At 42.7% G+C, this 144,179-nt stretch overlaps 1 protein-coding gene across 1 annotated transcript; it reads left to right on the plus strand.

Moving 5' to 3' along the window:
• The first annotated feature begins 5,278 nt into the window (after nt 1-5,278).
• LOC120947013 (solute carrier family 2, facilitated glucose transporter member 9-like) lies at nt 5,279-93,446 on the plus strand. The gene is made up of 12 exons (XM_040361924.1): nt 5,279-5,873; nt 16,151-16,249; nt 24,516-24,676; nt 34,583-34,707; nt 40,916-41,061; nt 43,222-43,354; nt 52,946-53,133; nt 54,808-54,918; nt 72,337-72,438; nt 73,644-73,719; nt 89,496-89,623; nt 92,999-93,446. Exons 1-12 carry the CDS (start codon nt 5,826-5,828, stop codon nt 93,233-93,235), a joined length of 1,554 nt encoding a protein of 517 aa, XP_040217858.1. The 5' UTR covers nt 5,279-5,825; the 3' UTR covers nt 93,236-93,446.
• The last annotated feature ends 50,733 nt before the right edge of the window (nt 93,447-144,179 follow it).

Genomic DNA, 144,179 nt, shown 5'->3' on the forward strand with positions numbered 1-144,179 from the left:
TAGAGTCCCTCCTTACATCAGCTGTCCCCAGTAGAGTCCCTCCTTACATCAGGTGCCCCCAATAACGTCCCTCCTTACATCAGGTGTCCCCAGTAGAGTCCCTCCTTACATCAGGCATTCCCAGAAGCGTCCCTCCTTACATCAGGCATTTCCAACAGAGTCCCTCCTTACATCAGAAGCCCCCAGCAGAGTCCCTCCTTACATCAGGTGCCCCCAGTAGAGTCCCTCCTTACATCAGGCATTCTTAGCAGAGTCCCTCCTTACATCAGCTGTCCCCAGTAGAGTCCCTCCTTACATCAGGTGTCCCCAGTAGAGTCCCTCCTTACATCAGGTGACCCCAGTAGAGTCCCACCTTACATCAGCTGTCCCCAGTAGAGTCCCTCCTTACATCAGCCGTCCCCAGTAGAGTCCCTCCTTACATCAGCTGTCCCCAGTAGAGTCCCTCCTTACATCAGCTGTCCCCAGTAGAGTCCCTCCTTACATCAGGTGTCCCCATTAGAGTCCCTCCTTACATCAGGTTCCCCCAGTAGAGTCCCTCCTTACATCAGGTGCCCCCAGTAGAGTCCCTCCTTACATCAGGTGTCCTCAGTAGAGTACCTCCTTACATCAAATGTTCCCAGTAGAGTCCCTCCTTACATCAGGTGCCCATTAGTAGAGTCCCTCCTTACATCAGGTGCCCCCAGTCGAGTCCCTCCTTACATCAGGTGTCCCCAGTAGAGTCCCTCCTTATATCAGGTGCCCCAAGTCGAGTCCCTCCTTACATCAGGTGCCCCCAGTCGAGTCCCTCCTTACATCAGGTGCCCATTAGTAGAGTCCCTCCTTACATCAGGTGCCCCCAGTCGAGTCCCTCCTTACATCAGGTGTCCCCAGTAGAGTCCCTCCTTACATCAGGTGTCCCCAGTAGAGTCCCTCCTTATATCAGGTGCCCCCAGTAGAGTCCCTCCTTACATCAGGTGCCCCCAGTAGAGTCCCTCATTACATCAGCTGTCCCCAGTTGAGTCCCCCCTTACATCAGGTGTCCCCAGTAGAGTCCCTCCTTACATCAGGTGCCCCCAGTAGACTCCCTCCTTACATCAGGTTCCCCCAGTAGAGTCCCTCCTTACACCAGGTGCCCCCAGTAGAGTCCCTCTTTACATCAGGTGTCCCCAGTAGAGCCCCTCCTTACATCAGGTGCCCCCAGTCGAGTCCCTCCTTACATCAGGTGCTCCCAGTCGAGTCCCTCCTTACATCAGCTGTCCCCAGTAGACTCCCTCCTTACATCAGGTTCCCCCAGTAGAATCCCTCCTTACATCAGGTGCCCCCAGTAGAGTCCCTCTTTACATCAGGTGTCCCCAGTAGAGCCCCTCCTTACATCAGGTGTCCCCAGTAGAGTACCTCCTTACATCAGATGTTCCCAGTAGATTCCCTCCTTACATCAGGTGTCCCCAGTAGAGTCCCTCCTTACATCAGATGTTTCCAGTAGAGTCCCTCCTTACATCAGGTGCCCCAAGTAGAGTCCCTCATTACATAAGGTGCCCCCAGTAGAGTCCCTCCTTACATCAGGTGCACCCAGTAGAGTCCCTCCTTACATCAGGTGACCCCAGTAGAGTCCCACCTTACATCAGCTGTCCCCAGTAGAGTCCCTCCTTACATCAGCTCTCCCCAGTAGAGTCCCTCTTTACATCAGGTGTCCCCAGTAGAGCCCCTCCTTACATCAGGTGTCCCCAGTAGATTCCCTCCTTACATCAGGTGTCCCCAGTAGAGTCCCTCCTTACATCAGATGTTTCCAGTAGAGTCCCTCCTTACATCAGGTGCCCCAAGTAGAGTCCCTCATTACATAAGGTGCCCCCAGTAGAGTCCCTCCTTACATCAGGTGCACCCAGTAGAATCCCTCCTTACATCAGGTGACCCCAGTAGAGTCCCACCTTACATCAGCTGTCCCCAGTAGAGTCCCTCCTTACATCAGCTCTCCCCAGTAGAGTCCCTCTTTACATCAGGTGTCCCCAGTAGAGCCCCTCCTTACATCAGGTGTCCCCAGTAGATTCCCTCCTTACATCAGGTGTCCCCAGTAGAGTCCCTCCTTACATCAGATGTTTCCAGTAGAGTCCCTCCTTACATCAGGTGCCCCAAGTAGAGTCCCTCATTACATAAGGTGCCCCCAGTAGAGTCCCTCCTTACATCAGGTGCACCCAGTAGAGTCCCTCCTTACATCAGGTGTCCCCAGTAGAGTTCCTCTTTACATCAGGTGTCACCAGTAGAGTTCCTCCTTACATCTTCTGTCCCCAGTAGAGTCCCTCCTTACACCAGGTGTCCCCAGTTACCAAGGGCATCACTAGGGTTGGTGTCACCTGGTGTGGAAAAACATGGCGTTACCCCCTCCCCCATAGTCCTCCCTCAGTACAGACCCCCGTCCCACAGTATGAACCCCTCTCACTAAGTACAAACCCCCATCGCTCAGTACAGACCCCCTCCATCAGTATAGACCCAACTCATGATAAACCACCCCCCTCCTTCATCAGTACAGACCCCCCTGGACAAACCCCCCCATCAGTACAGACCCCCCTTCATCTGTACAGACCCCCCCAGTAGTACAGACTCCATCCCAGGACAATTCACTCTACTCCATCTGTACAGACCCCCCAGAACTACAGACCTCCCTTTTAATGCACCTGAGTTGCTTTCTCAGTCAGAATGTCACTGACTCTCCGGGTGGCGCAATGTGATAGGAGGCAGCCAGTGAGTGTGAGACAGCAAAGTCTCACTGAGACAGGTATAGCGCGGCGCTGGGACCCAGGACTCTCAATCGGGCCTTGGCGCCACTCAGGATGGTCACTGTGCTTGTCTCCGCACCATTTACAGAACCAAGAGGCGGAGCCTGGGTGGCAAGAAAGTGGTCAATAGAAATGGAGCTCCATTTCTATTGGCACCCGAGCTCCGCCTCTTGTTTCTTCCTTACGAGCTGGTGTTCTGTAAAATGGCGATGGAGACAGAATTGACCAGTGTCGTGGACCTATAGCGCAGGCAGGGGAAATAAATAAATAAAAGAAAATCGGGGAATAAACAATTTCCTGGGACATTCCACGGGAATCGGCAAGTTTGGGACAAAGGTCTAAACTTGGCCTAAACTGTGGAAAAAAATAGTTTTTTTTATATATTTTTGGGGGAAAAGTAAAAAATATTGCATTTTTTTCCCCCAAAAATGTTGTTTATAAAATAAAAACCGCAGAGGTGATCAAATACCACCAAAAGAAAACTCTATTTGTGTGAAAAAAAGGACATCAATTTTGTTTGGGTACCACATTGCAATTGTCAGTTAAAGCGTCGCAGCGCCGAATTGCAAAAAATGGCTTGGTCATTCAGCAGCCAATTCTTCCGGGGCTGAAGTGGTTAAAGGGGTTGTAAAGGTTTGTTTTTTTATTTTCTAAATAGGTTCCTTTAAGCTAGTGCATTGTTAGTTCACTTACCTTTTCCTTCGATTTCCCTTTCGATTTTTTTTTTCTTTGTCTGAATTTCTCACTTCCTGTTTCTCCTCAGTAAGCTGTTCTGGCTGACTTACCCCCAGGGGTAGATGGGGGCAAGCTTACAGGAAGTGAAAATTCAAACAAAGAAAAAAAACATTTAGAAGGGAAATGGAAGGAAAAGGTAAGTGAACCAACAATGCTTAAAGTGGTTGTAAACCCACTATTTGGACTTTTACCTACAGGTAAGCCTACAACAAGGCTTACCTGTAGGTAAGGAGAATATCTCCTAAACCTGCACGGTTTAGGAGATATTACCCCCGCAATGCGGGCGGCGCATGCGCAGGGGGGACTCCACGGCTGAAGGACCGGCATCGCCGGACCCTGCCGATTTTAAATCTCCCGCGCGGGAGTGACGTCATCGCCGCTCCAGCCAATCACAGCGCTGGAGCGGCGATACCCGGAAGACACGCCGGAGCAAGATGACATCCTGCTCGGCGTGGACCAGGTAAGTGGTACACACCTCGTTCCGAGGTAAGTATTTCATAATAGGCTAGTATGCGATGCATACTAGCCTATTATGCCTTTTGCATTGCAGGTTTGGGGGAAAAAAAAAAAAGTTTATGCGGTTTACAACCGCTTTAAAGGAACCTATTTAGACAATAAAAAACAAACCTTTACAACCCCTTTAATGTAGACCATTCATTTTGTGTGAGATAGCTGCCTGCACACCTCAGCACATAAAAGAAAATGTACCTGCGCCATTTTTGGCTACAGTGCAGGTGTGTTGGGGTTCCAATCTAAGCGCAGTAAAATGTATTACTGCAAAACATATTGTAGGTGTGAAGCCAGGCTACAGGAACAAAGTGTTTCTCCATGATTGGCTATAACAGTGTTTCTCAAGTCCAGTCCTCAAGGCGCCCCAACAGTTCATGTTTTCAAGATTTCCCTCAGATGAAACAGCTGTGGTGAAACATCACCTGTGCTAAATAATCGCAAGCCTGAAAACATGACCTGTTAGGGCGCCTTGAGAACTGGAGTTGAGAAACACCGGGCTATAAGGCTGGGTTCACACTACTACACTACTTTCATCCTACTTTGCTCTGCTACATTGGTCCTACATTTATCCTACATTGGTCCTACATCCATCCTACTTTCATGAACAGGATACTACTTTGGTCCGACTTCAATGATATTCAATGGGCCTGAAGTAGGATCAATGTAGGACCAAAAGTAGTACAGGGAGCATTTTCAAAGTCGGACCGACTTGTGTAGGACGCTACAAGACGCTCTCATAGGGAAACATTGAACACAGAGCAAAGTAGGATGAAAGTAGTGTAGTAGTGTGAACCCAGCCTAAGGCTGGGTTCACACTACGATTTTCCCGTCCGTCAGCCGCATACGATTTATATGAAAAACCGTATGCGGCTGAAACAGACGGGAACGTATGGAACCGCACATATGTGCGTTTTCTATTGACGTTAATGTTAAAGAAAAACGTATGCGTTTGCCATACTGTTTTAAAAACGGCCGCAAAACCGTGGTTGAACACGGTTTTGCGTACGTTTAAAAAACGTTTTGCCAGCAAATCGTACGCACCCGGATGCATCTGAGTGCATACGATTTGCAATGCATTGTCTATCTATACGTTTTCCCGTCCGGGCCCGTACGTTTTCAATACTGAAATCGTATGCGGCTGACGGACGGGAAAATCGTAGTGTGAACCCAGCCTTACACAGGTTTACTTCAAATCAGTCAATGAGCAATTCACAGCTGTTCTATATATCCTCAAACACAATATAGGTGGACATGCTCATGTTCTTACCCATAAACCATTGTTTCCCAGAATCCTTTGTGCTGCCCTCACACAGTTATGTGAAAAGGAGCTCACCTAAAACACTCAGCATAATGGAAGCCTTATAATCACAAACCTGACCTGTAGGCCTAGGTGCCCGATAAACATTTAGATTTGGCTGCAGATGCTCCTGGAAACATTTATTTTTTAACTTACGCAAACAAGTATATAACTTAAAAAGAAAATGGTGTGCTGTGACATCGTATCAGAACATCTTCAGCCAAACATGTGATTCCCCCACCCCCGTTACACACCGCTGGTACATTTTTTTTGGCAATCCCAGTTTGACAAATTGATTACAATTTCCTTCTTAAAAAGCCAGATCATGTGAGACTGTCCTTTTCTCTGCAGCTCTCCCACCAGATAAGACTGCTTACTAAACTGGACTTATTTCTCAATGGACACAGACCTCATGTAGCCTGCACTCAGAGGAACCCATTTCCATTTTACTTGTTTCTTTTTTCTGTTTTGGAACTGTTCATTTTTGTTTCTTTATAAATCTACAAATAATCCTCACAAGGTCTGCATTATAGATGGATAATAATAAGAAGACAGCCTTCCCGGCAAAGCATATAACTGGGGTAAGTCTCTGTAATGCTGGGGAACAGTAAAGGGATTGTTCCCATAATTTATGAATAACTGAATTAATGTAAAGATTTCTCTGTTTCGTGTCACAAACTTGTCAGCGATTTATTCAAAGTTTTATCAAAGTTGTTGTAGCTACTGCAGACATGTGCAACCTACATTAAGTTAGTTTTTTTTTATACAATGTCAAGCCATCTAAAAGCAGAAATGTGTTCTTTACTAAGACCAAGCTCATTATTCACTGTTGGTCTGCCATTGATAACCTGAGATTTCCAAACACATGTTATGATTTCATATGGTGTAATTCACACTGTGCATTTGCACACGTTTAGATGCGGTTGGTTTAGCTGCGTTTAGAGAAATTAGAATTCCATGCATCCAGGGGCAGATTAGATACAGTGAATGCACATGAATTGATGTAAACGCAGGTAAAGGCAAGCACATCTAAATGGAGCAAAAGGTGTTCTGGGATGCATAAAAGTTGTCTACTTTTCTGAGATCATTTCTCTTGCATTTTAAGGGTACATTCACACCTGTGCTTCTTGCCAACGGTAAGCAGATGTGAGAAAATCAGCAGGTGGTGGTCCTGGCGATTAGCTGCGGGAGGCAGCTCCATTGAAAGCAATGGGAGGCTGCTGGTTCCAGCAGCTAATAGCAGCATGTAATCACTATGCATTAATTACCTGTGAGTTATCTGCCCTAGATGCAAACTGATCACTTGCCACATAGTGATTACTAGGGATGGGCTCAGGCGCGTTTGGATTCTAGTCCGAACCCACCTAAGCAATCACGCCAGGAAGCTGTTACTGCACACTGCCAATCATAGGCAGCCTAGTTAGTGCGAGCGTTTTATGTGCAGATGCGGGCCTCACTGCCTATGAGTGGCGTTGTGCAGTCACTGCTTCCTGGCGGGATCGCTCAGCTGTGTTGGGACTAGGATCCGAGAAAACGCCTGACCCCCATCCCTAGTGATTATATGCCAGCGGCTGCAATTGTCTGCAGGAGCCAGCAGCCTCCTATTGCTTTCTATGGGACTGCCTCCTGCAGCTAATCACTGGGAACCCCACTCCCACTGATTTTCTCATCTGCTTGCTGTTGGCCAGAAACGCAGGTGTGAATGTGGCCTAAATAAGTTAAACGCAGGAGTGCTAGGGTCAATGGTAACCTAAGGCCTCCTTCACACTGGCCCTACTGTATTTATGGTATTTAAATGCAGGAGAAATAATCTGGGGGAAAACCGACAACTTTTATACCTCCCAGATAACTTTGGATGGTCCTACTTGGAGCACAAATTTACATGCAATGCTATTGAACACATTTTTAGGTCTCGTGAACACTGGGCTTAAAAAAATTCCACTTTTATAGGCTTTTTTTAATTTATTTTTTACTGTAAAATCACCTCTATATTGGCCTGTATGTCCATGTACACATAGACGTATTCAAACAGGACAATTTACAAGCTGACAGAAAATCATCAAAAGGAGCTTCAGAAGAGTGGCTGAATAGCAGAAAAAACACTGAATGCTACATGCGTTTAGGTGCGTTTAAACAATAATGCATTCCAATGGTCAGAATAAATTGAATATTCTGGCCAACTGAATCTATTAGACCTCTTTCACATTGAGGCGTGGAGCCGCAGAGATGGTATAGCCACGCTATTTGTAGCGCCGCTATACCGTCGTATTTACCGCGATATTCAGGCGCTAGCGGTGAGGTTTTAACCCCTGCTAGTGGCCGAAAAAGGGTTAATACCGCGGTTTCCCATTGATTTCAATGGGTAGGCGCGGTATAGGATCGGTAAACACACCGCTCCAAAGATGCGGCTAGCAGGACTTTTGGAGCGTTCCTGCTACCGCACCGCTTCAGTGTGAAAGCCTTCGGGCATGATTTTTCATGCGGTATAGCAGCGCTATTTTTAGCGCTGTACCGCATGAAAAACGCCTCAATGTGATAGGGGCCTTAATGCGCAAACCCTTGACGAGCCTTAACGCATGTGCAATTCACACATTAGACATTTACGTATTAGTATTACGTATTAGTCTGTTTTTTATGTATTTTAAATACGTTGTTTATGCATGTTATTTTTAAGCAGCTTATCTGTTCCCAGGAGTTCTGGCATTCAGTGGAAAAAAGCAAATGTCTTGTGTGCATAAGGCCATAAAGGCAGCATTAAAGCATTTCTACGAGTCTAGTTTACACTATTGCAGCGCTTTTGTGCGCATTAAAAAATAAAAATAAAGTGCAGCACGGTGCATATTTTCCATGTAAATGTACCAGAACGCAAACGCACTGCAAAAACGCATGTAGATGCAACTCATAACGCAAAAAAGTTTATAATCATGGGGTATGTGACCTTGCCCCCATTTGACTCCAGGCAGGCACATGTTCTCTTATCTGGGAACATTTAATAAGGAACAGCTGCACAGTTGCCCACAAGATGAGAACCAATCAGCAACTGTATTTTCTCTAAATTGATGACAAAATAGTTTCTATGTGTTGTTGACTTTTTACATCTTTATCCACTATGCCTTACTAAATAAACAAGAGGTGTTACAATAATCTTTATGGGCTTCATACTGAAGTGGCAGTAAAAAGAAGTTACATTGTTTTCTAACAACCAGATCCAAACCTGCTGTGGAAGTTGGTAGTTGAATATCACAGGTGCAGCCAATTTTAAGGCTTGACATCTTTTTTTATCTATTTCTGCGATGCAACACCATCTTTTATTTTACCAAAAATTGGGTATGGGATTGTTTGTGTTTGCACTAAAATTAATTTTATTTTTTTTCTGAAAATATGCATTTGATAAACCGTTGCACGTGCACTATGCAACATAAATTGCAACTACTATCTTTTTACTGTACAATGACCTCTGCTTTCAGAAAATACATAATGTTTTAGGTCATTTTATGGCCAAACATGCAGATTTGTACATGCATTCAATAAAATGAGAATTTTGATCCAGAGCAGAAGTGGTTAATCAAAGTGGAGAGGCAGTATAGTGGCATCACAACCTAACCTCCACCAATATGTAGTGGTTGCTAACATAGTTTTCCCTAATAGGGCGATGGTTCAAACTAATAGTAGAATTATTGCTTTCCTATCACTTCAAATAGTTTGGGCCAAGCTGCGAAGGGATGTGGCTGCTCTGTGTGCCATAATATACTGTGGTAGCATTGACTACACAAAGTGGTGCTGTGCTCTGGAAGCAGTATGGGTGACTTCCTGTCTGCTGCCGAAACAGCAATTGTATCCCAGGAATGGTTATCAGAAGGGGGTGCTGTGGTGCACTTAGAGCTAGTTTACACTTCAAAACATGGCTTCGGATACGCTAAAGCTCTCTGAACGCCAGTCAAAGCACCTGTCACTAAATAAATTGGTTAGCTTACAGTCCTGTTTACACCTGAGTGCGTCGGTGAGGCTTCAAGCAAGCTTAGCCGTAGACTTCTATGGAGGCTTTGAAGCACCACTGAAGTTACATGGGGTATAATTTTTGAAGCAAAAGCGGGTGTAAACAGGACTGTAGGCTAACCATTTTATTTAGTGACAGGAGCTTTGACTGGCATTCAGAGAGATTTAACAAAGCCTGCCCGAAGCCTTGTTGAGGCCGAGGCAAGTGTAAATGAGTGCTTGGTCATACAACACCACTATTGCTGCTGTGCTTTAATGGCCTGTCACGTATGTTCCTCCAGGGAGGTGCACTCAAGGTCACTCAACATCTAGCTTGTTCTCGTGCCCATGGTGGACTTAAGCCAAACTTCTCCATCAACACATGTATGTTAGGGGACGATCCAGGGCCGTCTTTAATATGGATTGGACCCTGGGCAAACATTTTTCTTGGGGGGGGGGGGACATTTTCTTGGGGGAAATGGAAGTTGACAGGCTGCAGAGACAAAACTGCGACCCCTGAATATTGCGCCCGGGGAAGCAGTACCAGCTGCCCCCCCCCCCACGCTATGCCACTGCATGTAGCATTTTAAAATTTCAGTGGCCTTGAAATCCACCCTGCTTTTGCACCATGCGACTTACCTGCAGTTCCTGCACTGGCAAAGCTTGCTGTGTTTTTAGGTATGTGGGTCATTCATTTAAAAACACAGTGCGTTTGCATGACACAGTTAACGCAAATGCACTGTTTTTAAATGCATGGCCCACATACCTAAAAATGCAGCAAGCTTGCCAGTGAAGGAACTGCAGGTAAGTCGCAGGGTGCATTTCAAGGCCACTGAAATTTTAAAATTCTGCATGCACCTTTTTTTCTGTGGGAAACGCAGGCATAGCAGCCCATTCAAATGAATAGGATGCTGTGCCTTTGAAAATGTGGCCCCCAACCTGCATACATGTGAATCGGGCCTAAAAAAGGCCCATCAAGCAGTGTCTGGTCTGGTGGTGGCCCAGGCCATGCAAATCCTTCTGGACACAGCCTGGACTGGTCAGGATTTACTAACTAACTAACTGTCTGGATTAACTACTTATATGGAGAGCAGGAGCCTAGGGAGGAGTAAGACCTACCTTGTCCGGTCCTGGCCAGCTCAGCTCGCTCTGATCAGTGGCTGCCTGAGCTGCCTCCCTCACAGGAGCACTCTGCTTCAGCTCCACTGCGCAGTCCGACTCCTACCTCCCTGAGGCCTCCCGCCATGTAGCGCACACACACCATTCACGGCAAGGGGCGGGGTCAGAGTGTCAGTGGAGCTCAAGACCCTGCCCACTCCTCGCTCCTTGCTAAAGAAAATATTCAGCAGCAGAGACTGCACAGTGCGCCGATGCCAGGCTCGGCCGGCTTCTGTGCGCAGAAAGTGCAGTCAGGCGACAGGGCGGACCGCGGCTTAAGGGGCAGCTCTACTTAAATTGGGCCCCTAAAGATTAACAGGGCCCTGGGCAGCTGTCCCTTTTTGCCCTGCGGTAAAGACGGCTATGGGACGATCTTGCCCACCAAGTTGGTCACATAACCTAAGGACGACAATAACTCCCTCTTACAGTGTGACAATGTTTTGTGCTTATCTTTCAGTTGTGCTCATGGCTTCTCATAAAGGTTGCAAGTGGCCATTTCAACACACATTACACTGGCATAGATCAGTTATGGTTGGTTTCCTGAAGGTGAGAACAGTGACTGCAAACCTATGTCAGGAAATCAGCTGTTAAGGATAGGAAAAAAGTGAACAGTAAAATGGCAACAGTGCTTTAGCAAAATACACACGAGTGGTGGATCGTAATGCAGGGGCGCTACCCCCCCCCCCCCAATTAATGTTTCTGGCCCCCTAATCTCCATGCGGGGCGCCGGACGCATGGATTTCAATGTTGTGTGTGTGTTTTTATTTATTTATTTATTTATTTTTTTGGGGGGGAGCACATGATTAGAGGTTTTCTGCTCTAATTGGCTTAAACGTGTGGGCACTGTGCCCTCAGCCCACCCAGTTGTGTGACAATAGCAAATTAATCTCTATTTTCTTCCTGATTCTCCTCCCGGTCAATCAGGAAACCTGGTCCTGAGACCTGATTGGCCAGGGAGTCTGAAGACTCCAAGCCAATTGGGTCTCAGGATCCACTTCCTGTTTAGCCGGGAGGCGAAGCTCTGGCTCTTGGCTGGAACGAGGAGCTGCAGCAGCCCTACCCCTCGTCATATCCTAAGGTGCGAGTAGGGGGGGTTTGTTTGCCGCCCCCTCTACAAAAATATTGAGCACCAGCTGCCACTGATGCACATCATTCTGATGGACTTTACTTATACTTTACAGTTCTGTTGAGGTGTTTGCGACTAGATCTGCTGCTGTGCATTTTTTAGGGCTCAGCAAGAATTGACCCATCATGCCCTAAATGCAGATAAGTTCAGGCTACATGATGCTATTTCTGCTTTAAACAAACCTTTATTGGAAAAAAATTTGAACAGCTGGTGGATTTAGAACTATAAAAATGTACTTCCTTATAAAATGCATGTGATGAGCGGAGTGGCGTATAATGAAATTACTGTATCCAGAATAGAAAACGTGCTGTCACTGATGAGAACCAAGCTGGTATTTGCTCCCATTTATTGTACTACTTCCTGTCGAACTCCCACCAGGGCCCTTTCACATACACTATATTGTCAAAAGTATGGGAAAGCCTGCCTTCACACACATGAACTTTAATAGCATCTCTGTCTTAGTCGATAGGGTTCATTATTGAGTTGGTCGACCCTTTGCAGCTATCGCTGCTTCAACTCTTCTCTGAAGGCTGTCCACAAGGTTTAGGAGTGTCTACAATGAGGGGAAAGTATTTGATTCTCTGCTGATTTTGTACATTTGCCCTCTGACAAATGATTAGTCCATAATTATAATGGTAGGCTTTTATTTTAACAGTGAGACAGAATAACAAGAAAATTATCCAGAAATACGCATTTCAAAAAAGTTATAAATTGATTCACATTTTAATGAGTGAAATAAGTATTTGACTCTTTCTCAAAACATGACTTGGTACTTGGTGGCAAAACCCTTGTTAGCAATCCCAGAGGTCAGACTTTTCTTGTAGTTGGCCACAAGCATTGCACACATCTCGGGAGGGATTTTGTCCCACTCCTCTTTGCAGATCCTCTCCAAGTCATTAAGGTTTCGAGGCTTACGTTTGGCAACTCGTACCTTCAGCTCCCTCCACATATTTTCTATGGGATTAAGGTCTGGAGACTGGCTTGAGCCACTCATTTGTTGCCTTGGCCGTGTGTTGAGTCATTGTCATGCTGGAATACCCTACGACCCATTTTCAATGCCCTGGCTGAGGGAAGGAGGTTCTTACCCAAAATTTGATGTTGCATGGCCCCGTCCATTGTCCCTTTTGATGCATTGAAATTGTCCTCTCCCCTTAGCAGAAAAACATCCCCAAAAAATAATGTTTCCATCTTCAATTTTTAATGCGGGGATGGTGTTCTTGGGGTCATAGGCAACATTCCCCCTCCTCCAAACACGGTGAGTTGATGCTATCAAGCTTGATTTTAGGTCTGACCACAACTCATTTTCACCCAGTTCTCCTCTGAAACATTCAGATGTTCATTAGCAAATTTCTGACTGGCCTGTACATGTGCTTTCTTCTGCATGGGGGGGGGGACTTGCGGGTGCTACAGGATTTCCGTCCTTTAAGGGGTAGTGTGCTACAAAATGTTTTCTTGTCCCAGCTGTTTGAGATCATTGACAAGAATCTTCTATGTAGTTCTGGGCTGATTCCTCACCATTCTCATGATCATTAAAACTCCAGGAGGTGAGATCTTGCATGGAGCCTCAGAACAAAGGAGATTAACAGTTGTTTTGTGTTTCCTCCATTTGCAAATAACTGTTGTCACCCCGTCAAACCTAGCTGCTTGGCAATTGGTCTTGTAGCCCATTCCAGCCCTGTGTAGGTCTACAATCGTGTCCCTAACATCCTTGGACAGCTCTTTGGTCTTGATCATGGTGGAGAGGTTGGAATCTGATTGATTGCTTTTGTGGACAGGTGTCTTTTATACAGGTAACAAGCTGAGATAAGGAGCACTACCTTATATGGCCCATACACACGCTCCGAATATCGGACGAAAACGATTGTCCGACGAAGAATCGTACGATTTTCGGATCGTGTGTACACTACTTTCGAGAGCCGATCACGACAGTTCATCCGATATTATTCGATCGGACATGCACGAAAATTTTCCTCCTATGATGTCAGATCGTACGATTTTTGTTTAGTCAGTACAGTTGTGTCTGGAAATACAATACAAATACATTACAACACATGACATCACTTCCGATTATTTTTTTTCGGTCGTACGAGAATTTTCGTGACTTTAATAACCTATTTCATTTTACTTGCGACTATTAAGCGAAAAAAGTCGTACGATCCTTCGTACGATATTCGTGTGTACGGGCCATAAGAAAGTATTACTAATCTCAGCTCATTACCTGTATAGAAGACACCTGGAAGACAGAATTCTTTCTGATTTGATAGGGGATCAAATACTTTTTTCACTCATTTAAAATGAAAATGAATTTATAACTTTTTTTAAATGTGTTTTCTGGATATTTTTGTTATTCTCACTGTTAAAATAAACCTACCATTAAAATGTATAGACTGATCATTTCTTTGTCAGTGGGCAAATATTCAAAATCAGCAGGGGATCAAATACTTTTTTTTCCCTCACTGTAATGTATACTGTCCTATTCTACAAATGTCCATGACCACCTGGGCAGCTTTTGTAGAATAGGACCTTCACATTCCTGTCCTTCATTATTTACTACAGCCATACCTTGCGCACTCTCTTGTCCTGCACATACTGGTCATTGCAATATCCTCCGCAATCCTTGCTTGCACATACTGAACTGTACTTTGTCACCCTCTAAATTTAACCACAAACTGGTTGCTGTTGTACCCTCCACACTACTCTCCTCCTCTCTTGCACATAGTGCCAACAAATATATATTCATATTGTGCATTTCTCTCCTGGCCCATACATACATAGCTACACGCATCTTCTGCACATACTGCCACCAATAAATCCTCCTCACAACTATCTTGTACATACTGCCTACCAATATATATTCTCCAAACTATCCTGCGCATACTGCCCACTGCCACGTTACTTTCTTGCATATAACGGCTGCTGTCATATACTCTGACCTCTCATTCTCATACTGTCGGCCATTATATCCTCAACTATCCTGTTGTGCACATACAGGGGCGGACTGACCATTGAGGCACTCGGGCACTGCCCGAGGGCCCCATGCCACTAGGGGGCCCCATCAGGGTTGCCAGGCTCAGTAAAACCAGGGACAGTATGTAAAAATCTTTTTTTTTTTTTTTTTACATCTGTCCCTGATATGTCCGAAACTGACATGCTTTTGAAGTGAAAATCCTGAGATTTTAGCTGCCCCCGCCTCTGTACTGCCTCCTGGCATGGTGGCCATCTGTAAGCCCGGGGGTCCCATGAGTTGTCAGTCCGCCCCTGTACATACTAGACAGTCATACCTCTTGCTTGCACATCAGCTGCTTAATCCTCCACACTGTTGTCCTGCACATACTGATCACCGCCATAACCTCTGCATTCTTTACATATACTTCTGACCATGGTCATATCCTTTACATTTCTCTCCTGCACATTACTACCTGCTGATGTACTGTATATTCTAGACTCCTCTTTCACATACTACCCTTTGATAAACACTATATTCAGGGGTCAAGTCCTGGGGGAAAAAGTGTGGGTACTCCCACCCAAGATCCAATCCCCCCACCAAAAAAAAAATGATACGCTCATATGCATAATTACTAAAACGCAAGTTCTTTCTAAATCCCGCCATAACGCGCGGCAGACCACCGCAATGTCTCCTGGGAACAATGACAAAAGCTCCCAGGAGACATTGCGGCATCGAGGAAGTGACGGAATACCCGCACACTACCCGATGAATCCATATACAGGAAGCGGCCAGTAACTTAAAGGATTACTAAGGTTCGCCTGCCCCTGACAGTGACTCGAGCTGGACATTCCCGCTTAGTGAAGGATTGGCTCTGCTGCTCTCGGCTGCTCTAGTCCTGCAAAGGGAACTGCGTTCCTGCTGTGAAAAAAGTGCAGGAACTCCGTTCCCGCAGGACTTGAGCCCTGACTATATTACAAAAAGTATTGTGACGCCTGCCTTTACACAAACTTTATTGGTATCCCAGTCTTAGTCCGTAGGGTTTAATATTGAGTTGGCCAACCCTTTGCAGCTATAACAGCTTCAACTCTTCTGGGAAGGCTGTCCACAAGGTTTAGGAGTGTGCTATGGGAATGTTTGATCATTATTCCAGGAGCGCATTTGTAAGGTCTGGCACTTATGTGGAGTCCTGGCTCGCAGTCTCCACTCTATCGGGTTGAGGTCTGGACTCTGTACAGGCCAGTCAGGTTGCTCCACCCCAAACTCGCTCATCCTTGTCTTTATGGCCCTTGCTTTGTGCACTAGTCCAAATAATTTGGTGTGTGTGTGTGGGTATGGTGGGGGGGGGGGGGTGTATGGTGTGGGGTTGTTGGTTGGGCTTGACCCCTTAGTTCCAGTGAAAGGAACTCTTAAGGTGTCAGTATACCAAGACATTTTGGACAATTTCATGCTCCCAACTTTGTGGAAACAGTTTGGGCATAAACCCTTCCTGTTTTCAGTGCACAAAGCAAGGTCTGTCCCATGCAGATAATCTTGGAAAACTCAATGTTTTTTCCTAAATGTTTTTCCTCAATGTTTTTTCATGCTGGATACTTACATAAATGCATACATAGCTAAAACAAAAACTAACACATTTTTTTTTTCCATTCCTATAGAACTTAACATTTCCTTTGTTGGCCGTGTCCCTGCTCTCCTCTTTTGGGTCTTCTATGTTGTATGGCTACAACCTAGCGGTGGTAAATTCTCCCTCTGAGGTAAGTACAGTATAATGGTTAATGGCAGTTAATTAATGTTGATGCCTTAAATGCCAGTTTAGCAGGCTGCCCCTTTAAATACATATTAACAAAAACTGCAGTGCAAGAAATACAAACCTCAGTAAACTATATAGGTGAAACAAGGTGCTCAAACCACATTATAAATGGACTTGATTCAGTCACAAACAATCTGATTGTAATGTTTAGTGGCAGGTGTTTCCCGCCTTCACCATATCAAAACGCAAAGCTGCTTACCAGAAGTCAAGACCCCACAGGCTGAAAGGTCTATGACACAGGCAGCAGTAATATGGCATTTCTTTTTATATGCAATCCAATTGGATCAGGCCAGGCAAAAAGGGAAATTGTCATAGTATAGTAAAATATTTACTTGCTTATTAAAAAGCAGAAATACTCAAAGTACGGTATGTGTTTCTTCACAACCAACGTCCCCAAGAAACACAAGCAGTAAATGGCTTGTGCCATACTTTTTGAGTGTTTCTCTTTTTGCTTTTTAATAAACCATCATTTTACTACACTACGGAGTTCTCCATTATTTTCTCTCTGGTGCATTATTTCCTGGCCTGATTTGATTGGAGTTCGTATAAAAGAAATGCTACATTCTTGCTGTCTGTGCTATGTTATTGTAATTAAGCGCATTAGACCTCTTGTCCTGTGGGGTCTTGGCTTCTGGTAAGCGACTTCGTGTTTTGATGTGGCGAAGGTTGAAGAACGTGCCACTAAGGATTACCATCACATTGGCTATAAATAGACTTGATCTAGTCACAATGTGTCTGAGCACCTTGTTTTCACCTATATACAATTTTTCTGATGGGTTTTTCTTTCACTGCATTCGTTTTGTGAAAATGTATTTAAAGCAGGTTCACACTGTTGTGAATTGGATGCGGTTTTTCCTGCATTCAATGTGCATGTCAGGAGATTGTGACCGTCTCTGTGGAGCCAGTTCACACATCTCCAGAGCGGCTCCGGTGTGAATTGCACAGGAGCCCTGTGCGTCTTCTGGTTTGTTTCAGGTCCGATTTCAGCCCAAACTTTAGCTGAACAGGGATGCACCAAATCCCTGCTGTGAGCCGCTCTGTACTGCGGTGTGAAGCCAGCCTAAAGGGACAGTGCAACACTATTCTCTATGTATATAATAAATGTATCCTTTCATCAGTAAGTGCTTATGTTCTTATTTATACACAGATGTGTTGCATTAAAAAAAAATTATTGCAGATTAAAAAAATTTTTTTTTTTGATAAACACCGATTTCACTGTTGTGGACACGAAGTGAAAATTTTTAACTTAATTTTGATCAAGTACATACGTTTTTGCGATTTTAAAAATGAATATTTTCTAAACCGAAAATTAGTTTGTACAGATAATTTAGTGAGGGTTTGTCCCCTCCAGCATCAACCTACATTTATGGGCAACTGAAGCTACAGGTTTTAATTTTACTTGGATAACCCTGTATTGGTTAAATTGGGTATTGTTCTGACACCGATAATGGTAAATTCTTTGAACGCTTTTTTTTTTTTTTTTTTTTTTTTTTTTTTTTACAAAAGGGCTTATTTAGAAGACATCAAAATACAAATAACAGATGTATATATCAGAATCAATACATAAACAGGTTTCGAAAATTAACAGGAAGACAGTGTGTACCATGATCCATGTGCAAGTCATAGTACCAGTCCCACCCAACCCCCATACTGGTCAAGAAGAATGAATAGCAAGAAAGCAACCCATATCCAGTAACAACATACATTTTTAAAACTGTTGTGTCCAAGGGAGACAGACTCGGTCAAATGTCTGGGGGCAACCCCTATTAATATAAGTCAGATTATATATTGGTAGCATTGCATTCAGAGGACTCCCATGCTTCAACCGTGGGGGGAGAGGGAGAGGACCACTTCTTAAGGATTTCTTTCTTGGCATAAAAGAGCAGCATAGAAACAAGCAGCTTTGTGTACCGAGGACTCTGGTCATCTTCATGAATCCCAAGCAGGGCCAACTCGGGCAGTACCGGGATAGATAGTGTAAGATGCATATTGATGCAATCAAATACCTCCCCCCAATATGCCACCATTAACGGGCAGGTCCAGAACATATGAAGAAATGTGCCATCAGGGAAATGACACCTAGGGCAGCCAGGTGACCTATCAGAGTATATCTGATGCAGTCTCTGAGGTGTGTAGTAGACACAGGGCATGACTTTAGTATGTATCGGTTTATCCCTAGACGAAATCATGAACTTTGCCCCATCCTCAAAACACTCCCCCCATGCTTGCCTATCAAGGCTGGGGATATCAGACTGCCATTTTTCTCAGAGAGCGTTCATCTTGGGAGAGTCAACCTCCAGAAGGGCCAGATACAGTGTAGAGAGGGTTTTTTTTTTTTTTAAGGGTTTTCTAGGCTAGAATCTCCTCAATGGGGTCAACAGTTAGGTTGATAGTCTGCATAAATTGTGCCCTAGCTTCATGCCTCAGCTGATAATACCTAAACAGCATTTGCCCCGGAAGTCCATGCTTGACAGCCAAGTCTTGGAAGGGCAACAGTGTCCAGAGCGAACAACATTCTGGAGAATCTTGATCCCATACCTTGCCTACAATTGTGGGTCAGTTATTGTTCTAAAGGGAGGGACTACCCCCAAAGCGGACAAAAGGAGGAGTAATGATGAGGGCGAAGCAGCCGCTTACGGGCTACGGTCCACACCTTAAGGGTCATCTTGGTAGGTCCTGGGAGTGAGGGGTATGCAGTGGCTCCTCTATAAACCAAATTTCCCAGTTCCCTAAGTGAGCCCAGTATGGCAGCTTCCAAACAGGTTGCTGTGTTCAACCTGGATTGTTCGAACCACCATCTCACAGAGACCAAAACCGCCGCCTGGTAGTACACCAGGAAGTTAGGAAGTTGAAGACCCCCACAACGGACCAGCAACTGTAAGGAGGACCCCCTCCACAGAAAGGAGCCTATACAGACATTCAGTTCTCTGAAGAAGGAAAGGGGGAGCCAAACTGGACAATTTCTGAACACCTAATTGAATTTGGGTAGAAATTGCATTTTCAGTACATTTATGCGTCCCAGTAGGTTAAGGGGCAGTTCCCTCCATCTGGAGCAATGTTCCTTAAGCTTTCTGACAATAGGTAGCAGGTTGAGGCAATGAAAGTCCCGAAGTTCCTGCGACACCACAATACCAAGATACTTAAACTCCTCAACCCAGAGCAACGGGGACGAAGTCCCCCCACCCCGGGCACCAGAGTCCAACGGAAACAGGATAGATTTGGACCAATTGATCCTTACCCCAGAGAAGCACCCAAATTGCTCAAAAATCTGCAATGCCGCTTGCAGCGAGATGTCCGCATCATGCAGATAGAGCAGAGCATAGTCTGCATAGGGAAATCTTCCCCTCCAGGGGGCAACTCTGAGCCCCTGAACTCCGCCCGACTAGGTAATCAGGATCGCCAGCGTTTTCATGGCCAGAGCAAACAGGCTGGGCAACAAGGGGCAGCCCTGTCTGGTGCCCCTCTTGAGGGGAAAGAACCCTGACAAGGTGTCGTTAGTACGGATTCAACGCTGTCTTTAAAAACTATTATCCATCTATGGACCTCTCTCACTCTTTAAAATAATTAGAAAAATAAAGGGTCGATCCACTCATTGCCAAACTAGGTGTATATATAACAGCCCTGGAATATAGAATAACAGACCATATTTTCACGTTTAACCAAACTCTGCTAAACTTGGTGATGCTCTAAAGTTTATGAATGACAGTCACCTTTGACTTCAGGAAATGCATAGCTCAAGTGGGGGATTTTGTTTGCTTCTCAATAACCACTACAGCTAATTCTTTAGTCTTAAAGGTAACCTGTCATGAGCAAAATACCAAAGGTGTTGCATGGCGGTTTTGTTGATCCTCTAGCTACAGTACTTTTGGGACACTGACTAAAAAGAAATTTTAGCAAAAACTAAAAATCTTTTAACAGTGGTATACTTGGCATATTTACCACTCGGGGCAGGTTATATTTTAGCATGGTTCCTCTATATAGTAAAACTATTTTTAGAATTCATACATTTAAAAATAAAATACTATTACTGAGCAGATGACAAAACCTGAGTCGGTAAAGATTTTCTTGTGGGCGAAAAAAAATAAAAAATAAAAAATCATGTCATTAAAAACGAATTCAAGAATGTAATGGTGGCACAGGTAGAATTCTGTGACAATACATGGTGACAGTAACAGCCTGCTAAATAAAATACAATTCAAGGTTTTAAGTGCATGCAGTACGCTGTGATGAAACATGGGGATGATAGCATGATTTCATAGTGCGAAGCCTACAGGGGAATACATTATAGTAATATGGGTATCGACACAATAGTGACCTTGTGATATGTAGGCACAAAATAGAAACCCTAACAATATCTGCACTACAAATATCAAAATGTATACAACACAAAGAAAAATGCCTTTAGTTCTACTTTAGCAGAAACTTTTGAAGACCTTTTTAGTGGCATTTGGAAGGGTTAGAATTGTTTGGGGGATTTTTCTTGTTGTCTACATCATCACTAGGGAGACATCTCTCTACAGACACTAACCACCTCACAATGATTCTAAACCTTTCCCACTGTTAACTATTTGTGTTACCAGGAGAGGTAACCTGTTGAGCCCTACCCAAGTTCAAATCAATGTATTGCAAGTTGTAGGTAGTATTTACTTGCAAGTAAATCCTGAAGTGTATGTATGTATGTATGTATGTGTGTATTCTGTTTTTAGATCAACATTTAAAAAAAACAAAATGTCAATGATGAGTTAAAGTTTAGAAAAAAGAAACGTTGCGCTATTAAAATAAATTAAACTAAACAGTCAGTTGATGATGGAAAAAATATGATGAAATTAAAATTAAAAAAGACCCCAAAATTAAAAGGAAATAGAACACATGATTGAAAATATAGTCTCTGTGTCAATGAAGATGGTTAAAAATAAGTTCATCAATATTGAATAAAAGTTCATAAGTTGAAATCATGAGTGGTGGCCGACACCACAAAATAAAAAAGAAAAGGATGGAGGCTTACCGGATGGCAAGCAATAAGAGACTTGCGGCTGCAAACCCCAGCCAGGGCCTTTTGATGATCCTCGCAGAGGGATGAGGAGGGATGGATGCTGAGACTTCCCAAACGCGGATCCACAAGAAAAACTTAATAGTGAAGTACAACAGGACCAGCACATATAGGATATTTGTGACTCAAGGGACCACCACCACCAAAACACCCTATGGATGGGAGGCTTACCAGAGCATAAAGCAATACAAGCATGCGGCTAAACCCCTAGCCAGGGCCTTTGAGATCCTGAGCGGTGGTGATATATCCTGGAGTCCTCCGGTGTAATGTGGTCAGTAGATACATAGAAAGAATGATATTGCCCACATGGTGAAGTATGTTGACTATGTTGTTTTAATAAAAAAAGTTTAACACTTACAGGACGAAGATAAAAACAGAAATAGATAGAAGCCGGCCGGCTCAATCGAACGGCCGTCCACACGGAACGAAGAAACGTCTTGCGTCAGCACGCTACCTTCCCGACACACGTTTCGTCAAAAGTTGACGTCATCTGGGGCGGACGGCCGTTCGATTGAGCCGGCCGGCTTCTATCTATTTCTGTTTTTATCTTCGTCCTGTAAGTGTTAAACTTTTTTTATTAAAACAACATAGTCAACATACTTCACCATGTGGGCAATATCATTCTTTCTATGTATCTACTGACCACATTACACCGGAGGACTCCAGGATATATCACCACCGCTCAGGATCTCAAAGGCCCTGGCTAGGGGTTTAGCCGCATGCTTGTATTGCTTTATGCTCTGGTAAGCCTCCCATCCATAGGGTGTTTTGGTGGTGGTGGTCCCTTGAGTCACAAATATCCTATATGTGCTGGTCCTGTTGTACTTCACTATTACGTTTTTCTTGTGGATCCGCGTTTGGGAAGTCTCAGCATCCATCCCTCCTCATCCCTCTGCGAGGATCATCAAAAGGCCCTGGCTGGGGTTTGCAGCCGCAAGTCTCTTATTGCTTGCCATCCGGTAAGCCTCCATCCTTTTCTTTTTTTATTTTGTGGTGTCGGCCACCACTCATGATTTCAACTTATGAACTTTTATTCAATATTGATGAACTTATTTTTAACCATCTTCATTGACACAGAGACTATATTTTCAATCATGTGTTCTATTTCCTTTTAATTTTGGGGTCTTTTTTAATTTTAATTTCATCATATTTTTTCCATCATCAACTGACTGTTTAGTTTAATTTATTTTAATAGCGCAACGTTTCTTTTTTCTTTACTTATATTGTGTTTGTATGACACTGTTGTGTTGCAGCTTAGTTAGGAATTTTTTTAGTGCCTTAGCGCGGTATTTCTTCTCTATGAGTTAAAGTTTAATTGAAGCCAAAACTCGTTATTTTAGTTTTTAATAAATCGGGGATTGGACCCCTGTAAATCCTTTCTTCTTTTTTTTTTTTTTTTTTTTTTTTTTCCGCACTTTCAAGCCTGGTGACAATGGCCATCAAAAATTAACTACTGTACCTGTTGTTGTTGTTGTTGTTGTTGTTATAGTCGGGTCTGGAAACCTGCATGTTTTTTTATTCAGAACATTGGTTTAAAGATAGAAATTGACTTCAGAATGCCTTAAAAAAATTAATAATAAATCATTGTTCTGAATAAAAATATTGTTGTCCCAGATATGGCTGTAACGGATTGTTTTTCTAATCTCTGCTGATGTGCGTTTCACGTGTAGCACCAGCCTTTAATCTACTCTTCTCAAGCTTGAGGCTAACTGTGACCTTTGGAACACCGAGTCATATGTGTGGTCATGCACACTAGAAAAGTCAGGTGATGACCGTGCTTGTTGAAGGACCTCTAAACTTCGTACATGCTGGTGTAACAGGAGTGACTTTAGGGGCACAGGGTGAATGAGAACCCCACTATGGTCTGTGCTAGTCACATTTAATGCGGTCAGATATTGTATATATTGTATATATATTGTGTGTTGGCTGATGTATACTAGTAAGCTTGCTGTGATGAAAGGGGTGAGGTGTGATTGCATTCCATTGTCTATTGTGGTAATTAAGTCTGCTATGTGGATTGGAGCTTGGTAGGCAGTCTGCATACCTATTATGGGATGTTAAAGTGTCTTGCTGTGAGGAAAGGGGGGGAATCACTCCAGCAACCCCCCCCTGCTAAGACTGTTTACTGAAGGAGAAGTTTGAACACACCTGACCTGTATCACCATTGTCATTGGACAATTTAACCCACCCTGTTTCCCAAGGGTGGGAGGGATGTATTTTGAAGAAGAATGTGTTACCATGTGCAAATAATAAAGATTCATTCCCTGTTTTGAACCTCAAACAAGAGCTGTGTGTCTCGTTTCTGGGGGGGATTATCATCGGTCGTGTTCGTTTGCCTGATTGTGGAGTGTCGATAAGCTGTCTTGGGTGGAATGGAATATCATGAACGGATTTAACCCCTGTCCCATTTGGGGTTCCGTTACAGCTGGCTTTTCCAAACAAAAGTTTTGCAGGACCTAAGAAAATTCATTATAATTACAATCAATTCGATTTTCCAGTACACAGTTAATGTCTCATGTAATCCGATTCCTAACTACTGTATATATTTTGTTTAGCTTATAACGGTAAAAGCACAGAACAAATAGCTACACAAACTATATAACATCAGCATTTTTTGTTTAAGGGTGCAAATTTTTACGTATACTTACAAATGCTATTTTGTGTGTCTTTTTCTTATTTAATGTCTATTTTGTTTCAGTTTAGTAAACCTTTTAGGTTTTTGGATTTTTTTCTTTTTGATTACATTTTTTTTTAAAAGCGGTTTTTCCCTTGTAATGATGTATATGATATACTTTATTTGTGTTTTAAAAACTATGGAATATTAGAAGTGTGTCCTACAGCAACCAATTGGATATTACCTGTCATTTTTAACTAATACAATTTTTTGTTTTTACACCTTTTCCTTAGGTTTATTATCTGGAGTATTCTTAAAAAAATACCATTTTGCATTGTGTAGAATTTGAACATTGATTGTCTAATAGAACTTTATATATATACTGCATTTGTTCTCAGTAACTTAATGTGGACTGTTTTTATAAATTAATATTTTACTTTGTTTTAAGAGCAGCCATATAATAAAAAGTGGTTCTACATCTAAGTAATTTGCATTCCAATGACATTATCTTAAAACCTTGATAATTTAGAGTTTCCTATTTTGCAGCATATTAAAGCATTTTACAACAGTACCTGGAACCAGCGATATGGAGAGTTTCTCGAGCCAAGTTCATTAACCATTTTCTATTCCTTGACGGTGTCGGTGTTTGCGATTGGTGGAATGTTGGGCTCTCTGTTTGTTGGAATTCTGGTATCCAGATTTGGAAGGTATGTACATAACAAGATGTTTGTCTGTTTTTAGTATGTGTTATTTCCTGGGAACAATAACTTATGTAAATTTTGCAGCTCGTATTTTTGGTGGTTTTATTTAAAAAAATGTAAAGGATCTATCCTGCAAAACTTTATTATTTTTTTTGGATAGTCGGGAAGGACTACAGGCCCTTCCAGCTTTTTACTGCTATTTATGACTCCATTAGAAAGACAAACCCTCACTCCTGATCCTGCTGACACCCTTTTAGCAGAAAAGATGCAAGGGAAATTCTGCAACAAAAATATAAACATTTCTAATTGAGCCCCAAATAGTGGTAAACAAAAATTGAAATTCTATCCCTTCCCCATTCTATGCAAAACTATAAAAAAAAAAGATTGGCATGATATACACTTTAAGTTACAGTGCAATCAACCACCGTAATTTTTAACCTGTGAAAAGAGGAGAATAGCATGTTTTTTCATACCTACGTAATAGTCTGAATTGAACAATAGTTCTATTATAGTCTTTCTTTTTAATTTTGTTCTTAAAGCCCTTGGCAGCTGTTTATAACTCAATGATTCCAGCAAAAAGATCCTTCTATTACATTTAAACCTAAACTCTTAAAATGTATTCTGCTTTTATTTTGCCTTCCTTCTTTCCCGCCTCAACATGCTTAGGACATTCCTAAAACATTTTTTTTTCTGTTTTCATTATATATCCTATTTTACACACTGTGACATCACTGGGTCTCTTTGCTTCTGCAGAGTTGTACATAATCTGAAATAACCACAGAACCCCACCTTGCCCCAATACTCAGTGCAAGAGTCCTAAGCCCTGATGCAAGCAGTAAGCTAATTTTAAGCTAAAGAAGTAATATAAAAATGCCCTGAAGGGTGGATGTCATTCTGAAAGGGAGAGCATCCCTTGGCAATGCCCACATGTTATGCTGAGCATTCATGATTGATAGAACTGAAATTCAATGAATGGAAAGGGGCAGTAGGTCTGGGAAGGAATGGGCAAGATTATCTATCTGACTTGCTTCAGCTTCTATTGCACACTCTGGGATCCTACATGCTGGAATTCAGCTTTATCTACTTTCTACCAACTCCAACACACCTCCAGCTACTATAGCAGCCTGCAGTGTGTTTGTGTTATGCCGTCAAAGGGCTTGATTTGGGTGGCTGTAAAATTTAATCCATCACTTCTACGGCCCACCAGACTTTCTAGGCTCCACTGTCCCACTTGTGGACCTGCGACAAGCATGATGGGTGGAACGGACAGAGATCAATACCCATTCATTGATTCCCCCCTCCAGTGAATGAACATGGAAATTGCATGTTCTGCATAACTTCCAGGTTCAGCTGTCCCTTTTTCTAGCTGCTGAGGCCAAGGATGAAGCAAATGGGAGCACAATCTGTGCTCCCATTAGCTTTTAGAGCCATCCATCATGGTAAATTGATAACCTGTAAAGGATTTTAAAGCAACGCCTATGGACAATTTTGGTTACCAAAGTTTGCCACTGTTTCCTGGGTGACTTGACTTGTTGTGTATCTATTTACTCATCAAAACCTCATCTTTTATATTTTGACAAATTAGTTAACCCATTGTGTTGTGTGCAAAAAAACACAACTTTACTGCATTTTTTTCTGACCATTTGCATTTGATAAACGTGTGCTATTATTGTGTGGCATAAAGTGCAATTGCCAGAATTTTATTCTCCTAAGTCTTTTTCCTTAAAAAAAAAAAAAAAAATGATAATTGAGAAATGGGTTAACTAACGCTATAGGCCTAAAATGTGCATTTTAACATGTGTGCAAACACTGGTTCTGGTACTAAAGTGGTTAAAGCCTTTGCATAGGGGCAGTGAATGTATTGTATAACTACAGCAAATGATCAGACGGTGTCAAACACTGCATTTGAATACATACCGTATTCTCCTTTGGGACAAAGGCAGTTTCATACCTGTGTTTTGGTGCAGTGTTAAGAATTTAGTTTGCCACTCCTGTTACCAGTAAAACCACCCCCCCCCTTTCCCGAGAAAAAAAATGCATGTGCAATGTGTTGAAAATACACGGAGACTGCAGTTGGGTGCAACTGGGAATAACTGTCCTGCATTACACACAGGTAGGTAAATAAATGGGGTTCCCGGGTCACCAGACTACTGACAAAAAGGTAGTAAGGTAGACTTGTAGGTACATTTCTGACAAAGTAGAATCTGTTACTTGAACGCATTTCAAGATTTAAAATGGGGGGGGGAGCCTAACTATATCTATTTTTAAACATAATCTATCCTTCCTGTATTTTAATCTGCTCTGGTCCAGTCAGGTGATCCCGCAGCTCCTCCAGCTACCTTGTGTCTGTGAGTGGCGGAGAGGAGGGAGCGCTGACAATGGGTGGGCTATGGGTGGATTCAAGGTTCCTAGAATTTTTAGAACATTGAGTGCTCCCATACATACTGAAGAATCATGTGACCAGACTGAAGTGGATTAAAAATTGGCTAAGTACACAAATCTTCTTCTTCTTTTTTTTTTTTTTTTTTTTATACCGGTTAGGTAGGAGAGAACACGTTTAAGAATATTAGTTATACTATTATACAGTTATATAAAACTTATGCACACAAGGAGCTTTGGGAAAAGGTAGTTTAACTGTATAAAACAGGAAAGGGATATAAAAAGATATCCAAGGAATTGAGAATGCCAATCAGCAGTGTTCAAACTCTAATCAAGAAGTGGAAAATGAGGGGTTCTGTTGAAACAAAATCACAATCGGATAAACCAACTAAGGTTTCAGCCACAACTGCCAGGGAAATTGTTCGGGATGCAAAGAAAAGCCTACAAATAGCTTCAGGTGAAATACAGGACTCTCTGAAAACATGTGGTGTGGCTGTTTCAAGATGCACAATAAGAAGGCATGGTCCAGTTGCCAGAAGAAAGCCATTACTACACAAATGCCACAAAGTATCCCGCTTGCAATATGCCAAACGGCACAGAGACCAGCCTCAAACCTTCTGGCGCAAATTCATTTAGAGTGATAAGACCAACATTTACATTTTTGGCCACAACCATAAACACTACATTTGGAAAGAAGTCAACAAGTCCTATGATGAAAGGTACACCATTCCTACTGTGCAACACGGATGTGAATCGCTGATTTTTTTGGGGGATGTTTGAGCTACTAAGGCACAGGAAATTTGGTCAATATTGGTGGCAAGATGAATGCAGTGCGTTATCAAAAAATACTGGAAAAACATTTGCATTAATCGGCCGAGAAGCTGTGCATGGGACGTACTTGGTCATTCCAACATGACAATGATCCAAAACACAAGGCCAAGTCGACCTGTCATGGGCTACAGCAGAATAAAATGAAGGTTCTGAAGTCGCCATCTGTCTTCTAACCTCAATATTATTGAGTTACTCTGGTGAGTGGTGAGCTCTCAAACGTGCAGTTCATGCAAGACAGCCCAAGAATTTGCAGGAACTGGAGGCTTTTTGCCAAGGGGAATGGGCAGCTTTACCATCTGAGAAGATAGTCTCATCCACAAATACCACAAGACTTCAAGCTGTCATTGATGTTAAATGGGGCAATACTATTTTTTTTTATGGTTGAACTAGATGGACTTGTGTCTTTTTTTTCAACCTGACTAACTATGTAATACATGGTATTAAGAACTGTGGTATGTAAACTTTTGATCAGGGTCATTTGGGTAGTTTCTGTTTCCATTATGATTTAAAAACGGTAAACCACAGTTGATTGCTAATAAATGGCTTCAGCCAAACACTAACCATGAGTGAAAATGTTTGTGTTCTCATTCATATTCTCTGAAAAATGGCCAAGAAACTATAAATTCTGCCCGGGTATGTAAACTTATGAGCACAACTGTAGTTAGGTTTTTCTTTCAATTTGTTTTTCAGTTCTGACTGCAGTGTTCCTTGAAATCACTTTGTTTTTCTGGGAAATGTGGAACTCTGGTTTTAAACTGAAACCTTAATCTTCGCTAAAAGCTAGAAGTCTTTTTTTTCTTGTGTATGTGTGTGTGTTTTTTTTATTTTTTTTATTCCAAACATGAGATGGAAGATAGAAAGATGCAAAACCAGCCTTACTGCCCTCCAACATCTGACTTGCGTAAAGTTGAGTATTTGAGTAAATCTAGTAATTTATGATAATGCTCCTCAAATGTTGATAATTCAAGGGTTAATTGAAGGGTAAGACCTCATTGGATGCCACTTAAAAGTTAAAGTCCTTCATCTCTGTAGGATTTATTAGTTCTGTGCCATTCTCATTCACACTAATGATCACACACAGACAATTAATATCCATGGGATAGCCAAGTTGCTCACATCAATAGCATGGCTGTGTATATGATGAGAACATATTGTGACTAGCCGAGCAGAATATAGTTTACTTCAAACCTCATCCAAGGCTGCCTGCTATCTTCCATTCCAGATTAACCACTTTCTCACACTATTAACCCAGGCCTTTTCATTTACATAATGGTTTTCTCTTAATGGCAGGAGCTTGCACTTCTACATAATAACACTTTATACTGCTTTATCAGATCAGGCCTTATGTTTGTCTAACACACATACATTCTAATTGTAGTGCTACCCCCATAGGAGCTGCTGGTAAATGATGGGTTTTCCTACTGTTTACAGTGATGACCCACCCTGAAACTGGACCCAACAACAGACCAATACATCAATGGGCTTTAATAAAAACAGAAAAGAGTTGGTTAACAGGCTTGACAATAGTAAATGTAGTGATTTAATGACAGTAGCAGAATTCAATATTACAAAGTATTCATGTTCGTCTTCTTTATAACCACTGAAAGACCTTGCCCAAAATGCTATGGGCAAGTGGAGAACAATGCTATAATTACCATGCAACAAATATCCCCAATAAAGAGCAAGGAGAATGCAGCCAACTACTAAGAGCCTACCCGCAAATTACTGGACCCTCACCCTCTGGCCAGTAGGTAAATCTGTCCTAAAATCTGTAACTGTCTGTGCTATCATCTGGGCAACTTTGTAAACAAAAAAAGCCACCTCCATCCTTTCATTTACCTCCCCAGTGTCCCAAAATATTGAGATATATTTAATGCATTTTCTACAATATTTTGCAACAAAATAGAAGAACATTTACCCCCTACTTCCTTTAATACCCTAGCGATACTACTGTCACAAATGCCCAACTGCCAATGGAGCCCCTTTTAACATTAACAATGGAGTGCTTAACCTTCAAGAGAAGGTACTGTATTTGTAATCCATAGATTTAAGGGGGGTATCTTTGAAAATTGTTTCAGAGGGGAACAGAGAATAGATTGGTGGGTTCTCCATTAATTAAAACTCTTTCAGCAGCAGTAGTGTCCCAGCAAGTGTAGGCAAAATTAAACACATACAAGGATGGCCAAAAGCAGCTCTCACATTCAACATCTGCCAAATACTCTCCTTGGATGTAGTCTGTTCTCTGATGGCTGCTTCTTAAAGCTGGTTGGAGGCAGATTAGCATTAGGCCCCATTGGCCACCAATGGGCACAATCATTTTTTGATCTTTCAACTTGGATACAATCAACCTGCCCATACATGGTTCCAATTTTGCCCATTCCCTGCTGAATTGGTTGAGATTCGAACCGACTATGGCTGGCTTTAGTGTTTTCCACTGTAGAACTATGCTAATCTCCTTTTTTTAAACTATTCCAATATATAGGGTTATGACTAGACATCTCCCCCATCCCACATGAGTGCACATTGTTCCTGAGGTACCAATTGCCATGTAAGGATGTAAACTGGTGCGTCCAATAGCTTTACTGCATCGTGTGTGTGTGTGTGTGTGTGTGTGTGTGTGTGTGTGTGTTTTCTTTGTGTGTTTTTTTTCCTACTATTGTGGTTTTGATTACTTTGTTTGCATTCCACTGTAAATCCGAATGTGAGTTTAACTGCAATGTTTAGTTGTGCTTGCCCTGTTGGAGTGGTACTCCCTGGGAGGAAAGGTTTAACACTGCTGGCCATGTTTTCCTGGGCTTTTTCGGAAGTTCTGCCCTCTGTTGGCTCTATTAAACTAGGGGAGGAACCACCCCTCGGACGCTGTAGTAAGACTAGCGGATGTACAGTTTTAGCCCTTACCACTTAAGGAACAGAATGCTACTAAATATGTGAACTACTCCTTGAAATTAACCACCCCCATGTGGGAACCCAGCTGGGTTTTCTGGGGATATGAATTTATGCCGCTGCTAAATGAACTTTGGGACTTGGGCGCTTTGTCACCTTTATAAAGAGTGACTACCTCATGGGCATTCAGGGGCACCAGACGAACAGCACTTGGCAGATGTCGTTGAAGATTTTGTGTGAATTGTTTTTTGTTTTTTACTTCTTGAACGGCTTCAGTAAAGAGCATTTATTGTTCAACTTGGCCTGGTCTGAAGTTACGTAACCACTTAAGAACTGAGCCTCTTTTTGACACTTGTTTACACGTTTAAAATCAATTTTTTAGTTTTTACTGGAAAATTAGTTCGAACCCCCAATTATCTCATTTTAGACACCCTAGAGCAGGGGTAGGCAACCTTGGCCCTCCAGCTGTTTTGAAACTACAAGTCCCATGAGACATTGCAAGACTCTGACAATCACAGGAATGACTCCAAGCGGCAGAGACATGATGGGATTTGTAGTTTCACCACAGCTGGAGGGCCGAGGTTGCCTAACCCTGCCCTAGAGAATAAAATTGCGGTAGTTGAAATACTTTGTCACAACGTATTTGCGCAGCTGTCTTGCAGGCACAATTTTTTTATTTATTTTTTTTATGTTAAAAAAAAATACACTTTTTTTTTTTTTTTTACTTAAAAACTTAGACAACAGTAAAGTTGGCAGAATTGTTTTTAATATTGTGAAAGATAATGCTACACCGAGTAAATTGATGCCCAACATGTCATGCTTCAAAATTGTGCCTGCTCATTGAATGGCAACAAACTTTGACCCTTAAACTTCCATAGGTGATGTTTTAAAAATTTCTACAAATTGCATGTTTTGAGTTAGAGGAGGTCTAGTGCTAGAATTACTGCTCTCATTCATATGCAGGTGCGACTGACGTATGTCTTCGCTTCTGCGCGCAAGCTCGGTGGGACGGGGTGCTTTAAATTTTAGTGGTTTATTTGTTTTGTTTTTACACTGTACTGTCTTTTTTATTTTTTTTATTTGGGTCACTTTTATTCCTATTAAAAGGAATGTAAACCCCTCTTGTAATATATGAAAAAAAGCATGACAGGACCTCCTTTAAATGTGAGATCTGGTTTCAAAAAGGCCTCAAATCTAACATTTACACCAAGATAAAATAAAAATGTCCCCTTTTTTTTTTTTTTTTAAGATCAATGGGCAGAAGGTACGTTTGGCTCCATGTCTCAGAGGCAAAAGGACGCCATTGTCTCTGCCGCTACCAAATTCCCCCCCCTCTGGTCTCCCACTAGCACCGCTGGCTCCCCCCCCCACACCAAGTGCCCCCCAGGAAGCCGCTTGCTATAGGGGCACGTGTGTGTGTGTGTGTGCACACTCGCTTTCGAGCCCTGTTCTGTGTGTCCATGAGACGCACAGAATTGGGCTCAGCCCCACCCATCGGTCCCTCTTCACTGGTTGTGATTGACCAATGGCTCCCACTTCTGTGTCTCGGCAAATGAGGAGACAGAGAACTGTGACAGCAGCAGCTCTTGTGCACATTGCTGGATCAAGGTCAGGTATGTATTTAGGGGGGCTACGGGGAATGCTGCATGCTGAAGCTTTTTTACCTTCATGCATAGAATGCATGAAGGTAAAAAAACTTCAGCCTTTACAACCACTTTAAGGACACCCTTAAAGGGGTGCAATGCATGTATGGAATATTCCAAAAAACAGGACTTAAAAAATGGATAAGAGGAGATAGAGACAATACAGTTTCAATATCTATATGGAGGAGGCTTTATTGGCATTGCTAAAGACTACCGTACTAGTGTCATGTACATGCAGCCAGCCGGGAAGCCGTGACTTGACAAAGGTGACGGAGGCCCTGGTAGTGAAGGAGCTTTTATGCTTGGGTTCCTTCTCTAGCAATCGGAATACTGGGTCTGACCTCATAGCACAGGGCATCCTAGGAACCCATCCTGGGAATCATAGAAACTGGTGTGAGGCCTCAGGAGAAGAACAAGCACAAGTGATGTATGTTTCACTTGAATACTAGTAAGATGTACATTTTAATGTCACTGGGAGTGAGGGGATGGGTTACTGAGCTGGTGGAGTTCTGGTACAAGCTCGGCAGTACTAGCTCAGAAATGCTGCACAATACAGAGAGAAGAGTTACGAAGTGTATTGAAGAACGGTTATCCATAGTGAGTAATGAAGAACTAATATTTAGAGTGAACACTGTAAATGGTACAGAAGCTGGGTCAAGGATTATAAGGAGTGAGTTTGTGGAGAAGATCTGCTTTGGGGGCACTAGTGAGCACTTTCTCTGGGTCCCTGCATAGGTACCGGAAGCTTGGCCCAAAAGGGGGCTTGTGATTTGTCAGGGGTTGCTGCCAAACTGTAATGTCACCACCCTGCTGCTTCTTGAATAAGGATGAGCTCAGGCGTGTTCGCAACCCGAGCATTTACCCAATCCGCGGCTGCAGAGATCGACAAATGTCTCACTGCATGTGATTAGCGCTGTGCAGTGCCAACTTCCTGGCGGGCTCTACATGTGCGGGTTGCGAACATGCCTGAGCTCATCCTTATTCTTGAATAAGCTAGCTACCCACCTGCTGTAGATGGAACCCTCCAACATTGTGTCACACTCCTGGTCATAGGGCTGCTCACGACCTTCTTGGCCTTATTAGTTGAGAATAAAGGGATGACCACACACAATGCATTTTCTACACTTTACTGTAACTTTCTAAGTTTTCTATGACCTCTAACATCACATTGACACAGTAGCAGAAATCTTCAGTATGGGGCACCATACACAGGAGAGTAGACATTCTATAGTTTGTCATTTAAACACAGAACACCAGCGCAAACTTTTTGTAAGTCATCTTTCCTTGTATCCACCTCTCCTTGGTAGCCCCACAGAGTTGGGAGTACTTCCCCCATGTATACGAAGTCCACAGCATTCAACTTCCATTACCGAGTTTAATCAAGGTGCTCTCGTTAATCTACCAGTCTCTTCCAATGTCCCTGTCATAGCTTTTGCCCAGCCAGGCAAGTTCCCAGATGGCACAATCATTCAAGATAGATACTAGTACTCGCATCAGAGGCTCTGGCCTGGCCTAAAAGGCTCTATTCACCCCATTTACGAATCGCAGAAGATCGTAAAAAGAGTCAGGATGACTATAGCTGTTCTTACTGCATTCTAAACAACTTTGCCTGGGCTTTCAGCCTTCTAGAGTGCCCTTTAGGTCAGAAGCCAATTACATCCTAGTAGCGCTGGGATGTTTGGCTCTTATGCCCAATCTCACATGACCCCTCCCATCCTGGCATTCATATAATACATAAGTACTAACGCCACTCGTTGCATCACTAGAGGGAGGTTTTCCTAGAAAAGGGCCCTAACACCCAATTGCCACTTTCTTTTTACTATGCTATATTGGGAACTGAGCCACCTAGTAGCAAGCTAGCTGTAACTGCCTACATCTATATCTGAACATTTGGGGTGTGGTGGAGGCATCTAAGCTTGTATAAATGCAGATTTGTATAGGAATTGTACATGGAATCTAGCAGTGACTTGCAGAGATGAGCACTAATGTTATGTGGTTCCTAATATCCGGGAGAGGGGGTACGTTTTTAGCAAGTTTAGGCAGAGGAAAAGTTTTTAGAATTATTTTGACTTCACAGTTGTTCTATACTCTCATACAAAACTTCAATTGTTTCTGAAGCTCCTGGTATAAGTCCATTCACTGGCTAATGGTCAGTACTGTTAATTATGTCCTGCAGGAAAGGAACAGTGATAAAGAGCTCCCCATTGGTCTTCATAGCCGGTGCTTTGATGGGTTTTAGCCGGATTTTAGGGTCCCCAGAGATGGTGATCATTGGACGGTTTATCACCGGCATTCACTCAGGTAAGGCTTCCTAATTGCTTGTAGCACATACTCATAAAGCAAAAAACATAACCATTTATTGTGTCCCTTCGCTGCAGTGATACTGAAACGCCGATTCTGAATGTCTAATAAAATTGCTTTTCAGTCCAGATACTGTAATCAAGTGTTATAACTCAAACTTGCCTGCTTCTTGGACTTGTCCAACTTATTATTTAAGAAGGCAAAGAGCAAATGTGTAAGATGCAGCGGCCTGTAGCCAATGAAAATTATTTTTCCATCAGTACTAAAATTTTAATTGGTTAGTGTGGGTTACTCCATTTGACATGTATTGCTCTGTGTGGCCACTTTTTTTTCATAACGGATACATTTTAAAAGTAACTTCTCTGTTTTCATTGATTATCTTTAAAAAAAAAAAAAAAAAAAGCCTAAGGCAATGCAAACATTTATGGATTTTATTTATAGTAAAAAACATGCCTGAAAGGGAATATCCTGTTATAGTTCATTCCAAATGCAATCTATTTTTATTTCACGTAAATTTTATGCAGGGACCTAGTGTGAAAACCTGTACTTTAAATTGCATAATATGCAGGGCTGGAAATATATCTTTGACAATGGCACTCTTTTGTTGGAACTCTCAGCCCTGCTCCATACTCTGTTTTGGCATGAAGTTTAAACGTTTTTGTTGAGTTCCCGACCCCCAAAAAAAATTGTTAGGTCTTGAATGTGTTTTTTGTGTAGGCTTTAAAGTATAAGCCAATATGTTAATATTTTGACTCTATTAAACTGGGGAAATAAATAATATTTTTGGTGTTCTTGCCTTTTTAATGTCCACCAAAGCAGGAGGAGAAATGCAGCCCTGCATCCAGTGAGAATTTTTTTTTTTTAATTATTATTATTGTTGCCTTTTTTATTTAGAGCAAAATGGCGTTGTAAATGAATTTCCTCTTATTTTAGGGGTTGGTGTATGTGTAGCTCATAGGTTGCAAACAGGTGTTCACTTTCATGGACGAGCATATTTTTATTTGTTTATTCAATATTCCTGTTTCTCATTTTCCTCACCTAGGCTTTCTCTTCTTGGCTTCTCTACCCTGCATTTGTTTACACATGCCTCTCCATTCCTTCAATTTGTTTACACATGCCTACCCCCTCCCTTCTCTTTCGTTTACCCATGCCTCCCCTTTCCTTCTCTTTTGTTTACACATACCTCCCCCCCTTCCTTTTTACTTTTATTTACAAGTGCCTCCCCATTCTTCACCTTGTTCGCACGCACAGCTCCCCCTTCTATCTCTGTGTGCTTCTCTTCCTTCCCCTTGTTTGTATATTAAGCCTAGAGTGATGGCATTAAAGAACAAATTCTTGTGAATAGGCAAAAACCATTCACTCTTACGCCGGCCATACACATACAGTGATGCAGGAATCGACGGCCATTATCTTCTCCTGGGGGGGTGGGGGAGAAGCAGTGATTATTGCTAGTGGCTGTATCAGCTGCTAACATTAATCGCAAGAGAATCCGGCAGGCTGGTTGTAGCCAAGTTGATCAATCAAGCAATTTGGTACAATCAGCCTGGCCATTAACGGTTTGAAGACATGTATGGCTGGCCTAAGTTCACTTTGTTTAATTACTTTTAAAGAGAAAACAAAAATCGCATACAGCTAGTGCATTTACCCAAAATTGGTGCTTATATTGGACTCCCATAGGCCACCTAAGGTTAAATTTAGACTTCCATTAGCAGTTCCTGAATTGTGTTTACCTATAGATGGGATGAGGTTTTTAGCAGAGGAGAGGAAACCATCATTTTCATAATACTTACTAGTAGTTCGAAGAGCAGGACAGTGGCGGCAGAAGTTTCAGTAAAAGTGAGCTTTTCACAAAAATGTTATCTAGTTTGCAAATCTTGGATAGGTGAGAGTGTAAGATATATATATATATATATATATATATATATATATATATATATATATATATATATATATATAATAATTGTAGCGCTACCCCCGAAGGAGCCGTTGGTTAATTTGGGATCTACTCTCCTTCCGTTTAGTTAACCCCTATTTAATTGGCTTGAACCCCTTCCTTGACACATCAGAAGTCTGGAGAATGAGATATTGTGACCCCTGGTAGGCTGAGGTCACAATAACAAACATGCAGTATACAGTGGCAATATAGAAATGAAATTACCTGTGGTTATAGACGGTTTCTCCAGACTAAGGAAAGAAAGTATACTCCACACAGTGAATATGTTTGGATGTGAAATCGAAGATAGATTTCCTGCATGAAACTTAAAAGGGTAAACATACATTTAGACATAAACACAACTAGCCAGTAAGAGCTTGCTATGATCCGCAAGGGCCCTTGCAAAGATCTGCAATTTATATAAGCAAGGGGGAACTAACCTATGAATGGTACCATTCATCTAATCTAATGGCAGGCAGTCTATGCTCGTGAGCGCCCTCTAACGGGCAGTCCTATAGAACAGTCGATATCCCCGTTGCGACCGGTCAGTGTACATTAACAATTGTAATCCACAGGTGGCAATCGGGGAAAGGGCATAAGCAACAAAAATGTCTAGGGTAGTAGAAAGTTGGTGGATTGACCGCTCGTCAGTGTCAACCACTTCTATGTAGCACTGGAATAGTTTAATGGATCTCTTAGTTCCGGCCTGGGGCCGAACAAGTGTCTGTGGCCTGTGAAATGGCACTAGGTGTCGGTGTTAAACCCAGAGTCTGAAACTGAGCAAGTGCTCTCACCCAACAGGCCGATCCGCCTGAGTTCTCCTCCAGAAAAGGGCACATGGACGAGCACCGCTCCACGGCACACAGGATCCCGGACGGAGGTACTCCACTCTTTTTCAGTGTCAGCTGGGCAGTCTCCTCAATCCTCAGGAACACGGGCCGAATGCTGGAGTCTTGCTTCCGTATGGATGGCTGGTCTCTCAGTGGATGGACCCAGGCTTTTGGCCTAGCAGCACGACTGTGCTCTGTTTGCAGCTCCGCAGAGGAAAAAAGTGCAGGTCCCGAGAGAGCGAAAAACGGCCCCCACCATTTCTCAAGTAACCTCCCCCATAAGTCTGTGCGGAGGTGTCGCATGTTCCAATAGTACAGAGCATTGTGGAAAGTGTAGTCTGTTTCTCTACGAGTCAATGGAGTCCATATCTCCTGGTACTTGCATTCCCACAATGCATAACTTTCTTAAAGGTATCCTAATTATTTACAAAAAATGGATAAAGTTCCAGCAGGTAGATGACCTGTCATAAGACCTTGACAGGATGACCCCGCTACATAATTTTATGAAAAAAGTTAAGGGTTTTGGTTAATTTAACCCTTTAAGAGCAACATCAGGTTTGTGCCTCTGTCAGGTGTTTATTGCTCATGTGTTAGTTTTGGGGAGATTTCCTTTATTTATGATTGGGAAGTAAAGGGAAATCTATCCATCAGGGACACAGACAAAAAACATTTTTAAGGCCCATACACACGATCTGACTTTTTGACAGCAAATATTGGACAATCCGACCGTGTGTACTTTTCATCGGACAACTTTTTCATCGGACAAATGTTTGCTGTGAGAACAGACAAACTTTCTGGCAACAAATGTTCTACGTCGGCTAATCCGATCGTGTGTACACAAGTCCATCGGACTAAAGTCCAAAGTACAAACACGCATGTCCAGAAACAATGCTAAAGATCAGACAACAATAGCAGAAGTTGCCCAAAGGGTGGTGGTAAAGAGTGATTTGGTGAAAGTCGGCTGAAAAGTCCTGCCATGTGTAAGCATACCAAGTTCACGGCCAACACCCTTCGGACAAAAATCTACGAAAAGTCAGATTGGAAGTCTGATCGTGTGTTTGAGGCTTTAGAGTGAGAAAGCATTAGAAATTCTGACAAGCATTTACTTGTTTCCCATGTCCCAGTGGCAGCTATCTCCCTTATTTGTATGGGTGTCACAGGAACAGGAAGTGAGGTAAAAAGACCCAACAGGGTCACAAATGGGAAACCTGAATATTTTAAATTATTCCCCTTTTATCCATTCCCAAACTAAAAATCTTTAGATGGAACTCGGATTAATGCTCATCTTCTGACGATCTAATGTTATGACAACATAACCTCTTCTGCATTAAAAACGATGTGTAGCAACTCATTTAGGTTTGCCTGACCATTTAGAGACATGATTTTGGTTAGCCAGGACAACCGACATTGGATCAATTGTTTGACCTATTTTTGAAAGTCTATCTAAATCCAAGAACAAACATTTAAAATATTTTGGCTTACCAGGCTGTAGATGCTTCACTCATCTTTATTTTTCAGCCTCAGTACTGTCTTTGCAGAAAAATACCCGCTTATCTGCTGGAAATGCAGTGCTTTGTCACTTACTGTGAGCTGAACTCCAATAAGATCTGCCTTCCCTCATATATTCTATGAACTGCTGACCTCACTCCCACAATTTTGAAATGTAGGGGTGTTTGGAGTCCAAATCAGCAGAGCAGCCTAGGATGACAACTTTGTTCCTCCTTTAAATACAGTACAGTAAGTGAATGTTGTCACCCTATGACAGGGAATATGAAACTGATAGGATCTACAGATGAAGAAAAATTAAGGCAGCAACCATCTAAGGCTGGCCATACATTATACACTTTTCTTATTCAATTTCTTTTTGATTTACCTTCAACTATGTAGTGCAAGGGTCTGCCTGATTGCATACAAATTGAAAGTGTTTAGATTCGGCTCTTGTATTATATGGTGTAACAGAATGACCTGTGACACCCATAGACCTTTGAAAGATGAGGGGTACTCCTGTGCCAGCGTCACCAATAACTCTTGGGTCTAAGGTCACCCTGTGTCTTTTTTTGGGCATAGAGTGACTGAGAAATATTAGAAATTACATGAGATGGGACATTACTGTTCATGTATTGAGCCAGGAAATAAGGGACACATGTTGGATTGTTTTAGCATGGAGCGTAATCCACAATACATTCCTCTGTATAGCACAGGCTGTTGAGATGGTAATTGAGTCTGTACTGGGGTGAGGTGGATTTGAGCTTGGTAGACAGCCTGGCTCCTGAAAGACCTTTCATTAAGTATGCTAATACTGTTTAAGGCTGGGTTCACACTACTACACTACTTTCATCCTACTTTGCACTGCTACATTGGTCCTACATTTATCCTACATTGGTCCTACATCCATCCTACTTTCATGAACAGGATACTACTTTGGTCCGACTTCAATGATATTCAATGGGCCTGAAGTAGGATCAATGTAGGACCAAAAGTAGTACAGGGAGCATTTTCAAAGTCGGACTGACTTGTGTAGGACACTACAAGACGCTCTCATAGGGAAACATTGAACACAGAGCAAAGTAGGATGAAAGTAGTGTAGTAGTGTGAACCCAGCCTTATGTGTGGAATGTGACTTCTCAGCTGTAGTAATTAGGTCATGTTAAATTGGTGCCTACGTCTGACATAGAAATGTGTATTCTGCAGGTGAATCACTTGTCGGAGACGGAATGTCTGGGGAATAATTAGCTCAATGGGATGTCATTATCTAAGAGAGTGTGTATTGAAGTGATGTGTGGGTGGAGAGTTCTTTGTTCCTTTGATTACTGTAACATGTTGTACTGTATATAAGACTGAGAGTTGCCATTAAAAGTGTGCATTCATTTTGAGACCAGAGCTTGTGTTGTCTTGGTTATTCTGGGAAATGGGATGGATGGTTGGAGTGTCAGATAAGCTGTCGTGACTGATGGAAGGGAAATCGTAAACGGTGGTTACCGTTGCATATGGTTTTGGTGAATCTAAAAGAAAGTTGTACAATAAAATTGTATAATGTATGGCCAGCTTTAGGACTAGTAAGTATCACACCACATCAGTACCACATTTTTATTCTTGGATTTTAATATGCATACAATCTCCACTAAAATTGTATTCTTTAAACTCTTCACAAATGTACAAACAAGATCACAAGATGGAGGACTTTCTTGCGGGCTCCGTCTGCACAACAGTAAAGTAATACATCTTACAAGTTGTATGACTTACTGCTGTCTAGACTCTGTATAGTAAGTGCTAATGTGTTTCTTAATACTTTAATCAGAAAAGTATGCATGGAATGCTACAAAAACCTGCTAAATGCAAACATTCAAATGACTGGACATTGCCGATTCTACCAAACTTGTATCTTTGTGTGTAAATGTCAGATTTGCTTTTGTATTAACCCCTCAATGCATTATTTTGTTTACAGGCATTTCTCTCAGTGTGGTTCCTATGTACTTGGGAGAAATTGCCCCAAAGAATCTTCGTGGATTTCTGGGTCTGATGCCAAGTATTTTTATCTGTTTGGGAGTGTTTTCTGCGCAGGTTCTTGGCCTACCAGAGCTACTGGGTCAGGTTTGTTGGTCATGTGTACTGTAATTTTAAAGAATTTTTTAAATTTTTCCTGCAAAAAAAAATGAATTTTATATTTCATAATGGACATTTTAAAAATAGGTTGTTTTAAGTTGGTTTAATACGTTCAAATTATTACTCCAGGAATGAACTTTTCTTCAAGCTTGCAGATGTAAATATTCATATCTGATATCTGGAGGACCATCTGGGGCTTCTGAAAATCGGTGCAGTAGTCCTTGCTATGTACAGTGAAAGCCATGACCTTTTGGGTGCTGCTCCAGGTGCTATCTCTGCACACTGAACCCAAACAATTGATCGTTTGTCACTCCTGCCATTAGGAGAATGTCTTGTATTTTTTTTTTCCAGTGAATACAATGCATTCTCTGGAAGAAGTAGAGAGTCGATGATGATGATGATCTAATCAGAGACTGACTTCTATCTATTAAAACACCTAGGAGAAATTTTCGAGATCTGGTGGTGGTTTGTGTGCAGAGGGGAAGCCGCTAGAGCAGTACCTAGAAGATTGTGACTATCACTGTATGTAGCTCAGGCTAATACAGTATTTTTTAGCACACCCAGCAGCCCATCAGATATGGATGCTTACATTGAGCCAAGCTGGGCCCTATAAGTTTGCAAAAAAATAAATGACTGGAGTTCTGCTTTAGGCTACACTGCTTTTTTAAATGTCATAAAGCTGTAAAGAAGATAATACCTACTGAATACCTTTTTCATTTTTGCTAAAGCACTCTCTCAAAGCACTGCCGCGTTTTTATTTTATTTGAAAAAAAAAGTCATCCTTTGCAGTGCTGACCTCCTGCACTCTCTCTGGGGCCACTTCCTGTCTACATGCACTCCGTTACAGTGGTAGCTAAGAGATGCTGTTAGAGAGTCTAGAACAACATACTCAGAGAGGCACTGGGAACTTTTATGCTTGCATGTGTAGTCAGATGAAGAATAACTTCAAACAAGCTCAATAACATAAGCTCCTAGAGGGCAGGGACTGACATGAATGTATAATATATATGTAAAATGCTGCATAAATTGACAGTGTTATATAAGTACCTGTAATAAATAATAGAGCTAGCAAGGCAGCTCCCACACAGCAAAGCTTCCCCCTATGGGCACCCAAAAGTAGCTCAAGCCAAAGAAATACAGAAAGGAGCACCAGACCAAAATGAAAGAGTTCAAGATAATATTTGGTATTAAATAATATAAATACAGCCAATGGTTTTTGAGGGTCCAACACAGAATAATACTTGGATGTACTCGAGACAATCGTGACTTCACAGATCGAGATTGGAACCAGTATTGAACTGGAATAACAACTTGACAGCAGTTGCTAAGCAGCAACATTCATCTGGTTTTGGTGTGGTGCTAGTTTCTGTATTTATATGCTGATAGATCGGAGATATCGAGGTCCAAAGGTTCTCAAAAGGGAATCCTTAAGCCAAAATGAGGATTAATAAAGCTGAACATGAGAGAATGTGTCCTCATTCAGTGAAACAGAACTGTCAAAAGAGCTGCTACTTGGGGTTAAAGTAGTGTGTATTTAAATATAGCAAGATTATTACTAATTTTATTAAAAATAACTACTTTGAGTCTCTTAATCTGAAAGGGAAAAATGAATGTAATTGTCCAGAAATATGGACATTTCCATTGCCTATTTGTTTTAAAAAGGGTGCATGCTCTGGGGTCATCCGTACCCTTACATCAGATGTGTCTTGGACACAGTGCAAGTCATTGTGTTTATCAGGCATTCCATTGGTGCCTCAGACAGCCTGTGTTGTCCTATAGCAACCAATTCTGTTCTTCCTTTGCTGAAAAATGAAAAAGTTAATCTGATTGCTGTAGTGTAGGGTTTAACGAAAAACATTGTTCTGATGAAAGTGGGCCTGTGAGAAAAAAAGTTCAAGGTTTCTTGTGGAATTTGGTACTTGGCCTGCATCCAGGTGTTGCAGTCTCAAATATTAGTGGAAGATAAATACAGGCAACAAAGTATTGCTTCGGAACCCTCTTATGATGCAATGAGTGCCTATGGTTGAACAGCTTATAGGGAGTTAATTTGCCATTGCTGGCAATACTGCTCTACTTCAGGTATTTTTGCTATCATGTAAAATACTCTGTGCAGGCCTTTTCTATTCTTATAAAATGTTGTCTCAACAGGATGCCAGCTGGCCCTTGTTCCTTTCCTTGGTGGTGATACCCACTTTCGTGCAGATTTTGATGTTGCCTTTTTTCCCAGAAAGTCCTCGCTACCTTCTCATCGACAAGGGCAATGTGCACGCTACAATAGATGGTGAGAAGCAAACCTTGTTACACTCTCTGAAGACTGTGGGGGTGTTCATTTGTTGAAGGATGTAACTTATAAAAAATTTGGCATCTCTATGTAATCTTTAATATGTACAGTTCATAGATTAAAAAACAGAGAACAATTGCTGAAATTAGGAGATCTAGAATTAACTTTATGTCCATGTCATCTTTCTAAAATGTACGTTTTTGTACACTGGTTGGCTAAAAAAAGGACAAGACCATTTTCTTAGGTCTCTAATCAGATGTGCCACTATTGATTTGTGTAGCGCTGGTCTCCCAACGAGTCGGGCACTATTGTAAATTTAGGGGTGTCTGAGCCAATAGTTGGGCTCAGACTCTGTTAATTCTATTTAAATTAGCCTCTGTTCTGGCTATGGTCATGCTCGGCAGAAGTTTTCCCTTGTTTCCTGTAGGTAGCGTTACCACTTCAGGCCCATGTTGGAACTCGGGCAAACCATAGTGGGTTAGGTGACCCCTCTTGGCAGCAGCCCAGTGGGAGTGGTGCCCTGCTGTGCATGCTGGGAGGGGGTACTTAAGGGGCAGACGCCGTTTTTCAGGGTCCTTCGCCTCGTGGCCCTCCTGGCGCGAGGTGAGTGTGTGTGATTCCAGTCTCGGGACCAAGTTGGTCTGAGGCTGTGTTCCTGTCAAGTGGGCCCAGCTATGGGCCTATGGTTCTACAGGGCATCCCAAGCTGTCCGTCCAAGTGGAGGAAGCTGCTTAGCAAAGGAAACCATTGGAGGACCTGCCCTGGAGGAGACAAGCAAGGCAAGCTGATGTCTCTGGATAGGCCTGGTAACCTCATTAAAGAAAAGAGATCTGCTACGCAAGTTGTATTGCAGTCCGCCGGATTGGCTTAAAGGTTCTTTGGCTGTAAGGCAGGAAGTTCGGACTTTAAATCCTGTGGCAGAGGATTTCTGACTGTGCTCTCATACGGTCTGTGGCAGAGACTGTTTCTATACTGTGCGTGTATCACTCCGGCTGCTAGCCCATGTGAGAGGGGTCTATCCGGGTGAGCAATACCCACTCAGGAGTGAGTGGTGAATACTGAGACTTTGAATACTTTTTGTGCATTCTGTACCGCGTACCTGAACCTTTCCCCTTCTCTCTATACTCTCTACTTCCTTCACAAGTTTATGCAGCAAAAATAAAGCCTACAGTTGAAGGTTTTACATCTTGTGTGGACATTGCAATTTATACAGACTTCTTTCCCTGGACAACGAACTTGGAGGTAACGTGCAAAACCCAAAATCTTAACCAGCAGCTCCTACGAGGGAAGTGCTACATTTGCAATGCACAGACTTGTGTGAAGTTGCATTATGGAGTGTATGTACAGAAAAAGTAGACCATACCTAGCCTTGAAGTTGATATGCTGGATGGTACGTGGGGTTTTATTTCTGAGCTTTTAAAGTTGAGCTCCAGCAAAAGCTTTTTTAGATTTGGATAGAGTTGAGGAAACTAGAACCCATTTCTTTTAGCTGGGTGGTCAAGAGGGTGGTAAACAGCCCGTTCTTACCACAATCTGTCTGCCTATGAAAGCAACCAGTGGAGTAATTGAGTCTTCAGGAGGTTTGTTAGACTACATTCAGATGGAACACTTTTTCTATGGCATATTTAGAAGACCAAATGGGAACAACTAGAATGTTCATTGTTGGTGTTTACATAAACTTTAAGGGAAATCTTTCCCGAGCCCTTGTTCACACAAGGCGTCAAGTATTTTATAGTATGTACAGCGAGTTTTTGGAAGCAGAACCATTGTGCTGTATAATGGCCAAACTTTTCCAGATGTTGCAGACCATGTTCATTTTAGGTATTTAGTCTACTCAGCTAATCTCAGATTTCATCTGTGTGTGAAAAGCCATTAGATTTCCTGCTCGACAATAAAGAAGCTTTCACCTTACAACCTGGACATTGGCTGTCTTGTCCTCCTGACAGGACGTGTTCTAGTGCTATAGACCGACTCATGCTCTTAGGAAGATGGATGGGTGATGTCCCTCACAGTCTTGTCTGTCACTTTCATTGCTTCCCTCCGGTTACCAAAGATACCTGTGAATCTCTTTTCTCTCACTCGTCTTTCTGACTGCTTGTTGAATTGCCCAGCGCACACAAAAGCAATGATCATTTGATACAGAGACAACACTGTTGGCTATTATAATGACTCATAATCACCCGGCTGGAAGTATGAGACAAAATGAATGGGAGGGGTTACATGCGCTTCTCATTCTGCCAGTAATAGCCGAAGCTTGTTGCAAAATTCGTTTATCTTTATTTTTCCATGTACCTAATACACAGTATGGCATGCTTTTCTATACTGATTTTATAATACAAATTGTGTGTATTGTTCACTGAGCTATAATAATTAGCATTCTTTCCCTATTGTTTCCCTTAATTTGGTATTAAACAGAGAGTATAAGTAAAATGGGCAAACATAACAAACAAGGCACTTTATGTAAAAGAGTTATAAAACCATTTGCAAAATTGTATGAAAAAGAAAACACCTAAAAATGTGCAATTTGAGACTATATTACTATGCAGCCTGCTGTTCTACATAACAAGCTATTTTAGCTTTAAGGAGGCCTTCCAATAGCAGTTGGCACTATTCATGCATTACGGTGCTATAGTAACTATGTTTTTTCTGTATATTTTCATCTAAACTGTAATAACTATGTGTTGTTTGCATAAAGGTTTATCTCTTCTTGATGCCACATCAACATGCTTGATGTGTGCTCTAGGATAGCTTGAGCCTGAAGTAGCAAACTGTTAAAGAAATTCTGTAATATATATCTAGGCTGTTATTGCTGACCTGTGCTTTGGAAAATGCTAGTTGACTGGCCATCTTGCTGAGCTTCAATGTCCTGAAAGTATGCAGACATGGAGTTTAGACTTCAATAGAAGTGTGTGTGTGTGTGTGTGTGTATATGTATGTGTGTGTGTGTGCATATGTATGTGTGTATATATATATATATGTGTGTGTGTGTGTGTGTGTGTGTGTGTGTGTGTGTGTATATATATATATATATATATATATATATATATATATATATATATATATATATATATATATATATATAATTTTTTTTTTTTACTTGTCAGTACTTAAAAGTAGCGAAACTTCCAACAGCCAGACAACTAGTTAATTTAAAAAAAAAAAAACTACATTTCTTATTGGTGCAGATTTTCTTTAGGAATCAAACAAGTCCATCTCTTATTTGAGTTCCAAGAATTATGCCATTTCACCAAGCCAGAGGATAATTGAGGTTTTCTTTTAACTCGCTGTAATTTGTCAGTCCCTTTTTTATATGTTGATTATTTTGCAGATTATTTTAAAGGACAAGGTCACCTGTCTAAAAAATGTATGTGTGTGTGTGTGTGTGTGTATATGTGTGTATGTATATGTATGTATATGTATGTATATGTATATATATATATATATATATATATATATATATATATATATATATATATTATATTGTGTGTGTATATATTCATTTCAATTTTTTTGCTGGTAAAAATAAAGTGCAATTATTATTTTTAGGAGCCTGTAAGGCATTGAACCCATGACCGGAAACATCAATGAACTACCTAAAGTGCTCATCAGTGCCCTGGTAGTTCATTGAGAGCTACAAGCAATCAGACGCAAAGCCACAGAATTATGTGAATGAATGACTCAACCATGTGTGCGGAAACATTCTTTTCAAATTGTGACAGCAGGTGGTGGAGGCAAAAGATCCCTGGCCCACTGTCACATCTAGGAGGGAGATCAGGAAGAGGTTGCAGGAGCGGGAACATGTTGCATGTGCCAACCTAAAAATGGATAGAACATGCTCCCAAAGATGAACTTGTCCTTTTAAACATAATATATTGATTACTGACTTGAGCATATTCACAGTGTCTTAATTATGTTTGTATATGGACAACTTGAGATACTGTTCCCTTTGCTTGTTGCCATAGCATTCAGCTAGATCACCCTACAAATTGTACCAACTTCCAGGGAAAATTATTTTTGTTATCCCAAATTGTACTCCCCTGTGTGAGGATGGTGGCTGGAGACCAGGCCCCTCCACTCTCCTGACTGTGCCTGTTCAACCCCCTCATTCCTTCCTGAGCTCAACAGCCAGATTTACACTGACCATGATCTCCCCAGGTTTCGCTGTGGATCACTTGTGCATGCATTCACACTGAGATCAATAACATCTTTATTGTATAAAGTTGAGTGACTGCATAACATCATTAATCCACAGCTGTCCACAACAATGGAGGTAGCGTTTAACTGCCCGACAAGGAGATGCTCACTCCTCACTCGGCTTTGACTGGAGTGATTAGACTGCACTTTCCCTCTACTGCCTTCCATACCCCCCCCTAAAGGGGGGAACCAAGAAGGAAACTGAGTCCTTACTGCCTTTTCCTTGGCTCTGAAGTAGTATAGCTTTACCTTATCCCCCCCTGGGGTTTAGAAATGACCACCTCCAGAGAGCCCTGCTCTCCCCCAAGGAAGGGGGAGAGCAGGAGCACAACAGCCTTGTTTTCTTTCCTTGCTTCCCCCAGCTCCCCCTCTTCGTCTAGACTTTATAGGGACTCCTAGAATTCTCTATCTAGGAGGAGTAAACTTTAAAGGGGCCCATAATGCCCCCTACCTGCCTACAGGCTTACCTGGGCACTTGGATTGCCTGAAAAACATTAAGAGCTGAAAGATTTTCTGTGTTTGTGTAAGCACATCTGTTAAGAATGGGGCATCCCAAGTATGAGCCAGAAATGGGTCTGGTAAGCCTTGTTCTTCAATGTATAATCAACCTAAAGCATTGCTGAGAAAGTAACCGAAAACCTAGTTCAACATGTAACAGCATTGGGCTACCTTCCATACAGTAAATGATACACTGACTGCCACCACCACTTTATTATGTACACCTGTTCAATTGCTTGGTAACACAAATTGCAAATCTGTCAATCTCACGGCAGCAACTCGATGCATCTAGATGTGGTGAAGACGATGTGCTTAAGTTCAATTGAGCATCATAATGTGGAAGAAAAGTGGATTTGAACGTGGCATGGTTGTTGGTGCCAGACAGGCTGGTCTGCGTATTTCAAAAACTTCTCCTCTACTGGAATAGATGGCAGTTGTGTGGACAAATATGCCTTGTTGATGTCAGAGGAGAATGGGTAGTCTGGTTCTGATAGAAAGGCATCAGTAAATCGAATAACCACTCATTACAACCAAAGTATACAGAATACCGTCTCTGAATGCACAAAACATTGAATCTTGAAGCAGATGGTCTACAGCAGCAGAAGACCACAGCGGGTGCCACTCCTATCAGCTAAGAACAGAAAACGGAGACTACAAATCGCATAGGCTCCTCTAAATTGGACAAGATAGGAAAGAAGATAGGAAAAATGTTGCCTGGTCTGAGTCTCGCTTTTAGCTGCAACATTCAGATAGTAGGGTCAGAATTTGGAGTAAACAATGAAAACATGGATCCATCCTGCCTTGTATCAACAGTTCAGGCTGCTGGTGGTGGTGTAATAGTATGGGGGATATTTTCTTGGCACATTTTGGGCCCCTTAGTACTTATTGAGCATTGTTTAAATACCACAGCCTACCTGAGTATTATTGCTGACCATGTCCATCTCTTTATGACAACAGTGTACCCATCTTCTGATGGCTCCTCCACAGTCACCAGATCTCAATCAAATAGAGCACTTTTGGGATTTGGTGGAACTGGAGATTCTCATCAACAATGTTATGATGTCATTATGGTCAAATCTCTGAGGAATGTTTCCAACACCTTGTTGAATCTATGCAATAAAGAATTACAGCATTTCTCAAGGCCAAATGAGTTCCAACCTGGTGCAGTGTAACCTCGGATTACGAGCATAATCCGTTCCAGGAGAATGCTCGTAATCCAAAGTACTCGCATATCAATGGGATGCAATACCACATGCAGCCAGAGGTGGGGGGCGGCGGAGAGCCTCGGAAATGGCCAAAAAAGCCAGAGGACACTTCGGCTGACCTCTGCAAACCTCGTAAAGACTTCCTACTCGAGATTTGCCAAGGTCAACCATGCTATCCTCGGGCCTTTCCGTGCATTTCCTAAAAAAAAAATGCAGGGTGACTCACGCAGACACGGTAGGAGACCTGCTGTGAAGTCTGAAGGCTTCACTGCCAGTTTCCCTTAGTTGCAATGCCGGCGCCTGAACCCAAGCCGATGAACAAATCGGCTTAAAGGGGCCAACTTTGTAGGATCCCTGGACAGGTAAGTGTCCTTTATATTAAAAGTCAGTAGCTACATTATTTGTAACTGCTGAGTCTTAATTCTTCTTCTTTTATTTTTTAGGTGCTGGAACGCCGCTTTTAAGCATTTTTTTGCGCAAAAATTAAAAAAAGGTTTTGCATTCAATAAATGTACTGATTAAAATTATTTAGGCGCAAAGGGGTTTACAGCAGGTTAAGTTGTGACTATCTTTAGAGTCCATGATGTTATGATTTATTCTTGTGAGTGTTTTTAGCCTACTGTACTTAGGTGGCGCTTCCCCCCCTTTATTCTTTCTTATTGACAATTTTAGTACAAATGTTTGTATGAATGCTCGTTTGAAAATATACTATTATGTGGCCAGCTTTACAAAACTGATAATTTTGTATGGAGAGTAGCATAGGATTGTTCTAAAACCCAGTTCCTATCCACAACTTGGCCATTCGCTGTGTGTGTGTGTGTGTGTGTGTGTGTGTGTGTGTTTTTTCCTTTCTGTCACACCAAAATAAATAAAGGGAATGATCAAAGGCTTACATTCACTAGTGGAGAGAACTGCAAGTAATACATTTGTAATTCACTAAATCTACCTCCAAGCTGGCTCCCTATAGAATGGGTATTACAAAATTGATCATCTGATAATTTTGTATGAAGGGTAGCCTAGGGTTGTTAAACTTCATTCCTACCATGAACTTGGCCAGTTGCAGTTTTTTTTTTTGTTTTTTTTTCCTTTCTGTCACACTAAACTAAACTGAGCAAATGATCAAAGGCCTGAATTCTGTAGTGCAGAGAACTGCAAGTAATCAGTTTGTAATTCCCTAAATATAAGAACCATAATTAAGCTACTGCCCAAAATCACTGGCTGTCCATCAAACAAATATTCTATCACTATCTCTTATGCTTCATGACTAATTGTTTTTCTAGCATATGCATTGCACCCATAAATGTTTATAGTACAGAAAAGGGGCATTTTCAAGGAAAACCATGAGGGCTTTCCTACAAGAGGTTTCAGTATTGAATATAGTTTATGTGCAAGCTTCTAGTTGGCCAGGTGAAATCAACAGCATGCAGAAATCTCCTCTCAGAAACATCCATTGGTCAGTACCACAGTAAGTCACCAGAAATTTTCTTTGTGAAACCGTCTTAGGACATAAAGAGGAAAAAAATGATTTTGTACAAGGCTGGAAGGCATTTACTTACAATAACTGGTTAAAGTTTACCTTTGTAACATGTTACACCCATATGCTGTGAATAATCACAGCAGACGCAGCCAGCTGGCAGTAAGTGCGCGCCCCTTGTAGGCGGAAGTGCCGAATCACGTATATATACGTAATGCTGCACAGGAGGGTTGCCCTGTAGCAGTAAGTCTGCTATGGGGCAGTGGGTGAGCAGTACGGCCTCGTTGTTGCACAGAACGGCCTGCTTTCCAAATGTGCATTGTGCTCTGATTGCTTAGGGACTCAAAGCAAGCAGAGTACTTTTCAGATGAACAAAGATGAAGGGGGGGGGGAAGCTTGGAGGAGAGCCTGGTCAGTTGAAGGATTACAGCACTGTCTTTCTTCTCCCCTTCTACTAGTCTTCAGTCACCCAAAAGTCCTTTACCCTCTCTCCCCATTCTCTCCACACAAAGAATGAAATGGTAGGGTCATACTCGGGGCTGTATTAATGTAGGGGCTATTGGAGCTGCAGCTCTAGGCCCAGCCACCCAAAAAGAACCGACACAGAAAGCAATGGGCCGATGGGGAGAGATCACCCCTGATGGGCCCTGCACTGCTTGGGTGAAGCGGTAGAATTGATAATGGTGAGCAGTCCTAACGAAAGCCTGGTAATCTGCTTCCGTAGTGTTTCTTGGCTCCACTCACGCTGATGCTGGGCTTTTACAGAAGCCTGAGGCTTCCACAGTGTTGGGCCTGAGCAGCTGCACTCTTTCGTATCAGAGTGTGCGTTCCTTACAATTTAAATGTCAGACTTTTCTAGCGTTACCCTTTTCAAGTCTGGGCGCATGCCAGCACAGGCTCTTGGAAATGCAGAAGGGTGCCCAATGAAGACCCACCAAAATTCTCAGCACCAAGTGCATAATGCTCTTAATCCAACCCTGGTCATACTATGTGCTGGGAATTAAATAGGAGGTAAACTACTCACTATTTGTAGATAACAGGAAAGTTCCCTCAGACAGAGGGCGAGGTAACAAACGCTCATGACACAAATCGAAGTGCTGCCTATAACTTATGTAGCGCTACCTCTGAAGGAGCTGCTGGTTTCGATTTGGGCCTGCCGTTACCTTACTGTTCCATATGCTCGTTTCAGAGGTCCCCCTTGAAGAGTTGTTCACACAAATATCTGCACTAAGCACAAGGTCTCTTTTCAAGGTTTTTATTTTGAACAAAGTTCTCCAAAAGAGGGGTAGAGGGGTGGGGAAAGACTCATGTACCTTTTGCTTTGCGTATCACGGTTACAACTTGGATTAATTCAGTTCTACGCTGGATTTCAGCAACCACCAGATAGGCCTACTCTCACTGGCCTAGCAGCTGGTGCGAAGCTCGTCAAAGTCTCTGCCACAGACTTGATAAGTGTTGTCATGCCATCCCACGATCTTCTGCCACAAGATCGTGTAACCACTCGCACACTGTGCATAGTTCCAATAAAGTACACAACTCACGGTTCCAAGAATCTTTCAGCCAGGCTGGCAGCACAGTAAGGTAAATTTGCCAGGATATGTCCTTCAATTGAATCATACTGGTTCAGCTTCCTCCCGTAGGTAAGGACCATCCCTGGATTGGTAGGCCCCAGAAATTCCTGGGCCTACTCTGAGGCGAGGCCTCAGACCACCTGGCCCAGAGGCTACGAAATGGCTCACTCATCCATGAGGCCAGGAGGGCCATCGGGTCAGGATCGGAAGACAACCCCGCCAAAATGGCATCTGTCCCTTAAGGACTCCTCCCCAGAATCTCCCAATAGGTTGACCAATGCCACCTGAGCTGCTTCTGGTAAAGAAATACCCAATGCATCCAGCCTGTTGCCTTTTCAACCCTGACCTGTGGTAACAGCCACACCCACTGTCAAGGGGAAAATTGTGCAACCCAGCTGAACTGAAACAGAACCAACAATTTAGCATAATCCTTCTGAGCTAATCTATAGCTCGGGCAACTAAAACGTAACACATGGTGCCTACTCAATGAGCGCATGACGCTATACTTGCTATTTGTGAGGATCTCTGTCAAGCAAAGAAGTGCCATTTGCTGTAAACCCCAGAAATTGGTGGTTCGCTGTGACAAAAAAATTTAAGTGGAGTAACCTAAAGCAATGCCCAATACTAATCATCGGGTCTGTCTACTTAGCTCTTAGGTGTTTTCGTGGAGAATATGATGTTCAAGACGTTATTGAGGAGATGCAGGAGGAGCAGCACTCTTTGTCCTCTGTAGAGGTGGTCTCCGTTTTCCAGCTACTGATGGACCGGACTTTGTTCTGGCAGACTCTGTCCGTCATCGTGCTCAATATGGGTATGCAGCTGTCTGGAATAGATGCTGTAAGTCGTACATATATTTGCACAGCCAACACTAGTGTAAAAAATGTACTGAAAACTAGTCACAGCAATTTAAATGGCTAAAGATTTAAAGAAAAACAAGATGTAAAAAATTGTAGCTGTACTCTGCAGATCTAGATGTCCGCTGACCTTATCCCAGGTGTAGTATTGTGTCGTAATGTCTCTGATATCCATATACAGGTGCTGCAGCTTCATCCCTGGAAATGTTTAAACCCAGAAATATCTTTTGAACTTCTGTACTGTCTAAACATTTTGCCTTTTAAAATGTTTTCTAGTTATTTTCAAATGTTAAAAGATCTGAGAAGCCGCGCTAGGAATGGTCCCAATTTTTATAAGAGGAACCTTGATTGACTATCATTACAATATATATCCATGTTCGGAGTGATAAGATCTTTCTCAATGGCACCACTGTGATTCACATAAAAACGCACTTTCACCTTAAAGACTTGCTTACCAGATGGCAAGAAAATTAGGAATATGGCTATAGCCCAGCCAAGGCCTTTACTTGCACAGATGATCATAAAGGGGTTGTAAAGGTGTGTTTTTTATTTTCTAAATAGGTTCCTTTTAAGCTAGTGCATTGTTAGTTCACTTACCTTTTCCTTCAATTTCCCTTCTAAATGTTTTTTTTTTCTTTGTCTGAATTTCTCACTACCTGTTTCTCCTCGGTAAGCTTTCCACCATCATCCGAGCGGTGGTTAGTCAGCCAGAACAGCTTACTGAGGAGGAACAGAAAGTGAGAAATTCAGACAAAGAAAAAAAACATTTGGAAGGGAAATCGAAGTAAAAAGGTAAGTGAACCAACAATGCACTAGCTTAAAGGAACCTATTTAGAAAATAAATAAACTAACCTTTACAACCCATTTAAGATCGAATATTACAGGATAGATGACTGTATCAGCTTTCACACACCGCTGTGTAGTCCGTATGCATCTTTTTCAGAAAAAGAATCCAATTGAGGAGGGTACGTGTTGAGGTCACCACGCTGTCGTACTAGGACGACGGGCGTTTGTTGTATTTGCAGACCGGCTCTGTTTTATTTGCCAATTAACCAAGTAAATGCATATTATTACTTTTCATATTATTAAAAAAGCTAGACAATATTGCACTATGGCCAGTCTTTCTTTCTGTGTATTTTGCTGAAAGATATGCATACGGACTACACAACGGTGCCAGTGTGTGTGAAAGCTGATAGTCCTCAGATCATCTGTGCAAGTAAAGTCCTTGGCTGGGCTATAGCCATATGCCTAATTAGCTTGCTATCTGGTAAGCATGTCTTTCTTCATGTGAGGGTGCACTTTTTTTATGTGAATCACAGTGTTGCCATTGAGAAAGGGCTTTATCTTATCACTCCGAACATGGATATATATTGTGATGATATTTGATCAAGGTTCCTCTTGTAAAAATTAGGACTATTCCTAGCACGGCTTGTCATATCTTTTATCTATTGTGTATTTCACTCTAAGCAGCAATTTCACAAACCATGAAATACTATGCATAGCCTAATCCATAAACTAGAGGAAGGGCATGCTTCATAATTCTGTAGCTCAGGTTTGTGCACATGTACGTATAAAAATGGCCCTTTTTTCATGTAAACAAATGTTAGCCCATTCCTTTGTTTGGATGACTGAATTCTAAAGCTATGTTTATTTGCAGATCTGGTTCTACACCAACTCTATATTTGAGAATGCTGGCGTTCCTTTAGCTGAGATCCCATACACAACAGTGGGGACTGGGGCTATAGAGATAATTGCTGGGATGATTGGGGTAAGTGCTCAAGGCAAAGAATATTACCTGACTGTACAGCCTGTAAAAACCATGCCCCAAACTGTTCTGTAGCCCTTGCTTTATTCTTGCTATATCTAGAATATTTTGGAGACTAAAATTGTTGACCTAACAATCGTCAATATAGGTACTGTATACCTTACAGACCTCACAATTCCACATTTGGTATGCATCCCTTTTACAACTGCGTTCAAGCAAATGACTAAATGCACAAATAAAAACCAATATGGGAACGGTTTAAACTGCCAAAAGGATTTGTATTTCCATTTATCCCCGAAACCTATAGTGTACATTTTTTGTTTTATATATTTTTTTAATAACAGACTTATACTTACCAGCTCTGGAACTCCTGGCTCCTCCTTTTGGGTGAGTGCCCATTATCGGAAGCCCAGACCTATGGGGCACTTAAATGGACTCCCTTCGGAGCCTCACTCCTCTATAGACACAGACACCGGGGCTCAGCTTTGCCCCCCTCTCCCTCGTCATTGGCTTTGATTGATGGCAGCAGGAGCTAATAGCTCCTGCTTCCTCAGCAAAGCCTGTGAGACCAGGTGGTGAGGGGAGAGAGCCACTGCTAATGGGCACAGCGCTGGATCGAATGAGGGCCCAGGTATGTATAAGGAAGGTGGGGTGAGGAGGGGGATACAACTACCTAAACCTTTTTTAACCTTAATGCAAGGTAAAAATGTTTAGGCTTTAAAACCACTTTAACACAGCCACCTCACACAGTACATTCAGGTGGATGACATTGCTTTCAGTTACAGGAATGCCCCCCTCCAATCCCAGACTGGTTATTGGGCAGTGAATACCTTTTTGTTTGTGCTATTATGTTTCTTGTCATATTTGCATGCAGCACACCTGATCACTAGTTTTTCATTAGATACAGTTAATGGTTTATTCATGAATACAGAGCTGCATTAATTTGTATCATTTGTATGTGCCTTGGGTCCAGCTTTAATGGTGATGCCTAAAAGAATAGCTAACATGTATTTGAAATGCTGTACGTGTTAAAAGTCTGGTAAAAATTGGGTCATCGCCTACAGAAAGTGAGGTTGGATTTCAAGCTGTACCATGTGTCAAAAATACAGTACGTATAACAGAAAAAAAATGTTTTTTTTTTAAGCTTGTATGGTTACATTAACAGAATGTGTATACCCAACGACTATGCTTTAGAGAGATTCTATGCTGCCTTTAAAGGTTCCTGGCCTGATAGCACCAGATAGAAAATGTAGTCTTTTAGATTGCTTACATTATTATTAAGTAGTAGCAGTCCTTCTTCTTCTTTTTTTTTTTTTTTTTTTTTGTGGCCCATGAAAACCACACTGGGATTTTTTTAATCTGTGCTCAGAGAAATAAATGGAAAATGCTATCTGTTCGGCCATTATGCTGGTTCAAAGGCTCCAGTGCCTTTTTGAGCCACTGATTCAAAATTCTTATGCAGATGGTAAAGTTCTGACTTCCAGGTTATGGAGTCAGAGAATGCTAGTTCCAAAAACAGAGAGACAACTAGTATTTTTATTTAATATTTTATTTTGTAGAAAAGGTCAAAGGTCGCTGACTGCTTCTTTACTTCCCTTCATATTGATTTCCCTTGAAACATAAAGATTGGTGGTGTTCATCATGGAGGACCAGTTCTTATCAACAGCAGTATCTCAGCACTCATTGTTTTCAGGGGAGTGCTAGAAAGATAATGTTGCTCCTATTTCAGGAATATGGTGCTGTAGTAAGGGTTAATTTGGTGTTGAGTTTAGAATTGGCGTGATGTGAAAAACCGCACCACGCTAACAATGCCAAAGCCTAATGTACTGCTTTTAGATTGGTGTTCCCTTCACTTTTTCTAGATTGCACGTTCAGCTTTAGAAATGGTCTAATTTCTTTATATTCATAGTGGTAAATACAGGGGATCAATAAAAAAAATTCTGCTATGTTCAATGGCAACCAAGCCAATTTAGTGCTTTTTTTTTTTTTTTACATTGATAAAGGCACAATTGAATGGCATGCATGAATTTATTGGTGCTTCGTTAACCTATTAAAAGGTCTTATGCTGAATTTTAAAGGTAATGTCAAACTGCCTTTACATGCATTTGTGAGGTCAGGCACTGATGTTGGATGACGAGGCCTGGCTGTTCTATTACGTTGAGGTTCAGAGCTCTGTGCAGGCCAGTCAAGTTCCTTCACCCCAAACTTGCTTATCCATGTCTTTATGGACCTAGCTTTATGCACTGATGTTCCGTTGACTGGCACTAAGGGGCTAAGCCCAACCATTGAAATACAACCCCATATCATAATCCCCCCCCCCCCCCCACCACCAAATGATTTGATCAGTGCATAAAGCTAGGTCCATAAAGACATGGATGAGAGAGTTTGGGATGAAGGAACTTCACTGACCTGCACAGAGTCCTAACCTCAACTCTATGGAACCAGTGGCGGCTGGTACTCCAAATTGTTGAGGGGCGCAAACGGAAAAAATAAATACAAAAATTGCAGCCTCACTGTGCCCATCAAATGCAGCCACTGTGCCATGCCATCAAACACAGCCACTGTGCCATCAATTGTCACCACTGTGCCATGCCATCAAATGCCGCCACTGTGCCATGCCATCAAACGCAGCCACTGTGCCATCAATTGTCACCACTGTGCCATGCCATCAAATGCCGCCACTGTGCCATGCCATCAAACGCAGCCACTGTGCCCTTTAAATGTCGCCACTGTGCCCATTGTCGCCGATTTTTCCCTGTAAAATGCCCCCCCCCCCCCCCGGCACTTACCTTTCTCGGGTCAGCCATCCTCCTTCCACATCCCTCGATGTCTTCTCCCGCCCTCGATGACACCTCTATGAACCTGATTGGCTGAGATACCTGTCAGTCTTATCCAAGGAACGCACCGCCGGTACACACAGCCAACCAGCTGCCATTATTCAGGTGGTCGGCGCTCACCATCCGGCCATCTGAATAGTCGGCGGCAGCGGCGAAAATACATAGATTCATGCAATGAATGAATCTATGTATTTCAGTGGCAGTGCGAGAGCCAGAGGGGGGCGGCGCTCCGGCACCCCCTATGGACGAACAGCCACTGGATAGAACACCTTTGGAATGGATTGGATCAGAGACTGCGACCAAGGGCTTCTCGTCGAACATTAGCGCCAGACCTCACAAATGCGCTTCTGAAAGAATGGTCAAATATTCCCATAGGCACACTCCAAAACCTTGTGGACAGCCTTCATAGAAGAGCTGAAGCTGTTACAGTTGCAAAGGGTGCGCCAACTCAATATTGAACCATACGAACTAAAGCTGGATACACGCTATACAACTTCTGTTCGATTTCCTTTTAGATTTACCTTCAACTATGTAGTGCAAGGCCCTTTCTGATTGCATACACATTAAGTGTTTAGGTTTGGCATTCATATTTGGTTTTGGTAAATCTAAAGGCAAAAATGGAAAAAAAAATTGCATATGGGTTGATTTACTAAAAGCAAATCAACTTTGCACTACAAGTGCACTGTTGATTTTATCATCCACTCGTGTACAAGCATAAATGCTTTTATTTTAATTTTTTTGTTGCATGTCCCCCTCTACAGCGACTGCATTTCCAAGTGCACTCATGGTGCACTTGTAGTGCACAGTGGATTTGCCTTTAGTAAATGAACCCCATAGTGTGTATCCAGCTTAAGACTGGGATGCCATTAAAGTTCATGTGCTTGTAAAGCCAAGCGTTCCAATACTTTTGACAGTATAGTGTACCAAAAATGCCTAATCTCTGCTGCCTTTGTGAATAAATAAACAATGAATATTGTTTTCAGCGAGGCTGGTTGTAATAACCATATCATTCCTATAAAATAAGATGAATTTTAATAGTGATGGGGGAAGACACAGATATTCTTTCTGTACTTTATTGCGACTTGAGGCAGAATGGAGAACAGAGAAGGGTGTTGGCCATTAGGCCTTATAAGCACAAAGAAAAATTGTCGCCTAACAAGCTGATTACTTTCATGTCGCTGTCTTGTCCCCTCTTGATCCCTTCCCCGACCTTCCCTTTCCAGCAGCCTCTTGTTCTAAACCATTTATAGTCTCCTTATCCAAGAGTTACCTCTGTGGAAAACAAATTTATAACAGTGCGCGCCTTCCATATTTTTAACCCAGGGCTGGCCTGTGCTACATAACACTAAATTAGATTTTTGACAATTAGAGAGACTAATGTGAGCCATCAGCTCCCAGGAGCAAAATCTCACAGTACGGCCTTCCGTTAATAAACACATCGCAGTAAAGATGTGAAATCTAGAGCTTATAACCACCCCTATTCTGCTTATTTTACCCCTTTCTGTCTTATTGCAAATCCCCCTCTTTATTCCACTGTACTCTGACCCGCTAAATGGTCCTCGCCCTCACCATCCACTACTGAGCAGTAATAAAAGTGCTCGGAGTGGTGCAGAAGGAACGGCCTGTGCAGTAACTGGTTCACATTCACTCAGGCAGACTCATAGCTCTGTTCATCTGATTGGTCCTGAGTGGAGACAGAAATGGCACCCAATGGACACCGGGAGATTGGTTATAAAATTACAAGCATTTGTTCTGCTGTCAATATTTTCTGCTGGTTTTGCTCAAAGCTTTTTTTTTTTTTTTCTCTGCATCTCCTTTTCCAGAGGGGAGAAAGAGAAAGTTGAAGCGAATTCAGCTCTTCGCAGATTCTTTGTTATGTAGTTTTTATATAAAGCCTTCAGTTTATTTGATCAATTGTAAAACAAAAAAAAAACAAAAAATGGAAGATGGTATTTACGTTGCATTTTTTTTTCTGTATGATTGCAATCTTTCTTATTCGGTTTCATGTCCTTGACCAGGGGAGCGCCTGATAAATATCAGAGACGGGAAAGAGGGAGGCCTTTTATTGTCAAAAATGTGACCAAAATATATACCCTTGACGCCGACATTTCATAGAAACAACAGACACACCATCAATGGCACAACTGTCAAACATTTCAATGCAATTACACTTAAAGTAGATGTAAACCCAAGCACTTAAATCATCAAATCTTTAACATGCCTGTGTAATTTTAAGTCTCCACCTTTTATTAAAATAATGCCTGGTGAGTCTGCCATAACTGTGCTTGTTTAGGCACTTAAAGTGGTTGTGAACCCTTACAGACCACTTATACCTACAGGTAAGCCTAGATTAAGGCTTGCCTGTAGGTGCAACAAATATCTCCTAAACCTACACGGTTTAGGAGATATTTGCAGAAAAGACAGCACCGATGTCTACAGCGCTTGTCTATTGCTCTCCTGTGTTGTCACCCTGCCACATATGCTTCCAGTTTACCAGTAGGTGACAATGCTTGTGCTCACTGTGCAGGCAAGGGTCTGACACCATTAGGAAGCCCATCCTGAGCAATGACATGCAGCTGCTGAAGAGGAAGAGATCGGCAGCACTGAGATGCAGAACAAGACAAAGAAGGTGACATTTTTTTGAAAGAAAACTTAATGCCATCTGATAAGGATTTACATCTGCTTTAAAATAAGTGGAACCATGGATTACAAGCATAATCCGTTCCAGGAGAATGCTCGTAATCCAAAGCACTTGCATATCAAAGCGAGTTTCCCCATAGAAGTCAATGGAAACTAAAATAGTTTTGTTTTGCATTGACTTCAATGGCATGCAATACAACATGTGGCCAGAGGTGATGGAGGGCCAGAGAGGCCCCAGGACAACTCGGAAAACCTTGGAGACGCTCGGGAACGGAGTATTTCCAAGGTTTTCCGCTCGGCTCCGGCGACACCCCCCCCCCCCCACCTCAGGCCAAACGCGGTACTGCACATCCCTTTGGCTTCAGTCCTGCTCGTTTTGCAAGACAACACTCTCAAACCGAGTCAGGATTTAAAAAAAAAAAAAAACACTGCTCGTATTGTGAAACGCTCGTTAACCTCCCTGGCAGTATTCCCGAGTCTGGCTCGGGGTGAATTTTTCATACCAAAAGCGGTAACCCCAAGCCTGACTCGGGATCGCATTGCATGATACAGGAAAAGTTACTTGCCTTGTCCCTGGATCCTGCGATGTCTCCCCGCTGTGTGTGCGAGCTGTCGGCTCGATTCACACTGGTGACTGCCGGGTGCAGAGCTCCATTCCCTGGGAGCGGCGCGACGCACAGGGGCGGAGTTCAGCTGCAAATTCAAAAAAAATAAAACACAGTATAGATACAGTAATCTTACAGATTACAGTACTGTATCAAATAATTACACACCCCCTTTGTCCCTAGTGGTCTGTCCAGTGTCATGCATTTTATTATAAAAAACTGTTCTTTCAGCCTGGAAACTGGAGATTTTCCATAGCAACCAAAAAGTGTCCGTTTTACGTCAAAAGTGGTTTCAGATCAACTAGAAAACCAGATATAATAAATTAGAATCACTTTCAGAATTGAGCGATAGTGATTTGTGGGGAAATTTGTCATCAAACACAAAGTAATGATAGCGACAATTCTGCAACTGAGCAAATTTCAGTGTTTTTGATTACATTATTGAATCATTTTTTATTATAATTACATTATTGTTATAATTATAGTTATTATATTATAATTTATGATTTTGTGTTTCAAACTTTATCATACACGGGATGTCTACTAGATTCTTGTTTGGACAGAATTAAGTGAGTTATTCCTAAGAATTACAGGCCTACAATATAAAACGCCAAATTTCCATGCAAAACAATTGTGCTGCTTTCAGCACCTAAAATCTGAAAGAATCATACCGCCAGGGAGGTTAACTGCGTTACTCGCAATCCGAGGTTCCACTGTAGCTGGATCGTCCCGGATATAATTGCATTTATCTCATAAGCCTGTGGCCTCTCAAAAATGGGAAATGTTTGAAGAAGGAAGAAAGGCTCTTTGTGACCATTGTCTATACATACTGCCCATATATTTCTTGATGTTTATAGCCCTGTTGGGCCCCAGTCTCACCAACCTTTTAAAGACTTGCATAGTGCTTTGAAAGGTGCCTGACATTGTATACATTCAGTTTTTTTTTTTCTGAAGCTATATGCATAATGGCAAGTGGTTTTAGATGCCAGGCTCTATATTGGTTGCAAAGTCCGATAAGACAATTATACCCTTACAGTAGAGATACAAAAAAAGAAGTCACTTCCAGCGCTAAAAGATCTTCTGAAGTGGAGGGAAACAGGTATAGTGGTAAAAAAGTATTGCAAGACTAGGTGGATGCTGTCTTGGATGCTGTCTTCCTCAAATGGGGTAATTTGATGGAATCCGCCTTCCATTTCATTTTTTTTTTTTTTTGTAATAATACCCTTGCTATTTACTCTGGAGAGATTTTTACATAGAGTAACAGTGCCCTTTATTATATTACTACACTGAGGACATACAGTAGACAGACTTGCCATCAATTTTTTACTTTGATCATTGTATTGGTGGATGTCCATGTGTTGCCTCTGCCTACATAACATTAAAATAAAAGGCATTCAAATGACAAAATCCAGAGAAGACATTTGTATTTCTTTTTTTAGTTTGCTGGCATTAGTGGTATCTTCCAATAATAAAATATTTCCGCGCTAGGACTGGATGTTTAAACGCTGCTGCCTCCCCGTGGGTGCCCTCAAATGAGAGTCGGTGGATGTAAATAATAATAATACGCAAGGAAAAATGGCGCTGCTAGCCTGGTACAGAGCTATAATTCACTAGGTTGTGGGCAAGTGTGTGATCCGATAGTTAGTGTTGGGTTCCTTCCTGTGGTTAGCTCATATGTACAGCCACCATTAGGATGTGAGGTCCCCCTTTTTATTAATGTGCAGTATGTAACCGCTGGTCCTGTGTTAATGTGATGACCCTATGTGTCCTCCAAAAAACAATAAAAAAATCTTTGTGAAAAAATAGAAAATGCAAGAAGAGCAGTAGAAAAAGGGTAGTCAATAATTGGGTACCCTGGTACCAGTGTATAATGACACTCTGTTTAATTTATTATACACTGGTACCAGGGTACCCAATTATTGACTACCCTTTTTCTACTGCTCTTCTTGCATTTTCTATTTTTTCACAAAGATTTTTTTATTGTTTTTTGGAGGACACATAGGGTCATCACATTAACACAGGACCAGCGGTTACATACTGCACATTAATAAAAAGGGGGACCTCACATCCTAATGGTGGCTGTACATATGAGCTAACCACAGGAAGAAATCCAACACCAACTATCGGATCACACACTTGCCCACAACCTAGTGAATTATAGCTCTGTACCAGGCTAGCAGCGCCATTTTTCCTTGCGTATTATTATTATTAGTGGTATCTTACTTCATAGCACAGAGTAATGCCCTGTACACACGATCGGTTCATCCAATGTAAACGGTCTGATGGATTTTTTCATCAGATATCCGATGAAGCTGACTTTCATCAGTCGTGCCTACACACCATCAGTTAAAAAAACGATTGTTTCAGAACACGGTGACGTAAAACACAACGATGTGCTGAGAAAAATTAAGTTCAATGCTTCCGAGCATGCGTCGACTTGATTCTGAGCATGCATGGATTTTTAACCAATGGACATGCCTACAGACAATCGTTTTTTCTATCGGTTAGTTAACCATCAGATAATTTTAAAACAAGTTTCTATTTTTTTAACCGATGGGGCCCACACACGATCGGTTAGTCTGATGAAAACGGTCCATCAGACCGTTTTCACCAGACAAACCGATCATGTGTACGCGGCATAAGAATGACCGTTTCAAAGCACAGGGTGGAGGGGTGCAAAGAAAGATCACCTACTCTGAGGCTGTAGTCCTAATCCTCACTCCACCATGACCTTAACTTCAGCCCCAGAAGGTTCAAAGAAATGATGACCAGGCCATTTTTTGCTATACGGCATTGTTACTTTAAAGTGGAAGTAAACCCTACTATTGTTTTCAGCCAAGGAAGCTGCCATCTTGGCCTCTGTTTAATCTGCAACTGCAATAATGCTGTACATGTGATCCATTATGACACCGGTCATTGGATGGTTTGACAGTTTGGTTGAGAGCACAACCAATGTGACAGCTAGCATTTCCGGCATGCCGGGAATGTTAACTGTTTTTTGAAACTATAAAATAGAAGGGTTTACTTCCGCTTTAACTGACAATTGCTTGGTTGTGTGACGCTGTACCAAAACTTGATGTCCTTTTTGTTTTTTTGTTTTTTTTTTCACATAGAGCTTTATTTGGGTGGTATTTGATCACCTCTGTGGTCCTTTTTATTTTTTGCATTTTATAAACAAAAAAAGACTGACCATTTTGGAAAAAATATATTTGTTTTACTTCCTGCTATAAAGCATATCCAAAAAAAGCAAAAAAAAGTTATGCCAATATGTATTCTACATATTTTTGGTAAAAAAAATCCCAATAGCATATATTAATGGTTTACGCAAAAGTTATAGCGTCTACAAACTATGGGATAGATTTGGGGATTTTTTTATTTTATTTTTTTACTGGTAATTGCAGTGATCAGTGATTTTTGGGGGATTGCAACAATGCGGCAGACAAATCTGACACTTTTTGGGGACCAGTGACACCAATACTGTTACTGTATAAATGGCAGGGAAGGGGTTAACATCAACAGGGTTAAGTGTGTTCCCTGGATCCGGACCTGCTGATTGGCTTCCGCTCCGTGCAATGGCCCACATCTATCTATTACATGAAATTAAGTACAGGTGCAATAGAGCCGCCCTGCCAAGGGTGGCACAACCAGTTATTGGGTTTAGGGGGCAATTACTTTTCCACATAGGGCCAGGCAGGTTTGGGCATCTTTTTTTTTTTTTTTTTTTTTTTTTCCCCTTCATGAATAAAATCATAATTTAAGCAATGCATTTTACTCTGGTTATCTTTGTGTAATAATAAAATTAATTTCATCTGAATCATTTAATTGTAACAAATATGCAAAAAAAAATATCAGGATGGGGCAAATACTTTTTCACATCAGTGTACATTGTGAAAAATGTGAAATGTGCAATACAAGGTGCTAAATTAAAAAAAAAAAAAAAATTTAAAACTAACTTTAAAATCCGACTTTGACACATTCTCAATAGACCAAATATATAAAATACAGTGAATCATGTGCACACAAAGTCCTCCAACAAAGGTAAACCAGTCAGGAAAAATAATTCTTCACCACCTTCAATGCCAACTTGTGCTCCAACCCATATAGCAAGCAATTGAGCTACAAGTCTATTGTTAGACGTTCCAGGCTTCACAAGCTTGTTGCACAATTGCAGTAAGTCCACATTGCATGTTTCCAGATCAACTTTCTTTGACATATTCTGAAAATCTGCTGCAAGTTCTGGTTCAGTTATGTTGTGCAATAGTCAGCCCACCACAGGGGGTCACTGACTTGCAGAGCTCTTGCTGTAGACTCAGCACTGCAACTTTTCTTTTTCTACAGACTTGCCATGCAAATTTGCTACAAATTGTAAAAGTTTCAACTAGAACTTTTGCTTCAAGTGCTCTGCAAGTGTACAACTAGTCAGTGAAAATGTGCAGCAAGCAAACAGACTTACAATTCAACACTGCCACAAATTTGTGGCAAATTATCCTTGCTATCTGGGAAAGTGCCTCTTTAGGTGTGCCCACTCACCAGTTATAATTGACCCTCTTATGTTTTAATATGTGGGTCTACCAGTTTTCAAAATATTGTTTCTTTATCGTACATCACGGGACACAGAGCAGCATAGCCATTACATATGGGTTATATAGTGTACCTTCAGGTGATGGACACTGGCACTCTCCGACAGGAAGTTCCCTCCCTATATAACCCCCACCCATAGTGGGAGTACCTCAGTTTTTTCGCCAGTGTCTTAGGTGTTGGTGCACGTTGAAGGTTGTGCCTGCAGTTTGTCCTTGGGACCAGGGCCAGCCGACCGGATCCGTCCAAGGTGCTTCATAGCCAAAGTGGACGGTACCCGGGCCCCAATTCGTGGATGGGGTTTTGCCTATAATGCCTCTCCTTGGAGGGCTGGACTCTGGGTTCCAGGACTGGGTTTTTTAACCTATGAATACCTGCTGCCAGTAGTGCTGTATAGGTCCAGGTGTGTGGTGTTCCTGACTTGGACCCCGGTCCCTGAAGGTCTATGACCATACCCACGGTGAAGGGGGAAGATTGGGCCTCTTGCATGAGCAATACCCTGCGGCGTGGAAAGGTAAGCGGGGGGCCTACGGAACTTGGTTTGTCAGTGGGCTCCCCACAGGGGGACTCTGGGGGAAAGCCTTTTTATGCCTCTGTGCATGGGCTAAAGAGAAACCACAAAGTCTGCATGACTGGATGGCTCAAACACCCAGGTATACTGTTCCTCTGGCTGGGCTAATAGACTGCTGCTGCTGCTACAAGGTGTTTTTTGCTCCATGAGATGTAAAAGGGGAGCATATCAGGTAAAATACTTACTTCCTGATGTCTGTGTGTGCTTCCAGCAGCTCCTGGGCTCCTCTCCCCACATGGCTTCCTGCTTCCTGCAGAGCGGCGTCGGGAGCGCGCGCGCGCTGTTATAGGGTGAAGGGACACGCCGACGCTGCGTGGAGGGGGCGGGGGACGCCCGGGGAGTTCCCTCCCCTCTGTACATCAGAGGGGAAAACTCTATTTAGCCTGTCAGTATGCTGAAGGCTGTGAAGGGACACGGAGCAGCGATGCTGAGCTGAGCAGGATAGGTTTGCCTATGTTATGCTGACACAGTGACACCTAGTGGCCGTTTTTTTGTACACACCTTGCTAAAGAGCTGTTTAAGCTCATATTTTCTCTGGAAAGCCGGTGTACTAAGTAGCAGTCAGAGTACTTTTATTATTAGGTACTCTCCTAGCCCAGCATTAAGGGAAGCAATATTAGGATGTGATTAAGCCCTTGGGGCTCAATATTGTTTTCTCTTGTTAGGTTTTGGGAAGTTTAGTTTCTGTCTAACATTACCCTAGCCTAATTTTTTCCTCATTTATGTAAATGTGTGTTTTCCTCCAGCTATTACAGTTAGTTGTATATTAGCGGAGTATCTCAGATTTGTTTATTATGGCTCCTAAGGGTGCAGGGAACGCTAAAAATGCTAAAGGTATTAAAAAGCCGAAGGGTTCCCCATCGGGCTCGGAGGATATTTCCCAGAATCCACCTGCCCCTACCTCCCCGGAGGATCCGGAGGTTGCTGCCCTGGGTGAGCCATCGGGGTTGCTAGGTGCTATGGCGGGCCCTATTCAACCAACTCCTTCCTATGTCACGGAAGAGATGTTAGCCTCCACCTTGGGTGGATTCGAAAAAAGGATGGCCGCTCTTATTACGGCCTCTTTATCCGGGAAGAAGCGGGCTAGATCCCCGTCTCCCAGGTTTGAATCTCCTGAGGAAGATGTCCTTTCCACTGAGGAATTGGAAGATACAGGAGACCAGGCTGAGGATCACCTGGACCATTTAGGTTCTGAGGATTCTACTATAGAAGAACCTTTTTCAGCTTCTCACGCAGAAAAATTGTGGGTTCAGTCCTTAACGGATATGGTGCGGTCAGCCTTTAAAATGCCTTTGCCTCAGCCTCTGGCTTCCGCTGTTTCCTCATTGGGCTCCCTAAAAGCGCCCCAAGCCAACCTGGTGTTCCCGGTCCATCCTTTGTTAAAGGACCTGATATTTCAGGACTGGGTTAAGCCAGACAGGATTTTTTTGCCTCCTAAAAGGTTCGCAGTTATGTACCCTTTAGAGGAGGAGTTTTCAAAAAAATGGGCTGTCCCCACTGTTGACGCAGCCATATCATGTGTCAATAAAGCTTTAACGTGTCCAGTGGACAATATTCACATGTTCAAAGATCCTGTGGATAAAAGGCTTGAGACCTTACTGAAGGCATCCTTTGCCACAGCGGGGGCAGTGGTCCAGCCAGCTGTAGCTGCCATTGGCGTCTGCCAGGCTTTAAAAGACCAGGCCAAGCAGGCCCTAAAGGACCTCCCGGCTCAACAGGCTCAGGACTTGGCCGACCTACCTAGAGCTTTATGTTTCGCGGTAGACGCTATCAAGGATTCAATCCAACAGGCGTCCCGCCTATCCCTGTATTTGGTTCACATGAGAAGATTACTTTGGTTAAAGAACTGGTCTGCAGAAACCCCCTGCAAAAAACTCCTTACAGGATTCTCCTTTCAAGGAGAGAGATTGTTTGGAGAAGATCTTGACAAATATATTCAAAAGATCTCTAGTGGTAAGAGCACCCTCTTGCCGGTTAAGAAAAGGTTCCGGGGTCCCTTTAAGCGTCCAACCTCTCCAGTTCCAGGGCCCTCATTCTCTAGGCAGTATCGACGGCCTTCTGGACGCGCAGCTGCAAACAGGCCACAAGGCCAACCTGCAGGGAACAAGAGACCGTGGAACCGTAAGCCGGTTAAGGCTGCCCCTAAGGCAGCCTTGTGAAGGGGCGCCCCCACTCTCTCGAGTGGGGGGGAAGACTCCGGTTGTTCTCGGAGTTGTGGGGGGCCAAAGTTACCGACCAATGGGTTCTGTCCTCAGTGACTCAGGGGTACAAGCTGGAGTTTCGGGAGTTCCCCCTCCTCACTTTCAAACGTCAAGACTTCCAGGCGACCCTCAAAAGCAGGCATCACTTCTGTCCGCCCTAGAGCGACTCCTATCTCAAGGAGTGATTATGGAAGTACCAGCAGGGGAGCAAGGACAAGGGTTTTACTCAAACCTCTTCATTGTCCCGAAGCCAAACGGCGACGTCAGGCCTATACTGGACCTAAAGTCATTAAACCGCTTTTTAAGAGTCCGGTCCTTTCGAATGGAGTCCATTCGTTCGGTGGTGGCCGCCCTCCAAGGAAGGGAGTTCTTGGCCGATATAAAGGACGCATACCTGCACGTTCCGATATTCCCAGGTCATTACAAGTATCTGCGTTTTGCCCTAAACTATCGGCATTTTCAGTTCGTGGCTCTTCCGTTCGGACTAGCCACGGCCCCTCGGGTTTTTACGAAAATCCTGGCCCCCGTGTTAGCCATCCTAAGGGAACAGGGCATTCTGATCATGGCCTACTTAGACGATCTTCTGGTAGTCGACCACTCAGCGGCCGGCTTAAATCGGGCAGTGTTGCTAGCAGTAAACTGCCTAGAGTCCCTGGGTTGGGTTCTAAACCGGGGCAAATCAGCCCTACAGCCCACAAGAAGGTTGGAGTATCTAGGTCTGATTTTAGATACAAGACGACAACGGATCTTCCTGCCCCAGTCCAGAGTGGACTCGATAAGGGAGTTAATCCACTTAGTCCTAAGCAGCACAAGGCCATCTATACGCCTCTGCATGCGCCTGTTGGGAAAGCTAGTGGCCACCTTCGAGGCAGTACCCTATGCCCAGATCCATTCTCGGAGGCTACAGAGAGCGATTCTCACGGCCTGGGACAAAAGACTCCAGGCCTTGGATCTTCCCATTTCCCTTCCCTATGCGGTAAGGCAGAGTCTGTTGGTGGCTAGTCACAAAAAATCTTCTGAAAGGAAGATCGTTCAGTCCCCCCTCATGGAGGATAGTAACCTCGGATGCCAGCCTATCAGGCTGGGGTGCAGTCCTAGACGATTTAACCCTACAGGGGAAATGGTCAAGGGCAGAATCAGCCCTACCCATAAATGTCTTAGAGATCCGAGCAGCTCGGTTGGCTCTTTTGGGCTGGACGGAGGTTCTGCAGGGCTCCCCAGTAAGGGTACAATCCGACAATGCCACTGCCGTAGCTTATATAAACCACCAGGGTGGCACCAGGAGTCAGGCAGCCCAGAGGGAGGTAGATCGGATCTTTTTATGGGCAGAAGCCCATGTCCCCTGCATCTCAGCTATCTTTATCCCCGGGGTGGACAATTGGCAAGCGGACTTTCTCAGCCGCCAACAGATGTCCCCAGGGGAGTGGTCCCTCCACCCCGAAGTGTTCCAGGACATTTGCCGGAAGTGGGGTACCCCGGAGGTGGACGTTATGGCGTCCAGATTCAATGCCAAAGTAGCAAAGTTTGTCTCCCGAACGAGGGATCCATTGGCCTGCGGCACGGATGCCTTGGTGTGCCCTTGGCATCAGTTTGCGCTAAGCTATGCCTTCCCTCCAATACGGATGCTACCCGGTCTTCTTCACAGAATTCAAAGGGAACGCAAGCCAGCGATTCTAGTGGCCCCAGCGTGGCCCCGAAGACCTTGGTACTCCTTGATAAAAAGGATGACCGTAGAGGAGCCTTGGGTCCTCCCTCTACGTCCGGACCTCCTCTCACAAGGGCCATTCCACCACCCTGCCTTACAGGCCCTAAATTTAACGGCCTGGCGGCTGAGTCCCTGATTCTCAGAAACAGAGGCCTTTCAGGGCAGGTCGTTTCCACCCTTATAAACGCAAGAAAACCAGTTTCCAGGTTAATATACTATAGGGTGTGGAAGGCCTATATTACCTGGTGTGAAACCAGGAAATGGGATCCCCGCAAATATACTATTGGGAGAATCCTGGAGTTTTTACAGTTGGGAGTGGAAAAAGGTTTGGCGGTCGGCACAATCAAGGGGCAGGTGTCTGCCTTGTCGGTCTTCTTCCAGAGATCGTTGGCTGCCCATTCCTTAATGAAATCCTTTTTACAAGGTGTTATTCGGGTGAATCCCCCGATTAAAGCTCCCCTGTATCCTTGGGATCTAAATTTGGTTCTATCGGTCTTGCAAAGGCAGCCTTTTGAGCCCTTGTCCGCGATCCCTTTGGTCCTTTTGACTAGGAAACTAGTGTTTCTGGTGGCCATGGCATCCGCCAGAAGAGTGTCGGAGTTGGCAGCCTTGTCATGTAAGGCACCTTATTTATTAATGCATAAGGACAGGGTCGTTTTGCGGCCACTTCCGTCCTTCCTGCCTAAGGTGATATCGAATTTTCACCTTAATCAAGATGTGATTCTTCCATCATTTTTTCCAAAACCTTCTTCTAAGGAAGAGAGGGTACTACATTCCTTGGATGTAGTTAGAGCTGTAAAGATTTACTTGGAAGCTACAGCCCAGATTCGTAAGACGGACGTCTTATTCATTCTGCCGGAAGGGCCCAAGAAGGGCCAGGCAGCGTCTAAGGCCACTATTTCTAAGTGGGTTAGGCAGACGATTATACAGGCCTATGGCCTGAAGGGGAAGAGTCCACCCTTGTCGGTTAAGGCTCATTCCACTAGAGCTATGAGTGCCTCTTGGGCAGCGTATCACCAGGTCTCTATGGCCCAGGTCTGCAGGGCAGCAACCTGGTCATCTGTCCACACATTTGCAAAATTTTATCAAATGGACGTTAGGAGGAACGCTGATTCAGCTTTTGGGCAGGCGGTACTACGGGCCGCAGTTTAATCTCCTCTTGTCCGGTGGCACCTCCTGTTTGGGTTTTTCTGGTTGTCTCCCTCCCCTCATGGAGCATTGCTTGGGGACATCCCATATGTAATGGCTATGCTGCTCTGTGTCCCGTGATGTACGATAAAGAAAAAGGGATTTTTAATAACAGCTTACCTGTAAAATCCTTTTCTTGTAGTACATCACGGGACACAGAGCTCCCACCCCTCTTATGGGGAATTTTGGGATGCATATTGCTTGCTACAAAACTGAGGTACTCCCACTATGGGTGGGGGTTATATAGGGAGGGAACTTCCTGTCGGAGAGTGCCAGTGTCCATCACCTGAAGGTACACTATATAACCCATATGTAATGGCTATGCTGCTCTGTGTCCCGTGATGTACTACAAGAAAAGGATTTTACAGGTAAGCTGTTATTAAAAATCCCTTTTTTCCTTCTCAGTCAGGACACCCTCAGAAGGACACAGGATCGGCCATCCACCAGTATTCACATCATATATGCATGTAGTACATGGGTGACACGCAACCGTAAAAATATAATTGCGCAAAATCTTTCATTTAAAATTGCCCAAAAAACGGTAATGACCCACATGTTTCTTAAAGATGCCTGGTTAGTGACAAAATGCCTATAAACAGGACATGGGTGATTTTCGCTCAGTGGAACGCAATTCAGTGGCCAGCCCTACTGATTGTCTCCTGCCCGATAGCCCTCAATTTATAATTCAAAGGAGCCTGGTGGAAAATGTGTTAAAGGAACAGTGCCTACATCCAATCAGATGCAATTGTGTGGGTATTTTTGAGAGCCGGTAGGCCAGCAGTCAAAATAAAACGACCACAACAGAAGATATGTCTATCTGTGCTGTGAATAGAGAAATCTTTATTTAATTTTTTTTTCATTCAGCCTGTAGGCTGTATGATCAGTTTTAGATATGTATATGACTTCGAGCTTTCAGATACCCTGTAAGCAAAGATGTTACAGTGCTGAGATTCTGAAGATACAAGAACAATCTACTCTAATCTACTATTTTTCCTTATCACTGCCAAATGATGAATAATGTCCCTGTTTGGAATTCTTTGGCAAAACGTCACATTGAAAAATGTAATTTTTTTTTCTTGTTTGTTTCTTTTTGCAGTGTTTTACAGTGGAGAAGCTGGGCAGACGACCTCTTATAATTGGTGGATTTAGTTTCATGGGATTTTGTTGTGCTGGTATAACTTTGGCTCTAGTATTTCAGGTAGGCAATTTTTTTTTTAAAGTTTTATAAAAATCATCATTCCTGCATTTATGGTGTGAATTCCAGCAAAAGCACTCAAGCATAGAGGCAACATCCAACAGTTCTCAGGCTTCAGCATTGTGGTGGAGCCATACATAGATATTCAAACAGAACAACTGACTTGCATGCTTAGGCTATGGAGAAGGGCATAGGAAGCCCTATACTAATGGGACCTGATTCTAATTTTGGTCCCCCCTAGGCCTACAATTTTGGATCATCCCCTTCCTTCCTCAACCACCACAATTAGAGTTGGTGAATACTTGCTGTCCATAATATCACATTAACATAATAGAATGTCATAGGTGCCCAAGTTGCACTGAGGCTAGGGATGGATGAGCTTTAAAAGAGAGTGCCCATTCTGCATCAGTACATCTGCAGCTAATAAGATAAGTAGAGCCAATTGTCATCCTACCCTGCTAACCGAAGTTTTGATCCAGTATATAGACAAAGGATGGTTAGGACTGTATATACACAGTTCAGTCTTCCAGTATGGTCCTCCACTGCAGGACCCTCAACAGGACATATTTTATTTTCATTAATCTTCCAGAATGGTTGAGTACATAGCACTAGCTCAAAGATTAGTCCAGCTGGTTCTTCTGATAGAAGATCTGACAAAAAAGGCTGTTATGGAAACTTGTGGACCGGAATTGAGACATTAAACAAAATTCCCACTGTGCAACGATTAGGAATCATTATTTAACTCAAATCACAAAAAATAGGCAACACTCCAAGCCAAACCTTAAAAATGTTATTGAGGTAACGATCTCAAGCGAAAAGATGAAGTTGAAAACCATGTTCCACCAAACACTTTAATTTTGACCTTTTTGAGATGGTAACTTCAAAACATTATTGAAGTTTGGCTTTTTTTTTGGTCTTTGAACTATGATACAGTAAGTAAGTGATTAGTTTACCTGCTCAGAGGAAATCTACAAAATATCTCTTGGTGAAGGCTAAGGGCAGGTTTGAGAAATCCTTTTTAACGCATAGTTTAGATTCTATGCTTTTTATAAGAACTGATTTTGTTGTAACCTGCACTGATTGGGGAATGACAGTTTGACTATGGCTGCAGCTGAGAAATTCAGCTATATCTTTCTTTGTATACTTCATTACTTGAAGGCAATGATCCTCTTGATGATAATAGGTGACGTGTTCAATTTCACTTTCAGGCAAGAATCGCTTGGATGCGGTATGTTAGTGTGGTTTGTGTGATTGGAATCATAGCGGGTTTCTGCATAGGTCCCGGTAAGTGCATGTTTCTTGGGGTATATTCGCAAAGTTAATTTTGTTTTATAAGATAAATTCAGACAGAAAGCATGGTAAATGGACCACTGGTCAGCCATCTGGATCAAATGGGGATCTTTTTTTGAAGGCCATCGCAGATTAAAGGACAAGAATCCAACAGCTTGGCTTCACCATCATAATCACAAACTTTATTGGCTTTTTAAAATCATGCCTAATGTAGTATTTTATTTTGTTAGTAGGTTGCTGACCTCACATGGGAATTTTCACCCTATAAACCCCACAAACCTTAAAGGGGTTGTAAAGGTAAATTTGTTTCCTAAATGGCTTCCTTTACCTTAGTGCAGTCCTCCTTCACTTGCCTCATCCTTCGATTTTTGCTTTTATATGTCCTTATTTCTTCTGAGAAATCCTCACTTCCTGTTCTTCTGTCTGTAACTCCACACAGTAATGCAAGGCTTTCTCCCTGGTGTGGAGTGTCGTGCTGCTCGCCCCCTCCCTTGGACTACATGAGAGTCAGGACGCCCACTAACACACAGCTCCTTTCTCTATCTGCAACATAGAGACCGTCCTGACTCTCCTGTATTCCAGGGGAGGGGTTGAGCACGACACTCCACACCAGGGAGAAAGCCTTGCCTTACTGTGTGGAGTTAGACAGAAGAACAGGAAGTGAGGATTTCTCAGAATAAAAATGGAAATTTAAAAACACAATTGAAGGATGAGGCAAGTGAAGGAGGACTGCACTAAGGTAAAGGAAGCTATTTAGGAAAAACATTTTTTACCTTTACAATCCCTTTACACGTAGGATCTCTATTGAATCTGATTTACTGAATGTCATCGATGAGTTGGGGAGCCCAGGTTAAAAACTTTAGAGCGTGGGCTGTCTGTTGGGGATTCTGCAGTGCTTGATATCAATGAACTGATAATTCCTTTAAAAAAAACATTTACCTGCTTAAAATCTGCAGTGTGAAGCGGACATGTGCAATGCAAAAACGGTGTCTGCTGCTCTGAATTACTGGTTGAGTAGATTGTTCCTGCTCTGCTGTACTCAATTGTTCGGTTTAAATACAGCATGCAGTGCAAAATAAAAAATAAATATAATTGCTGTTCTAGGAAGAAGAGATCCTCTTGAGGTAGACATCCAATCAGTGCAGGCATTATTTGTTCAGATCCTGTTAAACGGTGTAAAAATCTTGCTCTTTCTTTATCTCTGCATTTAACTTCAGAATTCAGATTTTTTCCTGTGTTTCATGGGGGTAATATTAAGCCACAGAGACTAATACACTTTTATTTGTTGCTTTCAGTATACAGTTGTAATCCTGCAAGAAAATATTAAAGGGGTTGTAAAGGTTCGTTTGTTTGTTTTTTCTAAATAGGTTCCTTTCAGCTAGTGCATTGTTGGTTTCACCTTTTTCCTTCGATTTACCTTCTAAATGTTTTTTTTTCTTTGTCTGAATTTCTCACTTCCTGTACCTCCTCAGTAAGCTTGCCCCATCATCCGAGCCGTTCTGGCTGGGGGTTAGTCAGCGTGCTCGCCCCCCTCCCTTGGGACTACATCCCTGCGGGGAGACACAGGGAAATCAAAGGAAAAGGTAAGTGAACCAACAATGCACTAGCTTAAAGGAACCTATTAAGAAAATAAAAAACGAACCTTTACAACCCCTTTAAGCTCACTAATTGGTATTCCTGATACATAGTTTGGCCAGTGGACATAAAGTAATGATTCACATGGCTCTGCTTGCTTTCCTTATTACCTTTTATCTCTGACATAGGTTTCTATATAAATATTTAACTGTTCTTTTCTTTAGAGAAATATGGAAGCTGCCATTGTTAAAAAAAAAAAAAAAAAACACCTGAAATGCTAGTTGTATGGCTTTTATGCTGACCTTCTGGCTTCAGCACTTTGAGTCCTTAACCTGGAGGTAGTATGCGAATCAGGAAAGTCAGTCCAAAAGTGTAAGTTGGGGCAAAAATTCAATTTTTTTTTTCTCTTACATAATCATACAGAAAATATAGATTTCCCAGAATTCCGATGTGCCCCCAGTGTCCTGTTTGGAGCTAACAAGACCATGCCTTTGCTAGGCTAAACGCTCAAGCAGTGTATGTAGCCATGCTTTCTGTGCAACAATAGCCCACCTACCCCCCACTTCTCTCTGTCCCCTTCCATATGCATACATTGATTTATTTCACAGTAATGTTGCTGCCTTGACTCTCAGCATATGTAATTCTGGGGGCATGGCTGCATCAATAAAAACAAAGCTCTCACCAGCTTCCTCTGAATTTTACAAACTTTTTGATGCACAGGGATAATAAAAGTTTTTCCTTTCTACATTATCAGGACACAAGAGAAAATGCTGAGACATGCTCTAAAGTGGGAGAGGTTGGTTTGGGGGGCATAAGGGTGTAATGTTTGGACCTACCGCTAAAATTAAAAACCCATATCTGTATACTTTTTTTTTTTTTCTGGATTAGTGACAAAGTATTAAAGTCAGAGGGTCAGCATAACGCTTGAGCAGCTAGCATGAACAGAAAATGTAAACGGCAGCTTCCAAGACTTTTTCTAAAAAACATTTAGAAGGGAAATCAAAGGAAAAGGTATGTGAACGAACAATGCACTAGCTTAAAGTGGAGGTTCACCCTCAAAAAAAATTCTGACATCACATGGAGTCGAGCCATCCTACCGACAGAATGCCGGTGTGTTTTTTTTTTTTTTCTCAGCACATACCTCGTTATCACGATTTTCACCCCCTGGCAATCCCGCGGGACTGGGCGTTCCCAAGCACTGCCTGTGATTGACAGGCTTTCGAACGGCGCATACTGCGTGTCACAGGTTGCCGACAGAACTCGAACGTCGGTGCGCAACGTAGAGCCGCACCGATGTTCGGGTTTTTCCGGCAACCTGTGATGCGCAGTATGCGCTGTTCGGAAGCCTGTCAATCGCAGGCAGTGCTTGGGAACGCCCAGTCCCGCGGGATTGCCAGGGGGTGAAAATCGCGAGGTATGTGCTGAGAAAAAAAAAAAAACACCGGCATTCTGTCGGTAGGATGGCTCGACTCCATGTGATGTCAAACATTTTTTTGAGGGTGAACCTCCATTTAAAAAAAAAACATTTAGAAAATAAAAAACAAACCATTACAACCCCTTTAATTATACTATTAATACAAAAATACATTTCTGCACAAACCTACCTAGAGCCTGATGTTTTAAGGCAGCCTAACTAGGAAAGAGTTAAAGCTGTATTTAGATTCTTTGCAGAGTCTATCTTAAAATGATGGATGAAGACTGGGGTGGTTTATCCCATTGATATATTAACTGTGCCTCCAACAAATCTATAATTCATTTTCAGCTAAGAATTTATTCAGTGTAATTACATCTTTAATTAGGATTTTTATGGCTCATTGTTCATAAACAATGATGAATATGACTTTAAAGCATCCAGGATTAAGAAAAAAACTACATCAACACCATTCCACAGTCTCCATGTTATGCATGAATTTTTCTGCATTAAGAGTCCTATATGTGGCATGATGTTGAAATAATGAACTGGTATCTAAGCTTGCTTTGGAAACACATTAAACTAATTACGACAACAATGGGCTGCCAGTGGAAGATGTTCTATTAGCGTTGGTCTATAATCAGATGGTGCTCTAGGATTTGATTAAAATGCTAAGACTTGTCATTCCTGCGGAAGCACTAACTGCACAAAACGGACATGGGCATTTATATTGGTTGGCTTCTCATGGGCAATATTGTCAATCTCAATTTGTATGGTAAAGGGTCAATACAAGCAGGAAATATATTTCTGTTTTGAATAAATGCAAGTGTCCTGCGTTGCCCTCTATCTGTGTATACCTCTTGAGGTTGCCCATGTTGAACTGTCTGTTATAGTTGCAGTTGCTGGCTCTGCTTCTGCTCATCTTCAAAATCTGCACGTTTTCAGTTTCCAATATAATAGATTAAAATGGCAACAGTGGGAATCCCCTTGTAAAGAATGCTATAGAAAAGGAAGTCTGGAAACTCAAGTATAGAAATCTGAATTCTCAAGAAATATGAAAAACTGTTAAAGCCAAGCTTGAAAACCTTAATGCAAATATATTCCTCAATAGCCATAGAAAATCAAATCAAATCTTCAAAAAATCTATAACTACCGGTAATTGACCTTTTGTATATGGTGTTTTTTTTTGGTTACTTGAATTTTCTTATTGTACCACAATTTAACCCTAATAAAGTTTGTAAACAAGAAAATTAATTAGAAATCCACTTTATGTGCACCAAACGTCTTTGCAACACCCAGATATTAACATATGAGAGCAGCAGTGATATAATAACTGTGCTGAATATAGTTGTGTAGACAGCAGAGCCATGGAGACCCAGCAGGCCCACCCATTAGACAGCCTACTGATTTACATAAACAGGCCCTGCTTCCTACTTTGCATTCTTATGGTTGGTTTGCATTAGTTTCTTCTCATAATGCAAGCCTGAGGATGTACTTCCTGTGTGGACTACACCTTATCAGTTATCATGGATGGTTGAAAAAGGGCCAACTCGATTGCAAAACTCCCTCTAGTGGAAAATGTTTAATACTCTATATTTTATAAAAATTGCAAAAATATGGAAGTGAAAGATACACCAAAAACTGGTCGCCTTTCCGCGGGCCACTGTAGTTCAGATATAATATTCACGTTTAAGTCATGGAGGCTATAGTTATGGCGTCTTTGAATGGACTAGCTGGGTGAAAAGGGCGGGCATGATTTGGGCATTTTTCATTAATGCCTGTCACTGCTCAGTCAGATGTATCAACCCCCTGATCCCGTAGAACATTGATAGGGGAGGTGGGGGGAACCCGCAGCACAAGGGACGCATCACGCCGATTGTAAATAATGTCCCTTGTTTTAATTTTAACTACATTTAGGCTTTAAGGTTACTGCAACAATAGCTCATAATGGGGGCACAAGAGATATGATGTTAACTTTTTAAGTGAGACCAGTAGAGGGCACAAAGGGTTTCCATCCGTAGGCCCTACTGATGTAAATCAAGCTCTGATGATATAATAGAAGTAAAAGGAAACAATTCTACAGTTTGAGATCATAGATTTTTGCCTACTTCCCATCCATTCATTTTAGGCCAGTTTTAGTTTAGATTTTTAGGTTTTTGAGGATTATACCATTTGTTTTTTAAATAAGAATACATTCTTTATTTTACAAATAAACATTTAATCTAAATCCAAATGATTCTCAGTCACTGCTCCACCGACTCATTAAAACCTTTTAAAATAGCCAGTTTCTTTCAGTCATGTGTCAGCAACGATACAATGCTAAATATGGAAAAGGTGCCACAGCACAGCTTTACTGACGTAAATTTGTAAAGTAAAACTAAAGGAACAACTTATTTTTTCTTTCATTTTGGCTAAAGTAAGGTGGGTTATAATCCTGTTTGTTATTTTTCTATGTCTCATTGAGAAGATTTCCCTTCAATTCTTGTCCCAATGTCAAAATCGGAAATGATAGGAAATCCCTCCAAAGTGAGGGGAATCCTTGGTTGGCACTAGAACCAGTGTCCCCATTGGAAGATTTTTTCATCTAGCCCTGTTTTGGTGACGAACCAAAATTTGGGATTTATTTTCGCTATCGAGGATACAGCTGTCACCAGGACACGTATAAAAGGGTAAGCTCCTTAATGGTGGCACAGACGACAATAAAAACCTGATGGGTGTTCTAATCCCCCTGCTCCACTCCAAGATTTGCCTTTAGTTGTACTTTAATCTAAGCCTGACCCTAATTGGGAAAATACATAGAAAATGAATATACATTCTGTCTATGTGGATGTACACCTCTCAGCATTAAAACAAAGTGGTGTCCATTTATGTATTTTACAGTCATGTAACAAGGAAAGCAAGCTACATGTAAATTGTGCTCCATGTAAATTGTTGACTTTTTTAACATGTTTAAATGGGCATGTGTAGCGCATGTGTACTTATCAGTACAGGTGCTATGTTAAATTTAGTAGGATGAGAGACTTATTTGCTCTCACCTGTGTTTGATTTATCTAAATTCGGCTGTCGCCAGCCCTGAACTGTTCTCTGGGTCATTCTGTTCTCCAGAGATGCCGTTTCATCTCTGGACAGTAGGTGGCGCCAGAGGGGTCCAGGCGGAGCCGCTTCTCCCCAGCAGCCAATTAGAGGAGTATTTCTGTGGCGGAGGCCATTGCTCGGGGTTCTTCGTGGGTTCCTGGTTCCAGGTGCGGCACCCACCTTTAGGGTGTGCGCACATCACGGGCCCCGGCGATATGGCATACCAGGCCGGGGCGCATGTGCTACGCGGAGTTCCTGACTCTGGGCCCTCATGGCCCGGAGCATCTGATGCTGTACAGGGGCCCCAGTGACTTACTGGGTCCCCCACCTCTATTGAGAAGATCCCAAGCGAGTTGTGCTGTTCGGTGGGGAGTCGGTCTGAGGTGAACCCGGAGGCAGGTGATCCAACAGGGCTTGAACGAACCATCAGGCATCTGGGTACCGGACACTGACAGGTTGTATGCGGCAAACTATCAGTTGGTGACCCCAAGTGATACACTGGGATGATTCGCTCTATTATCCAAACTTTCAAGCACTAGGCCTGTGGCAGAGGTCTCATCCTAAAATCTTAATTCTATTAGAGCCAAGTCTGTGGCAGAGACTTGTTCCTTCCCAGAAGTTCTAAGTGACGCTCTGGCTGCCAGGCCTGTGAGAGGTCTGTCTATCCATAACCTGGGTCTGCGAAGTTTATTCTTCTTTCACCATCCTATGCTGTCTACCTCAAGTTGACTGTTGGTCGTGTTGGACCAGAAATAAAGCATTGAAAAACATCAACCAACTGTCTGGACATTCCGTCACTGCTCTCACAACCATCATCGCCCCTAGACACATCACAGAGGTAACTTAAATACGCCGATCCCAAATCTAACCAGTGGCTCCTCCGGGGGTAGCGCTACAGGCAAATCTTAGATCTTGATTTAATGCAGATTTGGCTAAACTGGCACCACAACCCAACCATACCATACCCAGACTTGAGTTATGTGGCACAGTATTGAAAGTAGAGTTGGAGGAACTCACTGACTGTAAATTAGATGCTATCAGGTTCTACAAACGGTAAAGTGGTGTTAGGTTACACATGCAATACGAAGAAAAGATTCTATGTATATGTGGCAAATCGGGTGGAAAGGATCGGGAAGTCTACTCAATCAAAACAATGGCACTACGTGCCCACAGACCAGAACTGTGCAGATATTGCAGCACATCACATCTACAGGATACGTCATGGCTCACAGGACCAACATTCCCAACACGGGTAGCGGGTATACCATCAACCCTAATTAATGACTTTGATCTTGTATATCCCAAAAGAGACCTTGAAGTAAGGCCCCAAGTGTCTGTCTTACTTGCCAATGTACAGCCCGGAAATGTATTTGGTTCTCATCATTTTAATTGCGTCTCAAGGTGGACGGCTCTCCTGCGAGCAATGGCGCACCTTAGACACATAGCCATCTCCTCCTGCCAAACGCTTGGTGAGAAAACAACCAGGTCAAAGTAAAAATTGTCAGACAAGGGACTGTGAAAATCTTTACAAGGCCATTACAGAAACCATCCTATTTAATGGCCAAAGCGGATTATAACAAAGAAAGCGATTGAACGCCCATTCTGGGAATCTTCAAAGACATTGGTTGCCATAGTAACCTTTTAATTCTCTAGTAGAGAGAATGGATTGGTCCACTCTCCCCGTCTAAATTCATTAGTTATTCCCTGTTCCTTTTCCTGTTTAGCCCAGCCCCCTGTTCTGTTTTTACCTCCTTCCTGGATAAGCATTCCACATAGATAACATTACAACATCTACAAACTCTCTGCTGTTTTACAAATAATGTTAAGAAAGTTAAAGGACTTTGTGTTATGCTTTGATAGGAAGGCAAGTTAAGCAATCTGGCCTTATTCACATCCTTGCATATGACACTGGGGTTGCAAAATAGGAACGTAATTTTCAGTGTGTGGGTCTACACTTCGGGCTTGCCACAGCTCCCAGGGTGTTCACAAAGGTCCTAGCACCAGTACTGGGTATTTTAAGGGCCCAAGGGATCTTGGTGCTCGGGTATCTGCTAAACCTCCTGTATAAAGATCACTCACTACAGGCTCTAGAACAGAGCATAACATACATATCATCATAAATGCCTAAAAGTCAACCTTGAGACCAGCTCAAAGTCTAAGTATTTAGGTGTGATCCTAGATATGGTCCAAGCAAGGGTATTTTTGCCACCCGTAAGGATCTGTGCCCTAACGGATCAGGTGCGTCCCATAAGGGCACCAAACAACCCTTCACTCGTCTTTGTTTGAGTCTTCTAGGGAGAATGATGTCCTCCGAGGCAGTGCCCTATGCTCAGTTCCATTCCAGGCCTATACAACAAGATGTATCATTGGCTTGGAACAGAAGAGAACAATCTCTGGGTTATAAAATCTTATCTCCTTGGGCATGCTTAAGCCTAAACTGGTGGTTGCAGGAACAGAACCTGTAAAAGGGAAGATCCTTCCTCCCGGTAACTTGGAGAGTATTGACTACAGATGCCAGTCTCTCAGGCTGGGGAGCGACCCTAGCGGGGGTCATAGCTAAGGGGAAATGGTCAAAAACAGATCCTGCCCATCAATGTCCTGGAATTGCGGGCAGTACTTCTGGCCCTACAGTTCCGGGATGGTGGAGCTTCAGGACTGCCCTATCAGAGTTCAGTCCAACAATGCCACTGCACTGGCCTATATAAACCACCAAGGCAGTACCAGGAGTCATTCAGCTTTGAAGGAGGTTAACCACATACAAGCCTGGGAAAAGGGACATGTGCCGATTTCTATCAGCAGTCCATATCTTGGGAGTAGAGAACTGGAAGGCATATTATATCGGCCGCCAGCAGATCTGCCCAGGGGAATGGTCCCTACACCCAGGGGTGTTCCAGGAATTTTGAAAGACTTGGGGATAACCAGAGGTCGACCTATTGACATTCAGATTCAACAACAAGTTACAGCAGTTTGTGTCCCGAACAAGGGATAATCTGCCAATCGGAGCAGATGCTCTGGTAGTTCCATGGAGCCAGTAATTCCTGGTTTATGCTTTCTCTCCGATCCCTCTCCTTCCACATTTTTGTCGCGTGGATTCGGAGAGAGGGGTTCCAGTCATTCTGGTGGCACCAGCCTGGCCCAGAAGGCCCTGGTTCCTGGAGATTGTAAGACTGACAATGGACAGTCCATAGGCGCTTCCACGTCGCCCTGATCTATTGTCTCAAGGTCCAATATTCCACCCCAATTTACAGTCTCTAAATTTGACGGCATGGCTATTTGAAGCCAGGGTGTTGAAGGATCTTGGCATCTCGAGACCAGTGGCATCTACACTAGTGAATGCTAGAAAAGCTGTCACTAGGAAGATCTATCATAAGCTCTGAAAGACGTATTGCTGTGAAGCCAGAAAATGTCATCCTCGGAAATATGTGATTGGCAGAATTCTCTTTTTTTCTACAGCCTTTTAGTACAATCCGAGGTCAGATTTTGGCCCTGTCAGTATTCTGACAGGGTAGTTTCCCCCCATTAGGTCACCTATGTGTCCTTGGGACTTGAACCTATCAAGGAAATTCCATTAGACTTGCTGTCACGCAAGCTAGCCTTCCTGATGTCCATCACCTTGGCTAGAAGGGTGTCAGAGTTGGTGGCCCTTTCGTGCAGAGAACCACACTTGATCCTTCACCAGAACAGGGTCATGTTATGACGGAGTGGTACTCTTTTCCATCCCTCATGTTACGACCTGTTCCAACCTTTTTGACAAAAGTGGTGTTGGCCTTTCATTTAAATCGTGACATTATTTTGCAGCCTTTTTTCTCTCTGCATCGCTTGGCGGAAGAGAGAGAACTGCATTCTTTGGACGTTGTCCGGGCAGTCAAAGTTTATTTGTCTAGATCTGCGGAGATCCAAAGATCAGATTCCTTTTTTGTTTTACCCAAAAGTATCCAAGAAGGGGCAGGCAGCATCCAAAGCTTCCATTGCCAATTGTCCGTCAACTGGTCATTTTAGGCCTGTGGTCTGAAACGTAAGGCACCTCCCTTTTTAAGGTGAGGGCTCATTCTAGAAGGGGTGTAGGAACCTCCTGGACTTTTCACCATCAAGTATCTGTTGCTAAGATTTGTAAGGCTGCTACCTGGTCTTCAGTGCATACGTTCACAATATTTTATCAAGTAGATCTTTGAGCAGTCGATGATTCTGCTTTTTAGCCGCAGTGGTGTACTGCGGGTTGCCATATTGTATAAGGGCTGATGGCTATTGTTTGGCAGGATGTCTCCCTCCCCTTAAGGCTATTGCTCTGGGATGTCCCAGTAGGTAATGAATATTGGTCTAGCTCTGTGTCCCATGATGTATGAAAAAGAAAATAGGATTTTTTTTTCATCAAACTTGCCTGTAAAATCCTTTTTTCTTTGAGGACAGAGATCCCTCCCCTTTTTTTGAGGATTCAGTGCTTTCTACAAAACTGAAGTACTTCCTATATGAGAGGATCACTTCCTGCCTAAAGACCTTTGGTCTACCAGTGTCCGTTCACCTGGAGATGAAGTATAACCCAGTAGGTAATGAATATTAGCCTAACTCTGTGTCCTATGATGTACTCAAAGAAAAGGATTTTACAGGCAAGTATGATGAAACAATCCTATTTTTTCTTGTGGTTTTAATTCAAGTGTATCACTTTTTGAATGAAGATCTAAAATTTGCCTGTTTAAATATGTTGAAAAATTTCAGTTTCCATTTTTCACATGACACTGTATAGAATTGTGTATGTGTATATTATTCAAGTAAAACAAATGTTGTACTTGAATAGTGTTTGAACTTGCCTGGGTTTCCATTTCTATAGTACACTATAAATTGAGGGTGTCTGCCATCTCCTGGCCAGTACAAACTATGCTCTGTATTTATAAGCATGCAGAAGACTAATTAGTACTCTACTATAGGAATTCAATATAAACTTTTAAACCCAGAAGACTGGGACATATTTACTGAGTGTCAAATCATTGGTTCTGCAATCTTTCACTCCTCATTTATCCATTGGTTGTTTTTATATATACTGTTCAAATTGCTTATTGTGTGTGTAGAGAGATAATAAATAAATATATAGGGCCAGATTCACAAAAGAGATACGACGGCGTATCTGCTGATACGCCGTCGTATCTCTGTTTCCATCAATGCGACTGATTCATAGAATCAGTTACGCATAGATAGGCAGAATATCCGACAGGTGTAATTGTTTTACACTGTCGGATCTTAAGATGCAATACCGCGGCCGCTGCTGGGGGGAGTTTGCGTCGTAAACCAGCGTTGGGTATGCAAATTAGGAGTTACGGCGATTCCCAATGGTTTTTCGCGTTCGCTACGTCGCCGCTAGTCTAGTTTCCCGTCGCAAAGTTAGATTTTTTTTTGGTGCCCTAACTTTAGTCAGCAAGCGTATTGCTGTCTAAAGTATGGCCGTCGTTCCCGCGTCGAAATTTAAAAAATAACGTTGTTTGCGTAAGCCGTCCGGGAATACGGAATTGCGCTACGCGCGTCGCCGTTCGAAAAAATGACGTCACGATGCGCAAAGTACGGCGGGAGTTCGGAAACGGAGCATGCACGGTAGGTCCGGCGCGGGAGCGCGCCTAATTTAAATGGCACACGCCCATTTAAATTGGCCCGCCTTACGCTGGAGGCCACCGGCGTAGGTTTTCATCGCAAGTGCTTGGTGAATCAGGCACTTGCGATGAAAACTTGCGGCGGTGTAACGATTCGTGAATCTGGCCCATAGTGCCTTGCGAAAGTATTCAGCCCCCTTGAACTTTGCGACCTTTTGCCACATTTCAGGCTTCAAACATAAAGAGATGAAACTAATTTTTTTTTTTTTTAAATTGGGCGTGCAAAATTATTCAGCCCCCTTAAGTTAATACTTTGTAGCGCCACCATTTTGCTGCGATTACAGCTGTAAGTCGTTTGGCGTATGTCTGTCAGTTTTGCACATCGAGAGACTGAAATTGTTGCCCATTCCTCCTTGCAAAACAGCTCGAGATTAGTAAGGTTGGATGGAGAGCGTTTGTGAACAGCAGTTTTCAGTTCTTTCCACAGATTCTCGATTGGATTCAGGTCTGGACTTTGACTTGGCCATTCTAACTCCTGGATATGTTTATTTGTGAACCATTCCATTGTAGATTTTGCTTTATGTTTTGGGTCATTGTCTTGTTGGAAGACAAATCTCCGTCCCAGTCTCCGGTCTTTTGCAGACTCAATCAGGTTTTCTTCCAGAATGGTCCTGTATTTGGCTCCATCCATCTTCCCATCAATTTTAACCATCTTCCCTGTCCCTGCTGAAGAAAAGCAGGCCCAAACCATGATGCTGCCACCACCATGTTTGACAGTGGGGATGGTGTGTTCAGGGTGATGAGCTGTGTTGCTTTTACGCCAAACATAACGTTTTGCACTGTTGCCAAAAAGTTAAATTTTGGTTTCATCTGACAAGAGCACCTTCTTCCACATGTTTGGTGTGTCTCCCAGGTGGCTTGTGGCAAACTTAAACGACACTTTTTATGGATATCTTTAAGAAATGGCTTTCTTCTTGCCACTCTTCCATAAAGGCCAGATTTGTGCAGTATACGTCTGATTGTTGTCCTATGGACAGAGTCTCCCACCTCAGCTGTAGATCTCTGCAGTTCATCCAGATTGATCATGGGCCTCTTGGCTGCATCTCTGATCAGTCTTCTCCTTTTATGAGCTGAAAGTTTAGAGGGACGGCCAGGTCTTCGTAGATTTGCAGTGGTCTGATACTCCCATTTCAATATTATCGCTTGCACAGTGCTCTTTGGGATGTTTAAAGCTTGGGAAATCTTTTTGTATCCAAATCCGGCTTTAAACTTCTCCACAACAGTATCTCGGACCTGCCTGGTGTGTTCCTTGTTCTTCATGATGCTCTCTGCGCTTTAAACAGACCTCTGAGACTATCCGTGCAGGTGCATTTATACGGAGACTTGATTACACACAGGTGGATTCTATTTATCATCATTAGCCATTTAGGTCAACATTGGATCATTCAGAGATCCTCATTGAACTTCTGGAGAGAGTTTGCTGCACTGAAAGTAAGGGGGCTGAATAATTTTGCACGCCCAATTTTTCAGTTTTTTATTTGTTAAAGTTTGAAATATCCAATAAATTTCGTTCCACTTCATGATTGTGTCCCACTTGTTGATTCTTCAAAAAAAATTAGTTTTATATCTTTATGTTTGAAGCCTGAAATGTGGCAAAAGTTCAAGGGGGCCGAATACTTTCGCAAGGCACTGTATCTCTATCCCGGGATTGCTACACTTAAAAATGTATTGTAGAAAGTTCACATGTAATAAATTATATATCGTTCCAAATACGACGGTTTCAGGCTATATAGCTTACGCCCTTCTTCAAGTAGGAACAAGATATACAATGGCCATATTCTTCCTTTTTATATTGTTAAATTTCACACCAGGAGTGTGATATTGATTTAACAATTAATACAAATTGTCAGAATTGCTTCATCCTAATGCCACATACACACGATCCGAAAATCGGACAGATCGTCTGACTTTTTCCGTTTACTAGTTGCAAGTAGAAATTGAATAATTACTAAAGTCACAAAAATTCTGGTACGACAGAAGTGATGTCATGTGTTGTATTGTATTTGTGTTGTATTTTCGGACGACAACTGTACTGACCAAATGAAAATCGTACGATCTGGTATCGTACGAGGGAAAATTTCTGTCTGATAAAATATCAGATGAACTGTCATGATCGGCTCACGGAAGCCCTGTACTAACGATCCGATTATCGGACGATTCTTCCTCGGAACAACCTTTTTTTCGTACAATATTCGGTTCGTGTGTACGTGGCATAAATCCCAGAGAGAAGGTTTAGCGAAATGCAATCGCCCTCCAAATTACACAGAATTTTTTTTTCCTTCAACCTAATATCAGGATATAAATATATACACAAGTTAATCAACAAAAATAATAATAGATCTTTTTGTACCTTTGCACATTACAAAGAAATGAAGGGTGTATACATTTTTATCATAGGCGTTTTAAATGATAGAGACAGAATTTTAACAAAGTCCAGAAAAACACACAATACAAATGTTATAAATTGAGTTGCAGTTCAGTGAGTAAAAATAGGTTTGGATCCACTACCAGCCAACAATATTTCTGGCTCCCACAGACTGGCTACAGTATGTGCTCATGCGGTACAGAGATTAGTCCTGTCAATTTAGGCAGGTGTTTTAACATCAACTTATGTGTATTAATGACACCTGTCCACAGAATCTTTCTTCAGTTTAAACCTTCCGATCATGGGCAAGACCAAAGAGCTGTCAAAGGACATCAGGGATAAAATTGTAGACCAGCATAAGGCCATCAGAAAAAAGCTTGGTGAGAATGAGACAACTGTTGGAGTGATCATTCGCAAATGGGCAAAAAAATGCAAAATGACCATTAATCTCCCTCGATCTGGAGCTCCATGCCAGATTTTGCCTGATGGAGTAATGATGATCGTGAGAAAAGTGAGGGATTAGCCCAGAACTATATGGGAGGAGCTTGTGAATGATCTCAAAGCAGTGAGGACCACAGTCCTCAAACCATTGGAAACACAATACGCCGCCATGAATTGAAATCCTCCAGCACCCACAAGGTCCCCCTCCTCAAGAAGGAACATGTACAGGCTTCGCTGAAGTTTGCCAATGAACATCTAAAGTAAGGATTGGGTTGTGGTCAGATGAGACCAAAATCTAGCTCATTAACTCAACTCTCCATGTTTAGAGGAAGAACAATTCTGACTGACTCTAAAAACACCATCCCTAGTCATAATGGTACAGGCCAACTTTGCCACATTGAGGGGCCAATGGATGGGGCCATGTATTGTAAAATCTTGGATGAGGACCTTCTTCCCTCGGCCAGAACAATAAAGATGGGTTGTGGATGGATCTTCCAGCATGTGAAAGACTCAAAACATACTGCCATTCTGCCGACTTAAATCTACAGGAGTAGACAACAGATTGGAAGAAAGGTGGCATTTCATGTATAAGTTCCATTCACAGGAAGGAACAAGGACACTGCATTTCTGGAAAGATCAATTAGGTACTGTCTGTGCTTACTGAAAATGATCTTAGCCTGAAAGGAAAATTAACATTCAAGTTGAGGTACCTGCATAGTTACATTGATCCATCTCCCACCAATCTAACTATGCATTTGCCATACCTGGCAGCCACTACTGCAGTGATCGACTCTGACTTTATTAATGAATGCAAAGCATTTTCAGATTGGAAGAGGTGGAGATTGTAAAATCACCAGCCCGGCTCTCCACCTCTTCCGATTGGAGATTGCATTCACAAAGAGACGTGAATGACATCCAGAAACCTTAGACAATCAGTGGAGTAGCAGTATCTACTGCAGTGATTTCCAGCTTCCACAGGGAAGCTGTATCTAAACTTTGGCTTTATTGCAGCCACCAAATCTGAGGACTAGTAAGTTGCAATATATTACATTTCTGTTCTTGGGTTTAGCTATCCTTTTAACACTCCAGTACATTAATGTACAATATATTGAGTTTCATCAAGTATAGATGATTGAAATGTTCATTAGATTGATTAGTCAATGTATGTGGTTGTGGTTTATCTCAATACGTAACTTTTTTGTTCTTCTAGAATATGCTATTTGACACAAATCTGATTTAAAAAATTAAATTGTATTTATTTTTGCAGCTGGACTACCTTTTATAATGACAGGAGAGCTCTTCACGCAATCGCATCGTCCAGCAGCATACATTGTAGGAGGAACTTTGAACTGGTTGTCCAACTTCACAGTTGGTTTTGTGTTCCCCTTCCTTCAGGTATTGTAATTGTCCTCTGTGAAGCTACATAGGGTGTGGGGAGGTGCAGGGTGGTGCCGCGGCAGTAATCGCTCCAGTTGCAGAAAACAATTTTGTAGTTACATTAAGGTTCAACAATTCACAACAAGCCCAGGAGGAAGGCATCTGACTGGGAGCACTCATAGACTGCACCAATGATGTGTAGAAGAGCAGGTCTTGGAATGTGCCGACAGTATCTGTCTTGAGGGGCGGAATGCGACCTGGCTGGTCTGTGTCCAAATTGTGAGGTTTCAAGGAAGGATGGCATATCTCTATCCTTTCCCTACGCATCTGGAACCTATCCCTGTTGCTAACCACTGTCCCTCCCTGAACTTGTCCCCACATTACCCACACGTGAAATGCGCACCAAGCCTGGGAGCCAGGGCCTTTAATAGGCTCTACGGGACGCAATATGGCTTCCAGAGTTGCATGGGGTGGCAGCATCCAAACGAATAGCTTCCCCAGACACCCATGAAACCATAGAGGAACCAAGTTCTTCTAACTTCCCCTCTAACTGCAATGCCGCTGCAGACTAGCATCGCATGCCTACAAGGGTGCTGGGTAAAATCATATTCAATGCTGGTGGCTTATAATTGAGTTCCAAGGGAAAAGTGAAAAGTTTTGTACAACAGCAGCAGTTGACTGCCTGAATTTATTTTGCTCAAACTTGGCATGTGTGATTTTGGGTAGTCTTGCAATAACACAGGTGCTCATGGGTCATTACATAAGACTGAGTGAGATGATTAAAGCTGGGCTTCAGGTCAACTACTAAATAAATCGATGAAATACATATATGGGAGCCATTTACCCACCAGAGCATCTGCATTCCTGTCTACTCAGTCCTGAGATTTACAGAGCTCTGCCACACAGATCAGCTCTGTCTAGCAGACAGGAGACCTGATTTTTTTTGTTATTCTGCCACAGTTAAAGTGATTGTAAAGTCAGAAGGTCTTTTATCTTTAATGCAGCCCCCCTAATACTTACCTGAGGCCCATCTAGATCCAGCAATGTTGTAAGATTGTCTCAGCTGCCTGGGACACCCCCCCCCCATTGGCTGAGACAGCACTACTGCTGCACCATTGGCTCCCGCTGCTGTCAATCAAAGTCAGCCAGCTAATGAGGAGAGAAAGGGGCTGGGCTGCGGCTCCATGTCTGAATAGACAAAGGGAGCTGTGGCTGGGCTCAGGTGCCCCCATAGGAAGCTGCTTGCTGTGGGGGCACTCAACAGGAGGGATGGCCAGGAGCAATGAAGTGGGAGCCGAGAACAGGAGGATCCGGGCTTCTTTGTGCAAAACCATTGCCCAGAGCAGGCAAGTATAACATGTTTGTTATTTTTAAGAGAAAAAAAACTAGACTTTAGTATCACTTTAGGAAAAAAGATCGGGTGGGCAGTCACTAATGTGGTAAAATAGCCCTATAAGGAAGTTTTAGTTTGTCCTGAAAAGCAAAGGGACCAGTAATGAGATTATTTTTGAAACCACTGGGCCTTATAACAGATTTTGTTATTTAAAAAAAAAAAAAAAGAGACTTTTTACAATCACTTTAAATAACACTTGTTCTAGTTCCTCATCCTTTACTGTACAGTTAAAATTGGCAAACAGAAGACTGATAAGTTAATTTCTGACACTGCTTTTTTTTAAATCGGAATACTCCATGTAGGCCCATCTTTTTGGGTAGATTCTTTTTATTCTGAGCTGTGCTTTATGGGGGATTGCAGGAGGCTGATACCAAGTACTTACACTTTTTTTTTTTTTCAATTTCATTACACATAAATGAAATGATGTATCACAGAGCTGCATTCATTTAGATATTTTAGGGCACATTCAAGTAAGCACATGTAATTACTGAACTTAAATGCAGGAACTTGCTGGCAGCTGCATTTACCACTGTACGCTTGTATTGTTTGGATAATGTTTACATGCGTACAACATAAATGTAGCCTAATGGCTACCACTGGCCAACATGTAAATATCAACAATTCCATGGATGTCAAAGATGGATTGTGCTCCATCAAAACGATGGATATAATGAAGCCCTTTATATGTTTAGGCATATTCTCTTGGTTGCCTCCACAAGGAAATACTTGTGCACGAATATCAACAATGTGTAGCCGGCGCCATTGCCTGCAGTACTAATTGCACACTATTGGTGTTTACATGTTGGCCATAATTGTGTCTCATGTGGCAGCAGTGCATGCACAGCATGGCCTCAGCCTTTAGTTGTTCAGAAGTGTCACTGCCATTGCATGAATGACTCCCTCTGGGCCAACGTGTAAACATAAGTGTATAATCGGCAATGCAGGCACCCCTGGCTACACATTGCTCATACTCGCATGTCAGCTGTGAGCACCTTTAGAGCCCCAGATAAAGCTGCTTTTCTAATAAATATTATAATCATTATTATTATGAATATTTTTTTTTTTGTATAAAAAAAAATGCTAAATTTTGACCCTCCCCCTAATTTAGTCTATAACCGTGATGTACTGGTTTTGCCCCTAAGAGAACACTCGATGGGTACTGTGTTCCAGAGGAGGGTACTTGTTTAAAGCCTATATCTGTCTTTAGGCTTCATGGGCAGGGATCCATATTCATATTGAGTGGCCAAAGTGTGTGTGTATATATAATATATCCCTATTGCACCAGTGAATTCCAATCCACGCATAGCGAACACATTTAACATACCGCCTTGAGAACTGCTGCGCAATGTCTTTAGTTGCATAAAGTACAGAATCTATATAGTTCATATAACCAAATTGTTCTTGGTATATTCTATAGATGAACGACTAGCTCATGGTATGAGAAGAAGAAAGACGCATGCATGGTATACTTATCGGTCATTGGTGAATGTAATGGCTTGGATCCAAATCCCAATTGGAAGGGAAGCATGTCTCTATGTTGGACATCCTAGGCCATAATGAATCACAAAGCAAGAAGAGTGAGGAGGTGGACAGTAGAAGGCCTGACCAGTTTTTCCGGACACAGGCCGGCTGCTTCAAAGGCAAAAAAAATAATGCAGTTAGCCTGTGTCAGGCAAAATCGGACTGTCTTCTACTGTCCATCTCCTCACTCTTCTTGCCTTCTTGACACAAGAAATACAATTATTATGATTTATCCTCTTGGAGGTGGTCAAGCTACATTTTTTTTTGTATGCTGCTGAACACAGTGCAACATTTACTGCCAGGTGTAGATGTGTGAATTGGCCAATAGACTTCCATATTGCTGAGTTCACCTCCAAAACTCCAATCACATTTTTTCAACCGTTATCGCTCTGAATAGACTTCTAATATTTATTTCAATGAAAGCAGCAGTGCATACACTTTAACAAGAAAGTCCTAAACTACCTTTTTCTGTCTTCTAGATGTCAGCTGGAGCCTTCTGCTACCTGGTATTTTGTGGGGTCTGTCTCTTCGTAGCAGTTTATGTTTATTTTGTGATCCCAGAAACCAGGAATAAAACCTTTATGGAAATTGGTGAAATGTTCTCCTCTGCAAAATCCCTATCTACACCAGTTGTAGCTGTAGACAACGTGAAACTGAAGAAGATGAATGGGTATGGAACATTAGAAAGCAGTTCTCTGGAATTTTCATTACCCTGAAAGAGACTGAACTATAGACTTGATTGGAAGATATATAGTCAAACCAAGCGTGGTCTCTACAGGATGAGAAAAAGTTGGAAATATCAGTGTTCTTCATGAATTGACAAATGTCCATCTTGGGCTCCTAATAAGAATATTTTGTATATAAATACCTAATACCTTGAAATGTTGCTAAAAATAAATCGTGTTGCCCACAACATTTATAACATTTTAAGTTTTTCACTTTTTTCTTTTAGAAAATGTGTGTCCATTGTTTGTTTGAACCGGGTCTTTTTTAAATTTGGAGGGGCTGGTAGCTGATTGCCATGATTTTGTGAAATGTTTCTTGTAAGACATTCATTTTCTATTTTGGGTATATATGGGGCGATGGAATACATGTTATATCTGAAGCAATTATTCTAGCAAAATGGAAAAGGGTGGTCAGAAAATGCCTGATTATATGTATAGGAATATCACAAGAAAATCCTCTGTAAAGGCAACATCAGTGGGAATAGTAGCATTTCACCACTTCTTCTATTTCTCTTGGTGACCATTGTCACTGAGACAAAGTGAGAGGAAATCCCAAACATTTTGAAATTATGCAAAAGGTGAGGAGATGTCTTCCGATGGTGATACTTGTTTCTGCAGGTTTATCTGAGATGGGAATTATTTTCATTTGTGTTTTTCAACATGAAGTGAAGGAAAATCTTCCCAACAGAACACAAACAGGAAAAATACTGATGGGTGTGTGTTTCCTTTAAAAAAAAAAAAAAAAAAGTTGGCATTACATACACTGTAATAGAAAATACTACAGTGGCATTTTCTCCCAATTAGTTATGCAACGTAATGGTAAATGACTGGTGGGGGAGTATGCTCCCATATTACAGTTTATTTACCAAGTTGACTAAGAGCTCATTTTCCTGGGTGCTCATTCCCATACATAAAGAGCCCTTTGCCTACCTTTTTGTCTTGGCACTGAGCTGTGTCCAGGCAGCCCATATTACTGAATGGACATTCACTACAAATGCATCTGGACTGCCAAGTTTAACAGGTGAGCAGGGACTGGGTCTATTGACCTGGATTTAAAGGCTCTGCGATGGGGTTCATGCACCCTTACCTGCATACCTGTCAAACCCAGCTTTGCATGAAAGTCTGGACAGCCAAAATGTGTTCATTTACTAATATGGGCTGAACACCCTGTAGATCTTTTAGTGAATACAGAGCACTCTGTGACTCTCACTAGAGGGCATACAGTGACCAACATAAGAGGCATGCTCTTTTATAAATGGGGTTTTCCAAGGCAGGAATGTGATTCTAAGGCAGATCAGTCTGTAGAGTGGCTTGTAGTAGTCAGACTGTGGGGTGTGCAATGTGCTTATAAGTACATATCATCATAGGGCTAAATCCAAACTTAAGGTGACATTTGATTAGTTTTACCTGTTGTGGGAGATTAGCTTGTGGGGATCACCTTTTTTGAATGAAGGTCAGCAACCAGGCACTTTCAGGTTTATTTATTTACAGAAGGTTTGCAAAACAAAAACGGTAAATTTAAATCCTTGCCGTCGCGGCGCTAACTAAACAAATAGTCTCCTCTCTATACAGTGCGGGGGTGGTCCCCGTCACCCACAAAACATGCAGTAAAGCAAACCCTTTCTTTTTAATAAACCCCAACAGAGCTCCTCTCACTCAGGTTCCCTCCTGAGTCTCCAAACCAGAGCCCTGCTGTGCTCTCTTCCTGGATATTTAGGCCCAGATCCCCAAAGAAATTACGCCGGCGTATCTATTGATACGCCGCATAATTTCTACGATCCCCTGTCGTATCTTTGTTTTGTATCCACAAAACAAGATACCACTGAATGGGGGCTAGATCCGAATGACGTACGTCCTAGTATGCCGTCGGATCTAAGGTGCATATTTACGCTGGCCGCTAGGTGGCGCTTTCGTTGATTTCCGCATAGAGTATGCAAATTAGCTAAATACGCCAATCCACAAACGTACGCCCGCCCGGGTCATTTTTTTTTACGTCGTTTACCTAAGGCTTTTTTTGGCGGAACGTTACCCCTGCTCTATGAGGCGTACGCAATGTTAAGTATGGACGTCGGGCCAGCGTCAAATTTTCCGATGTATGTCGTTTGCGTAAAACGTTAGCGAATAGGGCTTTGCGTAAATTACGTTCACTTCGAAAGCATTGACTATTTGCGACGTGATTTCGAGCATGCGCACTGGGATACCCCCAAGGACGGCGCATGCGCCGTTCAAAAAAACGTCATTTACGTGGGGTCAAGTAGAATTCACATAAAACATGCCCACATCTTTGTCATTTGAATTCCGCGCCCTTACGCCGACACAGTTGCGCTACGCCGCCATAACTTACGGCGCAAATTCTTTGTGGATAAGGAAAATACGCTGGAAGTTACGGCGGCGTAGTGTATCTGAGATACGCTATGCCGGCCTTGGATATGCGCCGAGGTACGTGGATCTGGCCCTTAAAGTCCAACTGACTGTGGACTCCAGTGGACACGAACATCCGGACCGGAAAGCAGCCTGCCACAGAGGCTGGAAAAACCAGGCCTGATTCCGGTTCAGTCCCTTACAATGGAACGAATGTGAGGTGAAATGTAGCAATTGTCATGTATCTCGCCTCACATACTGTCTACAAAATGATTTGTAAAGCCAGTCTTGTGATTTACACGCAAACTCCCCAGTCAGTCGTCTTGCTTATTTCCTGCTTCAGCGGTGCAGCTTCCTCATTGATGTGCAAGTTGCATCTCTCTGGGCACTAAATCTGCATCATCGCCTTCATCCTAGAAGGAGATAGGTGATTTGGTAGTAATAAAGCTCAACCAGAAATGGTAAAATGGCCTAGCTGGCTATGGTCCTAGACACATAATTTATTACATGTAAAGAAGGAAAATCCAAAGCGGGTAGTTGCCCTCTTCCTTTGTTGCAGTTTAACAGTGAGGTTTAAAGGGCAAAAACCCCAGAGATGGAACAACATGAGTGTTATTTTACAAGGGGCCCAAACAAGATCTCAGTGAGCTCTGTCCACTTTACCCCCCCCCCCCACATTGTTCAGAATAAGCATTGGACAGAATAAAAAAAGATTTGATTTTCCAGTACTACATTTTTTTTTAGCAATGCAGAAGTGGATTATTTTTTGAGTTTTCTTATCGAACTGCCCCCAATTCAAAACTACTGCATGTAAAAAACAATTAGTTTTCTGTGCCATTTAAAATAATGGAAATAATATTTAAACAACGATTTCATTCTACTGGTTACAGGAAAACATGCCTCAAGATTATTAGAAAAAAAATCATCACTCTGAATTGTTTGGTAAATGTTCTTTTTACAGAATAATGTAATTCTCAAGTGAGCAAAAAAATGTCATTGAGGTGAGATGAATTAGACGGCACATGTGAAGCGGTAAAGATAGGTGATTAATGACACAACAGCAGTTTCATTGAGTTGACTGCCATCCGTGAATTGATTAAATACAGCATGTTATGCAGTTTGTATAATGATAAATGGGAAGCCATACTTTTACCAGCCTCTGGGTGCAACTTTAGCAGACTTTAAAAATGGTTGAAATTAACTGTTGTCTAAATGTTAAGTCTCTGCCCCTCCACAATTCCTGCATATGGTGGATGAGGCGTACGACACCATGGTTTCAGTCACATAATTGTGACTTTGACTCTACTATACAGTGTCTCTAACAGGCGTAAAGGAGAATTGGGTTTAGAACAAGTGTCTGATTCATCAATGGGACTCAACTGAGAGAGAATCCCTTGTCGAGAAATGTATGTGGACACTCTTGCATATCATTGAGTTCAGGTGTTTCCAGGGAAGAATTATGTGCAACAGGATGCAAAGACATTAATTGTGTGCTTCAAAACTTGTGGCAACAGTTTTTTGGGGGAGGCCATTTTCTGTATCGGCATAACAATGCTTCTTCTGTGAACAAAGCCAGGCAGCACAGTGGTGCAGTGAGTAGCACTTTCGCCTAGCAGCAAAAGGGTCGCTGGTTCGAATCCTGACCACAACACCATCTGCCTGGAGTTTGCATGTTCTCCCTGTGCATGCGTGGGTTTCCTCCGGGTACTCCGGTTTCCTCCCACACTCCAAAGACATGCTGGTAGGTAAATTGGATCTTGTCCAAATTGGCCCAGTATATATATGTATATCTGTGTGTCCCAAGCGTGTCATGATCCTGCGGGGTAAAATGACCGCACCAGCCAAGCAGACTCTGGCTGGAAAAAGCGCCCAGAGGCGATTCAGTTCGCATGAGTTGCGCTATACAAGTCATTCATTCATTCAAAGCCAGGTTCATATAGATATTGTTTGATGCGTTATCTAGGCTTTTAAATGGCATGCACATAGCCCTGACCTCAGCCCTACTAAAGACCTTTGAAATTACTTTAAACAAAGCCTACGAGCAAGGTCTTTTTATCCAACCTCAGTACAACTGAATCGACAAAATCTCTGACACACTCCAAAACCTTGCTTTATCATTTTGTGAAGTAGGGATTATGGTTTGGGGTTGTTGTTTTTTTTTCAGGGGTTGGGCTTGGCCCCTTAGTTGCATTAAAGGGAACTCTTGAGACATTATCATACCAAGACATTTTGGACAATTTCATGCTCCCAACTTTGTGGGGACAGCTTGGGGATGGCCCCTTCCTGTTCCAATATAACTGCGCACCAGTGCAAAAAGTCAGGTCAATAAAGACAAGGAATGAGCGCATTTGGGGTTGAGGAACCTGACTGGTCTGCACAGAGTCCTGATCTCAACCCAATAGAACACCTTTGGGATGAATTAGAGTGGAGACTATGAGCCAGGCAATCTTGTCCACATCAGTACCTGACCTCACAAACACGTTTCTGTAAGAATAGTCAAACATTCCCATAGACGTCCTTCTAAACCTTGTAGACGGCCTTCCCAGAAGAGCTGAAGCTGTTCTAGCTGCAAAGGGTGTGCCGACTCAATATTGAACCCTATGGACTAAGACTCAAATGGCATTAAGGTTCATGTGCATGTAAAGGCTGGTGTCCCAATACTTTTAACAATATAGTGTACAATGAAACCTTGGATTGTGAGTAATGTGGTTGACGAACGTTTTGCAATACAAGCAATTTTTTTTTTTAAATCGTGTCTCGGTGTGCGAGTGTTGCCTCGCAAAACAAGCAGGATTCAAGCCTCTACAGCGGGGATAAGCAATTAACGGACCTCCAGCTGTTGCCAAACTACAAGTCCCATCATGCCTCTGCCTCTGGGTGCGGGGGCGCCGGAGCCGTTTGGAAATACTCTGTTCCCGAGGGTTTCTGAATGCAGTCGAATGATTTCTGAGTCTCTCTGGCGCCCCCCACCTCTGGCCATGTGCGATATTGCATGCCATAGAAGTCAATGTAGAACTAATTATTTTTGTTTCCATTGACTTCTATGGGGAAACTCGCTTTGATATGCGAGTGCTTTGGATCACAAGCATTCTCCTGGAACAGATTATGCTCATAATCCAAGGTCCCACTGTATGTCCATGTGCATTGGTACATATGACTGATGAAGGCTGGGGAAAAAAAATATATTGTGTTACTACACTAAAGGCAATGAGGTACCAATTTTGTTTGCTCTGGAAAATGTCTGGATATTATAAGGATTTGCAGGGATAGAAAGAGTGACTGTATTTGCTCCACTGGACTGTGTGGCTCTTTAGCATCCATTCAAAGTTTGAGATGTGTTCTTTTGATGGATATAGGACACTCCTAAACTAGAGAAGGCCCCTTGACCTATCATAGACAGATACTAGATCTGTCATCTTCAAAGAGCACCACGGTCCATAAAGAGCACTATTCCTTGTTTGACACCTGTGTTCTAGATGCAACAGCAGCAAAGACAAGGCCTGTGGGCTGAATTTGGCCCTCCAGGCCATTTCATGTGGCCCTCGCACCTCTCCTGCAGCTGCAGGAGAGCTCCAACCCTCCCCTGGCCCTACTCCAGACTCCTACAGTACTTTCTGCTTTCAAGCAATGCATCCAGCTTATTCTCAGCAGCAGCATAAGGAAAGAGGTGCACTGTGATGTAAGGGAAAGTGGGGGGAGACTCAACTTCTAATGGTGGGGTGGCTCCTGACACCTAATGTAAGGGGAGGGGATGTGCTGGATATCTAATCTTACAGACACAACTGGCCCTTTTGAGGACAATCATAATGCGGCCCACAATGAAATTTGAGTTTGACACCCCTAGAACATAGGCAGTAAAAAGATCCATTCAAGATGAGGGCTGAATGAATCTGCCTGCACTGTTTGTCAACCTTTTTTTTCAGTTAAAACACCTTTTACAATCTCAAGGCACCCCTTTCAACAATGAAAAAACTAAACTAATAGTTTTAATATCCATAAGACACCCAACATTAGGGGGGATTTATTCTTCCAAAGCAAATACACCTTTGCACTAGTGGTGGTGCGTCCATAAAGGGCACAGGAGCGCTGCCCCCTCTCTCCTGTCACGTCTCTCTCTCACCATAGATAGATTCATGCATTGCATGAATCCATCTATGGTCGCCGCTGCTGCCCCCTATTCAGGTGTCCGGGCACCTGAATTACAGCGGCGGGGGTGTTTTTGGAAGCACCTGATTAGAGTCCTAGGCTCTAATAGGCTTCCAAATGGTAAACGGCAGGCGCAATTCTGTGCGTTCGCTGTTTACTCAGTGTTGTGAAATCGATTTATTCGCCCTACTAACACTGACCCGCCTCTCACTCAATCAGGTGCTCGGGTCCGGTCACCTGATTGGCTGAAACAACAGGTGCTGTGGATTGGACACCTGATAGAGAGGACCGGAGACATTGTGGAAGTGGAGGACACCACTGTGACCCGCTGCGAGACAGGCAAGTCCCAACTCCCGGGCGATGCACACTGGCAGCAATTGATGGGGCACAGTAGCGGCAATTAATGGGTACAGAAGTTGTGTTTGGCATAGTGGCTGCGCTTAAATTTTTTATTTTTTTAGTTTGCTCCCCCCAAAAATGTTGAGCACCAGCCGCCACTGCTTTGCACACTGGTACTGACTTGTTTTGCAATGTTGCCCTAACTCATTCTACTAATGTGACCCTAGTCCTGACTGAGAGGGGCAAACAAGGATGCTGTGCAGGTTCCCAATGTCCACCTTATCAGCCATCAAAGTTTTAACAAGGCACCCCAGGGTGCCTGGACACTCTGGGGTTGAAAAGGGCTGGTCTAACATTTTGTAAAGTCTGAAAATTGTGAACCTAAACACATATCACGTTAAAATCTATTTTGAAAGTCAATTCTGGATATTTTTTAAGGCAAATAGGCATTTGTCAAACAAGGGGCATAGGGAGTTGGATACTGACATGGAGGACATGTACCAATGCAAAAATAAACATGTACAGTATCTCACAAAAGTGAGTACACCCCTCACATTTAAAAAAAAACTTTTATTATTATATCTTTTCAAGTGACAACACTGAAGAAATTACATTTTGCTCCAATGATAAAGTAGTGTACAGCTTGTAAAACTCAAAATAATTGAACACACAGCCATTTATGTCGAAACCGCTGGCAACAAAAGTGAGTACACACCTAAGTGAAAATTTCCAAAATGGGCCTAAAGTGTCAATACTCTGTGTGGCCATCATTATTTTCCAGCAATGCCTTAACCCTCTTGGGCATGGAGTTAACCAGAGCTTAAAAGGTTGCCACTGGAGTGCTCTTTCACTCCTCCATGATGACATCACAGAGCTGGTGAATGTTAGAGACCTTGTGCTCCTCCACCTTCCATTTGAAGATGCTCAATAGGATTTAGGTCTGCAGATATGCTTGGCAGGTCCATCAGCAAGGCAGTGGTAGTCTTGGAGGTGTCTTTGGGGGTTGTTATGTTGAAATACTGCCCTGTGCCCCAGTCTCCGAAGGGAGGGGATCATGCTCTGCTTCAGTAGGTCACAGTACATGTTGGCATTCATGGTTCCCCCAATGAACTGTAGCTCCCCAGTGCCAGTAGCGCTCATGCAGCCCCAGACCATGACACTCCCACCACAATGCTTGACTGTAGGCAAGTGTCTTTTTACTTCTCACTTGGTTGCCGAAACACACGCTTGACATCAGACCACAGGACATAGTTCCAGTAATTTATTTCCTTAGACTGCTTGTCTTCAGCAAACTATTTGCAGGCTTTCTTGAGCATCACCTTTAGAAGAGGCTTCCTTCTGGGATGTCAGCTATGCAGACCAATTTGATGCAGTGTGCGGCATATGGTCTGAGCACTGACAGGCTGACCTCCCCCCCTTCAACCATTGCAGCAATGCTGGCAGCACTCATGTATCTATTTCCCAAAGACAACATCTTGATATGACACTGAGCACACACACTCAACTTTTTTGGTCGACCAAGGTGAGGCCTGTTCTGGGAGTCATGCTTGTAACTGTCAGCCTTGCAATGCAACATGGGACTTGTAGTTCTGCAACAGCTGGAGGGTCGCTAGTTTGACACCTATGATGTAGAGCAACAATTCTTTTTTTCAAATCCAGAGAGTTCTTTGCCATAAGGTGCCATGTTGAACTTCCAGTGATTGGTGGTACAAGGTCTCAGGTGTACCACTACATTTTCACTTAGAGGTTTACTCACTTTTTTTTGTCAGTGGTTTAGACATTAATGGCTGTGTGTTGTTATTTTGAGGTGACAGCAAATTTACACTTTTATACAAGCTGTACACTCACTACTTTACATTGTAGCAACGTGTAATTTCTTCAGTGTTGTCACATGAAAAGATAGAAGATATTTACGAAAATTTGAGGGGTGTACTCACTTTTGAGAGATACTGTATAAATGCCATACAGCAGGACGAGGGGCAACATTGGAAAACACACAGAATTTCTATTACATGCTTGGGAAATGCTTTGAAGCTGTATGTAGTGTTATGGAACAATTCTCATGAAGAGCATCAGCGACGCCATATTCTGGCATCACATATTTTGCATGTCTAATGTTTTTTTATTTTTTTATTTTAAATTTAACAATGGCCTAAATACAGCAGCAGCACCCAAATCTGATTCAATTTCATTTGGGGAAAAAAAAGTAATTTTTAGGTAGTTTTTGCTGTAATGCTTGTCTTTTTTTCAGCGTTGATTAAGGATGAACCGAGCACCCCCCGGTTCGGTTCGTACCAGAACTTGCGAGCAGGCAAAAAATTTGTTCAAACACTCTTAAAGTCTATGGGACACGAACATGAAAAAACAAAAGTGCTAAATTTAAAGGCTTATATGCATCGTATTGTCATAAAAAGTGTTTGGGGACCCAGGTCCTGCCCAAGGGGACATGTATCAATGCAAAAAAAGTTTTAAAAAATGCCCGTGTTGTCAGGAGCAGTGATTTTAATAATACTTAACCACTTAAGACCCGGACCTTTAGGCAGCTAAAGGACCCGGCCAGGTTTTGCGATTCGGCACTGCGTCGCTTTAACTGACAATTGCGCGGTCGTGCGACGTGGCTCCCAAACAAAATTGGTGTCCTTTTTTCCCATAAATAGAGCTTTCTTTTGGTGGTATTTGATCACCTCTGCAGTTTTTATTTTTTGCGCTATAAACAAAAATAGAGCGACAATTTTGAAAAAAAAATCAATATTTTTTACTTTTTGCTATAATAAATATCCCCCCCCAAAAAAAAATAAAAAAAAAATATATATATATATATATATATATATATATATATATATATAAAATGTTTTTCCTCAGTTTAGGCCGATACGTATTCTTCTACCTATTTTTGGTAAAAAAAATCGCAATAAGCGTTTATCGGTTGGATTGCGCAAAATTTATAGCGTTTACAAAATAGGGGATAGTTTTATTGCATTTTTCTTAATTTTTATTTTTTTACTACTAATGGCGGCGATCAGCGTTTTTTTTCATGACTGCAACATTATGGCGGACACTTCGGACAATTTTTACACATTTTTGGGACCATTGTCATATTTACAGCAAAAAATGTAATTTTCACAGTAAACAATGCATTTTAAATGCAATTGCAGTTTGGGAGTTAACCACAAGGGGCGCTGATGGGGTTATGTATGACCTCAACTGTGTTTCTAACTGTAGGGGGTGTGACGTCATCGATTGTGATTCCCTATATAAGGGAACACACGATGGATGACGGCACCACAGTGAAGAACGGGGAAGCTGTGTTCACACACGGCTCTCCCCGTTCTTCAGCTCCGGGGACCGATCGCGGGACTTCAGCGGCGATCGGGTCCGCAAATCCCGCGGTCCCTGAGCTTCGGACCGGGTCACGAGCACGCGCCCGCTACCCCACGGCTGGGCTTAAAGGGCAACGTACAGGTATGTTGATGTGCCCAGCCGTGCCATTCTGCCGACATATATCGGCGTGAAGGGGTCCTTAAGTGGTTTAAGTGAAACAATAAAAGTGAAATATTCCTCTAAATTTCGTACCTAGGGGGGTGTCTATAGTATGCCTGTAAAGTGGCAAATTTTTCCCGTGTTTAGAACAGTCCCGCACCAAAATGACATTTCTAAAAGGAAAAAAAGTAATTTACTCGCAATTGAATTGTCGGGTCTCGGCAATGCAGATAAGTCATTGAAAAAATTGGCATGGATTTCCCCCAGTCAGGCCCTTTGGGTCTGGTTTGAATATTAAGGGGAACCCTGATCCAAAATTTAAAAAAAATTGTGTGGAGGTTTCCTCAAATTCCATTCCAGTCCCTTCATGGATATTAGGGGAACCTTGCACCAAATTTTTAAAAAGATGGAGTAGGGGTTCCTCACAAAATCCATACCAGACCCTTCAGGTCTGGTATGGATTTTAAGGGGAACCCTGTGCCAAAATTAAAAAAAATAGCTGCTCTCGAAAAAACCTCTGTTTTTCAAACTTTTTTTTTTGCATTGATACATGTCCCCTGGGGCACCCTGGAAAACTCGAACATTGAGTTCATCCCTAGCGCTAATACACCTGAGTTGACCAAAGGACATAGCAGCTACAAAAAATCTATAGGCAAGTTTATTCGCAAAGGACGACAGCCAGATCAGGCACTCAGGAGCCATATGAAGCCAAATTAGAGACAGATATGAGGTCACAGAGGCAGCCGAGGTTAGTAGCGGGCGAGCAACAAGGTACAGAAGAGGTGGTAGAAGCATGGTCATGGCATTGCCAAGGTCAGGAACAGGCGGACAGAGGTACAAGCAGGATCAGGTCAGTAAACAAGCTGGGTCATCAATGGAATTAGGATACAGGATACACACAGGACACAGGAAAAGCTGAAGACCAGTCAGCACTGATAGTGGGCAACAGCATCCTTTAAATTGGCCATCTGGCATCAATGGTGGCCGTGCACACCTGGTCACAATTCCATGGGTGATTGCATGCGCATGCCTGTGCGCCAGTTGTCTTACCAGAATTTCCTTAAAAGCTGTAACGCCAACCATTTTGCCTAGCTGGCATCAAGGTGCAGGGTATGAGAGTGATTGGATGACAATTTTTTTCTTCCACACCAGCAATTAAGGATGAAAACTGCTCGGTCAAGGTTGTGGCTGGAAATGGTAGGGTAGGGGTTGTGCCTACTCTCTGCATTACTCTATGTGCTGTCCAATATCCCATGACATGCCATAAAGTAAACCTCTCCCTCCCCTGTCAACCTTCAATCATTATCACTTAAGGCTACAGATGTTGCAGCAAATGTACGTAGGAAATCATATGGAGTGGTGGGGAAAGGTGGAAAGAGAGGAGGAAGAAGAGTGTTGGCCTTTTCCTTCAATATCATTGAGGAGGTGCTCTTTTTTTTCTCTTTATTGGATCAGTTTTTCTTTGGACTTTGAGATTGCTGATAGGGTACTTTAAGGCAGATCTTTGATGAAGGCAACACTGCGGTTGCCACTGCTAACCCTTCTGAAAATGTTATCTTAAAATTTCATTGACCGTCTAGTTTCTTTGCCTTAGACCCTTGACCAAGGACAAACAGGGAGTTCTGGAAAGTCAGAAAAAAATTTGACTCTTTTCTGCATACTCAGTTTGAGTCTGTGAGTCAAAAAATGTAAGCAATACTGCACATCCAGGAAATAGTAAAGTTTATGTAAACCATAACATGGAACTTCTTTCATTTGTTTCCCTTTCTTCAGGTAAAAATATCATGTAAAGCATTTTGATTTATTTGTTGAAGACCTACAGATTGTCAGGTCACCTGTGGCCAGATGACAAGTGCACCCCATTGGGGTCAGGGATGCATCACAGGGTAGTAAACCCTATAGCCGACTGCTGCTATCAGAGAGGAAGCGTGAACCCAAGATTCCCCAGGGCGCGGAGTCTAAGACCCAGCTTTGTGTTCAGCAGAGCCTCTAGTGGTGAGGATGGCCTTTGCCGCAGCTGGATCCAGGTCGCGACCCCTGGGATCCCCTAGGTCACGCTTCGCAGAGAGAGAGGGGGAGCAGCAAGCAGGACAAATGGTAGTGATGGGTAAGCCGAGGTCGGGCAACAGGCAGACAAGGGTAACCAAGGGACGGGCAAAATGTCAAGGGCACAGGCAAACGGGAAGTCAGGGATGAGCCAAAAACGGTACACAGGAAGATAATCGTAGCACACTGCAGACAGGAACTTAAGCAAACAACACTGCAGGCCTGTAGTGCAACAGTTAATATAGACTTCCTGGGATGGCCTGGGTGGGGCCATACAGGAGGGAGAGGAAATAGGAAGGTAACCAGAACAGAGTCGGGCCTCTAATGGACAGATGGAAACAGGTAAGCTGCCAGACTATTGCATATCCATGACACAGATTTCCTGAGAAATGTAAAGCTTTCCTGTACACTCTTCCCGTTTTATCTCATGGAGCTTTCGGTTCTTATCTTGCACTACAGAACAATTCATCACTATGCTGTGGAGATTAAAGCCTTAAACACACAATCGGACTTCCAACCAACTTTTTCATGGATTTTGTTCTGCATACACACGGCACAACATTTCCAGCCAACATTCACCAAACCACGTGTTTTTTCAGGTCTTTACCGCCACCCTTTGGGCAACTTCTGCTATTGTTGGCTGATGTTTAACACTGGTTCTGAGCATGCGTGTTTGTACATCGGATTTTAGTTGGGCCAACTAGCGTACAAACGATCGGATAAACCAACGTAACAGATTTATTGCCCAACAGTTGGTGAGCATGAAAAGCCAACTTTTGTTGTCATTAATTCAGCCAATAATTGTCTAATGGAGCATACACACAGTCGGATTTTACGACCCAACACGTCCGTCAGACAATTATGGCCATAAAGGTGGATCGTGGGTATGAGCCTTAAGAATGGCTGGAATTCATGTCAAAAAGCTTACAACCCACCTCTGTCCCACGGTGGCAGGAACAACATCTGAAAGATTGCTTTTTTTTTTACCCAGAGTCTGCTATAAGCTTAATTACTATGCGATTTCCCATAATGCAATTTAGAAACTACTTTAATCAGAGTAGTAAAAAAAAATAAAGCATACTTTGCATTTAAAAAATAAAACTACAAAGTTTTCTCTCCCAACAATTTACCCTCGTCTCTATTATGCGGTGATTGTGCTTTTTTCCATTCTGCAGACAATTGTAATAGTATATTGCCTACGTACAACAGAGTGTAAATAACTAAAAAGTGTATTGTAAATAGATTCCAAGTTTATCCTTTATTAATGAGGCACTGAGTACCCTGCTGTTTTACAGCACAGAGACTACCATAATATCCAAATCTAAATTACACTTGTGTTGCTTTGGCAAAGCGCATGGAGCTGAATAATATGCAGAGCTTCGCTCTATTTAAACTTATGAAACAAATCTCCCTATCTCTCTCTCTCCTATTTAAAGATGCTCGGAATAATACAGAGTATAGGAAATAAATTAGAATATAATAGTTATTTCTCAGCAAAATGATTGGGATGTTTATCAGGAAGCAATGCTCTCCCGTTGGGTGTTATATATATTTATATATCAAATGTATTAGTGGGATTTATGTTCTATAGAAGGTGGAATATTCATTTCAACAGACGGTAAATTACTTTCTGCATCATTTTTTCCATGAAAATATTTTTTGTCCAGAGAACAGTACTTTGTAAATAAATAACTTTAAATTTGTTGTTTTTGCTAATAAGCTAGTGCTGATCTATGAATAACAAATAAGGGCTGATCTAATGCACCCCTGTGGCCATAACATCCTATAGCAACCAGTAAGGGCTCATTAACACCGGCCTTCATGCTAGTGTGCATTGCGTAGGAGCATTGTTTACTTTTTTAACTGGAGTCACAAAAGTGCAATTCATGCATTGAGGTGTTGCAATGCATAAAAATGCAACCATGTTGTATTTTTGTTCACAATGGACAGCACATCAAAGCAAAGTTATGGTGTAAACAGGGCATCACCAATGCAGATCAACACAGGTCAACAGATATGATGTAAACACATACTAAGATTTCAGCTTTTGGCAGTTTAGCTACAGAAGGTGAAAGCTGGGTTACGCAATGTCCATCGGGGTTAATGATCCACATGTATGGTCTACATACAGTAGCTCAATGTAGCTTAAAAATATTAGACTCCTTGCATGGTTTTCAAGTGTTACTGCAGCAATGTCACAAAATATTCTGTAGCCTGCATCCTCGCACATTTTTTTTTTTTGCAAGCCTGATTGAAGCTTCAAAATGATAAACTGGGGAGAAATTTCTGTAAACCCTGGGCCTTTCCAGGACCAGGACAAATCTGTGTCTTACAGCCTATATGGATGCATCTAACTACAGAAAAGTAAGGCAAGTGGGTAGGTATTTTTTTCTTTTGTTTTTTACAAAAAAAAAAGTGGTACAAATTCCAATTTTGGTAAATCAGAATAATAACTTTTTTTTAGAAAATACAGTTCCCCTAACCACCACCTAACTAGTATTTTACCAGCAACGTTTAATCAAGATCACATATAAGCAGATAAGCAACTCACTAGGAAAGCTTGAGCATAGTTCTTGAGTCTATGACTACTATCTTACTTACCAGTTGTTGTGACAAAAGTGCTCTGAGAGAAGTGACATCCGGGAGAGATTACATCCAATCAGCTTTAAGGTGAATGTAAACTCAACAGAATTTTTTTTAACAAAGCAATTTGTGAAGTAGCTTGAAACAGAAAGCAATGTCTTCAATGAAACTGAAATCTGAATATTAAATGCCATAATTTTAACGTGGGCCAATGGTGATAACACACACCTCTCCATGTGGCATACACAAGTACTCTTTCTTGCAAAGCGGTATAATAAAAATTGCAGTATTAGGAGCCTGATGTGCTGCCTTCCATCTTTTTACTGGGGTACTGCATTTGCAAACTCATATTGCTCCCTGCAATGCCTTTATTAAGTGAATCAATATACTTGTGTTTGTTTTAAAGTGGAAGGAAAGGCTTAGGTTAAATAAACTCCCCACTACAAGTTAAACAATATAAGTCCATTGTTACCTGTACAATTAAAAAAAAAAAGTGTTTGTACCCTTTTTCATCATAAGGCATTGCAGTCGCATGACAGCAATGCCTCTCCATTCATACACCTATGGTAGCTAGTGAGCATGCCTCTTCCTCCTCTCAGAGCATATGACATCATAGATTGGACAGGGGTGGACATGGCCTGTGCTGTGTTACTTGTACAGACACCGACAACAATGCCAGGGAGGATGCAACAATAAAGTGCAATAATAAAAAGTGACATATGTCATAAAAAGTCCATATAAGTGACTAAAAATCCTCATTAAAAGAAGTGACTTGGTACAAATGCTTGACCTCATGAGAACCGTCACCACAGTGAGATGAAAGGCTTACCGAAACTCCAGCGACCCACCTACTCAGAGTATTCACGAAGCGCTAATTGGATCAGAGATCCCCATCCATGGATATCAAGATCTTCTGGGCGTCTCAAGTCTCCCACCAGGAGCCTTAGTATCCTGGGCGGTATTCAAAGAAAGTGTCTTGAATATCCAAAGGAAGTGCAAATCATGCAACAAAAAAAACTCAAAATAGTGCGATATTGTCTCTTTAACTAGATTTAATGAAATAAAACAGGTGCAATGCTACATGTGAATGCTGCATATAGGTAAGTAGAAAAAATCCTCAACACAGACGTGTAGAAGCGATCACACATGTCCAGAGCGTGTTGGCGTAGTGGACATTTGGTGGCAAAAGCAACCCATGAGCTTTAGAAAGGAAAAGTCAATCACCTGATCTCAACCCAATTGAGCATGCATTTCACTTGCTGAAGGCAAAACTAAAGGCAGAAAGACCCACAAAAAACAACTGAAGATAGCTGCAGTTAGAGCCAAAGCATCAGAAAGGAGGAAACCCAGTATTTGGTAATGTCCATGGGTTCCAGACTTCAGGCAGCCATTGCCAGTAAAGGATTCTCAACAAAATATTAAAAATGAACAATTTATTAATAATTATATTCATTTGTCCAGTTAAATTTGAGCCCCGTGAAAATGGGGGGATTGTGTATAAAAATGATTTCAGTTCCTAAAATTTGTACTTGATATTTATGTTTACCCCTTAAATTAAAGCGTAAAGTCTGCACTTCAAATTAGTTTGGATTGTTTTAATTTCATTTTATTCTGGTGGCATACAGAGCCAAAAGTATGAAAAATGTGCCTGTGTTCAAATATATATACAGTATATACCGTAATATATATTTTTTCTTGGCTTTAGTTATCCTTTATAATATTTTCTAAAATATTTCACACGAGCACGGGACCGAAGTGGTTATTGATTGTGCTTACACTAAAGTGTGCTGTCCAGGGTCCTGAAATAGACATTGGAAAACATAATGCTGCTTGTACAAGTGTTTTAAGGCTAAGTTCACACCTATGCATTTTCAGTTTTGCAGAACCTCACTACAGACTTTTTACCTTTAGGCCAGGTTCACACCTATGCGAATTGAGTGCGGTTTAAACCGCATCTAATTCGCAGGACATTTCAAAATACATTGTTTTCAATGAGGCTGGTTCACATATGTGCGATGCATCCGCACTGCGTATTGCCTCCAAACCGCATGCGGTTTTTATGTCTTGCGGTGCGAATTCAGTCCCATTATCTTCTATGGGAACGCATCTAATTCGCACATGTGTTCAGTTCTCTGCAGGAGTTTCTCTCATTCAGCTCAATACAATTCTCCCCCACTCTCCTCTCACCCGGAAGTTCTCCCAGGTCTCCAAATTCGCACCTGATCTGCAGCTAAACCGCAGTTGATCTGCAGAACACCCTCTAGAGAAATCTGCAACGACAACGCAGCTCAAAAAAGCAACGCACTAGTGTGATTCCGGCCTCAAAGCGGAGTTCCACTCATTCTTTAAAATTACCCACATTGTAATGTGTACAGTGATGTAACATTTGGCTGCTTATATGGTAAAATACCTTAAGTACCTGTTTTTCATTAATCCCCGTGACTTCTGAGGCTTAGGCAGAGCAAACACAGACAAAGCCTGCACTCCTCTATGGGCAGGCAGATGTACACAGACCGCCTGTCCGTATACATCTGACTGCCATTCTATCCAATCCACCAGGTGGATGGAGAACAGATCCCCATCTGTCTGTTTTTATTGGACTGGATCGGATATTGGTGGGTGTCACCGGACACATGCGATCGGTCCGTCCATGTGAAAGGGCCTTGACAGTGAAAATTGTGGTGTCCCTTTGGTAGTCAGTGGAAAAGTACCTTCTTATATTGATAGTCTATGTAGTGGTCCTATACACTTGTGACCAATGGGAAAGGACCTCATTATAATAATGGTCAGTGGGAGAAGGACACTCCTAAATTGTTGACCAGCAGGTTAACTGTTTCTCATCCTTACACACCGCTAAAAAGATCATTGGGAGTTAGAAATTCTTCATTGCTCAAGGAACTCCTAGCTACCTCTGGAGGAACCCCAGGCGAGAAATCCTGGTCTAGGGGAATGCAGGGAGGCTGTTTAACTAGCCTGATTCCTTATTCCGGCTGGCTCCAGTCTCCTCCTCCTTCACATCATCACACACAGTACAGGGACATTAATCATGTGGTGTACCTTTAGGAGGCTGGAGTTTGACAGGAGGCAACTGCAGAAGAAGGGAGTTACCGCTTAGGTGTGATTGATGAACCTCTTCACTGAATCCAAAGCCACGGGTGCTGGCAATGCATATGATAATGCAAGGATAAGAAGGAAGGTTTGGACAGCCGCACTCCAAACAATTGTTCCTTTTATTGTAAAATCAAATCAAATACATGCCACAGCAAAAACCAGATGCAAGCTGACGCGTTTCACACTGTAACTTGGCGCTTAATCATAGCTATGATTAAGCACTAAGTTAGTGTGAAACGCGTCAGCTTGCATATGTTTTTTGCTGTGGTATGTACTTTTTGTGGTTTGATTTTACAATAAAAGGAACAATTTTTTGGAGTGCAGCTGTCCAAACCTTCCTTCTTATCCTAGGAGGCAACTGCAGAATACCGAGCAGCTGTGGGGACTGGTTGCAGAATGTAGGAAGCTTCCTGGAGCAAGGAATAAAGTAAGTGTTTACGCCTTAACCCTCTGCCCTTACACTAAACAAGTAATCAACTCTTGCAGGGGAGGGGTCACTGCAAAGGTGGATATTTACATTTTTCCTGGAGTTGGCCTTTAAGTAAGAATGACATTTTCATGGTAAATCGTAAATAAGACTTATGTTGATGTATTACTAGAACTCTGATGCAGGAAGTAACCAGAAACCATTCCATTGTGTCCTAGTAGCTATTACTAGACCCTCAGGTCAGTTGGTGCTTATGCAACAAAGGTCTGGATTGAGAGGTCTTGGCTTTTGTGAAAAAGATTGATATGTTCAGTGGATGTTATACATATTTTATCAGGTATTATGGTTTACTATAATAGTAGTCCGTACCTCCAATCAGGTGCTGAAAAGGCAGGGAAGAAGATGTGACTATATATATATCTGCATTGGCACATACAAATGATTGCCTCCATAGGTGTTCGGCAACCACAGCTTGCCCAAGTCTCTTCCAGACAGAGCTGCCTTCAGTAATGTGGAAGTATCAGATTGCTATTACAATATTAGCATTGGAAACCACAGACCCTGGTTTAAATAGATGTCTTAATTTTGACAACATTTTTGAGGATTACCTTTTAAAGAATTTTTATAATATACTATACCATACCATATTATGCTATATGTCTTAAAAAATATTAAATATTAAATAACTAGAAATGATATTGGAAGCAAAGGGGAAGATATATGACTGAACATAATATGATGTAAGCTACCAGCTGATAAAATGAAGTAAACATCTACTAAAGGATAAGGGATCTACAATAGAATAGAAGGCACACTTTAGATGCAAAAAAAAAAATGAAATTAACCAAGTAGAATGTATTTGGACAACATTTTTAGAAATTATTGTGAGCATATCAAAAGGAAATTCAAGCTTTACTAAGAAAGAATTATCCCCTCCAGGTAAATTATTTGCATGGCAATAATTTTAATAAACTTTATTGGGGATTCCTTCTTTTTTTTTTGTATACAAACTTTTTATTTTGTAAAAATATGGTGGTACAAGAGAATATTGCATATCAAATATACAGTAAGTCAAACATTGTAAACAATAGGTTATAGAACAGTATTGTATTAATCCATTTATTGGGGAGTCTTAATTTATTTATGTTCTGGAGATATAGATGTACCGGTAAGTCCTACCAGTACTTTTAGTAAACTGACAGCTAAATGGAAGTCTGCCTTCATTGTTACCACCTGAACAGGCTCACTGTTTTCATAAGTAAAGCATCCCTTTAGGCTAGTGCTACACTGGCAATATAATCCCTTGCTACTAAGGAGATTTAACTTTTGCTGGTAGTTGCCTAAATAAGCTGGAGCTACCAAGAGATTTTTAGCAGCTCAAACCTGCTACTAAAATTCCTAAAGATTTAACGTAGAGTTTGGAGTTAATTGAGCTTGAAATAGTTAGTTTGGGCCAAACTGGCCCTACTTGGCCCAAATGAACTATTTAAACTGCAATAAAACCAAGTTTTCTACTTTAATCACTAGGTATAGTGGATGAATGCTAAACTAATGAAAAAACATGGAGCAGACTACAGAAGTAGTATATAGTAGCTGAGAATAAGAATCTATAAAATCAATGAACTGAAGTTCAAAAGATAAACAGCGCTAATAGAGTAGGTAAAATGACCATCTCCAAGAACATGTAATATCCCGGTGAGCTCAGGTGTTGTGCAGGGATTTCAAAAACTAGAGTGTATGTGCACCTAACATCTCCAGAGTGATAAATCCTGTATGTGGGAAGAGGAACACTCCTTAAAAGGGTGAAAGCTTGCCACTGTAAAGCAAAACAAATAGTAATGCAAAAACTCACGCCAACTGGTTCTCCAGGTATTTGTAAAGGCAGAGCACTTCTTAGCCAGTTGTCATGAAAGATAAAACCAAAAACAAGCAGATAATAGTGTAATGTGTCTAAAATGACTCAAACTGGCAAAGTAAGTAGGTGACCATTAGTGGATGCCCGTACAAAAATGACTGTAAAAATGAACATAAGTAAAGCAAAGGTTTCACCGCTTCTCCAATCCTCCAGGGGCCGCGCGTGTGCTGTATGGCGTGGCTACAGCGACGCAACACCCGGATACAGACCTGCGTTCCACTGCGCTCCACTAAACCACCATACGGATCTCGCTACAGCTGACACCATACAGCACACGCGCGGCCCCTGGAGGATTGGAGAAGCGGTGAAACCTTTGCTTTACTTATGTTCATTTTTACAGTCATTTTTGTACGGGCATCCACTAATGGTCACCTACTTACTTTGCCAGTTTGAGTCATTTTAGACACATTACACTATTATCTGCTTGTTTTTGGTTTTATCTTTCATGACAACTGGCTAAGAAGTGCTCTGCCTTTACAAATACCTGGAGAACCAGTTGGCGTGAGTTTTTGCATTACTATTTGTTTTGCTTTACAGTGGCAAGCTTTCACCCTTTTAAGGAGTGTTCCTCTTCCCACATACAGGATTTATCACTCTGGAGATGTTAGGTGCACATACACTCTAGTTTTTGAAATCCCTGCACAACACCTGAGCTCACCGGGATATTACATGTTCTTGGAGCTGGTCATTTTACCTACTCTATTAGCGCTGTTTATCTTTTGAACTTCAGTTCATTGATTTTATAGATTCTTATTCTCATATCTTTTAAACGGGTTCTCCCGTTTAATTTAAATAGCAGCTTGTTTCACCTATACACCATTTTTTCATCACTTGGTGTGTGGTTTCCATTATTGGTATCTTTCACACACTTTCTAACAGTCACTTGGAAGTGTACTCTAACGCCCCCTAGCGCCGGCTGTGCAATATTAGGCCTACATATTGCACTCTCCTCTAGTATATAGTAGCTGTCAATCTTACAATGCTTCATTTATGTGCAATTGAACGTTAAAAGATGTTCCTTCTAGTGTACAGCCATGACCAAAAGTTTTGAGAATGACACAAATATATATTTTCACAAAGTCTGCTGCGTCAGAGTTTTTAGATATTTTTGTCAGATGTTACGATGGTTTACTAAAGTATAATTACAAACATTTCATAAGTGTTAAAGGCTTTTATTGACAATTACATTAAGTTTATAAAAAGAGTCAATATGTGCAGTGTTGACCCTTCTTTTTCAAGACCTCTGCAATTCGCCCTGGCATGCTGTCAATCAACTTCTGGGCCACATACTGACTGATGACAGCTCATTCTTGCATAATCTATGATTTTTTTTCGCCCGCCTCATGTGGTGACCTCAAGTTCTCAATGGAATTTAAGTCTGGGGAGTTTCCTGGCCATGGACCCAGAATTTCGATGTTTTGTTCCCCAAGCCACTTAGTTATCACTATTGCCTTCTGACAAGTTGCTCCATCATGCTGTAAAAGGCATTGTTCCTCACCAAACTGTTCTTGGATGGTTGGGAGAAGTTGCTCTCAGAGGATGTTATTGTACCATTCTTTATTCATGGCTGTGTTCTTAGGAAAAATTCTGAGTGAGCCCACTCCCTTGGCTGAGAAGCAACCCCACACATAAATGGTCTCAGGATGCTTTACTGTTGGCATGACACAGGACTAACGGTTGCGCTCACCTTTTCCTAGATATCCTAGATACGCTACGCCTGCCTAAAGATAGGCAGATCTTTGTGGATCTGCCCCTGTAACTTTAACTGACTAGCCTGCCTGCCTGCTCTATCTTCCTACTAAAAATGACACTCTCTCTCTCTCTCTCTCTCTGTCTTCTCTCTTTTAACCACCGCAACACACTACAAAAGGCCGACCTTCAGGCGGCCTTTTATAGTGTGGGGAGTGTATTAAACCCCCTGAGCCATAATTGGCCAAAGCCACCCTGGCTTTGGCCAATTATGGCTCTCCGTTTTTTGCAAGCTGTTATTGGCCAAGCATGCGGGTCATAGTGCATGCTTGGCCAATCATCAGCCAGCAATGCACTGCGATGCCGCAGTAAATTATGGGTTGTGAAACATAACTCGAATTTGGCGCGAATGGCCCAAAACTTTCGTAATTCGACGAACGGTCGAACATACGATGTTCGAGTCAAACATGAGTTTGACTCGAATACGAAGCTCATCCCTATAGAAGACGGTTCTTGTGCTTGCTGGACTTTCTTGGGCCCCCTGAAGCTTTCTTCACAAATTTAGTGGAAATGTTTTTTTTATGGGATTAAGTTCATTTTCATGGCCAAGATGGACTTGCAATTCATCTGATCGCTCTTCATAACATTCTGGAGTATATGCAAATTGCCATCATAAAGACTGAGGCAGCAGAATTTGTGAAAATTAATATTTGTGTAATTCTCAACTTTTGGCCCCCGGCTGTAGTTTTCACCATAGGGAACCATTTGTTTAATTTATTTTGCCATGATTTGTTACACCTAAAGATTAAGGGCCAGATCCACGAAGAACTTTTGACGACGTATCTATTGATACGCCGCGTAACTTCTAGTTTGCTCCGGCGTATCTTTGTTTTGTACCCACAAAACAAGATACGCCTGAAGCTGGGCTAGATCCGACTGGCGTACGTCTTAGTACGCCGTCGGATCTAAGGTGCATATTTACGCTGGCCACTAGGTGACGCTTCCGTCAATTTCCGCGTTGAGTATGCAAATTAGCTAGATAAGCCAATCCACAAACGTACGTCCGGCGCATTTTTGAAAATTTTACGTTGTTTGCGTAAGTCGTTCACGAATAGGGCTTTGCGTAGAATTACGTTCACGTCGAAAGCATTGGCTTGTTGAGGGTTAATTTGGAGCATGCGCACTGGGATACCCCCACGGACGGCGCATGCGCCGTTCAGAAAAAACGTCATTTACATCAGGTCAAGACGTATTAACATAAAACACGCCCCCATCTCATCCATTTGAATTGCGCGCCCGGCAGATTTACGCTGCGCCACCGTAACTTTAGAGGCAAGTGCTTTGTGAATACAGCACTTGCCTCTCAAAGTTGCGGCGGCGTAGCGTTAATATGATACGCTACACCTGCCTAAAATTACGATCCGCTATGTGGATCTGGCCCTAAATCACTATGCATTATACAGATATTGCTATCTGTATAATTGTATCCCTATAGAAGTTACATGGTGTCCTGTGGTTTTACGAACACTACTGCACTGAGGATTGCTTGAGCTTCATAGTGGAGATCTGTACTGTAGCTAACTGCAGTGATCATGGCTCTTTCCTCTCCATCAATGGTTCTGCAGCGGCTGATTTGCTATATCCAAGGCTCATTTCTGATAATATTAAAGTGAGCCTAATTGTCTTCTATGTTTTGAATAGGGCTGCTCATACTAGACTGCATCCATTGCCAGTTATTAGCCTGTTCATTCTAGACTTGGACTACTTGTGGGATACTTCTGCCAGTACAGACTTTCAATTTATGAAGCCTTGATTTGCACTTCTGTATTTTGTAAAGTGTTGATGCATTTATATTTGAGCCTCGTGACTCCCAGGGGCACTGATACAGCTGCACTCTCTGCATTTGCTGCAGTCGCACCCTTGCCTTTCCAAATGTCAAACCAGTGTTGTATGCTCAAACCTAACATTTGTTTCCAAATCCAATTTAAACAGTCTTGCCTGAGTCAGCCAAACATATCCAAGATCATGCAAAGACTTGTAAAATAATAAAGTCGACCTCAGGGCTCTCATCCACTCATCACAAAAAAAGTGACAGCACAACACTTGGGCCCTTCAGCAAGCCTGGCACAAAATACGTCATTGCATACAACACATTAGGCTGTTTAGCCTCAGAGCCGGCTGTTCTTCTAATGCCCAAATATCATTGGTTTGGTTCACACAAGATAAGCACTTGTCAGATGCTGGAGGGAGCAATGTCAGCAGTTGCCCTTAAATCTCTGATGAAAGGGTATTTACATAAAAGGATTGCCTTTGATGCCTCCCCAAGGTTGTGTACCAGCAGACAGCCTTAAACAATTTATGGCTATAGCAAGCTGCCTCTCGGAATTCACTCATGTAGTGGATGTCCTATTATATGGACAGTTGAGCTTAATAGTCATTGTGTACTTAAGCAGAGCAAAACAACAATGTAGAGGAAGAAGGGGAAAAAAAAAAACTTTCCTGTACGTTGGAGGCCCATTTGCCAGCTTGCCAGTCTATTTGTGCAGTAGATTAAAAATATGAATCACATTTTTGCTACATCCCCTAACACCCGTGTTGTCAAGCTTTACATTGTGTTCATTTGTATTACCTTAATTTAATGTTAATTATGTTCTTCATTTGCAAAGAATAAGCAATTCAGATAACATTTGGGAATTTCCCCTCTGCATTTCACTCTGCTTGCAAATATATTTGTTTAAGGGCTCCAGAATTCTTTATATTGCACCCCTCTAATTTGTAGGATCTTTCCTGTGATTTACCCTTGTGTGCTTTTTTTGTCAGAAGTGATTGGATATACAATATGATTAAAGCTGAACTCCATTACGGGTATTTCTTTAAATGTAAGCAGTGTAAGTACTTGAATTTCTCTTGATCACAGTCTCTTGCAGTCCCTGTACAGTTGAAAAAAATGCGTACTATTGTTTCTTTACCCTACCATGTGTACAAAGAACAAATCATGCACACATGTGGTATTGCTGTGATCGTCAGGCGTAGGAGAGATGCAGTCCTTTTCTTCTTTTTTTTTTCTGGACCTGGATGGATGTTTAAATCAGCCTTCCCATATAGCTAGATTCAGAAAGAGTTAGGCCGGCGTATCAGTAGATATGCCGACCTAACTCGGAATCTGCGCCGTCCTAAGTTTAAGTGTATTCTCAAACTGAGATACACTTAAACCTAGCTAAGATACGACAGCCTGCGCCGTCGTATATTAGGGTGCAATATTTAGGCTGGCCGCTAGGTGGCGCTTCCATTGAGTTTGGCGTAAAATATGTAAATAACTAGATACGCCTATTCACGAACGTACGTGCGCCCGTCGCAGTAAAGATACGCCGTTTACGTAAGGGATTTTCAGGCGTAAAGTTATTCCATCAAATAGCTGGACTAGTCAATGTTAAGTATGGCCGTCGTTCCCGTGTCGAAAATTGAAAATTTTACGTCGTTTGTGTAAGTCGTCCGTGAATAGGGCTGGACGTAATTTACGTCCACTTCGAAACCAATACATCCTTGCGGCGTACTTTGGAGCAATGTACACTGGGATATGTACACGGACGGCGCATGCGCCGTTCGTAAAAAACGTCAATCACGTCGGGTCACAGTTAATATACATAAAACACGCCCCCCACATCCTCATTTGAATTAGGCGCGCTTATGCCAGCCTATTCACACTACGCCGCCGTACCTTAGGAGGCAAGTACTTTGTGAATACAGTACTTGCCTCTCTGACTTACAGCTGGCGTAGTGTAAATACGATACGCTACGCCGCCGCAAAGATGCGCGCCCCTACCTGAATCCAGCTATTAGTCTCATATGGAGTTTCTGATCAGGCGCACCTAAAAATCAGACAGGTAGATCTGATCAGAAAGCCTGCGTGAAAGGACCCTAGAGCTGGATACACACTATACAATTTTCTGTAGATTTTTTCCTTTAGATTTACCAAAACCATATAATATGAGGTCAAACCTTAGAAATTTCAATTTGTAATGCAATCAGGCAGGCCTTCAGCTTAAACCATTTCTGGGTTGTAATCTACCCCGTTGATGATGTGTGGGTGAGGGTGAATGAAACCACTTACCACCATGTCAAGTTGCAAAACATTCCTGGATCATTGGAAATCAACTGGTCACAAGTGCAGAACAAGTGTCTGGGGAGACGTCTAGGAGTAAAGGATGATCTTCCATAGCTATCAGGAACAAGCACTTGGCAATCTATTGTTGGTCGTGATTTACACCCTGTGGCCCTCCCAGGACTTTAGTTACAAGTTGTAGTCAGTCTGTGAACCAACGAACTGAGGGTACATGCAAATCCACAACATATTCACATAAATAGCACTGTTATTGCTTTCTGGCATAATCACACCTAAATACCACGCTGATTCTAATGCTGGCCATACACTATACGAAAATTCGGCCGAAAATCGGTCGTAAAGAAAGATCTTTCGTTTTTCGGACAGTTATTGGGCACACAATTGAAAATCGTTTGGACGTTTTTGAGCCGAAAAAACGAAGGACAAGTTTGGAAATTTTCTGCCGAACGAACGATAAATCGGAAGGTTAATGTGTTTCCCGTTCAAACTTTTTTTTTTTTTATGTCCACTGAACGATTTATCGCCCATTACATGATGGCACTATCGTTTGCACTCACGAAAGAACTTTCGTTTTTCGAAAGTTCTTTCGGACGATTTTTCGTGGAGTATATGGCCAGCATAAAAAGCGGTTGTCATCAGAATTTCTATTAAGAAATACATCAATCTGCTCTCTTCTTATGCAAGCAGCAAATGAGAATAAATTGTCTTGAGAAGCAGTTTCAAAGGCAGAACTTATTTTGCAGGCAACTTTATGGGTGGTGGACCTTACTGAAGATCTTAACTCTGCCTTTGTTCAGTACAACTCCAAAAAACAGTGTTCAGAGCTCCCTTCTGACTTACCTTGAGAAGTATCAAATTCTGTACTGTTATGTGTTGTACACACGATCGTAATTCCTGATGGAAAAAGTCAGACGGAATTTTTTCATCGGATATTCCGACCGTGTGTGGGTCTCACCTGACTTTTTTTCTGTCGGAGTTTAGAAATAGAACACGTTTTATTTTTTTCCGATGGAAAAAAATGCTATCGGAAATTCCGTCCGTCTGTGTGGAACTCCGACGGAGAAATAACCACGCATGCTCAGAATCAATTTGACGCATGCTCAGAAGCATTGAACTTAATTTTTCTCAGCTCGTCGTAGTGTTTTATGTCACAGCGTTTTGGACGGTCAGAATTTGGTCTGACAGCTTGAACGGAATTCCGACGGAAAATTCCATCGGATTTTATCCCATCGGAAATTCCGATAGCGTATACAGGGCATAACAGGTCTGACTAACAAGAGTGCAGATAATAGATATACCAGCACTTCCCCAACATGAGAGGGACACTCACCTTGTCACAGACAGATAATCAGTACCTTGGTTCTCTCTAGGCACATTACATCAGCTTCTCCAGAAAACGGCTGCTACCCCTCCCTTATGCTTTCTTCTTCTAAAGTCTTTAATTCTCTCACTAGCTGACAGTGCTCCTGAGAGAAAGTTAGAGAAACCCCCTCGTAGAGTAGCCCCACAGGAGCTGCTTGGTAGTTTGGGTTCTTTCTTCTGCGCCTTGACTCTACCAACACCCCTAACCCCTCTGACACATCTGCAAGCACCTATATGAGCACAGGGTAGATGTCATTGACTCAGCTGTGAATTAGCACAAGGAAACAGACACAAGACCGCTTAGTGGTAAATTAACTCAATGTATTGGTATGGGTTAGAATAAATGGTGGTTTCAGCATAAATGAACACACAGAAGGTAGGTTCAGACACAGTCTGCTATACAGAATAATCATAATGCCAAGGTAACTTAGAATAGAGTTCTGTACCACTAGACTAGAAATAACTCATGAATCAGCAAAGTTAGCAATAAACAGTGCATGTATGCATTAACTGCAATGTGAATTATATTACCAGAACTAGTCATGAATGCACTCTAGGAAAATGGCTAAGATATGGTGCAGTGTGCCCTGAAAAGTACCGTATTTTCCAGTGTATAAGACGACTGGGCGTATAAGACGACCCCCTAATTTTCCAGGAAAAATTTTGGTTTTGGGATATACTCACTGTATAAGACTACCCCCTTCTTACTAGTCTTTCTGGAAGCTGAGGGGTAGCCAGAACCGCTGACAGAAACAGGCTTTTTCAAATCTCACTGCACTGTGCCATTACATTACATTCCTCACTGTGCCATTACATTACATGCCCCCACTGTGCCATCACTTGCCCCTCACTGTACCATCACTTGCCCCTCACTGTACTATAACTTGCCCCTCACTGTGCCATCACTTGCCCCTCACTGTGCCATCACTTGCCCCTCACTGTGCCATCACTTGCCCCTCACTGTGTCATCACTTGCCCCTCACTGTGTCATCACTTGCCCCTCTCTGTGCCATCACTTGCCCCTCTCTGTGCCATCACTTGCCCCCACTGTGCCTGAACTTGTTGCCCCCCAGTGCAATCACCGCAAACACTCACTTTTTTTGCCGGCGGTGACAGTCTCCGTACTGCGAGCGCGAGCGTCAATGATTTGAAAGCCACGCCTTCTCTTCAGAGTGTTCTGTGATAGGTGGAACACAAATTTTCCCAGCAGCGCCTCTGTTCTGTGTTCCGCCTATCACGGACGTCTTCTCATCTCGTCCGAGGATGAGAAGGCATCTGTGATAGGAGGAACACAGAAGAGAAGCGCTGCTGGGAAGATTTGTGTTCCTCCTATCACAGAACACTCTGAGGAGAAGGAGCGTCTTTTAAATCATTGACGCTCGCAGCACGGAGACTGTCACCACTGGCAAAAAAAGTGAGCACGGAGACCGTACCCGGCGTATAAGACGACCTCCGACTTTGGATGCATGTTTTTGCATCCAGAAAGTCGTCTTATACGCCGGAAAATACGGTACCTCTTGGCATAAGAAATAGCTTATGGTCTCTGTGTATCAGCTGTAAAGGTATAGTCTTTAGTCCTAACTCTTCAGCCAGCTAGCGTTGGGGCCCAGTTGTACCATTGGTGAACTCGAGAATAGTCTTAGCAAGCAGCAATAAAGCAGCAAACAGTAAATCCCCACAGCAGTAGCTGACCATTTATAAAATGCAGCCCTTTTCACTCCTCCCAGCAATCTCCCTCTGGAAAATGCAATTCATAATATCTTGATTACAGTGGAGTCTCTCTCCTCTGGACTACAGTTCCCACAGTGCAGTGTTGCCTGACTCAGCCAATTGAACGCTTCCTTCTCAGAAGCTCCGTTCTCTTGCTAATATAGCTGTTAATCAGTTATGCACCACAGGGAAGCAGTTACAAAGAGCAGCTGTAGCCAGTGTTTCTCTCAATTTCCATGTATACGCAATTTGCACCCCCCCCATCTTTTTTAGCCCCCCCCACTGCCACCACCTTTACCTGTTGTGGTCTTGCCTTGTCTTTAACTCACATAATCACCTGCCCAGCAGATCCAGCCTTGTCCTGCTGCAATCTGCTGTTTAGGTGTCACAGCCAGGTATATGTGATGGGGATGATTCAGGGGTTGCAGGAGAATGGCAAGAGAGAGAGTGGTGATGGATAAAACATTTTTTAAAAGTGAAGAAACGAAAAAATCAGGGCTTGATTCCTGCAGGAACACTGTTTCCATTTGCATCCCTCCTGCAGGACACGTCTGCTATCAGTGGGAAGCTACACATTGAGGGTGTCAAGTTCGGCACTGCTCAGGGGTGCACACCGGCACTGCCGGGCCGCATGTCCATATGGGGAAAGCAGCTGCAGTAGCTGGGCTACTCCTTCAGCACGCACTGCTCCCCCCAGTTGCCTATTTGGTTCAGCTGCCTATTTGGTTCAGCCACTGAATGCCTGCAAGAGGAAGAGGAGAAAAAGCAGGCATTCAGAGGCTGCAGGAGGAATATACAAAGATTAATTTATCTACATGCCACTGACGCTGCCCCTCCACTCCTCCTATCCACCTACTTTTTCAGCTCCTCCAGTGCTTCCCCCCCCACAAGTGCTCTCCAGTTCCTGCTCAGTGCTCTCCAGTCCCCCCCCCCCCACAAGTGCTCTTCAGTCCTCCCCCAGTGCTCTCTAGCCCCCCCAGTGATATTTTGCTCCCCCAGTGCTCCCCGCCCCCCTAGTGCTCTCTGATCCCCAGTGCTCTCCAGACCCCCCCCCCCCAATGCTCTCCAGCTCCCCCTGCTGGGTGGGGACAGGGATACATTGTGTAGAGGGAGGCACATAATTCTGGGCAGGGATGGGGATACATTGTGGAGAGGGATGGATGATGCTAGGCGGGGTTACATTGTGGAGAGGGATACAGATAATGCTTAACGGGGATGGGGTAACATTGTGGAGAGGGATGCAGATAATGCTCAACGGGGATGGGGATACATTGTGGAGAGGGATGGGTGATACTGGGCGGGATGGGGATACATTGTGGAGAGGGTTGGCTGATATTGAGCAGGGGTGGGAATGCAATGTGGAAAGGGAATGCGGATAATTCTGTTCCCACACTTTTTTTCCCAGGACTTGACCCCTGCAAAAAATCCTTTTTTTTTTTCCGGATTGGATTGGAGGTAGGACACAAGTCGGTTTACATCTGCCACTTCTTAGAGTGAAAGGGGCCCAAGGCTGCTTTCACAATGATGCGCTGCGGTTTACCAACGCAGTGTACCTTTGGCTTTCCTGCACTTTGCAATAGACTTCAATTATATTCTGCAGGTTTGGTGCATTCTCAGAAAGCTCACCAAACTCGCAGGTAATAACAGAAGTGTATGGCTCAGTGCAGGTAACCCGCAGGTGCCCTCCTTTGCATCTGTGGGTCAGTTTGAAGGCAGCCCAGTAACCACTGCAGAACAGATATGCCCATATATACACTGTGATTTTAGTAATAAACTGACCTTTAATAATAGTATTTTATTCTAATCCATCCCAGAGCAGGATGTCGCAGGCCACATTAGAGGGCTCCACGGGCCACTGGTTGGGCACCCCTGAGTTACAGCAAAATGTTTTCTCCCTTTTGGGATAAAGGTTTTACATAAATAAATAAAACTGATCAGTGTAAGCAGCCCTGCCAGTGTTGAATAATTTGTCTCATCCCTGCAAGAGAGAGCTTGTTCTTTTTAAAAACAACAAACTAAGGGCCAGATTCACAGAACAGATACACCGTCGTATCTCTTGTCCTATCTATGCGGCTGATTCATAGAATCAGTTCCGCATAGATAGCCCTAAGATCCGACAGGTGTAATTGACTTACACTGTCGGATCTTAGGATGCAATACTTCGGCCGCCGCTGGGTGGAGTTTGCGTCGTTTTCCTGTGTCGGGTATGCTAATGAGCATTTACGGCGATCCATGACGGTTTTCGCGTTCGTTACATCGTCCCTAGTAATTTTTTCCCGTTGCAAATTTACACCTGCTTTAACATGCCTTAATTTTAGTCGATATACAAGAACAAGTCTCCTGCGCTCTGATATTTTAAAAGGAAATGCTATGCAGTGGTGCAGTTCGATTAAAAGTTATCATCTAGAGTCTTGCAGCCCTCCTCAGAATCGTGGGTATTCATAAAACTATAAAAGAGAAGAAAAAGAGCGGAGGGCGCACCGACCTCGTGTGATACTGATAAAAAATATTTATTCAAATAATAAAATCAATGGTTATACTCACACATTAGGAGTTAAAAACAGGCTTTAAAAATGAATACAGCAGGTATCCAGCATCGTCAGTGGAACATGAGTAATCGTTTGGACCAATCAGTAGAAGTAAAAGCTGACGCGTTTCGGGGGCGTACCCCTTTCCTCAGAGCTGACGTGGTCTGCAGTGCTTTTACTTCTACTGATTGGTCCAAACGATTACTCATGTTCCACTGACGATGCTGGATACCTGCTGTATTCATTTTTAAAGCCTGTTTTTAACTCCTAATGTGTGAGTATAACCATTGATTTTATTATTTGAATAAATATTTTTTATCAGTATCACACGAGGTCGGTGCGCCCTCCGCTCTTTTTCTTCTCTTTAATTTTAGTCGAGCCATGTTAAAGTATGGCCGCCGTTCCCGGGGCGAATTTCAATTTTTTTTTGTTTTGGCGTAAGACGTCCGGGAATACGAATGGACGCTACGCACTTTGCCGTTCTAAAAAATGACGTCACATCACGCAAAGCACGGCGGGAATTTCTAAACTGAGCATGCGCAGTACGTCCGGCACGGGAGCGCGCCTAATTTAAATGGTACACGCCCCATTTGAATTGGGCGGGCTTGCGCCGGACGTGTTTACGATACACCGCCGCAAGTTTACAGGTAAGTGCTTTGTGGATCAGGCACTTACACTGAAAACTTGCGGCGGTGTAACGTAAACGGGTTACGTTACACGGCCGCAATTGTACGAGAATCTGGCCCTTAATGACCAGATTACCAGATGAAAATAGAAAAAGGAAATCTAAAAAAGAAAAACAAATGCAGCCATCACATCTAAGAATTAGTAAGCTACAATATAAAAAAACGTTTGCTTTTGGGTTCAGTACCACTGTAAACTCTAGTTCTGGGTGTTACATGTGCACACTGTTCAGTTTAAAAAATAAATAAATATATATATATATATATATATATATATATATATATATATATATATATATATATGTATATATATATATTTTCATTGTTACAAAGCTAAACATGATAAACTTCTCTGCTTATAGCGATCCCTTGGAATCTCTCTTACTTCCCCTTATTCTCCTCTCTCTACCCCTATCATTACTCTCTTGTTTCTTTCTTCTCAACAGCTTGATTTGCTAATGCATAGATCATACACCCACGATCTGAAGGTCCCGCCTGGAGGCAGTATGGATGGATCAGAAATTTTAGATTACTCTCATCTAACACTAGACCTGGCTAATTGTATTGTTTTGGCTGGATGGCTTATTGAGGTTGAGTGCTCTGTCTTCAGCTCTCTTATTGTTTGCCTAATGTTACTCTCTTTGTACTTTTTCTCATGATTCTGAAAAATAAAAATATTAGAAACAAGAAAAAGTATAGACACATTCAATAAAAGAAAAAAAAATAACAGTTTGCTTTGCAGGATGCTCTTTTTAGTTTTTGAAACCAGTGACAGAGTTACTTTAACCACTTAAGACCCGGACCTTTATGCAGGTAAAGTACCTGGCCAGTTTTTGCGATTCGGCACTGCATCGCTTTAACTGACAATTGCTTGGTCGTGCTATGTGGCTCCCAAACAAAATTGGCATCCTTTTTTTCCCACAAATAGAGCTTTCTTTTGGTGGTATTTGATCACCTCTGCGGTTTTTATTGTTTGCGCTATAAACAAAAATAGAGCAACAATTTTGAAAAAAAACAACAATATTTTTTACTTTTTACTATAATAAATATCCCCCAAAAAGATATATAAAAACGCAGAAGACATACCCGGAAGCGGCGGTGAAAATACTGTATGTACGAAAAAAACAGCCGATTGTCATTAGGACAACTCGGCTGAATGTAATGTTAAAAATGTATTTTTGGGTGAACCCCCGCTTTAATCACATCAGCTCTGCTTGAATTGAAATCAATATTGGGAATTTAGGATACTAGTTGTCTACTCCCTTCACACTGGGAAACCAGTCTTTTCAATACCGACTTTTACTTTCAGGAAGAGCTAGGATCAGACTGCCTGCATGTGTCGGCAGATCCACTCTGTATACCATACATGCGAGGGATACGTGCAGCCTAGTATCTTGTCCAATGAACAGAGATTCAGGCGCATGACCAATGCTTCTGCCATGTCTCACTTTACGTAAGGATGCAGGCCATAGTCCACAACTCCTCCTCATCCCTGGTCACCGATTGTTTAACCAACAATGTGTTAAGAGCTTCTGTTATCACATGCCGGCTTCATCTTGTGGTTCCCGTTTAAAGCTCACAAATTCAATCTGGCCACTTGGGGCCCATGTAAATTGGGGGCCCAAGTCACCTGACGCTTGTGAGGGTCATCTCTCACTGCCAGGACGGTGAAAATGTTCCTTCAACCACCACCCACTCTGGGGCCAACCAAGTTTGACCAAGACAGTATGTTACTTTAAATAAACAAAAGAAACCTTCCCGCACTTAGTGAACACAAAATATAATAGCATCACACTAAAATATCCGAGTACCAGATAAAAAATGTATTTCCTAAAAGTAGATGCACTATCACTGTAAAGTGCTACGAATAACGAAGATAAGTGTTTACAAAATATAGCTGAAACGTATCAGTGCAATAGTTTAAACAGCATATGATAACTGAAAAAACACAATATACCTATCAGCCAGAATTTATATATAAAAAGAGTCCACTAAAAGTCCATAAAGTGAAAAAGTGATAAAGACCTCAGTGCATATAGTCCCAATACTGGCTACTGCAAATTATGAGATCAATCCAAATAATGTGTGCTCTACAAGTGAATGCCACCAGTGCTCACACACTCCTTACCACCGGACATCAAGATCTCAATAAAACAAGTTCAACCGCACTTAGCTGTAACATACAGCGTCATACGGCGTCACTCAGTTTATAATATTGTTCTGGCTGTCTTACCTTTGAGGGCCTCTAGTACACAAGTACTTGGATCTAGGTTTGATGTACCTGGCTGCATTTTATCGGACACCTACGTGTCTCCGCTATTCCCTCTTTGTTCTGCCCCGGAATCAATGTTCATATATCTTGGAACCATTAGAACTGGTCCTCTGAACTTATAATGCACTTCCACAACCGACACTCTAGGTAGAGGGAGGGGCTTTTTTGGAGTTTTTAGAGATATCTCTGGCCCTGTTCTACTATATATGGAACTTCTGTTTTGATCTTCTCGACATATATGCATATGAGCCGGATTACTCGAAGATAATGAAATGTATTTTTCTACTATTACTTTCTTCTGCTGGTCCTGAGGAAGCCCAACGGCAAAACGCCCCTAGACGATGCACAGAGGATATTTTCCATAACATATATCCTATATGGTTTTTATTGATCTGTTTTGTAAATTTTCTATTTTTTGTAATAAAATTTATATTTTTTGATATTCCCGTCTTGCCTCTAAAGTCCGACCATCAATTACCGTTTTTCGAGTAACTGTTCCCTTTTTGTCTCTCATCCTCGGACTCGGTTTCCCAGACGACAACTGTGTTCAGTGTTCCATCAATCCGAGGATGAAAAGACGTCCGTGATTGGCGAACACTGAATACAGTGTCTGCTTGGAAACCGAGTCCGAGGATGAGAGAACGTTCGTGATAGGCGGAACTGTGTCTGCTGAGAAACGCCTATCACGGAAGGGACCAGGAGGACGTGCGCAGCCTGTCAATAATTTTGGGTACACTGACTCGAGTATAAGCCGAGGGGTACTTTCAGCCTTCAAAAAAGGACTGAAAAACTTGGCTTAAACTTGAGTATATACAGTAATATTTATTAAAGAATTAACGAATACATGACTGTATTTTTGTCTGTACCTTGAGTTCAGTTTAAAGATGACTGGGTGACTTTTGCCATGGAGGAATTTCTCAATTTCTCAATTTTTTTACTATGTTCCAGCTGATTGGGAGAGAGAATTGGGGGATCCCAACTAAGCAGGAATGCAACTAAAGTATAAGCCTCTCATTCTTGGTGAGGCGCCTACCTATACAATGAGCATAATGTTGCAGTGTCTCCCGGGAAGACATGAATTTGAATATTACCCATGAGGATGTGCATGCTACACTTTAGCTTGCATAATGTAGGTACAATACACATTTTCAATTAATTGATTTTATAAGAATGTCTCTTTAAACGGTGTGATGTGCATTTTACTATTTACCAAGGAAATACCCCATTCTTATAAATGGACACAAGTAATGTGAATGCACCATCCGCTCCATACTCTGCATGCTTTAAATGGTGTACTTAACACATAATATGAATGTCACCATTGTGTGCAAAATACTTCTAAGGTTTCAAGGTACAAATTACAAAAATGCTTAAAACACTTAACTAATGGAGCAGAATAAGCAATGATGTTAATTTAACAAGTATTCATTAATGAAAGAATTCAGCTGGAAAATGAAAACTGGTGTAGTGGCTATGTTATATGATCCCAAAATAAGGGGAAAAAACAGCTGCTTGTATAAGCAGATTTCTTACCTAAAGGGAGATATGTAATGTTCTTATGTCTATTTTATGTCTATTTTGTGCCATACATTGTGATTTGCACGTTATAATTTATTAAATGTACATTTACTAGGAGTGTTGAAGAGTTTTTTTTTTCTATAAATGTAGTAGGCTAATCTTGGGTTAAATATGCACGTATCAAAATCTACAGGATTCAAGTTTTCATTTTGTCTTGTACCCAAAATAAGACGTATTACCCGAACCAGACTATGCAGAGACTAAAGCCCTGTACACACGGTCGGTCCAAACCAATGAAAACGAATTGAAGGACCTTTTCATCGGTCCAAACCAATCGTGTGTGGGCCCCATCGGTCAGTTATCCTTTGGTCAAAAAATGTAGAACTTGCTTTAAAATTGAATTGATGGACGCCTAACCGATAGGTCAAAACCGATGGTTAGTATGCAAAAGCATCGGTTAAAAACCCGCGCATGCTCAGAATCAAGTCGACGCATACTTGGAAGCATTGGACTTCGTTTTTTTCTGCACGTTGTTGTGTTTTACGTCACCGCGTTCTGACACGATCGTTTTTTTAACTGATGTTGTGTAGGCACATCAGACCATCAGTCAGCGTCATCAGTTAACCGTTCTATGGTTGGTTTGACAAGAACGATTTTTCACTAATCTATGCCGATTACTGCTAATGATACCGTTCTCATTACTAAAATCATGTATATAGTCTCTTATCGTGCCCTTCAAGAGCTTGCATACTATTGATGTTAGGCTAACTGGTCTAATTCCCAGGAATGTATTTTGGGCCCTTTTTAAATATTGGCGCTACATTGGCTTTTCTCCAATCAGCTGATACCATTCTAGTCAGTAGACTGTCAGTAAAATTTTGGAACAATGGTCTGGCAATTATTTTACTGAGTTCACTAAATACCCTCGGTGCAAGCCATCTGGTCCCTGTGATTTATTAATGTTAAGTTTTCCAAGTCTAATTTTAATTCTGTCCTCTGTTAACCATGGAGGTGCTTCCTGTGATGTGTCACGAGGATAAACACTAGACATGTTTTGTTTCGTATCGTTCCATAGGTTCGTTTCCGTTTGTTTTTCGTAAGACGCCTGTTTTCCTGTTCGTTCCCGTTCGTTTTTCGTACGAGATTTTTTCGTATTCCGATCGTTTCGTATTTTCGTTACTGTTTTATTTTCGTACATGCGGGATGGTTCGTTATTCTGTTTAATTCATGTTCGTTACTTGTTAGACAATAATTTTCGTGAATTTTCGTCAATGATTTGCATTCTGTGTTTTGGATTCCTTTTTCTGTTCGTGTTTTCGGTCGTGTGTTCGTGTGACATCTATGACAATTTGTTGTGGATGTCATGTGGGCATGCGACTGAAGATACGAACAGAAAAAGGATTTTCGTCATTTTGTACTTTCGTAAATATATCGCGGGATTCGCGGCACTTTCAACATGCGGCTCATCCATATTAACGATTGTTAAACCCCATACACTTGGTCAGATTTTTTTAACAACAAACATAAAAACGATCGTTTTCCGTTCGTCTCAGAAAATTTGTTCTTTTTTAAACTCCATCAGAAAACCATTTTTGGGTTCAAAAGTCTGGCCAACTGATCTCCCTTCAGATGAAAATCCACAGAAAAGTTTATTTGGCTTTACTGTACTACTCGGCACAAAAGAGAAGCTGCTTTACTAACTACACTCACTGCCCATACAAAAAATGAAAATTACATCTGTGGCAAGGGATTTGCATTCTGTGTTTTGGGTCCTTTTTCTTTTGGTGTTTTCGGTCGTGTGTTCGTCTGACATCTGTGGCAAAAGATTTGCATTCTGTTGAATCCAAAATACGAACAGAAAAAAGGAATTAAAAATACAGGGTGCGGGTCTTTTGTTGTGGATGTCGTGTGAGCATGCGACTGGGGATGCGGACAGGGAAAGGATTCAAACAAAATGCAGAGTGCGGGTCTTTTGTTGTGGATGTCATATGAGCATACGACTGAGGATACGAGCAGAGAAGGGATTCAAACAAGATACAGAATGCAAACCTTTTGTGGATGTCGTGTGAACATACGGCTGAGGATACGAGCAGAGAGGGGATTCAAACAAGATACAGAATGCAAACCTTTTGTTGTGGATGTCGTGTGAACATACGGCTGAGCATACGAGCAGAGAGGGGATTCAAACAGGATACAGAATGCAAATATTTTGTTGTAGGTGTCATGTGGACATGCGGCTGAGGATACGAGCAGAGAGGGGATTCAAACAGGATACAGAATGCAAATCTTTTGTTATAAATGTCATTTTCTTTCTTTTGCCGTTTTCGTTTTGTCGTATTTTCGTCAAATCTTTCTTTCGTATTTGCGGTTGTTCGTTATGCGGCTCATTCGTAATCCCGTCGTTTTCGTATTTTGGCGCTTTAATTTTTTCGTATGTACACATTATTCTGCGGGTACGAAAATGAACATTTTCGTACGAAAATAACATTCGTACGAACGGGAATGCACATATCTAATAAACACTGCAGTTTTGGTTACTGAAGCCCGTTCATCCTCCTTTTTTACTGATTACTAGGGATGAGCTTTGTGTTCGAATCGAACGTATATTCGACTCCAACATCGTATGTTCGACCGTTCGTCGAAATACGAACAAAACGGGTCGCTTTATCACACGCCCCACACTATAAAAGGCCGCCTGCAGGGCGGCCTCATGTAGTGTGTTCCGGGCTTGTTCCAGTTCAGACAGAGAGAGATTGTATTTTTTCTAGCTAGATAGAGCAGGCAGGCTAGTTAGTTACATTTACAGTGTGTAGAGGATATATATACATCCCAGGAGTTGTACATATATTAATACACTGTATAGTTTAGTTAGATTAGTTGTTCCTAATCTGTCAGGCAGTTGATTGTGCTAGCTGCAGTGTTCTCACGTGTTGTATTGCCCGTGTGCTCAGTGCAACTAAACCCACTTGGTGGATATTGCAAGTGTGCTGCTCTTTCATTTGCAACTAAACCCACTTGGTGCATAGTGCTAGTGTGCTGCTCATTACTTTGCAACTAAACCCACTTGGTGCATAGTGCTAGTGTGCTGCTCATTACTTTGCAACTAAACCCACTTGGTGCATAGTGCTAGTGTGCTGCTCATTATTTTGCAAATAAACCCACTTGGTGCATAGTGCTTGTGTGCTGCTCATTACTTTGCAAATAAACCCACTTGGTGCAAAGTGCTAGTGTGCTGCCCATTACTTTGCATCTAAACCCACTTGGTGCATAGTGCTAGTGTGGTGCTAATTACTTTGCACCTAAACCCACTTGGTGCATAGTGCTAGTGTGCTGCTCATTACTTTGCACCTAAACCCACTTGGTGCATAGAGCTAGTGTGCTGCTCATTACTTTGCAAATAAACCCACTTGGTGCATAGTGCTAGTGTGCTGCTCATTACTTTGCAAATAAACCCACTTGGTGCATAGTGCTAGTGTGCTGCTCATTACTTTGCACCTAAACCCACTTGGTGTATAGTGAAAGTGTGCTAATTAATTTGCACCTAAACCCACTTGGTGCGTACTGCACGTGTCCTCTGCAGTTTGCACCTAAAGCTACGAGGTGTGTGTACTGACTTTGTCCTCTGCAGGCCATTATAATGTCTGGAAGGACAACAAAGAGAGGCAGAGAGTCACGAGGGCAAGCAGGCTCTGAATCTAGAGGCAACAGTGCTGGTGGTGGACACGTTGCATCCTCTTCAGCACGTGGCCATTGGACACGCTCGTCCTTCTTTTCGGGAGCTGGCCGTGTTGATCCTCAACATGCAGACAAATTGATAGAGTGGATGACCAAGCCGTCCTCATCCTCTCTCACCCAGGCTGAGCTTACTTTGTCTGGCAAAGCAGCTGCCAAGGCGTCCTCTTCCCTGCGCAATGGCATCACTCACTCCTTCCCTAGTCCCATCATGTCCTCCTGAGGAGTCCCCTGAACTGTTTCAACACAGTGTTGGGTACATGTTGCATGAAGATGCGCAGCATTTTGAAGGCTCCGATGATGGAACACAGATAGAGGAAGGCAGCAATGTGAGCCCAGAGAGAGGGGGTGCCCGAGAGGGACAGCAATCTGGCAGTCATGTTCCCCCAGCTGCAGCATACTGCCAGGTTTTCGACAGTGATGAGAAGGGAGGGGATGATGAGGTCACTGACTCTATTTGGGTGCCTGATAGGAGAGAGGAGGAGGAGGAGGAGGCACAGGCACATCTCCAAAGAGGCAGGATGCCCTCCAGGGGACAGCTTAAGGGCAGCACACCAACTGCATTACATCGCAGAGCTACACCTGTGCAGGGCCGCTGCTGTGTCTCAGCGTTACTGCAAAAGTTCTTTGGTGTGGGCCTTTTTTGAGACATGTGCATCAGATCGCACCGTTGCAACATATGTCTCAAGCGTATCTCGCATGGCCAAAACATCACCCGCTTGGGCACCACATGCTTGACCAGACATATGTCGACCTGCCATGCAGTTCGTTGGCAAGCATACCAGAAAGACCCACACCAAAGAACAAAGCAGACCTCCCCTTGCCCCTCATCAGCTGGGATCTCCAACCCCACTATACCCTCAGTCCTCTCTGAAGCCTGCACTGATAGGACTGAAGGTGTAGAATTAGGTGTGTCACAACCTAGTAGTACATGCGGGCAATCTACTAGCGGTACACCGATGGCAGATTGTACCTGGCACATTTCCCTGCCCCAGCTGCTGCAGCGCTGAAAGAAGTACTCTCCCAGCCATCCACATGCCCAGCGGTTGAATGCTAGCTTAGCGAAATTGCTAGCACTTCAACTGCTGCCTTTTCAGTTGGTAGATTCTGCCCCCTTCCATGAGTTTGTGGAATGTGCGGTACCTCAGTGGCAAGTTCCCAAACAGCACTTTTTCTCATGGAAGGCGATTTCGGCTCTCTACCGGCATGTGGAAGGCAATGTCTATGCCTCGATGGACAGGGCGGTCAGTGGTAAGGTGCATATTACCGCTGACTCATGGTCCAGCAGGCATGGACAGGGACGTTACCTCTCTTTCACGGCGCATTGGGTGACTCTGCTGGCAGCTGGGAAGGACGCAGGGCAAGGTACAGTAGTGTTGGAGGTTGTTCCGCCACCACGCCTGCAAAACACTACTACTGGTTGTAAAACACCTCTCTCCTCCACCCCCTCCTCTTCTTCTTCCTCTGTGGCCTCTTCCTGTGCTGATGTGTCCTCGGTACCAGCCGTGCTCCGTAGGCGTACGAGGGGCTACGCAGGAATGCAGGCAAAGAGATGCCATGCGGTGCTAGAGCTGGTGTGCTTGGGAGACAGGAGCCACACTGGGGCAGAGGTTCTGTCAGCTCTGCAAGGGCAGGCTCAGAGGTGGTTGACGCCATGCCAGCTTAAGCCAGGAATGGTGGTTAGCGACAATGGCACCAACCTCCTCTCTGCCCTGCGACAGGGACAACTGACCCATGTGCCCTGTTTTGCTTATGTTCTGAATTTGGTGGTGCAGCGGTTCATGGGCAGGTACCCGGGCTTACAGGATGTCCTGAAGCAGGCCAGGAAAGTCTGTGTGCATTTCCGAAGGTCATATAATGCCAGTGCTCGGCTGACAGACCTCCAAAGGGAATACAACCTGCCCAAGAACCGCCTAATCTGTGACATGCCCACCAGATGGAACCCTACATTGGCCATGCTGCAGCGGCTGCACACGCAGCAGAGGGCCATCAATGAGTACCTGTGCCAATATGGCAGCAGAACTGGGTCAGGGGAGCTTGTTTTTTTTTCCCCTGCGCCAGTGGGCCTTGATCAGGGATGCATGCACTGTCCTGTCACCATTTGAGGAGGCCACGAGGATGGTGAGCAGTGACAGTGCATGCATCAGTGAGACTGTCCCTCTTATTCACATGTCGGAGCACATGCTACGTGGAATAATGGACAGGGCCCTTGAGGCAGAACAGAGGGAGGAAGAGGAGGATTTCCTTACCTCTCAAGGCCCCCTTTATCCAGACAGTGGTCCTGCTTGCCCGCCTAGCACACAGGAAGAGGACGAGGAGGAGGAAGAGGAGGAGGAGGATTGTATCAGCAGCATGGAGGTGGAGCCTAGCACTCAGCATCAGCAGCAGCAGTCTTCAAGGGATCAATTGCAGTCCCAAGAAACCCATGAACTTTTACGTGACTCGGATGAGGTGGCTGCGGATCCTGTCGTCCTCAGTGACCCAGAGGACTGTGCCCTGAATGCCTCAGCAAACCTACGCTGCATGGTATCCCTGATCCTGCAAAGCCTGCGTAAGGATCCTCATATTCGTGGTATCAAGGAGAGGGATCATTACTGGCTGGCAACTCTCCTTGATCCACGTTACAAGAGTAAGGTTGCGGACCTTATCTTGCCGTCGCAGAGGGAGCAGAAGATGAAGCATCTTCCGGAGGCCTTGCAGAAATGTCTGTGCGTTCACGCGTTCCCAGAACCTGGGGGATTACCAAATCCTGGTCCTGGACAACGTGTGTTTCTGAGGCTTCAGTGAGTCACAGAAGGAGCGGTGGAGAAGGTGGCCATCTGATCGATGCGTTCAGACAATTTTTTTTTTTTTTTTTAACAACAAGGTTGGTCTTTATTAAGGCAAAAGTGGTACAGTATAAGGTACATTAGGCACCAATACATATCAGCATCGTAGGCAGACATTAAATACAGGAATCACAGCCGCAGTTGAACATTCCACAAGTTAAATCACGACAAGAGTACAGCTAAGCATATCAATCATGACAATTACCAAGCTTAGTAGGTCGGGGACAGGGAGAGGGGGGGGAAAAAGGGGGGGGGAGGGGGGAGAGGAGGGGGGGAGGGGGGAGAGGCAGGGGGGGAGATAGTCAGCAGGGGCGGCAATACAATATCCAGGCTTGATCAAAGAGGATTTATCCATGGCCCCCACATCCGCTCAAATTTCAACGGGCAGCCCCTATTCATGTACGTCATTTTATATAGTGGGAGAGCGTTCAGACAATTTTTAGTCCACAGCCCCAAGGTATGACCGGTTCCAGCAACCATCGCCAGCGTCTGGTTTACATGGTGCGGGAATACCTAGCGGCAAGATCAGACTTGGACACCTTCCCCACCGAAAATCCTCTGGCTTAATGGGTCTTGAGGATGGATCACTGGCCAGAGCTTGCACAGTACACAATTGAGCTACTGGCTTGTCCTGCATCCAGCGTTCTTTCAGAATGCACATTCAGTGCTGCTGGAGGCATTGTGACCGATCACAGGGTGCGCCTCTCCACCGACTCCGTCGATCGACTGACCTTCATAAAAATGAATCAGGCTTGGATCAACACCAGCTACCAAGCACCTGATGCTGATGCAACTGAATAAATTTTTTGAAATGTCAGATCCCTTGGAGACTGCCTATGCTGATGCTGAGTGACTGTCCTGTTATGCTGACTGAATATCCTTTTCCTCCTCAATGATCTATCTGATAGCTAGTAAGAACATTGTTGGTTCTGGGCACCGCCAGCAGTGCCTAAGGCCCAATTTTTCTGCCCCTGTTTAACAGGGGTGTATAATAACAATTTTTGATGCAATTCTTTGCATGTGGCTCTTTGCTGCGCTCCAATTACAGTATCTGTGAGGGGTTGCAGTGTTGTGGCACCGCCAGCAGTGCCTAAGGCCCAATTTTTCTGCCCCTGTTTAACAGGGGTGTGTAATAAAACATTTTGATGCAATGCTTTGCAGCGGGCTCATTCCTGCACTCCAACTAGAGTATCTGTGAGGGGTTGCAGTGTTGTGGCACCGCCAACAGTGCCTAAGGCCCAATTTTGCTGCCCCTGTTTAACAAGGGCATGTAATTACAATTCTTGATCTAATATTTCACAACAGGGCGTTCCAGCGCCCACCAAGACTAACTGTGAGGGCTTGCAGTGTTGTGACAACACCAACACCTAGGGCCCAAATTTATGCAGAGTATATACGGCAGGCCCCTACTTTCAAACATCCAACTTACAAACGACTCCTACTTGCAAACGGATGAAGACAACAGGAAGTGAGAGGAAATCTACCCCTAGGAAGGAAAATTTTCTTCTGTAAAAGGTGTCTCCTGTCCACTGATGCTTTATCACATATCCTTGTTTCACCAAAAAATATTTTTTTTCAAAAAACCCATTCTATTTTCTCAGTGATTTTCATCCATATTGCAGGGACCAAACATTACATTAAAGCCGCAAGCAGTCTTCAATGACTTTTTTCTTATAGTAATCTAATTTTGTGCAGGGACCGTTCTAAACACGTGCCACCTCACAGGCATACTATAGACACCCAGCAGGTACGATATTTAAAGGAATTTTTCATTTTTTCACTTTAAGCATCATTAAAATCACTGCTCCAGAAAAAACGATAGTTTTTAAAACTTGTTTTCCTTTGATACATGTTCCCTGGGGCAAGACCCGGGTTCTCAAAGACGTTTTCCGACAATAACTTGCATATTAGGCATCTACGATACGTTACGCCGCCGCAATTCTACGTGAATCTGGCCCTAAGATTTTATCCCAGTTTATGCCTTCTAGCAAGGTTCGTAGTTTAGGGAAGTTGACTCTTTTGAAATTCAGTGTCTTTGTATTCCCCTTGTTTTTCCTATTTGTGTGATTTATACTGAAGCCAATTGACCTGTAATCGCTGTTTCCTAAATTGCCCGTATTTCTACATCCGTGATCAGGTCTGTATTATTGATAATCAGTAGATCCAGTGACGCTTTATTTCTAGTTGGTGCATCTACCATCTGAACCATTAAATTGTCCTGTAAGACATTGAGGAACTGGCGAGCCTAAGACGAATGCGTGGTTCTCTCCGCCCAGTTTATGTCTGGATAATTAAAATCCCCCATTATGATAACACTTCCCATCCTTGCTGCTAATCCAAATTGTGATAGGAGATCTGTCTCCCCCTCCTCCCTCAGGTTAGGGGGCCTATAGCATACTCCCAGTATTATTTTCCCCTTAGCTTCATCCCTTTGAAGGTCTACCCATAAGGATTCCACCGCCTCCTTAGCTCCCTTAGTGATGTCATCTCTCACATTCACTTGTACATTATTCTTGTTATATAGGCATATGCCTCTCCCTTTTTTACCCTCTCTAAGGCCCTTTTCACACTGGGGTGGGGGCGGCATTGGCGGTAAAGTGCCGCTATTTTTAGCTTTTACCCCCCCCCCCCCGCTAGCGAGCCTGAGAAAGGGTTCCCATTGATTTCAATGGGCAGGAGCGGTGGAGGAGCAGTATACACACTGCTTCTTCACCGCGCCAAAGATGCTGCTAGCAGGACTTTTTTACGGTCCTCTGGGCTTTCACACTGGAGAGACAGCAGCAGCTGTTTCAGGTCGATTTGCAGGCGCTATTTTTAGTGTTATAGCACCTGTGACCCAGTGTGAAAGGGATCTAACCCTGCGATAAAGGATGTACCTTTGGATGGTTGCCAGCCAATCATGAGAGCTGTTGAACCAGGTCTCTGAAATTCCCAGCCCCTCCCAGTAACCTGTCCACCAGGTCCATGATGTGCTGAACCCGAGCGCCCATTTAATACTGGTTACCATAATACACATAATTCAGATCTTAAAGCGGACCTTCACCCTCCTAGTTAACTCTCTTCCTCTAGAAGTTTGAGATGCCCAGGTGATCAAAAGTTAACATTGGGACTACTATATACACCTCTGTATATACACCCTCCTCACTCCTCCAGCACATCACTTGCTGCATTTCCTGGACTAAGCTAGAACTGTAGGCCTGACAATGACTCAGCCAGGCCTAAAGCAGGTGCCCTTTAAAGGCAGGGCCCCTATGGTGTAGCAAAATATAGAAAGTTCCAGTGCTAGCTGACCCTGTGGCTGATGCTCCCAGTACTAACTCTTCAGGCACTGCCAGCACTTCTGGCTGCAGCTGCCTCTTTCCACTGCCCATGCCACCACAATCCTTCAGACTGGCTCTGCACCCATCCCAGACTGCTGCATCTCAGTCCTCTCAGGCATGCCTCCCAGTCCTCTCGACTGTGTGAACACTCACCAGCCCTCTTTGGCTGCAACTCTGGAACTCCTGGAAACTTGCCCGACAGTGTTCTCCTGCTGTTCTCTCTTTCTCCTCTTGTGCTTCCTGGCCAGGACACCTCTGTGGGTTGTAAGAGGGTCCCGTCTGCACCCGATCCCAAGCCCAAGGTCACCCTCCCCCCCAGACTGGGGAGCTCCCTCAAAGGCCCCCGACAGCCTGACACTCCATCTGCATCTTCCATCTGATCAACTCCTCCCCCAGCTGGGCTGACCCTGGGTATTCAAGGAGACCTGCTTCCTGCCAATCCAGATTGGGGAGGTCCTGGTTACACCACCTGAGTCACCCAGCACTACTCTAGGTCACTCCCAACCCAGATCGCCAAAACACACCCAGGATTGGCTGCCAGCCAAGCCTAGAAATGTACCTGTTCTCAAAACAAACTACATTATCCTTCTAGCCCACTAGAGGGTGCTACAGTACTCTGCTCCAACAGGCTTACAACATAACAACATAGCTCTGAACTGTCCCTGATCTGGAAGGACGCTCCCTCTTTTTGATCAAAGTCCCTCTGTCCTTCTTTCCTCCTCATTTGTCCCACATATTGGTCTAATGTATATACATGTAAAAAAATGCACAAATAAACCTAAAACAAAAAAAAAAAGACAGTATAAATGTATAGTAATGGTTAAAATGCACTTGTAGATTTAACCAATCATTTCTTGTGTATCAATTCTCCATGAAAGGGGGTGTGGCAGGGGTGTGTCCTATGCCTACATACTTTTTCTAATAGAAGTCCCTCTTTCCCATCTCAGAAAGTTGGGAGGTATGCTTACAATATTACTCTAATCTTTATATAATGAAGAGGACTTCTTTATAAACATACATGCAAATCTGCACAGTACTATAAGCCATATCAACCAATCATCCTCCTGTGTGGTCCATTATGTTTGATTATATAGGTTACTGCATTATGCAAATATATTTCATTAATAGCTACCTTTCAGTATACCTCAAAAATATTTGTTCATTTGGTATCCATTGGGACCACTGTTTTAAATAATCCTAGGAAAAGGACAGGCTAAGTAAATAGGTATTTCTTATGTCCTAATTAGCCCCATATGCATATTTAATTTATTCCAGAAACCTTCACAACTAAACACTTAGCTTAGTCCCTGTGTTTCTGACCATAAATTAACAGACAGCTACAGTGTAGATAACAATCATAGGTACACAAATGTATCAGGTATATGCAGCTTCCTTTTTTGTCTCGAAGGCTGGGTTCACACTACTACACTACTTTCATCCTACTTTGCTCTGCTACATTGGTCCTACATTTATCCTACATTGGTCCTACATCCATCCTACTTTCATGAACAGGATACTACTTTGGTCCGACTTCAATGATATTCAATGGGCCTGAAGTAGGATCAATGTAGGACCAAAAGTAGTACAGGGAGCATTTTCAAAGTCGGACCGACTTGTGTAGGACGCTACAAGACGCTCTCATAGGGAAACATTGAACACAGAGCAAAGTAGGATGAAAGTAGTGTAGTAGTGTGAACCCAGCCTTATTCTGTGAGCTACAGGAGACTCAATACAGGTGTGGTTACAATACAATTACTTATCAGCTTGCTAAGAGGAGGCATCTAGTTAGCAGGGTTAGATGATTAACTCTTTCATTGCCAGGACCAATTTATTTTTCTCATTTGTTGCACACATTAGAATTTGCATTTTACAAGAAGACAGACTTAAAGCGTTTATTACCTCATCACTTCATATTTCCAATATGTACCTGCTGTACTTTGTACTTGTATGTAGGGTTGTCCCGATACCGATACCAGTATCGGTATCGGGACCGATACGAGTATTTGCGGGAGTACTTGTACTCCCGCAAATGCCCCCGATGCCTGAATAGAATTCTTCCCCCCCGCCGCCGCCGCATACCGCACAGCCGTTGCTGCCGCGTTAATCAGCGTGCGGGGAACATTACAGGCAGCTTTCGTTTGAATAGCTGTATTCCCCGCCGCGCCGTGTATAGACACTCCCCCTTGCTCGGGATTGGACAGATCTGTCCAATCCCGAGCAAGGGGGAGTGTCTATACACGGCGCGGCAAGGAATGGACAGCTATTCAAACGAAAGTTGCCTGTAATGTTCCCCGCACGCTGATTAATGCGGCAGCAGCATCATCATCTACTAGGTATGGGGGACATGGCTGCAATATATGGGGGGACATGGCTGGATATATGTGGGGGGACATGGCTGCATATGTGGGGGGACATGGCTGCATATGTGGGGGGACATGGCTGCATATATGTGGGGGGACATGGCTGGATATATGTGGGGGGACATGGCTGGATATATGGGGGGATATGGCTGCAATATATGGGGGGACATGGCTGCAATATATGGGGGGACATGACTGCAATATATGGGGGGACATGGCTGGATATATGTGGGGGGACATGGCTGCAATATGTGGGGGGACATGGCTGCATTTGGGGACACATTTTAAAAAAAAGTATCAGTATTCGGTATCGGCGAGTACATGAAAAAAAGTATCGGTACTTGTACTCGGTCCTAAAAAAGAGGTATCGGGACAACCCTACTTGTATGAAAAGGTATCCTTTTCTCTTTGTATTGCTTTCTGGTGTTCCTGATAGTCCCTTTGTTTTTCTATTAAAAACTGACCACACTAAGCAGGAGTGATCAGTTCCCTAGCTATGCTGGGAATTCAGTCTGCTCTCTTCCAGTGATCAGACTTGTTCTGACATGCCTACCCCCCTGAAAAGGAACCTTTTCTTAATGTTGCCCCCCAATGAAAACCAATCACTAGTGACATAATTTATCATTGTAGATCCATATTCAATCACAATGACGCACCGCTCAATGATGTTTCCCTGCCACCACAACAACCCACTGCTCGATGATGTGCATGTAAGTTTTTATCTTTTTTTTTCTATTAAGCTTTAGGTTTTTACTGTACTGCATTCACAAAGTGATTACAGACCCCCTGTTTGATGGCATTAGCAATGAGAAGAGGAAGATGGACAACCGCACTCCGGAAAAACTTTTAAAAGAAAGTTGTCTTTATTTTCAAGCTGGAACATGTACAGTCACCGCAACCACAAAACAGGACAGCCGACACGTTTCGCACTTAACCAGTGCTTAGTCATGCCATGCCTGTTCTCAGTCAGGCCTTAGCAAAAGTACCTTATTACAGGCAGGGGCCGCCGGCCCTATGGTGTAGCAAAGAAAGTTTTGGTGCTAGGCGCCCATTTTGGTGGACTACTGATCCCACTCAGCCCTTTGCAGACCCTGACAGCTCTCTTGGCTACAGCTGCCCAACTTCACTGCCAGTAAGGCCTCTTTCACACTGACAGGCGGTTTAGCACTAAAAATAGCGCTGTTATACCGCCTGAAAAAATCGTGCCCTGCAGTCTTCAGTGTGAAAGCCTGAAGGCTTTCACACTGAAGCGGTGCGCTAGCAGGACCGCTCTAAAAGTCCTGCTAGCCACAGGGGTTAAAACCACACCTCTTGCGGCTAAATATTGTGGTAAATACGATGGTATGGCGGCACTAAAATTCACGCCGATATACCGCCACCGGAACCTCCCGTGCCCAGTGTGAAAGGGGCCTAACAGTCCCTCCTAATTGCACAAATGACCGTGGTGTTGTACAGCAATTACAAGAGAGTTTATTAGAGATTTGTCTAATGTTTCAGTAAAGGTACCCCCTGTGTAAGGCAGTGACCCTATGCAAAGTAAGTACCTAGCCTAGGTCAGAAGAACCCACCTCAGGGTAGGCCTCTCATGTGACCCTTTACTTGCACCCAACAAGAAGGGAAACATGGAGGATGTGATGACCAACCACACCTCGTCTAGGCCCTACCTTTACATGCCAACTGGCCATTCAGGCAGCAAGTACTGAAATATTTGGGCTTGGACAAGTCTACATGTCTGTCCCATACCTGATAACAATTGTGTCTTTCTGGGAGTTGCAACAGCAGATTGGGTGGCATACAGTAGCACTAAAGTTAAGTTATAGCAATGTGGGCACCTGCTGTGAAGAAGGGGGTTATTTGCTTTTTAGGGAGAAGGTGGCAGGATTGCTTTAAATTCATTGTTGCATTGCATTCAGGCAATATACACCGTTTACTGTTTCTCTCAGCACTGCTGGAAATAGAAAAAAAATTAACAAAATCTAAAATAAACAGGACAGTAATTCTTTTCAGACATCTCCAGATAATTCGGCTGTAACGATCTGTGCAATTTATTTTCTTAATTACAAGTCGACAGATTTTCTTTGGGGCATTTCATAACTTATCCTTGGCGCTTCTTCTCCTAAATAGACTCATGGCTTCAGCCCTGGGTGACTAATCTTACGCATTCTTTGAAGTTAAGCATCCGCCTGAGTTCCCAAAGCGGTAAAAGAATACAGCAGATTTGCGGTCTTTAATATTTTTCTTTTAAAAGACGTAGTTGGTTTTAGAAAGAACAAAAGTTATTTTCAGCGCATTCCTCTGTTATACAGGAAAATATCAAACCCGGGCATGGTATTGGGTTGATATAGATTGTTTCTTTGGAAGTAACACATCTGAATACAAGAGTTCAAATGTTAAATAAAGTT

This window comes from Rana temporaria, chromosome 8, assembly GCF_905171775.1.
Source record: "Rana temporaria chromosome 8, aRanTem1.1, whole genome shotgun sequence".
In the NCBI taxonomy this organism is placed as follows: domain Eukaryota; kingdom Metazoa; phylum Chordata; class Amphibia; order Anura; family Ranidae; genus Rana; species Rana temporaria.

Excerpts from the sequence above, each read along its gene's own strand:
- LOC120947013 (XM_040361924.1), top strand. The coding sequence starts at position 5,826 with ATGGATAATAATAAGAAGACAGCCTTCCCGGCAAAGCATATAACTGGG. Across the intron at positions 5,874-16,150 it reads CGGCAAAGCATATAACTGGG|AACTTAACATTTCCTTTGTT; the intron begins GTAAGTCTCTGT and ends CCATTCCTATAG. Across the intron at positions 72,439-73,643 it reads CTTTGGCTCTAGTATTTCAG|GCAAGAATCGCTTGGATGCG; the intron begins GTAGGCAATTTT and ends TTTCACTTTCAG.